Consider the following 121,896-nt stretch of genomic DNA (forward strand, 5'->3'; position numbering starts at 1 on the left):
TACAACGCTAGATTATAATTCTGATGATAAATTTGGTTAGAAATGGTTGGTTTTATTCATTGCAAAAATTTTCACTTATCAATGGCTGATTATCATTATTAAAAGAGTAAAATTGGAAACGTCACATAAATAATTGTGGTTCAGTTCAGGGAGTTACAAATCAATCAATATAAAAATCACTAATTAATTCAGCCATACTGTGGAAAATGCTGCAAAATCACTGATATTTACATGTAATTGAGAATGAAGATAAGGGATCAACTCAAACCAAAATTAATATTGAAATAACTCGTCACAACTTTCTCTACTTTCTAAACACTTCTATGGATATGAGATAACAATACGTAATGGTTATTATGTTGAAAATGACAAAAATATAACTAGAGCATAATTTTTTTAAATGAATCAACAAAACCACATAAGAATTATGCTGCAAGTAAATAGAAACAAAATCAAGTTAGTTTCGGAAATAATCGCTTTTCTAACATTTTTTGATAATTTCATTCAATTTTGCATTTTTACCAATTTCGACTTATGCATATTTATAAATATGAACATATAGTGGTTTTTCTTCTTCAATGATCAAAAAAATGTCGAAACAATTGAAATGTCAGTTAAATTTCAATTCAGCTGATGAAAATTGATCGTAAATAACTGAATAAGATAAAATACAATAAAAAGAAAACAATTGGAAATATATACAACACAATTTTCACAAAATAAAGTTCACTCCATTTTTTTCTCGATATTGATTCATATTCGTAAATAAACCTCGACCGCCACTCTCGGGTTAGTGACATTTACCACCATTCTGAGAGGTACAATGTGAAAATGCAAGATAATGTTGCTATATTTTCAACAGCCTATGACAAATTGCCCGTAAACAAGCATTGCCCATGCATAAAAAGCATTCTACAATCAGGCATCATGTATGGTAACATTGTCCAGTTCATGCTTGTTAAATACAAAACAGAAAAATTAAATCAGTTCACAAGTTAGTTATTCTGAGAAGTACATCGCTGCAATGCAAGACAATTTTACAATATTTTTGATAGTTTATGGAATGCTACACACATTTCCCATAGAAGCAATCCCGCATTATATATGGCCCACATTGCCACATTCAGTTGTTAAATGTAAAAGACAAAACAAAAGCAAATCACTCCAATTATGATATGTTAACAGCATGAGATACAATTTGATGGAAATGAAAAGAAAAACTCGGTTAGAAATTGTAGAAATGTGAACAGATAGTTATTTTAAGTCAAATTACAGAAACAAATCATGCTATGGTAGTTTTCCTGATCGTATCGACCAAGATGGTTCCTATTTTCGTATAATGCACCACAATAATTCTATCATATTCAGTGGCTCTTGGCGTTTGGAAGTGGCGTCTTTTCTAATATATGAGTTTCTTTTAGTTCTGTATGAGTGCGTGTAGTGCATCACCATAATTGTATATAGTTTCAGTAGCTTCTGGCACTTTAGTGGTTGCCTGTAACTTCGACCAGAATTGAGTGTTCGTAATATTGCAAAAAAGTGAGTTTTAAAAATATTGAGTGAATTAACCAAAATTTACAAGTAATTAAGTTGGTAAGTTAAGTAATACAGGTAAACAAGTAATCAACTGACGCCTGGTCATGTATGATCTATAAATGAAAACATTTTGAAATATTACTTTATCTATGAACCATGCTTGATCAGTTGTTCATAAAACATGCGACTGAAATAATAAAGTTAAAATTATAGAGAATGGATATGACCAGTCTTTGCAAGTAAAACTGCTGATTTTTTTAACAGGATTGAATAATACAGCATTGGTTGAATGTAAATGAAAAGTTAAAATATTTAAAAAATATTCATTTTCTAAGATAATTTTAGTAAATTGAGTTTGAATATAACTGGTCTACCCAAGTAAAACTGCTAAATCTTTTTACACTATCAAATTACAAAACAAATGTAATATAAGGATTCCAATATTTAATTCATTGTTTGAGATAATTTTAGTAAATTACGATTTGCCGCGAATATGCGATGCGGATATCAGGTTAATTGTGCGCGAGTGTTCTTCAGCCAAGTATTTGACAATTCAATCCATTCCTGTTTTTCAGTTTCATTCCCATAATCTGAAGCCTTTTCACCAGCATCAATGGCTTTACTATAATAAGATTCGGCTTCTGAATATTGATGAAGATTATAATACCCTATACCGATATTATGCAGCAATACACCGTAGATTTTATATTTTGAATCGATTGACACGAACTGTTTCTCCAAAACCTCCAGTCCATTCATATATATTTTTATACTTTTCTCCGCTTCATCTGCCAGTAAATAGTTATGTCCAATGTAAACCAAGCACCAAGCCTCTCGTATTGCTTTATTCACTGGATCAGCGTTTTCTATTGCGCGAATATCATCCAGCATTTCTGCCATGTATTCTATGCCGTAATCCACTCCTATAATTTTGGATCGACCACCGGCTTTTATCAATGGCTCAGTGGCATCATATGTCTTACGGGCACAAAGTTGAATCCCATTCATTACATCATCGGGGGATATTGTGCGAGCTCTGTAGATATCACTTGCTATTCGAAGCAATATTATAGCGCGAATGTAAGCGGAATTCGAAATCAAATCGATCGCGAAGGTTTTGACGTCATCGGCACTGGTCACTGATGACGTCATCAAGATATTTCGTAGGTTCCCGATAGATTTTTCTGCTCTCTTCTCTCTGCCAAGTTGTATAAAACAATCGACCATCATAAGTATTGTATAGAAATCCTGATGGTTTTGTATGGTTGCCAGTTCTTCTAAGATCGTGACTGCTTCTTTATATTTAGACTTGTCGAATAATTTGGAAGATTTGTCTGAAAAATGAAAGAGTATACCTCAGATATAATCATGTATAAACTATAAAGCACATTATACAAGATATTTCAATGCATTCGAACATAATGACCAAGTGGTCGTCCAAGGTTGTCGGCCTCGCGGGTCACACTATTATTTTTGTATTTATCGAGGGCCACAATAGTGCAATACAAAACAAACACTTTTACAGGAAACACCTGACAGGAATTCATGACGAAACAACTCCAAATGCAATTTTTTGTTTACCTTGTTGCAAATACGACGCGGACACAGATAATGAAGCAGAGGGACATATGTGGCCCGCGGGCCTGGGTTTGAACCACCCTGGCCTAGTGATTTCAGTCGTGGCCACCGGGAAAGACTCCGCAATATTGGCGTCACAGATTAAGCTCTCGAGTTCAAGCCCAATGTCCATTGAGTAACTGTGAACCAAACATAATCCGTACCATATACAATTACATCTCTTTGCGTATCAGTAGCGGATTCAGATTCAAAAGTGCCGATTCCAACTTTAACAGTGATGACAAAAGTTCAGATACCTCAACCTTAGCGCTGACAAAAATATTCTGCTGAGGAAAAAATTTGACTCCAACTAAAATATCATCGTAATATGTCCAAGGCACTAATTTCACTAAAAAACGACTCCAACATCCACTCATTCCAACTTCTACGGATTATAGTTTACTTACTTCGCAGCATCGAAATCTTCGGAGCATTAATTACACTCGGTGCAGTCGTATCACCTGGAACGGCTGCAGTTTGATTTGGTTGAGGGTTGATAATTTGAGTACGAGGTGGCGGATGGTTAGGCTGAGTTGGTTCTCTAACCGTCTTCGTTTGATCATTCCACACTTTGGGATCGCCTGTGGAAATAGTATACTTTGAATAAAATGAACATTAATGGATTGGCATTGGGCTATTCCAAATTTTGCTTTTTCAAAATATTTTGTGAGCCATTTTTCATGAATTCAGTTACATTGTTTGTATCAATTTTTATTTGTTAATGGCTAAAACACACTTGTTGAATTGATCTGCTTGAGATAGAGAAAAAGATAATTGATGAGTGGATCAGAAGGCCATACTATCAGTACTGAATTTAGCGTTTTGCTGCATATATCTATTATGCCTGCGTAAATAGCTAAAGATCTCAAACAATTGGTTAAACGACAGCAACAGTATAAAACACTAAATTTAAAATAAAAAACATCCAACATTTGAACATGGTTTTAACTAGGTCTATTTTGACACAAAATTAAATGCAGAAAGCATCCTGTTAATTTTTGTTACGATAGATAGTTGAGTATAAAAGAGCAGTTTCATACCACGCGTTAACATTCGAAAACATAGATATGAAATATCAACTGGAAGGTAAATCAAGCAATATTGTATTTTTGTCCAAGTTTGTTTTTGAAAAAAAGTGACAGAAACGCCATCATGCAACACACAACATAACTGACCTTTCTTTTCAATTGCTCCACTTTCAGAAGCCTTGGTATTTTTTGGTGACAAATTCAAAGCATCGACACCTTCAGCCATATTATCTGGTTGAACGTTGTAAGCTGCCTGTTGTTGTCCGACATTCTGTTGTTCAGCTGCATGTGGAATATTTATCTGTCCAATCTCCACTGCAGCAATCTCAGTTGTCCTTGTTCTGGATAAAATGCGAAGGCATATTTAAAGCATTTCACTTATCGTAACTGTCCAGTTCGACTTCAAGTATGAGACTCTGGCATTTCGAAATTTTGGCAAACTACCATGTTTCCCCGAAAATAACACCAAGCCTGAATTTTTAAAAGGTTTTAAAATAAGCCCTCCACTTAGAATAAGACCTAGTCAATAACGCGAATTTTTTTTTTACTTAGTCGATAGCAAAAAATTTCTCCTACACGTTTTAAATGATAAATCTAAAACGTATGAGAGAGGAAAACGTGGTATTTATAAGTAAATGGATATTGGTTTCTTGTTTGGTATATTTGAAAATTAAGCCCTAGTGGTATTTTTCAAATGAAAATTGAAAAAAGACCCGTCGTATTTTAGGCGAAACTAGATAAGATGCCATTTGTCCATCCTCAGTGTATCTACATTTATATATCTTACTCAATCAGATATCACCAATCCCCACATATACTATCCGAAGAAATATTCGTAAGAGTTTTTACAGTCATCAGGATTTGAATATTATATTTCGACAACGCATTGCTAGCTGAAATTCATTCAAACTGTGTATTCGAAATCTCAAATGCGTTTTAAATTTAAAGCTGAGGCGAGAGAGACATCAACCTACGTCACTATCTACTCCAAAAATACTCCTATTGCGACGTTGTCTGTACAGTATTCCACTAGGAATCCGTTAATCCGGATGCCTTGGTGATACATTTGAAAACTTAGGTTATAAATTAAGTTGTCAACGTACTGTACAAATTCTCTCTGAGATTGTGGATTGCTCAATGAAATATTAGTGACGTATTAATCGTTTTTCCATTTCCCAGGAATAAATATGTAAATCTTAGTCTACCATAAAGTTATTCGTAATTCTTGAATACATTTATCACTTCCCAAACTTAGCTAAGGATTCATATAGCCAACTTACTGTTCTATGTCCCTTTGATTCTGCAGAGCGTTCAGAGCAATATTAATATGATATACATTTTGCTGATGCTGTTGGTTTTGCTGGCCACCTTCAGCCATGTGTTCCGCTTATAAGGACTCCCTGGATGTTTCAGCTTTGTAAATCCGAATGTGAATAAAACTGCTCGTCTTCAGTAAAACTGGGCGAGGCCTTACCAACGAACGAGTCCCACTGCTTTTTAACGCTTTGCACACGTTGGTATATTTAAAAGTTATGTATTTTAAACGCCCGCTGTGTAAACTTGTTAATCGCTTTCGTGTTAGTTCTTTACAATGAGCAAACAATACGAGAAAACGGATATTGTGCAATCTTCGCTCAACCGAGACAAAATTAATTCTGTCGCCACACTGCAATATTTTTATACATTCCCGATTGTACACTTTATATTTTCCTCTGGACTGAAGGAGATAACGATTCTGGTAATATATAAAGAAATGAGAACCGTGGATATGATGTTCATGCGTTTGAAATAAATCCAGTATGACGTAATAAAGATGGGATAGCGTATATGACAAACCACGACTTTGGCTCAGTTACCATTTCATGTCGGGTATGGGATTAGTTAGTTATTGGACACGTTTAGTGGACATAACGATCGTTTTTGTTGTTTTTCACACTTTTCTCTTTGATCACTGGACCAATTGCTTTGAAATTTTTAGTGGTTAAAGATGACATTTTTCTCCAGGAGGCTATTACTTTTATTTATTTTAAATATTTCTGTTAGCTCTGTGAGATTTGTTTTTGTTTGCTATGACGTCACTGAACGTTCTGCGGACGCATATGCAGGCTTTTCTCTTTTTGATCACGTGCCATCGAACGTTGACGTGACGACGGATTAAGAAATGTCAAAAATCGCATGTTTTTCGAGGTTACGCTCGTGGGACAAAATTTAGGGTTGCTAGTCTTTTGCGGGTCGCATATATTTTTTGAAAGGTAAAAACGGAACAGCGCGCAAAAACTGCAACAATTCGTGAACTCAACTCAGTCGTCCTATTGTAAAATTATTACAGTGACATTTATTGTGACACTGTCTTGTTGCTGTATTACGCTTGATAGCTTTACGACGACAAGATTGGAACATTTTCTAAATGGGCATCACTAATCCTAGTTCTTTGTAATGTTCATTTTCGGAAATAATTGTTCGCACAAATATGTACTTTCAAACATCGAAGTGAATATTTTCGCATGGTTTGTGAAATTTTGATAAAGATTTCTTTTAAGAAGATACATTCTTACAATAATTAAGCAGTGAACGAATCTCTCGAATAGAATATGAATTTAATTTCCTCATTGCATTGCAATATATTCGAATATTTGGCTGTTTCCTCGGGCACAGACTTCCTTGTTTACTTCGTGACATTGGCTAATCAGCAAGATGCAAAAATAAACGTAACAATGACCCCTTTCGCATCCGCTCAGACAGATTTTCAGGCGCGGTCGTGAACATCACCTCATTTTTGAATTATATTTGTTAGTTTTAGTTGTTTTTTCGGGAATTTAAATATAAATCAAATAAATCAATCATCACTTTGTCTTCCTAGGATCTTCAGTTTATTTACAGTAATCAAAAATTAGGTACTTTTAAAAAACACATTGTTGAATGGTATGAATTGGAATGCTAGTTTGAAACAAATACCCCATTTTACAGGCAACAAGTCGCGAACCTTTGGGGGGGGGGGGGGGGGGGCGATATCGCCCACTTTAGGAATCACTGGTCTAGAGCATAGGTTCTCAAAGTGTTCCGTACAGAGCCCCAGGGCTCCGCGAAAGAAACCCAGGGGCTCCGCGAGCTATTGGATTACTTTTCAAAATACTGACTGATTTTGTAACTGTTCTAATAAGAAGCAATAACAGCTTTGATAAAATTTGACAACAATATAGCCTCGAAATATGGCAAAGAGGCGGAATTGAAAAATGACATTATTAATAAGCAGGAGCGCAGCCAGGATTCTTAAGAGGGAGGTGGTTCAAAATTGGAATCGGAAATTTCCACGCAACATTCTTCGCGATTAAAAAAACGGATAACGAGATTTCTGTTGCGTAAAATATTTAATCCATGACCGATGCGAGCATTTAACGTGTCTCGTCGTCATAATGTAATTGTGCTCATCGTTACTCACGTTTGATTCGAGATTACTATTAGGATTACTAAAATGGTAGAATAGTATTCTAAAATAGCATAGTATTTTTGCGATCTTGGGATTTGTCAAACTTGATTTCTTCTTTCGTACTTGAGATTATTTTTAAGCAAGATATCGTCGTTTTAAAAATCACAATGTCTGGGCAAAATACGAACAATTGAAATTTATTTTATTGCATTCGGCTCCGTCGGTAGTTTCAGAATAAAGAAAAAGGTACATCGCGGAGCGCGCACAATTGATTGCGTGCGGCTCCGTCGGTAGTTTCATAATGGGGAAAAAGGTACATCGCGCGCACAATTGACTGTGTTTCGATTTCGCAGTTACCACGATGAGAACCTAACATAACACCAAATTTTGTGTGTCACAATGTCCATAAAAACATTTTCAATCTGAGGTGAGTCTGATAAAACCAAACGTGTGATCTTACATTTTAAGTTTCAGTTTTAATATTTTAAAATGCCGCTTTTCAATCAAGAAATTTTAGTTGCGGATTTACCTCTTTATTGATTATTATTTTTAGCATTTCGTTACCGATGACTATAATATGGTAACATGTTTTTCACATTGAACTCATAATTCCCCACGAGAACAAAAAAGCAAATAACGTCGTCATTGTGTAACAATACATGTATATATATGCCGAGGGAAATTTTTAATTTAGGGAGAATAAACACCGGCGTGAAGATGTTAAAAGGTTCAAAAACACGCCATGCTGACGAAAAAAACGGCGATTGTAACAAAAATGAAATCGCGCACGTTATTAGCGGCCTTTTAAGTCTTCCAAAAATGTCAAAAGGGAAAAGATTCGACCCCTAATTTATTAATATGTTTGTCAAGTGTCAAATTTACAGCTTTAGTATATATAATTTATGTTTGAATTTTAGATTTATGTATGACTTGTATTGACCCTATTAAAAAAAAGGTTCAGCATTCAAATTAAGTAAAGTACTTTTAACTTGCTCAGGAATATTAATCTGAAAGCTACAATTTTAACATTTATTTTAGGGCTCTGTGAATAATAGTCAACCTTTTCAAGGGCTCCGCAACACCAAAAGTTTGAGAACCCCTGGTCTAGAGGTACGGTAAACCGTACCGGTACTGTACTGCTTCGCTTGGTGTGAATATATTTGTAGACTGATCTAAAGGTACGGTAAACCGTACCGGTACTGTACTGCTTCGCTTGGTGTGAATATATTTGTAGACTGGTCTAAAGGTACGGTAAACCGCACCGGTACTGTACTGCTTCGCTTGGTGTGAATATATTTGTAGACTGTGGTCGAAATGCTTTGCTTGGTGTGAATATATTTGTAGACTGGTCTAAAGGTACGGTAAACCGTACCGGTGCCGGTACTGTACTGCTTCGCTTGGTGTGAATATATTTGTAGACTGATCTAAAGGTACGGTAAACCGTACCGGTACTTCACTGCTTCGCTTGGTGTGAATATATTTGTAGACTGGTCTAAAGGTACGGTAAACCGTACCGGTGCCGGTACTGTACTGCTTCGCTTGGTGTGAATATATTTGTAGACTGTGGTCGAAATGCTTTGCTTGGTGTGAATATATTTGTAGGCTGTGGTATCTGCTGTTATAATACCGTGATAAATCGAATAAGTTGGTTTTGCAAAGAAGAAGCGTCTGGCATTACAGGTAGGAGGTGGAATAGGATGTGCGCATTTCTAATACGTCGATAATATCTTTGTCAACCAATTTGCGACCACCGTGTTTTTGTCTGTTTGATTGCTGTGATGTGGTGCTTTGTCTATAATTTGACGAGTTTTGTTCGAAATAACCGTGTTCTTAAAATATATGACGGTCAGAAATGCAATTAGAAGCCCAGATAGAGAAGTTCTGGTACCGTAACACAGCGCGGTGACACTGAACTAACTCGTAGCTGTCAAAAGCTTGAAAATCCATACAAATATAGGAGATGAAACTTGGCAGGTGGGTAGAGTTGTGTTTCTTTTAACCACCTTTGAAGGTTGAGCGTTTTTACATTTTAAGGAGGGGGAATAGGGGGGAGCGCATTTCCAATACGTCGTTAATATCTTTGTCAACCAATTTTCGGCCACCGTGTTTTTGTCTGTTTGATTGCTGTAATGTGGTGCTTTGTTCATACAGGTACTGGTAAGTCACCGCATATGATTTTTAGGAAATTGTTCTGCGTGTCCATATATTTGAGCATTGCTCTCTTGTTTGTTTTTCGGGAGCATGGACTTGATGGTGGAAGAAGCCGTAACCGATCAGAAATTAACTGAGCCACCCAGCTAGGAGTTCAGCAATCCTCTCGCACATAATTATTCCCTCGGATATTCGTTCAAATTTTATTTACGTTATTGGACACGTGTGTGGATATAACGATCGTTTCAATGTTATGTTGTGGCTCTTGTATTCTTCTCCTTCGTCATGATGAAATCGCTTTTCTCTTCGAATGCTAGACTAATTGCTTTGAAGTTTTCAGGGGTTAAAGATTGATTTTTTTGCCAGAAGGCTATTACTTTTATTTATTTCAAATATTTGTACGAATTTCTTAAAATCTGATATTTCATGCAAAATTTCGCTGTATAACCGTACCGTACTGCTTTGCTTACTTTCAATATAATTGTAGACTGTGATATCTGCTGTTATAATACCGTGATAAATCGACACTTTAGCACAGTATAGAGCAGTGATTCTCAAACTAGGGTTTGAGAGCCGCATGCGGCTCTCAACAACCTTTCCTGCGGCTCTTGTTAGTGTTTTAAAAATTAATTACTTTCAAAGAAAAGTTTTCATTGAAAACTAATCATTTCATTGAAAACTAACTTGAAATTAAATGCGGAAGTCTATTGGTTAGTCGAAGGGATTCCCCGTGTTTAATTCGCGTAGCGTTGACTAATCTACAAGATGAAATAGTGACGCAACAGTAAGCGTTTTCGCGGCCACTCGTACACTTTTCACTTGGAAAGATTTTAGACATGGCTGTAATCATTGGCTTGCTTCCGTGAATTTTCAGTTTCTGTCACATTTCCGAATATTATGTATAAATCAAATTACATAATGATTATTTTAATTTCTAGAGCATTTTAACTTTGTTCCAGTAATCGAAAATAGTGCCGAAATATCTGACGATCATCTCAAGCAGCTACTGCACCTTGAATCCTCCACGATTACGACCCGCTTTGTCAAACTTATTAGAAATCAAAGCCAAATTAAATGGCTGTTAGTCAAGGGTGGGCAAAATCGAATATTTTTCGAATTGAATAATTTGAATATTTTTAACGAATACCGAATGGTCGAATAATGAATATTTCTTCATACAAAAAAGCGATCATAACGTCGGGGGTCGATACTCCATTTGGGAATTATTAGAAACATTGAAAAGTCTGAAATAAAGCTTTTTTTAGTGGTTAATGGTTAATTCCATCATAATCGCTGATTGTCTTTGTCACCACGATCGTTTCGGCAGCGATACCCTAAAGTTGGTGTTCTATATTACCGCCTTTTCTCGTTTTTGCAAGAATAAGGGGTCGCCAGATATCGAAGTTTCATATTTCTAGTATACCCTTGCGTTCACATCAGCGACAGCTGTTGAATACATTTAGGGACTGATTTCAAAACCAAATTAATTTTATTCTGAGTTTCATCCTCTGCCTCGGATATGATCTTCCTTATCATCGCTTGTAAATTAACCGTGCATGTTTATTAAAGTGATCAGTAACCGAGATGCAGATATTAAAATGATAATTGAGTTTCTCATGCTTTTCTATGGTGTTCGTGTTACTTTAGTATTAGGTTTAGATAGATAAACGTAGCAAATTTACGATTGCGTGAATCCTGAATGCTGATTTAAAATAGCGATTAAATAAATTGGCAATAAAGGCATTTCTAGTCCTTTGTGCCTAATAAGGGGTCAGACGCTAATTCCTTCAAGTTTTAACTTTTTTTCAACAAAGCGACACCCCCCCTAAAAATACTTACTGAGTGATGCTCAATTTTCTTTACGGAATTTGCCAATTCAGCACTTCACCTAATGATTTTGATTATGTCATGCCTTAAGACTTAATTATTTATTACAGCTCAAACGCTTCAAAATTTAACAATTGTAATCATTTTCAATGATAATAACCGCAACAATGCGTGAGCAGTGTGCATTGTTACAACGAAATTCACGATTGATTTTACGTTCTACTCTTGGCTCAACGACCATGCATGGTCGAGTGAAATGTTTACATATTCGAAACATTACTTGGCCAAGGATGAAAGGGATCACCAAAGACCTAATACAAAGTGCTTTAAAGGGAGTAGGACATGGGATTTCTTATATGGTTACAACTTAATGAGTGTTTTTCATACAAGTAACTCATAACAGCGTTTGGAAGAACTTTTGGTCATTTTTAAATCCATGCTATTTACATAACTAGAGTTTTCTAACGACCTTAAATCGCCCTTTTCACAATGAAACGCCGAAAAGTCATTTTAACATTTAATTTTAATCAACTTTATTTTCGGTAATGCAAGAAATGGCTAATGACATGTCACCAAGCATGCGGAGTTTTAAATCTGGGAAATTTATTTCAAATACCCAATCTGGTTTGACGTTTCTAAATTTACGGAACGGTCGGTAGGTTTTTTTGCAAAATATGGAATTGGAACGATAAGTCAAGTGCAAATATAAGCATATAACACCATAACGCAAAGACAACGACTTTTCAAATTTGTCTTTTTTTTCTGATAGCGAGCGCCGTTGGGAAATCTCGCACAATTCACGATTGAGTTGGAGACCCGCGAGTTCGGCGTCCAAGCAGAGCGGCGCAGGTCACGTGGTAACGGATATTCGAATAGTAAAATGCCATTCGAATATTTTATTATTTGAATATTTTGCCCAGCCCTACTTGTTACGATGACTTGGTATTTAATTACGCGCTTAATAAGGTTTGTTGCTATTTTAGCTTGTGTTGTTTGTGTGCGGCTCTTCATAACTTTGAGGTTTGAAATGCGGCTTTGGGACTAAAAAAGTTTGAGAACCACTGGTATAGAGTCTATAGATTAAAAATCTTTGTGCGTAAGTCGCAAGTGAAATAGTTAAAGACTAAGCCACAACCCTGTGAGATTGACCACTTCCCAGGGAACTGAAGGGCCGATCCGGACGAAATTTGGTGTGAACCCTGGAAGCGATACCAAACTGACACAAAATTTTCATAACGATCGGCAAAGGTAAGTGGGCCAAAACAGGCTTTTAGTGGCCCGGAGCTACCTGTCATTCAAGCCATCGATCAAGTCACGCTAGAGTGATTTTGGCGTTCAGAGGCCGTTAAACTACGTTCTCGGGGCGGAAAAGCGTTTGCCAGAGTATTGGAAATTTTTTCAATCCATTGCGCCTGATGCAGTGGTTCTCAAATTTTTGATCGCGCTTTAAGCAAATGAAAAAATTTTCGGCACTTATAAATTTTAGTTACAAATACATTATAACATAACAATTATCACGTTACAACCACATTTACTACAACTCCAAGGCAAATGCAATAATATTATCAGTCTAATAATGGATAGTGCGCACTCAAGTTTCACAAGCTTGACCGTTGCATTTAGTCCATATGCAACTACGAATACTGCACAAAGGGTAGTTTAACGAGAATGTAGTTTCGAAAATTTCGTAATCTGTGTGAATGGGTCTTTGCCAGAACGCACTTGCAAACAAAAGTTTAACTTCTCAAGGCAAAGTGTATATACATACGGCCATTGTTGATAGCATGACCGAGATACGTCATTATCAAAAGCCGGCTTAGTTTCAGATTTGGTGGCCCACAACTATTTAACATTGTTGACGAAATAAAATACTACTACTACTACTAGTATCCGTCACGTAAATATTACGCAATAGCAGTTGTACAGTGATTTCACAATTGAAATAATACGGCTGATCTGCCACAAATCTGTGTTGCCAGCTTAGTAGATGATGACGGCATATTTCGCTTCAATCTAACTCACCAATAATTGTAAATTGTGTTATGTTCTGTATGCTGATTGTCTTATTTTTTGACTATCGTAATTTGAGAAGTGTACTGCCGGAAAATTTGTTTTTGAATAAAAAAAAAATAATCATGTTTTCGTGAAGTGGAATATTTTCGTCGGATGTGGCGGATGATAGTCGTAATTCTTGGAAACATTTATCACTTCCCAAACTCAGTTAAGCGTTCAAATAACCAACTTACTGTACTAGTTCCCTTTGATTCTGTTGAGCGTGCAGAGCAATAGTAATGTTATATACATTTTGTTGATGCTGTTGGTTTTGGTGGCCACCTTCAGCCATGTGTTCTGCTTATAACGACCGTGTATTCCTTGCGGTTTAAATTAATGTATGATAGTATCATAAACTAAAGGGCTGAATTAGGAATAAAATATCCAGTTTAGATCATTCACGATCGAGTTCATGGACATATACTATTAATATTCATTCTGTATTCTTCTGTTTGTAATGCAGAGGATTATTGCGGCTGAAGGTATTCTGTCCTTGAACCATTTGCCATAAAATTATTATGCCGTATAGTTGTTTTTACACACATCCGTTAATAATACGCGGTGCTATTCTACAGTTGTATCCGTAATTACAACTAAAAGCTCGGTTCCGATTCAACAAATATTAAACTGTGACTCTATATCATAGATTAAAACGATTTTTTATGATCTTTACTGCTTTGCTCTATGAAACCCTGAGCTGTTCTGATAAATTGCGTTGATCGGGCGCTGTCTGTAGTGTTCGGAGACAATACGACCGCAAACCGTCCTCTGGAGCATCGCCTATTTGCAGCTGTACATTTGCAAGAAGTGAAGAAATTTTAAGATAATTAAACTCTTAAATGCGCATTTGTAGAAGTATCCATGTCACATACAATGAAACATGTATTTACAAATGCATATAAATCCATCCAACTTTAACTCGCGTCACCACCGAATTCAGCTTCGTTCCAGTTCGCCTATTTTTTTTCGCATCGATTGCGAGCATAAATGCCGACTTGCCCGTTTATGACAAAACAATCGATGAGGCGTGAACGACCTAACTAAGGAATAAAATTGTTAAAAATAAACATATCGTGAATTAGAATTTTGTGACTTTCATAGTTGTTGCTGAACTTACCTTTCAGAGAAAAATGCAAAAAAACGCATAGAAATATATATCATCCATCTAGAACAGCGGTTCCCAAACAACTTAATATCGCCTAAATCAAATTACCCAAAGCCCTCTCCACAAAAATACAGTCGTACTATCGTTATCGCTTTTTTTTTTTTGAGAAATGGCAATAATACTGACACCCATTGCATCTTCCGATCGGACTTGATGCTAAAATCTGTAAGATCATAAAGTGAAGTATTGTTATATTATGGAGCCGTATGACTAGGCTCATTCACTAGATGCGAGCATTGCATGCCCAGCTTTTTCTTTCGCAGACTAGTCATAAGTAAGGAATTACAGGCGAAATTGCTAATACCGTGAACGTCTGAATTATCCTTCAAAACTGGCAAATATGGGGGAACACTGATCTGAGTGTATACATTTTCTCATACACTCGCCTTCTGCAGTTGTGAAACACTTAACGATGTCACGTAATCGACAAAACACGGGTTGCAATTGCAATCTTCATCCATATTTTCCAGTCTTCAGGGCGATATATTCGCCTCTGCTCCGCGAGAAACATATATAAGCAAAGTAATCTAAACCAGTGGTTCCCAAACTTTTTTGACCATCGCCCCCCTAAAGTAGTTTATACAACTTCATCGCCCCCCTGCACTACAAAAAAATATAAAGTCAGAAACGAATTTATTACAGACCAAATAAGAAGACAAATCATAGTTTATAGTGTTTTTTAATGAGATAGATGAGCTTGGTGTTCTTCAGCGAGGTTTTTATTATATCTAAAATTACCCCATTTACTGATGGAAAGGTGATTTTATTGTTCTAATAGCAATAGTAGCACGGCTGAAAACCTCTTTTTCACCATATAATAGGTCGGAAATGAAAGAATCCAGGGTCCTACCTCCTCAAAAACCGCCGTGTACTCTTGCCTTATAGCATTTCACTTCCTAAATTCACCCCATTTCACATTAAAATAATAAGAACAAAAATAATTTTCCCAAACTTATAATAATGATTTTCGTACATTTCATTCATTCGTACAGCCTGATGACCTGCACCAAAATACTTCGAAAAAGTCCATCCCCGATTCCTCATCCTATCGCGGCCTCCAGTCCATAATTACCCAGCCATTTGTTTTGGATTCATGGACTCGGATGTGGAAGAAGCCGTGACTGACTATCGGCTACGGCCCAGGGGTCGGTAAATTTTATGTCGCTCGCAGGACAAAATTCAGGATTGCTAGTCTTTTGCGGGTAGCATATATTTTTTGAGAGTTAAAAACGGAACACACGCGAAAACTGCGACAATCGTGAACTCAACTCAGTCGTCTTATTAAAAAAATATTACAATAACATTTAATGTGACACTGTCTTGTTGCTGCATCGCGCTGGATAGCTTTACGACGCCAAGATTGAAAAAATTTCTAAATGGGCATCACCAAACCCACTTCTTTGCTTGTTCTTTGTAATGTGCATTTTCGAAAATAATGGTTTGCACAAATATGTACTTCCAAACATCGAAGTGAATATTTTCGCACGATTTGTGAAATTTTGATAAATATATATTTTCTTTAAGAAGATACATTCTTACAAAAATCAAGCAGTGATGAATCTCCCGAATATGAATATGAATTTTATTTCCTTATTACTTTGCAATATATTCGAATATTTACTGCGCTATTGAACCCCTGCACTCAGCATCAACTTTTCTGCGTGTTTCCATTTGTCTAATTATAATTAAATTGTAGGCTCGTTAAACGAGTGGCTGTTCACTAAATTGTTAGGATATAGTATAATTTACTCTAAACGTGTCTCACGATAAATTCTGTTACGTAAAAAAATGTAATTTACTCCTCGAGCGTAGATTATAAATAAAAAATTTTCATCGTCAAACCCGCCGTTTGGATATTTCCCCGGGCATAGACTTCCCTGTTTACTTCGTGACATTGGCCAATCAGCAAGATGCAAAAAACGTAACAATGCCCCCTTTCGCAGGCGCTCAGACACTCTCACTCGGACAGATTTTCAGGGGTGGTCGTGAGCACTACCTCATTTTCGCGTTTTTGAATTATATTCGTTAGTATTTAGTTGTTTTTCGGGAATTTGAATATAAATCAAATAAGTCAATGATTACTTTGTCTTTCTATGAGTTTCAGTTTAAATACAGCAATCAAAAATTAGTGTAGAAATAGCTATGATAGACTAGGCTAAAATTCTTTATCGGTACTTTTAAAAAACAGATTGTTAAATGGTGTGTATTAGAATGATAGTTTGAATCAAATACCCCATTTTACAGGCCACAGCTCGCGAAACCACTCTTAAAATAAGCACCGAAAATTTTAAAATGGTAAAGTATGGAAAGAATTTTCCGCGGTCAAAGGTCGGGGAAAGGTCCATTCAGTGAATGGTCCCGGGCCAGATTATTTTACTTCGGCAGTATTTTGCCGACCACTGGGATACGCAAACTACCTTACCTTACTGCAAAGACGAGACCAGAAATTCTTTCGCGTGTGAATATCGCCCACATGTTTCAAGCCTGCGAATGCACACAGAGTACAGAATTAAGAGCGCCGAACATAAAACAGCTTTCGCGAAATCGCCCCCCTATCGCCCCCTTAGACTTTTTCGCCCCCCTCTGTATCGTTTTCGCCCACTGGGGGGCGATATCGCCCACTTTGGGAATCACTGATCTAAACTACTGTGTTTTTCCTCTCAACGATTTTGCTTAGCTTAATCCGCGTTGGATTCTAACAAATCGGCTCCATTACGATCGCTGTTATGAAAAACCCACAGGACTACCAATATATAACTTTGATATATTCTACGTTTTGGTGATGTCAAATCATTATGCAAACACGTTACATTATATGAGCTTAGCACGCCATACCTGACGAACATCTCAAAACCACAGGTAATTACACACGGTGATACCCAGACGGTTGTTGTTGAAGAGTTACAGTGGTAAACACCGGGAGTATCCTGTTATTGCCCCACCACATATTATGTGTTTACTTTGTTTCGTTCAGCTCATGTTGGGTTAGGATCAGCGGAAACCGACGAGGCAATAAGCAACCTAGCATGAATCACCTTGACCTAAAGGTATCAGAAAGTTGGTGGTGGAAAATAAAGCATGACGATTTGTAATTCCAACAAGTTGGTAATTATTTGGTGCTCCCGCAGTATGTGAACCGAGATGGCGGACACCGAAACGTAGTATGTGTACCAGGTTCGGCCATCATTTTATTCTAATTTTCCTTATTGTAGTTATTTTAGGAGTTCGGGGAATAGCCAAGTGACTCCCGTAGTATTTGTATCTGAACTTATGGCCTAACCCGGTACACATGCTACGTTCCAGTGTCCATCTTCCAGTGTCCACCACCTTGGTTCTCATACTTCGGGAGTACCAATTATTTTTGTACTGGTCAACATTAAGCTTGTTTAAATATAGGAAGACGAGAAAATGATTAATTTTAATCTGACATATGATTAGTACGATATTTCACTTTATATTGTGTTCTTTTCGACATGTTTATTGGAAAAACAAATTGTTAATAGCGAACTATTTTAAAAACTTAGCAAATAGCATGGATTCCATGTTTTTAGTTTTAAAATATAGTATGAATCGTATAATTATGCCGATGACTAACTGAAAGCTTTCGACATCACGGTAAATAACTGACAACCTAAACTACTTCATGTTCCCAGTCCGATGAAAATTGTATGAGCTGACAGGTCGTCGTTTCCTTGTACTGTATTATCGAAATCCGCTTGTGGTAGTGAAGCTTTATGGATAATTAATGATTCTTTCGACTGCCTTAGAAGGATTGTAAACGTTCATTGCCATCACGAAGAATGTCAGGTGAGACGTTTTCTTATTAATGAGATGTGTCATATCCTACCGGTACCTTTCCTAGTAGTCTACTAAATATTGTAACTTCGGGCCGTCATGAAATGTGTATTAACTCACGCTTCTCACTTTTTTATTGCAACAAATCTGTATTGGAAGCAAATAAAAATGTCATTAGCAATATATACCAAATGATATAAATACCTGAATATAAATATTACCACTCATTTTATTGTAACATTAGTTTCACACCGCTAACTCCTAAGAAGGAGAAAGCCGCCGTCACACCCGAACACACACAAACATAGGGGACGAACGAAATGCCACTGAGAACAAACAGCAATGCACTAAATGAATTTGGATTATCGTAGCATTACAAATGGAGTAGACCTATATAAATTATGAATATACCGTGGACCTGCTAACATATTGAAAGTAAGACCGAACACGTGAGTCCAAATTAAGTTACTAAAATGAGCGAAATGAAAATTGCAGTGGCGGCGCGTCAATAGGGCCAACCGGAGCAATGCCCCGGTTGTTTTTTCGGTATAATAAAAAATATTCGAAAAATACCTCAATATCGGTTGCACAGATTGTCTACACTAGCCATATTCTCCTGACATGGTTCATTTTTCGCTCGCAAAGCCTTCGCCGAACGTCGACGGGGCGACGCCGATTTGGCCCCGGTTGCTCATTGTATATCGTATTCTCTCTTATATCTTCCACTCGCCGCGATTGTCTCGTTTGTTTTCTGTTTCTTTTACTAAATCATCGGGGCTAGCCACGAAATTATGACGACACAATGCCGACGTTTCTTACAACAACGTGTTGACATATTCACGCATTCCTTCTCGTTCGTTGGTTGCTTGAAGAGTTGATAGTTTCCTCGCCTTCGTTTTTGTCGCTTGTTTCGCTATTTGAATCAGAGACCTTTAGTCCATTTGCTTTCGATTTTCCACATTCCTTTTGAGCTCCTCACTTCTTTCCGGCTTCGCATTTCTTAGCCTTAGACCTCATAATGAATAAGGTTGATGCACTACTTCGCACTCCGTTTTCGCAGCTGCCGCTGGAACTAAAATTAGAGGTACAACGTCTTGGGCCTCATCAACCAAAAAATTGTTCACTGGAACAATCCCATGACGGAGGAAAGCGTCGGCGTACATTCTGCGCAGAAACTTGGTATAAAAAACACGAATGGTTGTTTTACAGCCAGGACAAAAATGCATTTTTTTGTTTTTATTGCCTACTTTTTGCTACCGCCCGTGACTCACGTTGGTGTAAATTTGGTTTTAGAGATCTTAAACATCTTTCCGAGCGTGCCAGGGATCATCAATCTTCTATGGAGCATCTGGACAATGCAGTAAAATACCGAACATTCGGAAATGTTAATATTGCAGCACAGTTGGATGAAGGACGCGCGGTTTCTATTCGTCGGCACAACCAAAACGTCGAGAAAAACCGCCATGTTCTCGGTCGATTGATAGATGTTTTGAAGTTCATTGGTTGTCACGAGCTGTCCCTCCGTGGGCACGATGAACGGGCTGGCTCTTCTAATAGAGGGGTATTTTTGAATATGGTGGAATACACCGCATCCCTAGATACAGTATTGAGAGATCATCTGGATGCCGCAACTGTTTCGAAAGGGACATCTAAGGATATCCAAAATGATTTTCTCGACTCAATGTATAAAATTTATTTACAACATTTGGCTCTGGAAATTGAGAATTGCCAGTTCCTTTCGATTCAGTCTGACGAGACAACTGACATCACGTGCGTTTCCCAACTGGCTGTAATTTTTCGGTTTGTGAAAGATGGTAAACCTACCGAGAGATTTCACAGCTTTGTACCAATCGTTGATCGCACGGCTTGCGGGATATCGGCTGTACTGAAAGAAGTGTTACAGCCTTACAACGCGAAGTCAAAATTGATAGCTCAAACTTATGACGGCGCGGCAGTCATGAGTGGGTCGAACACATGGTGTTCAAGTTTATATAAAAGAAGATTTTCCTCATGCGCATTTTTTACATTGTTATGCACACCAATTTAACCTCGTTATTAAAAATATGTGTCTTGATACCCCTCTCGTCCGTATATTTTTTGCAAATGTTTCGGGGTTTTCTTCATTTTTTTCCGTTTCGCCGAAGCGCTCTGACCTCCTTCGCCAGATATGTAGCCGCCGTCTCCCAGCTTGTGCACCAACACGTTGGAACTTCCAATCACGCGTGGTGCAGGGCGTGTCCGAAATTAGGTCTGAGCTCATCGATTGTTTCAATGGCATTCAGAGCTCTCCGGTTTGGGACGAACGCTCTGTGAGGGAAGCGGCAGGTCTGAAGCGTCTGCTAGAAGATGGTGAGTTTTCATTTTTTCTCGCTTTTTTCTCCACAATATTCTATCACGTGGATGTATTATACGGCGCATTGCAGTTAAGGCTAATGGATGGAGCGTCTGTGCAGTCGTGTATTTCAGACTTCTGCGATGCTGTATCTCGTATCCGGGAAACAATAAAATACGACGACACATGGAGTGCTTCTTTACGCCGCGGGCAAACAACGCAGCGTTTGATTTTGTCTGCAAAGGAATACTGTGACATTCTGGTGAATCAAATAGGCGATCGTGTGCGCACTGAACACCTTGCCGCGTTCTCTTTGATTGATTTGAAAATTTTTCAAAATTTGCACGTCAATTTCCCATCCATTTGTTGGCTACTGTCTCCAAATTTTACCCCATGATAAACGTGGGTAAATTGGAAAATGAATTGCGATGTATATACACCAATCAAACGTTTTTGAACATCACATCAACTTGCGCGCTCCATGGGTTCCTCATAGATAACACTCTAGTAACTACATTTGCGGCGTCTGCAAAATTTCTTGACATCATTTTGACGACGCCTATTCCTTCCGCCGACGCAGAGCGAACATTCAGCACGCTGAAGCGTATTAAAACGTATCTCAGAAACACAATGAAGCAAGATAGATTAAATTCCTTAGCTGTTTTATCCATTCACAGAGACCTTATTTTTGGGATGCATGACTTTAATCAGCGCGTTATTGAGCAGTTTGCTTCCAAGAAACCGCGGCGTGTTGCATATATGTTCAAGCAGTAGAAGTCTAGCAGCATATATATCTATGAGTGAGCGACGCATGTCCTTATCTTTGCATTATCTTTCCTTTCTTCATAGTAACGTTTTAAACCATATTTTAGGTTTTGTCTGCTTTCCCGAAGTTTCTGTTAATATGTCATTGTATTTATCTGGGTAAATATTGCCTTTCCTTTTGAAAGAGGTTTCAAAATAAACTATGTCTATATTTATTAATCCCTCGACTTGGACCGGTTTTAAAGACACTTTCTTATCGGTAAAAATTGTCGCTTTTGCCGATTGGTTGTTACCGATGGAATGGTTTTTATACTCATAAAATGATGGGAGAACTTACAGCTCTCATCCTGTCGCCGTAGATGGGGGTGACTTGGTCCCGCAGTAGCTTGCCCCGGTTGTCAAAATGACCACGCGCCGCCACTGGAAAATTGTATCTATCAATGGAAACGATAAAACTCAACTGGGCTAATTTATTATGTACAAAAAACTTGGCATACTCTGATTCCATAAGTTAACAAAATTAGAAACATGACAGTCGAGGAACATGGGCGATTCGACGTGAAGACCAGCCTGTTATTGCCTCACCACAAATTTTCATATTTCTTTTTTTTAACATTATTTTATCCATCGTAGACTAGGTCAGGATGAATGCGCATCAGGGGATAAGTAACCTCAAATGAGTTAGTTATGTCAAAACAGAATCAGCGCAAAAGATCAGATAGTTAGTGGTGGGACAATAATTGATTCTCGTTATCAAAATTTTTATATTCTTAATCAGGCATGGAAGTGAACTATATTGTTTTGTGGAAATTTAACATTAAATGATCAAAATACGAAAGTTCTTCAGACCACATACTTTTATTTATGTAATATTTGAATTGAGATGCTGAAGAACTCAGCCGACGCCATTTTGTTTCAGGTGTTCATCGGTCTCGAATGTGAGAGGAGGTTGAAATATCGGGTGACCGTACATTTGCACCCACGGACATTTGCCCCGGTATATCCGCGGGTTCAATCTATATGCGGGTGCTAAAATCCATGGGTTAGTGTTCAAATATTCGTGAAAAAAAAAATTTAAATAGGTGCAAATGTAATGGAACCGAAATATCGTTTCGCGAAGATGGAATGTATCCATTTAGGCGAGTGAATACATACCACGTCTTTTGGCGTAAACTTCTCTTTTAAATTCTGTACGCTTTAAACCATGGGTGTACAACATTTCTTGTTGGCGGGCCATATAACCAATTTCAGACATCAAGATAGGCCAGGTAAAAATTTAGTTTTTCCATGTACCCAACAAATTGAAAAATTCTTAATGTAAGGGCTATCGTTTATTAGCCTTACAGTAATAATCGCGCAGAGCGAAACGCCAAAAGAGTGAAAAAAATATGGATTTCTACCGATGTGTGCGCCTATCTGAACATAAACAGACTCATTATTATTTAATTCCCGATGTGGAAAAATCTGAGTATTGACGAGGGCCACACTGAATGGCAGGGCGGGCCGGGATGTGTTTCCTGTTGCACACCCATGCTTTAGGGCCTACGATTTTGTTTGCTCCCCGGATTTTATAATCAGTTTTTATTTATTTATTAACTGTTTTATCGTATGTCATGTTGTCACGAGTATGGAGTCGAACTTATACTGGCTAGTGAAATGACAATAGTACGATTAATAATTACTCATATCGTATTACAATAAATAGCGCCGCCAGTTCCCTGGGTCGGCTTTTCTTTTCTAATGTTTAGTGACATTTTGAAATAACGTTTCTAAATACGGATCATATGAATATATTGCGTTAGACCAAGTTTTTTTGGCGTCATATATGGTAGCGAAATAACAAATTGTGGGAATAATTTTCTGCGGAAATACAATATTTGGCCAAAAATTTAATTTTTCAAGAATATATCTTGCGGGACTGACTCTTATTTTTTCGCATAAATTCAGTTTTCGCAATAATATTTTGCAGTACATGTGCGATAAACTAGTTTTTTTTAAATATATGATAACAATTGAATGGTTTATTGTTCGCAGTCAGGATTATCATAGAACGGCATTCTAAAACTTTTTTAAAAATAATACTTTCTGCCGAAGGCCCTATTCTCGAGTTTTCGTGAAACTAACCTCTGACAAAATTATGTTTTTTGCAAACCACAATTTACTTAAGAATCCATTTCTACAAGAGGCTCCGTGACGTATCTATCTATAAGAAATTTAATACATACAACCGGTGTTGCAAGCATTCTCCGAGGATGGGTCGTGTTTCCCTGGCACACGACTTCACATAGGATCTATAGACCTGGGTATTTATTTTCGAATAGCAAGCATACAGTGATTCCAGAATTCATTCTAGTCCGCTAAAAAATTGTGAACAGGTCAGCGATCAGTGTACTGAATTGAGTGTTGGTAATGCGCTTGTTGAGATTTTATGGATAAGGATGAATTTTTTAACGTTGGATATCTGGCAACCTAAAAATTCCTTGTTCCTTGTCGGCTAAAAAATTGTTAACAGGTCAGCGATCACTGTACTGAATTGAGTGTTGGTAATGCGCTTGTTGCAGTGAGATTTTATAGATAAGGATGAATTTTCTGATTGTCTCGGAAAGATTATAAACGTTCATTGCCAGCACGAACAATGTCAGGTAAGATGTTTTCCTATTACTGAAATATGTCGTATCCTACCGGTACCTTTCCTAGTAATATACAAACTATTGTGACTTCGGGCCGCTTTGAAATGTATATTGACGTAGGAAAACTTTTAGAATTTACCTTTAATCTGCGCCACTTTTCAAACACGACAAATCATGCTATCGATGAGTTATACTATTATCCCATACTTTTTAATTTACATGGTTGGTTTTAATGGCCTTATCAAGTTGGGATTTAAAAACATGCTCTGCTGAAAACAGCCAACGAATACAATATTCCAGCAGGCTGTTGTGCTATTGCTTCACACGTAAAACGTTCTTCGTTGCCCGCAATGTGATTTCTCAATGCCATGAGTAATAATTATTGGACATGAAGTTGATGGATTGTTTTGTTATTATGTCGGGCTCACAGATAGATTAGTTCAGTCTTTGCAACAAGGTACCCCATACTCAAAATCGGCCTAGTACAAACCATATATATATATCCATATAACGCTTGCATCTAATTTTCATTCAACTTATAAATCACGGTGCTGAGATATTAAAGTGTATAACGACCACGTCTATTACTATATTCTATTTTTTATGCCCATATTTATTCTCACCCTTTGAGTCGCTAGTGAGCAGCTGAGCAACTTTCCCTTTTAGCTGGTTTGTCAAACTGCCGGCAGTGTGGAATTTCCTCTCTGTATTAGGTTACTATTATAGTGTTTTGATGCCGTAAATGTATGTAATTCTTGTTGTAAACTGATAATACTATTACATGTTACCTGTTTCCCCACTTTGGCATAGCGCTGTTCACCAGTTATCTTGTATTTATCGTTTCCGTAAGTAGTCTAATTTCGTAGCTAATTTCCCGTGTGATATCCGTAATTCTATGTGTACCGGTATTGCCATGTATATTAGGTGTTTGTCGATAAGATCAGATTTTTGTTGTATCTTTAGTGTCATACTAGTTATTCACACGGTTTTTATCGCCCAGCATAAGTCAATAATTCATGATTGTGACGTCATAGGCCAATTCCGTATCTTGTGTTCCGTATGTATCTCTATGGTATTTAGTACTGTATTTTTATTGTATATTTGGTTGGAGTATTTGGTTGTATCAAGTTCTTACTGGTGTATAATTAATCTAGCTTTAATTAAGTCAGTCACTCTGCTGCATTCGAAAACGCAAGAAGGTCATTCGTGATCTACCTCCATTACAACTTCAGTGTCCGAGAAGCTGGCAGAAAGAACCTGAGTGATGATATCAATTCCGGTAAGCCACAATAAGCAACACGCTATACCGTTATCTACCTGAGTAGCCTACTAATGCTAATTTGGATTCATATGTGGTCAATTGTTAAATAAGGAAATGAGGTTCGAAATATCTCAGATATCTGGTCAGTATGCCGGAAGGTGGCGATATAGAGCCTAAAATAATTGCCTCCGCAATTACAACCCATGGATGGATCTCAGATGCGCGATACAGATCTTTTGGACTCTATAGCAGTGGTTCTCAACCTTTTTCAGTTCGCGGACCGGTAAAATTTTAAAAAAAAATTTGCGGACCGGTGGACCTTCAAAAATGTCATGAACACAAAATGTAATCTAAGGAATGCAATTAGGTGGTGCAAAAGAAGACATTCTAATTTAATGAGAAATTTGCTGCTCTTGTTTTGATATTATACGTGTTAAACGCGGTCCTAATGAAGTTTCTGCAAGATGAAAACTCCTCCGTTGTGACGTAGTCGTCGTTATGAGGTCATAAAGACGAACTTCCAATTGTTCAGGGTTTAAATGGGCATAGGACCTTTCACTAAGTTTGGTTGTTAGACCAATACCGGTGCTACGAATCAATAGGATATAAAAATACCAAAAGTAAAGGACATGTCGTCAATACTTTGTATTTTACAATTTGCTTATAATACAATAATATTGGAATATATTTGGCAGACCGGCAGCAAGGTTGCCGCGGACCGGCACCAAGGTTGCCGCGGACCGGCACCGGTCCGCGGACCGTCGGTTGAGAACCACTGCTCTATAGCATATAGTTAAATATAGAAACCATATAATTTTTTGACAATGCGAAAGTATGTGTACCAATATGGTGGTAACTAATTTGTTCGCCTATTTTACATCAAGTTGTGTGAAGGGACTGAAATCTACGGACAGGGGGTATATTCATTTGACTAACACAGGCAGTGCCCGAACTCGTAATATATATAACCAAAATAAGAAAATCGGAATAAAATTATGGCCTAACCCTAACCTGGTACACATACCAGGGGCGTACTCATTTTTTTTAATGAATTAACAACAACTGGTTTTCTATTTTCACCGACGTTTGTAAATTTAATATCCAGTATGTAGGATAACACCATTGCGACACAGCGTTATTTGACAAGGCTCCTTCAGTCGAGGTTCGTCTACTTCCATTACAGCGGCAAGTCGGTCCGCGTCGAAGCAATTATTTTCCCGACCACAAGATATATGTATTAAGCAATATATTGATTCACTTATATAACTACAATTCATATTGTTCCACCATGCTTCCCTGCGCGAGAAATCGAAAGACAACTTAACGCCATTTTGTATCCGGGAACTCACACTAAACAGGCTTATCCATATGCGATAGGTGTCAATGATAGTCACTGTTTACTTAGTATAGCTAAGCTATGGTTATTATATAATGCCATACTTGATTATAATTCTGATTTATTTCAGATAATTGTAAAAGAAAGTTGTGAATCGATAAATATAAAGATCACATTTTAGTTGAATCACACTGTTAAAAATACAATCAAATCACTGGCATTTACAAGTAAAAGTGACTAAGAATGAGAAATCAATTTACTTCAATATATAAATTATTTTGATTCAAACTAATCGGGAATAATTTTACAGCTTTCACGGAAAATTTATTTCAAAAATCAAAACTGAAATACTGGAGCTACACATAAACGGCAACTCTAATATAAAGTGGTTTATGCTCTCATCTCTAACAAACACTTGTAATATTGCCTGGGATTAGCTATAGTTATTTATTATAGTGACAAATGTTTGAAATATCAATCAACAATCTTTTATATAAGCTATGCAAATGCTACAAAAAGCTTATTATTTGTATACGGACAAAAACAACATTAGTAAGGTAGCGAGCCTGGATAATATAGGATTCTATATTTGATTATAATTCTTATACTAGAATGTGGGTAGGACGAGAAATACATAAAAACATAAGGACATTAGTTATGTGACGAAAAATCGTATAAGTTTTGTTAAATAATGTTCATGTATATTATACATAATACAGAGTTGATATTTGGCAATCAAATAACCAGCAAACATCACCTGATTTGCAGAATCACACAAGAACATTGAACCCTGATGAGTGAAATCGGCGTTCATTGAGTTACGAAGTCAGCGTTGACTGAGTTTAATAATAAATAGGATAGGAAATGTTAATGAATTTTTCCAAAAAGTTCATTTTCCCACATATCAGTGTCAGCTTGTTAGGAGTAAAGGTATTAGAACGCCACTTAAAAAATTCTGGTTAATTTCAAATATTTTTGAAGAAAATTTACGAACCGTTAGACATACAGTTAAATTTATAATGTGAAAGCTACAATAAAAATAACTGGTATTTAAATGTAGTTGTGAATAAAGATAAGGAATCATTCAAAATAAAATTCAAAAATAATACATTCAGTGAAATTGAAATAACTCTTTACAACTTTTCCTGCATTCTATATTCTACACACTTCTAAAGATATAAAATAACAATATGTAATGGTTAATATGTTGAAAATGACAAAAATATTGTTGAGCAAAATAATTTTAAAAATAAATCAACAAAACAACATGATAATTAGGCTTCAAGTAAATAGAAACAAATTCAAGTTCGTTTTGGAAATAATTGCTTTTGTCAAATGTCAAAACAATTGAAATGTCAGTTAAACTCTAATTCAGCGGATGAAAATTTATCGAAAATAACGGAATAAGATAAAATACAATAAAATGAAAATAATTGGAAATATATAATGTACAATTTTCACAAAATAAAGTTAACTTCATTGAGTAATTTTTCGATATTGATTCATATTCGTAAATAAACCTTGGCCATGACTCGCCCGGGTTAGTGGCATTCACCAGTTAGTTATTCTGAGAGGTACAATGTGAAAATGCAAGATAATGTTACTATATTTTTAACAGCTTTTGACAAATTGCCCGTAAACAAGCATTGCCCATATATAAATAGCATTCTACAATCAGGCATCATGTATGGTAACTTTGCCCAGTTAATGCTTGTCAAATTAAAAACAGAAAAATTAAATCAGTTCACAAGTTAGTTATTCTGAGAAGTACAACGCTGCAATGCGTGACAATTTTACAGTATTTTTGATAATTCACATTTCCCATAAAAGCATACTACAATCCCGCAACATATATGGCCCACATTGTCAAGTTCAGTTGTTAAATGTAAAAGACAAAACAAAAGCAAATCACTCCAATTATGATATGTTAACCGCATGAGATACAATTTGATGGAAATGAAATGAAAAACTCGGTTAGAAATTATAAAAATGTGAACAGATAGTTATTTTAAGTAAAATTACAAACAAAATCATGCTATGGTAGTTTTCCTGAACCAAGATGGTTCCTATTTTCATAATTGGCACCACCATAATTCTATCATATTTAGTGGCTCTTGGCTTAGTTCTGTATGAGTGCGCGTAGTGCATCACCATAATTGCATATAGTTTCAGTAGCTTCTGGCACTTTAGTGATGGCCTGTAACTTTGACCAGAAATAAGTGTTCGTAATATTGCAAAAAGTGAGTTTTAAAAATATTAGGTGAATTAACCAAAATTTACAAGTAATTAAGTTGTTAAGTTAGAAATACAAGTAATTAACTCATGCCTGGTCATGTATGATCTATAAATGATAATATTTTGAAATAATACTTTATCTATAAACCATGCTTGATCAGTTGTTCATAAAAGATGCGACTGAAATAATAAAGTTAAAATTATCGAGAATGGATATGACCAGGTTGTGCAAGTAAAACTGCTGATTTTTTTAACAATTTTGAATAACACAGAATTGATTGAATGTAAATAAAAAGTTTAAATATTTGAAAAATATTCGTTTTCTAAGATAATTTTAGTAACTTGAGCGTGATATAACTGGTCTACTCAAATAAAACTGCTAAATCTTTTTACACTATCAAATTACAAAAAATGTAATTTAAGGATTCCAATATTTTATTCATTGTTTGAGATAATTTCAGTAAATTACGATTTGCCGTGAATATGCGTGCAGATAATCAGGTTAATTGTGCCCGAGTCCTCTTGAGCTGAGTTTTTGACGATTCAATGCGTTTCTGTTTCTCAGTTTCCCATACGCATCAATGGCTTTAATATAATAGGATTCTGCTTTTTTATATTTCTGCAGATTATAATACCCTACACCGATATTATGCAGCAATATACCGTAGATTCGATATTTTGAAGCGTTTGTCCCGAACTATTTCTCCAAAACCTCCAGTCCATTCTTTCTGATTTTTATACTTTTCTCATATTCACCTGCCAGTGAATAGTTATATCCAATGTAATCCAAGCACGAAGCTTCTTGTATTGCTTTATTCACTGGATCAGCGTTTTCTATTGCGCGAATATCATACAGCATTTCTGTCATGTATTCTATGCCGTAATCCACTCCTATAATTTTAGATCGACCACCGGCTTCTATCAATGGCCTTGTAGCATCATCTATCTTACTGCTACAAAATCCAATCCCATTTATTACATCATCGGGTGTTCTTGTGCGAGCCTTGTAGATATCACTTGCTATTCGAAGCAATATTATAGCGCGAATGTAAGCGGAATTCGAAATTAAGTCAATCGCAAGGTCTTTGACGTCATCGGCACTGGTCACTGATGACGCCATCAAAATATTTCGTAAGTTGGCGATAGATTTTTCCGCTTTCTTCTCTCTGCCAAGATGTATAAAACACTCGACCATCATAAGTATGGTATCCAAATCCTGATGGTTTTGCAGGGTTGCCAGTTCTTCGAAGATCGGGACTGCTTCTTCATATTTGGACTCGTCGAATAACTTGGAATATTTTTCTGGAAATAAAATATATCATGAATAAAACCTACAAAAAATAGTCAGTGCGTTTAAAGTCTCAACCAGGGATCTCACAATGTATAGCAGAGCGGAATAACTTCTGAAAATAGTGACTGTAGAAGGTGGGGGACGGAGGAAATGAGAGGAGCCGGCAAAAGTTGACGGCTGAGAGCGACCGTATTGTACGAGGATCAGCACACACACATTAAATTCAAATTCAGAATTTACTCTCTTTTATTTTGCGTTTCCTTTTTTTTATTTTATTGTTTTGCATTTTTAGTTCATTTTCTTTTATTTTGTTTTAACTGTTACGCGGTATCGTCTTCTCACCCAATTTCGCTAACAACTGAAACTGAGTGAGACTCATTGAACGTAATCGCCGGAAATAAACAGACCAATAGAAGGACAGGTAGTTTGCTGGGCGTCTGGCAGGGCAGCTACCACGACCTTTAGTTTCAATTTTGCCCGCGAAAACATTTGATTCAGAAAAACGCAAATGTTATTTCGAAGAAAAAAATCGTTATAGAGAATTGTGTAATATATGTACAGCCTGGTTGTCGAATTCAAAGAATGTGAAGTTGGAAGTAAAGATATTCAACGCAGAGGGTTCGAGAGATCCGGTTTCTCCAAAAACCTTGTTGCAGAAAAAAACTTTTACTTACTTCGAAGCATGGAAATCTTTGGAGCATTAATTCCACTCTGTGCGGTCGTATATCTTGGACCGGCTGCTGTTTGTTTTGGTTGTTGATTGAGCTCCTGAGTTCGAGGTGGCGTTTTGTTAAGTTGATTTGGTTTTCTATCTGTCTTAGTTTGAAGATCCTGCACTCTGAGATCGTCTGTGGAAATATTCACATACTCAGTGAAATGAACATTGATGGTCTATAACAGACAGTCCAATATTACAAGTGGGAATTCTCGTATGCTTGCCAACTTTTTTAATTTGTTTGTGAAGATTTTGGTTTTTCCGTCGAACAAACAGATGTAAATTGTAGCTTTTCATCGAGATAAAACCATATACTAACTATCGAATATCATTTTCAAGAGTTACCACACCACTACGAACAATGCCATGTACAAGCAGCCACTAATACATGAGACTGTTGAGAGGCAATAATTTTTCTTCGCATATTGCAATGATGTCGTAGCAAGAGTGAAGATAACTGACACAAATATATTTCTGTATCGTTTGGAATACTCTTGAATTACTTGTAGACGTTTTCGAATTGCAATTAAAACAAACCTGTTTGCATTGGGGTTGCGAATGAATCAGTCTGAATATTCATGGATTCGACGCCTTTTGATATTCTTGCGGGTTGAGCAGGGCTGTATGATGTTGCATCTGTGAAGAAATGAAAATTTGATGATAAATTTACCAGGCATAACAACCTTTTATATTAGATTTTGTGACTGGCAGTGGATTTTTATTGAAAATACCCCAAAGTTAGCATGTCTGTATTGTCTAAACTCGATGTGCCGGATACCATCCAGGTCATTTTGATCTAGCAGATGTCGCATTTCCTAATATTTACAATATCGTAACGGTCGGATTTTAAAGTTTTCATGTGGTGACAGAAATTTAATTCATTTCAATTTGCAAAATGGTGGACTTAAGATTACAGAAAACCCCAGTTGCACGTTGGCTCAGCGTTAAAGCGTCAGCCTCGACTAGGTTGGTATTGCACGATCTCATATCGGGTTAAAACCAGATGCTCCCAAAGTATTCGTACCAAGATGACGCACAACCTGAACATAGTATGTGTACCGGGTAAGGGTTGTTCAGGTTGTGTGTCATCTTGGAACGAATACTTCCGGAGCACCTAAAATCATATGCTCGAACCTCAACCAGGTGAAATGATATATATGGTATATTTAACTTGGGATAAAACTTCATTTGACTCCTCTCTTAATCATCGATGCATAATAAATCCTAAATATTTACCTGGTTGCTGAACCATAATTCGACCAATTTTCCCGGCACCAACTTCAGTCTTTGATCTATAAAGTGGAAATATGACAAATTTTGAAATCGAGTAAACGGGCTAAGTGACAGCCTATAAAACAAAAGAACAAAGTAAAACAAGAGAGCTATGCTCAAATATATGGACACGTAGCGACACCCAATCGCAATAATTTTGATGACGTCATAGCGGGGAAAAAAGCCTTCTGGAGAAAAATTTTATCTTTAACCACTGAAAATTTCAAAGCAATTGGTCCAGTATTTGAAGAGAAAGGCGATTTTTTGAAAATGATGGAGAGACAAATAATAACAATAACAACATAATATTGAAACGATCGTTATGTCCACTAAACGTGTCCAATAAAACTTACCCGACATTATCCCCTTGCACGTTGATAGGCGCCCCTGCAAAGTAGAGATTAATAACTGGTTGTTGTGGTTTACCGCCTTCCGCCATTATGTTTTCCTTTCTCTGATCAATCGTCAAACGTTTTATTATTTATCATCAAATTGAAAGAGAAAACAGCACTTTTTTGTTACATTTAGGATATTTTTTAGAAATTATTTCTGTAGTGCAAAAACTGATTTTCTGAAAAAACATAAAAAGTAAAAATTTACTTAACTAAAGTAAAATTCAAAATGTTGCCTAGAGCGGCTACCCCAAGTCACGACCCTACTTGAACTACTTAGGATACATGTCTCATCTGAAATCCTGCCAGCTTTTGTTCTGATATTTTTATTATTCTATTGAATAAACTGATATTATAAATCAAAAAAATTATCGAACATTTTAACTGAGGCATTCCTTTACGTTAGATTCGCGAACATTCACCAAGTCTCATTGTATATATATCCCAGAATATATTCATACATTTTTCAAATCTGCCCTGTAATTGCGACGGCAAATAATTTGCTCGAAAAAATTGCTTCCTATTCCAATAAATTACTATGCTCCATCTCCTATCGCATACTTAGTGTTCGGTTGATAATGGATATAAAATTTCTATAAATTTCTATAAATAAAAAAATACCTATATCTCAACAAAAACACTTGAAAAATAATCTCCCGATGCGCGAACAGCGGCTGATGTCAACGATGGTATCTCGTACTAAATGCCTTTCTGCTGTTTTGAAATCGGCAACTTAGTTTACTTATTAACTCTATATTCCGATCTGACGATTTTGAATGCCCAACTTCGCCACGACTATCCTTGAGTGGCCGCAACAGGTTAACATACCAACCGTCTGTGGGGTCGAACGGGACGAATCCCGTAAAATTTGGAACAATAAGATCAAATTTCACTTTTATTCAGAGCAGACTTTTGTTAAATCACAATACCCGATACCCGACAATACCTTCCTAAACTATAATGTAACAAAGGTTCGTTATTCCCCAGAAACTCGTTTTCTCTCTTAGTCTACAGAAGGACAATGCGCGACTAAGCTATTTACGGTGTGTTGAGTTGAATTATAAACGAAACATGTTTACCCCAAAGTAGGCGATCCTGGTCCCATATTAAATACGAGGTAAACATACTTTACCAACCTAGATCAGTCTCAGAATGTTCTTCAATAGCTATTGTCTGTTTTATCTTAAGATGTTAATATATCTCTAACAAGTCAGGCGACTTGGGTTGGGAATACTGATGGGCATATTCCAGGGGTGGGCAAATTACGGTCCGCGGGCCGGATCCGGCCTACTTTAGTGTTTTATCCGGCCCACTTGAATTAGGCTATAGTTTTTATGCATAAAAATTATCGTTGAAGAGATCGGAAAAACAACAAATCGTCCGCAATTGTAAATATTGTAATTCCACACGTACTATCAGCCCTGAATATAAACATAAAACCATCTGAATAATTTATGTACAATAATTCAAAACGCCAGCTCCTGACATATCAGCATTTTGGTCTGCATTTTGCTACGCGCGTGTTCGTGGATATCTCAGTACATTTTGTTTACTTTTGTCTGGTACAGGGGAGGAGGGGGATTGAGTTGAAATCGCTGATAGTTACTTCAGCATGTCATGGGTATTTAAGACGTGAACATCAGTAATATATCGGTAAACTATATTACAGGGAATTATCCCTGTATTATGAGGACGTCGAAAAAAGTATTTCCTTGGAACTGTGCGTGAAGTGTGCAAAACTCCTTATTGTGTGGTCATCTGAAACGAGAGACTAAATACAAACTAAAAATTTAATCCGTAAATCCAATTAGCGACTCAAAATGAGGAAGTGATTATTGTAAGAAAGGAACGGAGTCATAAGATATAAATATATATCACAAAACATAATGCAGAACTTCATAAATTTTGTTTTCAAAACTCTATTTTTGACCTGGTAAATCCCAAAAATTTCGGTATTTTTCATCAAATCGGATACTATAGCAAATCCCAGCGGTTCCCAAATATGTGTTTGTGCTGCGCCATATCGCCGCATTATTTCAAAGTTGCAATGCTTTTACTTTATCGTAATGAATTGTACTCGTGGGATTTTATGACCGACCTTGGAATTTTGCAAATGGTGATTTCTTAAAAAAAATAATCTCAAGTGGCTCAAATTAATCAAATGACCAAGATCGCACCTTTTCTTAATATATAATTAAATTAATTATATTATATCTTAAATTGATATGGCAAGACATTTTTAATTCTCGTAATAGTCTTGAACTGAATATTTTGCGCAACAGAAAAACCATCAACGGTGAAAAAGTCGGCAATTTCAACAAATGGGTAATCACGACGACAAAATAAAATCAATCAAATAATACTTACCTTCTAAATCCCAAGTTACAGTAATTTTGTTCGTAAACGATAGGAATGCGCATCATTTATTCTCTTTGATTTGAATAATCTATTTATCAAATACGGTCATCATGACCGCAATTGTTACATTGTACTATCTTTATTTTTAACGTTATCCTAGCCCATTAGCCCAGCTGTTAAGCTTTTTTTTCTATCAACTTTCTTTGCGCTGCTGCCATAATTTGCCAGCCCCTGTAATAACGGCCCATTGATCATTGTGTCTAGGACTCTAGGTATTTGCAAATAACCGTTTCTGATCATACTGAATTTTGATCATCCGGCCCAGTAACCAAGTCTGTTATCCGCATCCGGCCCACTCAGGAAAGTAATTGCCCACCCCTGGCATATCCGTATGGCAAATAAGGTCACTGGAAAACACGCCGGACGAAGATCATGTCATAGGCCAGGGGCGGGAAACCTTTTTCGGCTCGCGTGCCAAAATCGGCTAAATTTGACGAAAAAAAATTTCCGCGTGCCGACCAAAATTAAAAACAATTCGTTGCTACTTTTAAACAAAAATACACAATAATAAACCTTTCAAACATGTACAGACTTCACTATTCAGGAAAATATCCGACAAATAGACTCGATATATAAGCTTTTCTTGTTTTATATCAGTGAGACTTCTGCTGTTGAATTACCGCTGATAGCGATTTTATATTGGGTTTATATTTTGTAACTTTCAAAGAAATGCATGAACTGCTGGTTTCATCTTTCAGGCTACTCATGTTACGAGACTTCAAAGTTCATAACTGAAGTCAGAGATATACAAGCATATGTAAATGAAAACATGGAGAGTAATGCAATTGCAAAGTTTTTAGGGCACGATGAATTTTCCGGAATGACATCCCAATCACGCAATACTTCGTTTTCTGCACTCTGCACTCTCTTGTATTCATTTTCCTAATCGCTTATATTACTTTCGAAATCAATTTATAACAGTGAGTTAGCAAGTAACTCGAACATACATGAGCTGTTGAACTTCATAAATGAGGCAGAAATGAAGAAAAATGGTGACGCAGACGAACTATATTATGTAAGAATGTAGTCAAATGAATGCTGCGCTCTTCTAGACAAAATTTCTCGAGAGCTCACTCATTTGTTGCGTCATAATATATTTGTTTGTAGCTATATGTCATGAAGGACAAAAAGGGTTAAAAAAACGGATTGTTAACAAACGATAATGAATAAACGAACACCGAGTTTCATCAGATAATTGTTGAAACTTTTTATCTGAAGGAGAATGATCTCGTTTTTGATGATCTCGTGCAGAATAAATGAGCTCGTGTGCCAAGTTTGGCACGCGTGCCAGGGGTTGCCCACCCCTGCCCTAGGCCATTCCATTCGTGAGCCCGAAGAAGAACGAAAATTAGCCGTGTCAAAAATCCGAGTTAATGTTTAATTTTACTGTATAATTTGAAACATTTCTCTGGGCGCCTAGTTGTTCTTTTTTCTGTGCTTGTTAAGATACACCACAATTCATAACTACTGTAATGTTTATTTAAGTCCATTTCCCTAGAGCAAAAAATAACTAATTCCACTCAATGATAATATCATGAAAGCCCATTTCCTATGTTCCTGGAATTTAGAATGTATTCGAAATTCAGATTATAAAATATTTTTTACAGTGTACCGGATCACAAGGATCTGTGGCGTCGAATAAAGTAGAAAACGAGAATATCGGTCGGAGAACGAAGACTTATCGATCGGAGGTTAGGGGATCCCCCAAAACGACGCTCTTACTCCATAGTGACACCGTGTGTCCCATCACTAATTAATTATTAACTCGCTAATTATACGACATAATTCATCGAAAATCAATAGACCTCTGATCCGAGCTATGATGAATGCACATGCAAAATTTGGAGCAGATTCGACCTCGCTTACGTGAGATATCACGTGCATCTAACAGACAAATAGACAAATACCTATCAACATACTTACCGATCTTAAGATCGATAAGTAATGAGCAGTGATACGTTGAGAGGCCCCATATGCTATGCTGCTTGTGAGCCGCATCTATAACAATGACGTAATTCGTATTATTCTGGTGCCATTGTCATTAGGCAGAAACCTTCGTGGAATTATCATTATCGGTTCATGCTATCAAATTAGCCACCAGTGCTTCCATTTTGAGTTTTAATTCTGAAAAATATGTGCCATTGTCCATTTCATATACATTAAATGCGATGGGTAATATTGGTGACATGTTTTACTGTTTGTGACAAACGTGTGTTTCGTTTCGTTTCGATTTTTTTTTTTTCAAAATATTACGGGGATTTATCCATATCTTATCCTTATTTAGGCGGTTCCGCCCTCACGTTAGCGATCTTGTGGTCCAGCGAAGTATTGAACGCTGCGGTACCGGTACGCTGCTGTAAGAGATTGCGTAACTATGTTACGCCTTGTCGATATATTTAAGCATCGCTCTCTTGTTTTGTTTGGTAAGATGCTGACCACAAACGACGCCATTTTGTTTCAGATGCGCATCAGGGTCTTACGCGGAAAGAAAGACTTGCATAAAATATAATTTCGCGCGAATAGACGTGGAGGATTTTACCCTGTATGCAACAGTGTAGCATCCCTTATACATAGAATACCGGTACAATATCGGGCATTACAAATACAATATACCCCATATACAAAACCAAACTAGTATTTTAAAATGAGGTTTGAAATATCTCATGCCAGTGTTCCGGGAGGTGGCGATATAGAGCAAAAAATGGATGGATCTCAGATGTGTGATACAGATATTTCTTGGATGATCCCAAGTCGTTGTCGTTCTTGGATGATCCCAAACTCAGTGCTCATCACGACTACATAGCATGAGTAAAGTATGAAAACGGTAACATATATCGATGAACAAACTACAATTGTTTTCTTGTTCACCGACGTTTGTCAATTTTAATATATATTTGGTGCGTTAAAATCCATAGCAACATAGCGTTGTTTGACACGTTTTGTTCAGTCTAGGTGCGTTTTTTATTCTTTTTACCTACAGCCTTTATTACCAGCGGTAAGTCAATCCACGCCATTTTGTTTTAACCCCAACCAGTCTCAAAGTTATTTGTCCCCTGCTGACCGAGCGTTGTAAATATTAAGCATTATATTATCGATATCGATACGCGATATTGTCAACTTCAACATTTCTTCCTTGCGCGATGATTCAAAAGACAATCAACGCCATTTTGTATTTAGGAACTTATACTCTCCTACTAAACGGGCTTGTGCTATAGAATCTACAGATAATACGTATCTGATACGTAAGCGATATGTATCAATGAGACTCACTGTTCACTTAGTACAGCTAATCCCTGGATATTATATAATGCCATACTTGATTATAATTTATTCGTTCCAGATAATTGCAAAAGAAAGTTCTAAATCGATATATATATATAAAACATCACGCTTCAGTTCAGGGGTGTGCAACGTTTTTTGTTGGTGGGTCATATAGCAACCTTCAGACATAGCTGAGACACAAAAATTAGTTTGACCATATACACAACGAATTGAAATTTCGTAACGAATTAAACGATAAAACGGATGAAGAAATTAAAATGACAGTAATAAATGCACCGGGCGAAACGGCGATAGATTTAACGCAGCGACATGAACAATAAAACAATATGTATTTTTACTAATGTGAACTCTCTCTTCAACATGAATTGTTTGGGTATCATTTAATATTTGATGGGGGAATCTGAGTGCTTACAAGGGCCACACTAAATGGCTTGACGGGCCGGCTTTTGACCCACGAGCCGCCTGTTGCACACCCCTGCTTTAGTTGGATCACACTGTTAAAATACAATAAAATTACTGACATTTACATGTAATAGTGACTAAAATGATCAATCAATTTCAATATATAAAATATTGAGATTCAAACTAGTCGGGAGTAATTTACATTTTTTACGGAAAATTTAATCAAAACTGAAATATTTTAAACTCAATAAAAAACTAGCAATCAATCAATCCAAAAATCAATACTAAAATATTGGAAACTAGATAGAAAACTAGCAATCCAAAAAAGAGAAAACTACTAACCAAACGGCTTATATAAACTCTTATATAAACCAAACTCTTATATAAAGAGGTTTGTGCTGGGGTGAAAGTATAAACGCTGACAAACTTGGGCTGGGTGACATAAACACGAATCATACAATAACCATCTCTAACAAACACTTCCAATTTTGCTTGGATTAATTATAGTTTGCTAAATAGTGGATCTCTTCTTAGTCATAAATATTTTGCCGAAATTCGATGTTTGAGAATATCCTGTTGAAAATTTACTGAGTTTGAAATTTCAACAGTAAGCACGTAAGGCCGGCGGGCCGCCTGTTGCACACTCCTGCTTTAGTTGAATCTGACTGATAAAAAAATCAGTAAAATCACTAGATTTACATGTAATGGTGAATAAGAAACAATATATAAATTATTGGAATTCAAAGTAATGAGGAATAATTTACAGTTTTTAAAAAAATTTCGCTTCAAAAATCAAAACTGAAATATTGGAAGCTAAATGCTCAAGCCAGGGGTCGGCAACCTACGGCCCACGGAGTAATATAATCCGGCCCGCGACGCTTCGCTGAATTATAGCAAACCCGCTGTTTTGACGATTATTAGATTTTCCATGCATATTATACATAGTACAGCGTTGATATTTGACAATAAAACATCCTGCAAACATCACCTGATTCGCAGCATCAAATAAGAACAATGAGCCCCGATGAGTGAAATCAGCGTTCACTGATTGTAAATGTTAAATTGGGAAAATTCCCCTTTTTAAAAAAAATTCAGCTCATCCACTTATCACTGGCATTTTGTTAGAAGTAAAGGTATAAGAACGCCACAAAAAAATTCTGGTTGAATTCAAGCATTTTAAATAAAATTTGCGAACCGTTAGATATACAGATCACTCAATAGTTTAAATCATACTGTGGAAAAAACAACAAAATAATTGAGAAAAAGATAAGAGATCATCTAAACCCAAATTAATACATTCGGTGGAATTGAAATAAGTCTTCTCTACATTCTACACACTTCTATGGATTTTATGTAATGGGTATTATGTTGAAAATGACAAAAATATGAGTTGAGCAAAATTTTCAAAATGAATCAACAAAACAACATAATAATTGAGCTTCAAGAAATAGAATGAAATTCTATTTGAGTTATATAAATATGAACATATAATGATATTTCTCCTTCATTCGATAAAAAAATGTCAAAACAATTGAAATTTGAGTTAAACTCCAATTCAGCGAATGAAAATTGATCATGAAAAAATAAAACAACATAATAATATATACAACACAATTTTCACAAAATAAAGTTCGTTTCACTGAGTACACGAGAAATATACTGATTCATAAACGTAAATAAACCGTATCTGGCCACTCTCGAGTTAGTGGCAATCCACAAGTTATTTCAAGACATAACTCGTGCCAATGCAAGATAATTTTACTATATTTTCAACAGCCTCTGACAAATTATCCATAAAAGAGCATTACAATAAATTGGAAAGTAACCATACGAAAGCATTTCCTACTTATTAATAGTATTCTACAATAACTCAGCATGTATGGTAACTTTGCTCAGTTAATGCTTGTCAAATGCACAGCAGAAAAGTAAATCAGTCCATCTGTTAATTATTGTGAGAAGTATAACGCTGCAATGCAAGACAATTTTACAATATTTTTGATAGTTTATGACATTCTACACAGACTGCCCAAATAAAAGTTTCTGCGCGACTTCGTAAAAAAAGTGAAACTTAAATTTTGAAAAGATCCAACAAATCAACCAAAATCTACAAGTAATTGCGACAACTTGTTATATAAGCTGAATGCAAAGCTTGGCCAAGTATGATTCATAGATAATTATACTTATCGATTGGAATATCGATTTCCCTATGAACCATGCTTGATCAGTTGTTCATAAAACATGCGACTGAAATAATAAAGTTAAAATTATAGAGAATGGATATGACCAGTCTATGCAAGTAAAACTGCTGATTTTTTTAACAGTATTGAATAACACAGCATTGGTTGAATGTGAATGAAAAGTTTAAATATTTAAAAAATATTCATTTTTTAAGATAATTTTAGTGAATTGAGTGTAATATAACTGGTATACTGGACCCAGGGGCGTAGGCAGAAATTTTCAAAGGGGGGGGGGAGGGGTTCTGGAAATTTTATTTGTCAGGTTAGATCGAAACAGCTAGCGGGTCTAAAAAGCATTTTGAGCTACGGAAAATGGATATTTATGATACAAAAAAAGATTTTATTTTTTTACATTTAAAGGGGGGGGGGGGGTCGACCCACAAAACAACCCCCTGGTTACGCCACTGCTACTGACCATTTTTTACAGTATTAAATTACATAACAAATGTAAATTAAAAGTTTAAATATTTTATTATAGTTTGAGATAATTTCAGTAAATTACGATTTGCCGTGAATACGCGATGCGGATATCAGGTCAATTTTGCTCGAGTGTCTTTTAGATCAGTTTTTGACGATTCAATCCATTTCTTTCTCTCAGCTTCATTCTCATAATCTGAAGCCTTTTCACGAGCATCAATGGCTTTAATATAATAGGGTTCTGCTTCTGCATATTTCTTCAGATTATAATACCCTGCACCAATATTATGCAGCAATACACCGTAGATTTGATATTTTGAAGCGTTTGACCCGAACTGTTTCTCCAAAACCTCCAGTCCATTCTTGAATATTTTTATACTTTTCTCATATTCACCTGCCAGGTTATAGTTATATCCAATGTATTCACAGCACCAAGCCTCTTGTTGTGCTTTATTCACTAGATCAGCGTTTTCTATTGCACGAATATCATCCAGCATTTCTGTCATGTATTCTATGCCGTAATCCACTCCTATAATTTTAGATCGATCATCGGCTTCTATCAATGGCCTTGTAGCATCATCTATCTTATCGACACAAAGTTTAATCCAATTCATTACATCATCGGGTGATCTTGTGCGAGCCTTGTAGATATCACTTGCTATTCGAAGCAATATTATAGCGCGAATGTAAGCGGAATTCGAAATCAAATCGATCGCAAGGTCTTTGACGTCACCGGCACTGGTCACTGATGACGTCATCAAGATATTTTGTAGGTTCCCGATACATTTTTCCGCTTTCTTCTCTCTGCCAAGTTGTATAAAACACTCGACCATCATAAGTATTGTATAGAAATCCTGATGGTTTTGTAGGGTTGCCAGTTCTTCGAAGATCGAGACTGCTTCTTTATATTTAGACTTGTCGAATAATTCGGAAGATTTTTCTGAAAAATAAAAAGTATACTTCGAATATAATCACGTATCGCATAAACTATAAAGCACATTATACGAGATATTTCAATGCATTCGAACATAATGACCAAGTGCAGGATGGTCCAGGGTTGTCGGCCTCGCGGGTCACACTATTATTTTTGTATTTATCGCGGGCCACAATAGTGCAATATAAAACAAACACTTTTATAATCCAAACACATTGACCACTATATGTAATTTATCGAGGTAAAACTCACTAAAACGTGCGAAAATCTTACTATATCTACATTCGATGTAAGATTTCAAACTCATAACGGATATAGTTCCATAAGGAGTAAAGGCCTTGTTAGATTGTCTGTTTAAATCAGTCAGCTCAAACTCATGTATACAAAATAACTTACAAATAACTGCAGATTGATTGATTACCGAATTTTGTAATACTGTTTAGGCTGGTTGCAAATAACACCCGACAGGAATTATATTGTTTAGCCATTACAATAATATTAGTTAACAGGCATAACCAACCTATAGGGTAATGGATTCCTTATCCGTTGTTTAGTTTTCTATGAAGCCTATTTTGTGAGCATATATTCCCCACAAAAACTAGAGAGCCAGTTAACAATTTAGACTGCCAAGCACATTATTCAACTTCGCTAGTTGCCTCAGCTAGCCATGACACTAGTCAATCCAGTGACATTAGTGATGTAACAATATGTGAAAAGATTTTTCTTGGTATTTTTATGACGAAACAACTCCAAATGCAATTTTTTGTTTACCTTGTTGCAAATACGACGCGGACACAGATAATGAAGCGGAGGAACATATGTGGCCCGCGGGCCTGGGTTTGGACTACCCTGGCCTAGTGATTTATGCCGTGGCCACCGGGCAAGACTCAGCAATATTGGCGTCACAGATTAAGCTCTCGAGTTCAAGCCCAATGTCCATCGAGTAACTGTGAACCAAACATAATCCGTACCATATACAATAACATCTCTTTGCGTATCAGTAGCGGATTCGGATTCAAAATTGTCGACTCTAACTTTAACAGTGATGACAAAACTTCAGATACCTCAACCTTAGGGCTGACAAAAATATTATGCTGAGGAAAATATTTGACTCCAACTTCCATTCATTCCAACTTCTAAGGAAAAATAGTTTACTTACTTTGTAGCATCAAAATCTTCGGAGAATTAATTACACTCTGTGCAGTCGTATAACCTGGAACGGCTGCAGTTTGTTTTGGTTGAGGGTTGAGATTTTGAGTACGAGGTGGCGGATGGTTAGATTGAGTTGGTTCTCTATCTGTCTTCGTTTGAAGATTCCGCACTTTGAGATCGCCTGTGAAATTAGTATATTTCGAATAAAATGAACATTGCTGGACGATAACAGAGAACTTAAAATAAATAAATAAAATCAATAAATACAGAAAGCATACTGTTAATACTTGTAAGGATAGATAGCGAGTATAAAAGAGCAGTTTTGAAACACAAGTTAAAATTTGAGAACATTTATTTAAATATCAACTGAAAGGTAAATCAAGCAATATTGTATTTTTGTCCAAGTTTGTTTTTTAAAAAAAGTTACAGAATCGCCATCATGCAACACACAACATAACTGACCTTTCTTTTTAATTGCTCCAGTCTTAGAAGCCTCGATATTTTTTGGTGACAAATTTAAGGCTTCGACATCTTCAGCGATATTATCTGGTTGAACGTTGTCAGCTGCCTGTTGTTGTCCGACATTCTGTTGTTCAGCTGTCTGTGGGATAATTATCTGTCCAATCTCCCCTGCAGCAATCTCAGTTGTCCTTGTTCTGAATAAAATACGGAGACATAGATAAGATATTTCAAACTGGCTACCGTACATTTGATATATTTTAACCGTCAAGTTCGGCTTCAAGTATCGGTCTCTGACATTTAGTCTTTTTGATAAACTAAGATACTATTTATAAATCCTCATTGTATCTACATTTATAGATATATCTTTCTCAATCAGATGTCGCCAATCACCACCTAAAATATGCGAAAAAAATTCGTAACATTTTTTACATGTATCAGGATTTGAATATTATGTTTCGACAATGAATTGTTAGCTAAAATACATTCAAATCATGTATTCGAAATCTCAAATGCGTTTTTATTGGTAAATTCTAAGCTGACACAAGAGAGACATCAACCTACTTCACCCCCTACTCCAAAAATACTCCAATCGCGACCGGACGTCCATATACATTATTTCACTTGAATCCTTTAAGCAGTCTAGATTGTAGGTCAGTCTTAGGTTCTACTAAATAAAGTAACCAACTTACTGTACAATTTCCCTCTGGTTCTGCGCGTTATAAATATTAATATGATATACAGTTTGCTGTTGGTTTTGCTGTCCACCTTCTGCCATGTCGTCTGCTCACAGGAACTCCCTGGATGTTTCAGCTTTGTAAATCCAAAGTGTACTAAAACTGTTCGACTTCTATAATACAGGACGAGGCTGTAACTAACGTACGAGTCCCTGCTACGTCTTGACGCTTTGCACACGTTGGTATAATTAAAAGTAATGTATGTTAGAACGCCCGGTGTGTAAACTTGTTAATCGCTTTTGTGTTAGGACTTTAAGTGAGCAAACAATACACAAAAACAAATATTGTGCAATCTTCGCTCAACCGAGACCAAATTAATTATGTCGGCACTCTGCAATATTTTGCATATTCCTGATAGTATACTTCATATTTTCTTCTGGACTGAAGGATTTAACGATTCTGGTAATTTATAAAGAAATGAGAACTCTATATAAGATTTCTATGCGACTGGAATAAATCGAGTATTACGTAATAAAAATAGGATAGCATGTGGCAAGCCATGGCCTGTCGTCCGGTTACCAGTCCATGTCGGCCGAATTAGTTAGTTAGCACTTGTTTGTTTTAGATGCACGGACTTGATGGTGGAGAAGGCCGTAACCACCTTGCTGGGAGTTCAGCAACCTCCAAACCACTCATGGTGCGATGGGGAGCGCATTCCAAGAGTTCGAGACGATGCGACACAACGCCGTGCCTTATTAGGTCGTTTGTCGGCTATCATGTTTCAATTTGAACATTGTAATGTAAGAACTCAAATTATCTCTCTTGTCATTTCTCAATTTTTACGTTCACATGCATTCAGCGCGCGCGAGAGAGAGAGATTTTGGTGCTCCAGAAGTATGTGCAGCAAGATGGCGCACAACCTGAACGTAGTCTGTGAAACAGGTTAGGGTTATAATGTTGTGCGACACCTTGGTGCACATAATTCGTGAGCGCTGAGATTTTACTATCACAAACGAAGTCAACATTTAATGATACTTTTAAATCAACCAGAAAAATAATTCAATAGTAATTGGTTGATTATTATGTCTGAGGGTCGGTCAGTATGCAAGACCGGTTAACGATATTCTCACGCTACCTATTCTTACGTTAGGAATGGATTGGAAATTTTGGTACTCCCGTAGTATGTGAACCAAGATGGCGGGCACCGGAACGTAGTATATGTGTACCAGGTTAGGGTTAGGCCATAATTTCAGGTACAAATACCATATACGTGAGCCACTCGGCTAGTTCCCGAACTCGAAATAGAACTAAAATGAGTAAAATTGGAATAAAATTATGGCCTAACCCTAACCTGGTACGCATACTATGCTCAGTTCAGGTGTCCACCATCTTGGTTCACATACTACGGGAGCGACGCAATTTTATCTATGTTGTGAGATAAATAAGAACAACCAATTTGAACACTTTAGGTCAGGGTGGTCCAAACACAGGCTCACGGGCCACATATGGCCCGCCGCTTCATTGTGTGTGGCCCGCGTCGCATTCGGAGAGGAATCAAAAAGTTCCATTTCGTGTTGTTTCGTCAAAAAATTAACCAAGAAATCTTTTGACATCTTATTGCATCACTAATGTCACTGAATTGACTAGTGTTATGGCTTGCTGAGGCAACCAGCGAAGTTAAACGAGCGAAGTTCTTGGCACTATTGTGGCCCGCGAACAATGCAAAAGTAATTTTGTGGCCCGCGGAGCTGCCAATCTTGGACCACCCTGCTTTAGGTCTTATAAAAGATCGAAAAAATTGAAAATAGGGACAATTACCCAATCAGACTTTGCCAACGTGACCGACAAAACCCAAACTAGCCAAAACCAAAGAAAATGCACCAGTGGATCTGTTATTTCTAATCACCATTCTGTTTGTTTGTTTACCCGTATTTAACGGACCATAGGGTACTTTAATTAAATTTTTTCTTAAAAATCGATCATGCTACTTATAAGCCGATACCTTTAGTGTAGTGGTTCTCGATTATTTTTTTTTGCTCGCGGTGTACTACGCAAGTAAAAAAAAAATCCAGCGCACTTGTAAAAAAAGGATAAAGTTAGCTTTGAACAAATTTATTTTGCAAATGTTAATGCGATGTATGTGTCTGTTTGGAAAAACAATTGAAACGAGGCTAGATAATTTTGATGGCTTTTGCACTTATGATTGAATAGAAATTGTGAGCAGATAGCCAAAACCCGTCTTAAGTTGCTTTCCTGTTAGCCTAAGTCAAGTCAACATGGTGGACTTCTTGTTTATAAATACTTTGTATTATAACAATGCATATTATTCTGTCACAATGGGCGAAATATGAAAAAAAGTAAACGATCATTTTTTTCTGAAAAAAAAAAAATACAACTCAAAAAGTACTGTATGTTACTTTACGATCTATGAGGCGCACTGCCCCCGCGCAACCAATTAATCTAGGCGCAACCTGTCAAAGAAATCATAGTTCATGCGGTTAATCCCCAACTTTCCTCTCCTATGGGGACAAATATGGAAATTTCATGTAGAATGTAGAGTATTCAAGCGCTTCCAACCAATAAAAAGCAGGCGTATACAATCAGTAGCGCAACCAAGAGGGAATTTGGGGAAGACTGAAAAAGTCTCTGATAATGCGTGTGATTGTATTTTGCTAAATTCGCTAATTGTTTCGTGAGGCGTTATTTGGAGGTCGGGAACCTATTTGGTCAAGAGAGCCATAATAGGTACATATTTTCAGTTGCATTCCCGTGCGAGCCATACAGCGTTTTCCTTTGATCGTGTCTTAAAGGTATACTCAAAGGTCAACACATATAATGTCTCAATATACATTTAATGTGACTTCTGATGCTGGGCCTTGAACGACTGCTCACATGCAACACATGTTGAAATTCATAATATTTATCGCCTTTCTTAGGCATCTCCGCGGTGCTTCAAATTACGGTATATTACAAATACAAAGTACAAACGGACACGGAAGGCTTTTCCTCATTGCTCCGTAACATTATCGCTTCATGATGTCACAAAATGTGTTCCAGAATCCCCTAGTTTTGTCACAATGTTCGTCTCGCAAACGTGGCAAATGTCCTGCCAAATTTCGCTATACCTATTTAGCTTGAAATCTGGTAACAATAGGATAGGATTTACATATTTATCCCGGGGGAGAGGAAAGCCGATAAGACGGCTTAAACATATGGCGAACCACGGCCTCTCGTCCGGTTACCAGTCCATGTCGGGTATGGAATTAGTTTTAGTTATTTGTTTTTCGGAAGCATGGACTTGATGGTAGAGGAAGCCGTAACCGACCAGCGGTTACGTGAACCACCCTACGACGGCGAGGAGGCCAGCAATCCTCTCGCACATAACTACCCCGCATGGGATTCGAACCTGCGAACCCACGCAGGGTAATCAGAGATGCGGTGGCGAGCGTATTCCTAACGCTTAGCACGATTTTTCCTATTTTTAAAAAGGTGCTGTAGACTAGATGACGGAACAATCCGTCCCTCACATCACCTGTCATTTTGATACTGTATTTATTACATACACTTTATTGTTGAATGTTTTCTTTATTCGAAGTGACAAATAAAATAACTCTGACACCGAAACGGAACAAGTAACTAGACTTGAGACTGCAATATGGCATACGATCAGGCCATTGTGAGGCTTTCCTCTCACCAGGGATAAATGTGATAACCCTATCAACATAAGGGCCGTGCCTCCACATATAAATAAGCTATTTTTTACTCTTCTATTTCATCGGCCTTTCTCTACACCAGGGTGGGTACTCCCATATAGGCCGCGAGCCGAGGCCCTGAAAAACGCCTAGAAAGTGAGTTTCGTAGCGCACATCAGGTAACTACCTGAAAATGATTTTAAAATGTTCCTTAAAAATTTAGTAACAAATATTGCCTTGTTCCCACTTCCAAAAGTTGCACGTTTTACGGAAAAGACGCTTTTACTACAAGAAATATGTGCTACGATCTGTCCTATATTCTCTACATTTTCGGCAAGGAACAATGACTTCTGCATGACGTAACAATTGAATTAAACCAGCTGTTAGCGAGCGGATGAATATTAGTTCATTACTGCTCGACCTTGCGCTGAGTTGGGCAGGCTTTCCATAGCCCTGTTTAGTTATTATTAGTTAAGTCATGCTAAGACGTTGTTGAAAAATGTATAAGTAAGTTATTAAACACTAGTAGATCTTTACCACGGATATGGGCCGTGAGACGAAGCCATGAAAACGCCCAGAAAATGAGTTTCGTAGCGCACATCTGGTAACTAAATAAATTCTTCAGTTTTGTGTGAAAACGAACATAATGAACGCATTACAGCTTGTTCCACAATCTTGGTGCGAAATTGAATATAAGAGGTTCCCGGAAATTCAATAACCATAAGTTTACAACACATACATAAGAATTATGCAATTCGAGAGCCCTACAGCACACTAACACAAATGTATTCCTGTAATGTTTTGCCTGACCAAAATCGGACTTCCTCAGTCAATCATAATTTATTAGGTAGGTTACGAAAAATATGGCATACATGTAACCAACAACAAAAAATACTTTAATTGTGTGACAGGAGTTGGGCGTGACCTCGAAAGCAGCGACACCAACAACGCTGATTCACATTTGCGAATAAATTTTATGTAATAACCACAAGCAGTTTACAACGAGAACAGCATAAAAATCTACATCCATTTTATAGAAGCTATCAAACGTATTTATTTTTAAGCAATGAAGTTGCAAATTAACATCGTGAGCACGAAAACACAAATAAATCAGTTATTTCTCACTTAGAAATTTACAGCAAAAGTCAAGAAAATTGAATGAATGTACAATATGTACATAACATAGTGAACAGAAATATTACAATTAATCTTTTTTAGTTTATGTGGTTATGTATTTGAACAAAGGCAATAATATTTCTAAAAACAGGACTACGACACTAACAAATGTCCGAAAAAACAACAAATAAATGATACTTATTAAATCAACTGTAATATATAATTCACTTTCTTCTGAATTGTTTTCGAAATCCACTATCTCAAAAATCGACTTTTCCTCTATAAGTGTACTGTGATTTTTGCAGTCAATACAAAAACAAAAATCTGTGCAATTTAAGTTGATTTTGGCACACTTTCATAAATTATTTTGACTATTTTTCTTACAATTGCAGTTTGCCAACTCAAGAACTGATTTGAGGGCCACATGCTTCTTCAGTGAATCATTGTTGGGTGGAGAGTATAATCCTTATGTTTGACAGTGTTAAATAGACGTGCCCTGGTATCATTTACATTCTTCATATCCTCTTCAAATTCCTCAGCTTTATTTATTAATGCCTCGTTAACCTCAAAAGATCTTCATAGTCGAGGGAAAAAAATGAATTGAAAATCTCAATGAAGTCTCCAACATGAATTTGATGGGCAGTTCCAATTGCAGAAAAGTGCTAAAGTATTTTAATATGACTAGCCCATCTAAGCTGTTTGCAACTATTATGATTCTCATATACCTTTAAGCTTCAAGACTTCTTGTTTAATCCATTTTATAGCACTGATAGCAGCAGGGATCAGAGCCTGCGTTAGGTCGGATTGGTGGAACATTGCCGTTTTCTTTTGTAGTACAGTATCTAAAATGAGGAAGAAAATAATATTTGGAGCAGCATGAGTTTAAAAATACCCCTAAATACTAACTAATACCTTGAATACATACCGGTAATGCATTTTATCTGATGTACTAAATGAGCGTATATAGGTATGCTTATTGCATGCACTACAGTCCAGCAGTGTTTGCATACCATTACTAGACTATATCTACACTAAATTTTGATATATCACAGTCTGAAATGTCCTATGACAGTATAATTATGGACTATAGCAGTACCGGTATAGACTATATTTTAAAACATCAACTGTTTGTCTACAACTTGATTTCTCACCTCTCAATCGTTTCCAATGTTACCTTTCTTTCCACTCCGGCATAACTTATCATTGCTTCCCAGGTTCTTGTCGACTCTATGAATTTAGATTTAGACCAACCGACAGTAGTAAAATTGAATAATTTCTTCTCTTTCACACAATCGTGCATTACAGAAACAGCCATTCATTTCTATTTCCAAATATGCTGTGGCCTATATAGTAGTATAAGTCTGCTGAATAGTCAAGAAGAGTCATTAAATTAATCATAAACATTTCATGCAAGCCAGAAAATATTGTTGTTTGTGACATATCACAGTATTATTCTAGGTCTAGCCTTCCTTGGAGTTACCGCTCCGTACCTATTTAACAACGTCTTATGAGCTAGTGCTCAACTAATATTTCTATTTATGGTAAGGATATACAAGTGTCTCTTTCAGACCGACGGGATTCATAAGAATATATTTTAAGTCTGTCGCGTCGGCCGGGAATGTATTCATATGAATACCAAGATTGTATTATTCCTATTTCATTCGCGGAATGTGTGATTTATCTACGAGTTGTAGATCTACGGAATGTGTGATTTATCTACGGGGTGATATATGAATAAATGTGGTATGCTTAGTTGACCGACACGAAATTGCCGACAATTCCTCCAGTTACACTTGGCCCAGGCATGGGTGAACATGCGATGTCGGCATGATTTTTGTGTTCCCCTCGACCTATGACTATCAGATTAAAGGCAAATGTGATTATAATTTAGATGTGAATGACTGATACTATTACATTTTAGTTATGGTGGCATATTGTAGAAAATACCATATTTAATTTTGAGAGTATGACGTAATGATTACGTCAAAATTATACCATTGGGGAACACTTTGTGATTATCTTGAAAAACGCACAGCTGAGTGTAGTTTACTTGGTGTTGTGCAATGTTGAAGAAATATGTTTACGACGTGTTGTGCAATGCGGTAGATAAACGCTGCTCTCTCTGTGATAATAAAGAAATAGAACACTTTTTGATTATCTTGAAAAACGCACAGCTGGGTGTAGTTTACTTCGTGTTGTGCAATGTTGAAGAAATACGCTTACGACGTGTTGTGCAATGCGGTAGATAAACGCTGCTCTCTTTGTGATAATAAAGAAATAGAAAAAAATCAGGAAAGAAAGAAGAACGTAGAATCGGCTTATAAAAACTAGTGTTCCCATTGTTATCACAAAAATTGAAATAACGCATATCTCGAGGACAAAATAATTTTATAATCTTCAATTTTGGTCAATATAATATAGTTAACGATTGGTGTATCTGATTCACGCAAGTTCGATTCATTTATTTTGCGAATTCTTTAGACAGGGTTTTATTGGGAACACTGCGGGCATCAAGCGCTTTACGACCTGCTGATGAGGGCATTTTCTCTAATCAATACTTTTTACTTCTTTCTGCTTTGAGCAAGGTTAGTCGCATAAAAATATATCTGTTGTACCAAATCTGTTGTATTAAAATGGAGGAAGAGTTTCAGAAATATGAAGCAGAAATTAACATTGGGAGTGAGAGCGTGGAAGATACTTCAAGTGAAGACGAGGAATCTCATTATATTTATGATGACCTTCTGGGTGAGTGAAAACATAATACTTCTTTTATCAATCAATTCCAACCTAAAAGCCGGATGGCATATATATAGTAATTTTATCTATTTTTCAAAATTGAGACTATAATAAGAGTTAGAACTTGATGTTTAAACCAGACACGGGCAAAGTACGGCCCGCGGGCCAAATTCGGCCCGTTGGGTAATTCAATCTTGCCGCCTAATGCTGCTGCCTCAACCAATCTGAAATCAAATTTTGATGTTTTAGCTAATATAACTCAAGGAATTTGCTGACGATTGCCACTAATTCGAGTTTGGCCAGAACTTATTGCTTTCCACCTTTGCTTTGTAATACTATAAATATCGTTCATAAAATGTAACTTTTTACGTCACATTTTTATGGCCCTAAGTCAGGGGTTCTCAACCCATTTTTCTGTTAAGTACCCCCTGAGTCACAAAACATTCAATGCGAACCCCCAAAATCACAAAACAATCAAAGCGAACCCCTTATCCTCCACCCAACTAATCAATTCTAATAAAGCCGCGCATTTCACATTGTGGCGTCACAATCACAACAACGCTACATCAAGGAAAAAATACGCTGAGTTTCAATTGGCATGCATTTTCATCTTGTGGTTACCTAGTTTTCCTTTGTTAGTTAAAAGAAAAAAAACACGCAAAAACTCGACTGCCATCCAAGTACCCCTGGAAATCGTCTCATGAACCCCTGGGGGTTCGCGAACCCCAGGTTGAGAACCCCTGCCCTAAGTAGACGAAATTTTTGGCTCTTTGTTTAAAAACTGTGCCCACCTCTGCTTTAAAACTTACTTGAGGTTTTGCTCGCTCCCTCAATTCTATAATAAGTTTTATTTATTTTCTTTTTATCAATCATTTCATCATCTATTGCTGATTACGTAGTTGAAATAAACTTATACTTATATTCTAGGGCCAAGAGGTTCACCTTCAGTTCAGCCGTCTTTTTCATCTGTATACACCACCCCAATCTCGATGGGACCAGCAATAAATTTGGGATTGGATTTATTTGCTCAGCCATTTTCATCGGACTCAGATGAAGAGTTGAGTCAGTTTACAACACTCCAACCCATTCGGCCTGCATCCTATGCATATGTGGAACAGCAACAGAGCCCACAGCTGCAATTCAATTATCCCACAATCCAGACTTCTTCAGACATTCCTTCAACATCCACGACTACACCACGTGTAGGAAGGCCCCCTTCGAGAAGATGGCGCCGTGGTCGTCCTAGGATGTCTAGAAGTCCTCAATATCAACAAACCTCACTGATCCAAATACGCCGTGGTCGTCCTAGGATGTCTAGAAGTCCTCAATATCAACAAACCTCACCGATCCAAATATCACCAGCCACAACGCCAACCCATCCAGTTTCAAGTCCATTGCCATCTACCCCAAGATCTTCAGTTTGGGATGAAAATGAATCCGAACATCCTCCACAACCTATTCCATTCACAGGTCAGTCTCGGCATCACCTGAAAGGTGACCAATCTCTCCATTATCGGTTCTATTTCAATTTTTGGATAATGATTTTTGGGATAACATCACATCCCAAACCAACTTGTATGCGGAACAAGAGAAGCAAAGAATTGGAGATAGTGCGACCCCACGAAGTTATGTCAGTGAATGGAAACCAGTAACAGTGGCTGAAATAAAAGTCTTCCTTGGCATCATATCAAGATCGCAACAGGAAAAGTTAGTGATGAGTCCAACACCACATATGCGGTTGTGATGCATCTCATGAGGAATTATCTAGGTGTCGGACATGAAGTGTATACTGATAGATACTATACATCACCCCAACTGTTGCTGAGTTGTACAGACAAAAAACTGTCGCGGTCGGTACATGCCGAATTGATAGGCGTGGCCTACCAAGAAGTACGATTCAAAAAAAACTCGAAAAAGGGGGGATAGTTTCTTCCAGAAAAGGCTCACTGCTTGTTTTGAAGTGGAAAGACAAGCGTGATGTACTTATGCTTTCCACAAAACATATAAGCGACACTAAAACAGTTCAAGTTCGTGGGCCTGGGGGATACAAAGATAAAGTGAAGCCTGTCGTTGTTCAGGATTATAATGACAACATGGCTGGTGTTGATAAGTCTGACCAGATGTTGTCTTACTACAGTTTTGAGAGAAAAACCAAAAAATGGTGGAAGAAACTTTTTTTCCATCTTTTTAATCTCACTGTTGTGAACTCTCACAAACTTTATACTATGGCGGCTCAAACAAACGACGATTTGAAGAGACTGAATCTTCTAGAATATGTTGAGGAAATAGTCAATAAGCTCACTTGTGAAGCTCATTCTGTAACAACAAGCCAAAGCCATCAAGTTGCGTCACACATCAGGCTATCCGGGCGCCACTTTCCAAAATTGAATGCTGCTAGTGCTGGAAGACATCATGTTCAAAGAAGTTGCCATGTTTGTAGTAAGAAAGATAGATCGAAGAGAAAAGAAGAGGGAGCTGGTCCCAGCACTAAAAACAGGAATTGGACTCACTATCATCGCCCCATCTGCATCGTGTTCTTACATGTCGATCCGTGCTTCGAATTGTACCACACAATGGTGGAATACGACAAATAGGAAAGCGTTTGCATATAGATTTCTTCATTTTACGTTTTTTCATATATTATCTGTTTGTATATATTGGATTTCTCATATTTTAGCAGTGTTGTTTTTTGTATGCCCCCTTTTTTTAATTCCTCTTATTCAAAACACTGTTCAATACATCATTACACTGCTCATATTTGAAAGCTGTTAGTTTATTTCCGGTGTACGTTTTCTGCATTATGTTTTTGTTTCATACAAGTTTATATAATTTTTCATTCTATGTTTTTCATATTCAAAAAATTTTTCATTCCATATTTCTTCATATTCAAAACATCCACTACACTGTTAGTATTCCAAAGCTGTGTCACTTTATATGTTCATATTAAAAAATTTGCTTGAAACACAATTGTCTTTGATAATTCAGAAGGGGGGAGGGGATAATTCTGAGCTGGGTTCGTCGAAGAAATCTTGAATTTTTTTTCAAACCTGGAGTAGGCAGCACAACACGATTGGTTCTTAGGCTCTACATCTGGGTAGACTAAATTATCTTATAATCTAACAAGCATAAAATTAATGGGCCTATAATTTAATTATAATTAGAAAAATGGCAACAAAACGCAGAAAAGTTGATGATAAGGGTTCAATGGCACCGAAAATACTCTAATGGAACTTTTTGAGATGCAATGTAATGAGGAAATAAATCTATATTTATTTGAGAGCTGTATCACTGCTTGGTTTTTATTATAAAAAGTAACATCCATCCGTTCAGTTTTCAACTTTGTACTAAAAATATATGCGGCCCGCCAATGACTTGCAACCCTTAATTTTGGCCCGCGACCGACAAAAGTTTGCTGACCCCTACTCTACATCTTCAGGGGTCAACATTGTTGTTTATTACATCTTCAGGGGTCAACATTGTTGTTTATCGGCCGCAACAGTATCATAAATACTGAAATAACATAGCCTCTCACTGGCGGCAAAAAGCATCGACACCCCCATGTTGAACAATCAATATCTCATGAATGGTCGAAACTAGAATTTTTATGAAACTTTCTATGAAAAGTATTAGTTTATATCTTCAATTGGACGGATTTTCACAGCTGTAAGTTGAATATTGGCGTCTTGAGAATTTCAGATAAATACTGCGGTTTTTGCTTCTCAAAGCCAAAAAATCGTTTTCTGCCCCTGTTCAAGCAGTAATTTCTCCAATACGGTTCAAAATAATTTGTTTCTGCGAGTTTGCCTCTGCAGAATCAATCATGAACTACAAACTAACCAAATATTAACCGTATGCGCCCATCCAATATTGCACAAGTAATTTTGTAAGAGCGACACTTTTTGAAGCCGCGAAAACGTAACTTTTTATTTTACAAAATCACGTTGAGTTTGAGCTCTACCCAAAGACGTCTCACGCGCTCGGTCGCCATCTCGAGGGTGGATTATTGTAGATAATGATTTTCTGCGCTCAGGGATAATTTCACTAAGTTTATGGGGTAGATGTTACGGATTTTGTGGGTGTTTAAATATTTTGAAATTTTGGAATTTATCCGGCAGCTTGCAGCTATTTAGGCTCATTATCTCCGGTCTGAAAGAGTTAATATCTTACCTATACTTTTCAACACCTCCTTAGAATAACTGAACTAATATTACCGGTAACTGAAAAAAACTATGGAAAGGCTACTCAACGCAAAAGCGAGCAGTTGTAGTACATCTGATATTCATCCGACCACTGGGGATCCACCTACAGCTGACTAACTTGACTGTTACGTCGTGCAGAAGTCTGCGTTCATTGGCCCATGATACCGGAAAAGCAGAGAAAATAGGACAGATGGTAACACATATTTATTGTAGTAAAAGCGTCTTTTCTGTAAAACGTGCAACTTTTAGAGGTGGGAACAAGGCAATATTTGTTACTAAATTTCTAAGGAACATTTTAAAATCATTTTCAGGTAGTTACCTGATGTGCGCTACGAAACTGAAAGATAAATGGCCTCGGCTCGCGGCCTAATAGTATGTGAACCAAGATGGTGGACACTGGAACATAGCATGTGTACCAGGTTAGGGTTACGCCATAATTTCCCGCCCCCTTATATTCTGTCACGCTGCTCCCACCCCTTGAGATAAATATGTGAATTCCACTGTGAGAAAATATATGTGGACACTTTGTACTTTTTTATAAGTCTTTTATTATCACAATCACACATAAAATCAAATCTTGACGAGTTTCTTTATAATCACAGTGCATTTCAATACCACCATGCAAAGTTCACACTGACTAATCAACATAGTCTATAAATAAAATAAGAATAAAATTGAAAGAAAAAGGACGAATTACAGGTGGCTTCTTCTACTCTAGTGTTTGCCAACCTATGAGTCGCGACTCAAAACTGGGTCGCCTGAAAATTTTCTTGGGTCGCTTTTTTCAACAAAAATTTAGAGTTATTAATTTAATTTTATTGTTTCTTTGGTATTGAAGTGTTGCTCAATATTATGTAAAGATCATTGTTTTTTTATTAGTCGGCAATAAATGATAAACGGTATATTGAATTGAGTATTTGAGCACATCTTTGAGTCGCAAGATTTTACAAAATTTATTTTTTAGAAAATTTGGGTCGCTTGGAAAAAAAGGGTCGAGACCACTGTTCTACTCAATGCAAGTTTTCTCAACATAGAGTCACACAACCCCCGATTTATGAGTGCTTTTCCATTTTTTTATCTTCGTGGAACCCATGATAGGTTATTGGGCTCATCACGAAAGCCCTATTAACAATTATTTCGAAAAACATCTTATATTTCTGTGTTGGACACTCCAACAATAAAAATAAAAAGTTATTACTGAAGATAAAAAAAACAAGAAATTAAAGGACCCTTCTGGTTGCATTTCACTCACAAATTTTCAGATCATGGCTCCATGATGCTCTATCATTTTAAATAGTTGTCAGAGCAGATAACACTGTTCCATTAAATTAGGTACTGGGCAGTTGGCCAACTATTGACACATTCCACTCCAAGAGGTTTGGCGCTAGGGATGGTTCCGAAAACGACGGTTGAAAAGAACTGCAATAAATAGATTTTGCTGAGGAAAAAAATCACAAAAAAATGTTTTCCATAAGGTTTGGTTATAGAAATGGCACTGGTAGGCCGTCACATGGGGAAAAGTGACATACTGAGATCGACATATAGTTTTACAAGTTTGCTAAACTGACACTGACTTTAGGTAACGGACACGATCAACCAATCACATACTGACAGCTAATATATTCCATTATCATGGAATATCCATTAACAAGAAAATTGAAGCACCCTTGCAAAACTATAGAGCAGCAAGATGACAGCTTGAAGGACTTGTTGGATGCGCAGTTTAGAAACCTCCAGTTGTACTAATCATATGCGAACTACTTCATACAGGGTGTTATAATGTGGCCAGGCAAAAGACCCTCCCCTGGGTAGGAAGGGGGGGGGGGGGGGGGAATAAGGTTTGGTTATAGAAATGGCACTAGCCGGCCGTCACATGATGAAAAGTGACATACTGAAAACGACATATAGTTTTACAAGTTTGCTCAAATCAAGGTCATTAAGTAAAGGAAACAAACAGCCAATAACATACTGAAAGATACCGTAATGTGTTCTATTGACATGAGGAAAAATTAACCACCCATGCGAAACTGAAACTTATGAGCCTATGTAATGACCTAGTGATGAAAGCAGCACTTGTTGGCCCCGCAGTTCAGAAACCTCCAGTTGTTCTAATCATATGCGAACTACTTCATACAGGGTGTAATAATGTGTGGCCAGGCAAAAGACCCTCCCCTGAGTAGGAAGGGGGGGGGGGGGGGGGGGGGTCTCCATATAATCTCATATTTCTATGTAATATTTTTGAATGAGCTCTTTGACCCCCATTATTTTTGAATAACTGATAAGTTGCAATGGTAACATATGTATGAAGCATTGTTCTAGATTCTACAGTATAAAATAGTTTGTTTAAACATTGAAATGGAAATTACAGAGCCTTAGTAGAGGTCTGCTAATATAAATTTCAGGATGCTCTATAGTCAAAGGATCAATCAAAAAATACAAGATTCTCGAACGCCTCAATCAAATATAGGGTGTCTACCACTTGGCAGGCTGAAAACTAATTCAAAAAAAGGGGAGAGAAACTCTCGGATGCCCAAATGAATTTGTTTACTACTCAGTGGCCTAATAATCAAAGAATTCGAGACTAAAATTGGGTGGAACGGTCTCAAAAATAAAATACAATTCTCTACGATTTTCCATAAAATGTTTTCATAAGCATTTCAAACGAGGCGTTAATAATTCCCCATGAAATAAATGAACGTGCAATATTGATATGACAACCCCTGAAAAATTTACTCCAGTCTTTGTTTCGTTCGTTATAAATAATTACAAATGTTTTTGATAACGATTCAAACTTCCCTCCGACATTAGATTGCATTCTTGTTTTAACAACATTAATTGGATAAAACATTGTGCTGCATAAAGCACCAATCACAGCACCGCTTATAAAATCATTAAGAGAATTTTGTATAGTTTTTTCTTCAGCGTGAGGTAACATGGTTTTAATCGGTTTTCGAAGCCCAAAAAATATCGCATTTGAGAACCCGTTTCTTATGAAAATAGCACTTAGGCCTCTATAATACTCTTTCAATCCGCTGTAATTATGCAATGTTGCCATTGTGTGGAACGTACTTTTAAACGTATCATGGTGTTTTGGAGTTAAAAGCAGCACCTGTGCTCTTTCAAACGGTGTTAACGTTGATTCACACGCTCCTGCAAAAAAGGAGGCATATAACATCGCCAAATGTTCATTTATATTCCATTTGGTCGTCATTTTCTGATAGGATTGATGATATAATCCGAACATAAGTGCCGTTGAAATTGATTTTTGTAATAATGGGGCAGGTAATCCCCGATATAAATTGATAAATCCTTCATGTGTAATCTGCTTAACAGCTTTGTTCATTCTAAATCCAAAAAGTTGTTGACGAAACATAATTTTATTGATCGGAAATGTAACGATGATATTGATTGCAGAAGCACCGGCACCGCAAAAGAAATGAGCATCATTTCGTGTTAACGGCTCATTGTCTGTCAACTTTTGTGAGCCAGGAGCAAGGCCCGTAGAAACGGATGACTTCGATGCAACATTCTCAGTTGTCATTTTGTCTACATAATTTAAACAAACAAGTATATACACTGCAATTAAAAATATAAAAGATATAAATTCAGTGGGGAATATGGTTGTACATAAGTATAATATGACATCTGTTGAAGCTTGATAACTTCCAAGTAGGTGTGACTATTGTAATGAATTCGAAACTAAGTACCTTCGGGCCTTGATATAAGATTTTATTCAACTCAACTGATATATAAAATAAGTAAAATACAGCACAAATAAATGTTAATAATACAAATAAATGTTAATAATAATAAACAAAAATACAGTGGATTGCTGACGTTAGCAGTGGTCAATAGTTGCCATCTGATTTTAAGCATGCTACAAAAATCATTTTTGGAAGATATTGTGCAAAGATTCTGCATTGAGTCATTACTACCGGTACCGGTAATGTACGGTACGACAGTACTTACACTTACACTACCTGACTACTGGACTATCAGAAAAACTTCTCTACCTTGTGTGGCTCATTGTGCTAAGCGTTATGAATACGATCGCCACCGCACCTCTGATTACCCTGCGTGGGTTCGCAGGTTCGAATCCCAGGTGAGGATAGTTATGTGCGAGAGGATTGCTGGACTCCTCGCCGTAGGGTGGTTCACGTAACCGCTGGTCGGTTACGGCTTCCTCCACCATCAAGTCCATGCTTCCGAAAACAAATAACTAACCAATCCCATACGGTACCCGACATGGAATGGTGCGGTAACCGAACGAGAGGCCGTTGTTCGCCATATGGTTAAGCCGTATTATCGGCTTTCCTCTCCCTGGGATAAATATGGATAGGATAGGATTTACATGTAAATTAGGATTTATATGTAAATTCTATCCTATCCTTGTGACAATGAAGTCCAGGCATATTGCTGTATTGAACAAATAACATGTCAAATATTTCCATACCGGTAGAGTACGGTACTCCTTACGAACCGGTACCGGTAACTGCTACCCGGGCGAGAAGCTGTGACTAACTACGGTACCGTACGTCAGTATGTGAATAAGCCATAAACTGATTATATCGGGTGGAGGCTAACTCGCCATGGACCACTCGCCATGCGACGGCTGTTAACGGGTTAGCCTGCAACTGTGTGGAGGCTCTTCTTGTAATGGGAGATGGAAAGGTGGCTGTTTATACTAACAACTTCAATAGTAAGGATAAATATATTAAATTAAATGTGTTTGGTTACAATACCTACTGTGCAAATGGTACCGGTAACAAAGTGACAAGAAAACGTGCTTATATGTCGGAAGGCATACCGGTACGGTACCGTATACTGGTACCGTACCGGTACACTATATTACTCGGTATCAGTATACAGTACCGTACTGTACGGTACCGGTAGTTTAGTAGAGTACGGTACGGTGCCTTCCACAACATTGCCACTCGCCCACTTCGAAAGTAATTTGGAGAATAAAAACTCGTCCAAATACGTTCGTAAAGCAATATACGGTACCGGTACCGGTAAAGCAACAGATGCCTTACCATACGCTTCGCATGCGCTGGTACCGTGCTCTCGACAACGGATAGCGAGAGACTCCGGACAGCAACTCCGAAACTCAGGGCTCGTTGAGTGATTATCAATAAACGCTGTTACAAATTTGCCGAAAGATAGAGAGAGTTTATCTTGTTTTGTCCACCAGAAAACAAAAACACAACAAAATATAATTAATTGAAAGCAAAGAGTTCTCGGTACAGACTGGGTGACAACGACACGACCACCGTAGTCACGGTACGACCACCGGCCACCAACGATACGACTACCGGCCGTCGTAGTCAGTTACCACCCATTAATAATAAACTTCAATAAAAAACGCTTACGATGTGGTTCAAGTATTCAGGTATTTCCGAAAACAATTAAATCGAAACTTATGTATCAGAAATAAATTTATACATCCTAACTCCTTGCAATACCCATTTGACGGCGCGGCGATGTAGCTCTGGATTAGGCATATGCGCGCCACCGCACCTCTGATTATTCTGCGTGGGCTCGCAGGTTCGAATTCAATGGGATGGTTATGTGCGAGAGGATGGACTCCTCGCTGGTCGGTTACGGCTTCCTCCGCCATCAAGTCCATGCTTCCGAAAACAAATAACTAACTAATCCCGTCTTATCGGCTCTCTTCTTCCCCGGGATAAATATGTAAATCCTTAATGAGTGATATGTGGGATGGCTGCATGGTGTGAGAGAATACGGATTTTACAATTTATTGCACCGGGAATAAACTACTGTCTATAATCTATATATTCCCAAACTCGATCTTGAATTATACCGTGACCCGCCCTAGTATTACTTGGCGAGAGTTGGGCAATTCTTTCGTTCGTTTCTTTGACACGTGAATTCGAATCTGCACTCGATGGGATGTTAAGCCAATTATATCGAGATGTGCTGTACAGAACGTATCACAGCGAGTGATATCAATCGACAGTGGAACGAACGGCATGTCAATTACGTGTCTTGTGGGGACCTTGTACAGCAGTTAGTAACCCAAGATTGTTGTTTGGATACAATTTATAAGGCTCAATCATACGTCAAACCACGGCAATGTATGATATGGAAATAGTTGCGAATGCTCCAGATGTATGGATCTGTCGACGGGGAAACCTTACGACGGTAGGAGTAATTATCTCCAATGAAATTTGAACCTGTGAACCCGTGTTGGCTAATCCAAAGTTTGCGTATACCTAACTCTTACCACTATGCGCCACCGTCGCTGATATACGAGAATTACAAATTTTGATTAAACATACCGGTACGCTTGTAGCATCTATACATTCTATAGTATTTAGATGACTGTTGAAAACTTATATACAATGGATAGTTTCTCTTGTACATTTTTCCTGACTCAAACTTAAAGTATTAGCATAAACTGTTATAGCAGCTATTTATTAGAGTCCGCGAAAAGCTGATAAGCAAAAATATATCAATTAAAATGGCGCGGCGGTGTGGCTCATCGTGCTAAGCGTTAGGTATACGCTCGCCACCGCATCTCTGATTGCCCTGCGTGGTTCGCATGTTCGATCCCATGCGGGGTATTTATGTGCGAGAGGATTGCTGGACTCTTCGCTGTCGTAGGGTGGTTCACGTAACCGCTGGTCGGTTACGGTTTCCTCCACCATCAAGTCCATGCTTCCGAAAAACAAATATATAACTAAAACTAATCTCATACCCGACATGGACTGGTAACCGGACGAGAGGCCGTGGTTCGCCATGTGGTTAAGCCGTCTTATCGGCTTTCATCTCCCCCGGGATATATATGTAAAATCCTAAAACAGGACAGTACTTTATTGCGTGGCGTGCGATGCTTCCCGTCTGCAAATGACAGTATCATTTTGTTGCTTGATTTCAAATGAATATGTTACAGGCATATGGTTCCTGAGTTCCCTCTGTCTTCCGCTATATTAGTCTATATCCCCGTGATAACCATAATTGCGGCTACGCCATTTCAAATGATTACAGGAAGCGCACAGGACGTGCGAAGCAAACAAACATACGGGCGATAGTCGTCGATCACATTAATCATCTCTCCAGTCTACCGTGTTTCCCCGAAAATAAGACTGGGTCTTTTATCAATCAATTTTCTTTCAAAAAACAAACACTGAGGCTTATTTTCGGGAGATGTCTTTTATTTTCATTTATCAAGAACAAAATTGTAAAGTAGAGAATTACAGAGCAATGATCATATAGTCAGTCACACGCAATATCAACAAGGTTTTCAACCAATTTTTGAAAAATTAACCGAATGTCATATCATGTGAGGTTGAGCATGTGAATCCTGAAAATCAGCAAAAACTGGAGGCGAAATAGCGGGCTTCCAAGAACTTGTAAGATTTCCCTTTACCTGAAAGAACCAATAAAAGCATTTTAAGTATTGGAAATGTAGCATTGTTCGATCCAATAGTTGGAAAAAGGTGCCATTTTTCAAAAAACTTTGGAACAACAACTGTGAGAATTCAGGCACTTTCTACCAAATAAGCGACATATGATTATACCAGTCTAATCGAAGAAAGAACAAATATTCGGCCCGCTTTGTTTATATTCGATCACCTGACAAAAAGGCAAAACAGCCTACAACTACCTGCGGTTACTTCGCCCTTGTGTTACTCTTTTTTTGGTTGACGAAATAAATCTCTCTCTCTTCCGTTGTACTTTATTTTTTCTATACGAAGGCTCATACAACTTGTACAAAAAGAAAAATAAAACTACCAGGTTTTTAATGACTATTTGATTTTAAGATGTGGGTATATAAAATCGATAAATCCAATATTTGAAAGAAAAAAAAAACGCTTTTTTTACAACAAGAGAGCTATGCTAAAATATATGGATACGTAATTTTGAAGACGTCATAGCAAAAAATAATTCCATATTTAACCACCGAAAATTTCAAAGCAATTGGTCCAGTAATCAAAGAGAAAAGCGATTACTTCAAAACGTGTCGAAGAACAACATAACAACAAAACGATCGTTATGTCCACTACGTGTCCAAAAACTCTTAAACAACACAGCAAGAAATTAGCATTTCGCATGATTTCGTGCCGAACAAATGTGAGATAATAAAAAACTGATTAGACAGATTCATGGTGAAAGCTTAATCGCCCGGTCCGCTTTTTTCCAATTGATCACATGACAAAAACAAAACAATCTACGATTACCAACGATCGGTCACTCTGCTCTTGCGTTGCTCACTGCCGGTGTCCTTTGTTTTCTGTTTTATTTATCGGCCATCGTAATGTTTCGCCGGAGGAACCCCAGTTCTGAGGATAATTTGTTCAGTATTGACCAGAAAAATGTAAAGACCAAAATAAATCAGGTGAGTGCATTCATTCTTCCGTTTGAAGGTAACAGTCCGTGGCGGTTCTCTGTCTTTCTGCAGATTCAAGTTCTGAAGTTACGGTACCGATATTCAAAACAAAGCTTTCATTTTATTTTCAACGATGTTAAGATTTCTTTATTTTGCAGGTTTGCACGAGTCTATCCGAATGCTTGACCCTTCTGTGATTCTGTCTACTGAATAATTGATTTGATCAAATTACAGAATTAATTGACATTGTTTCAAGTTAATAATAACTGAATATTATCTCTATGGGTCTAACATGCCGCAAGTGCTTAAGTCTAAATACTGGCAAAAACGGATGTGATGTGAAAATAAATGCCCAACTGCTTGTTTAAATAATGCCAAATGAATATGCGATATAAAAATACAGCCGACATTTTAGTTTTTTTTTAAATAAAGTATATCTCACACCGAGCCCCATACACCATTTAGCGTGGGACATAACTGCTTATATAAAAATTAGGTTTTGAGTTTAACATGTCTGTCAAAGATTTCATTACGTGCCAGGCACATTTTTTTAAATGTATGAATTTTAAATGGTATTTCCGTTTCGGTGATAATTTACATCACATTTTTGTTTGGCGTTATTTGAGAAGTAACGGTGTTTACTTCGCTGGACTGATTTTTAAAAACTATATATATTGTGGTAGAGAAAAGTTGATGTATCATAGAGAGTTCACCATTTATATCATTCTGGTCTAGTCTAAGTTTGCATTTATATAATTGATATTTTTGAATAAGGGTGGTTATTCTTGTTGGATTTGTCACCTCCTTAGTGTGGTTCACGTAGCCACTGGTCGGTTACGACTTCCTCCACCGATCGAGACGATAGAGGCCGTGGTTCGCCATATGGTTAGGCGTTGAATCTGTTTATCTTTCCCTCAGGATAAATATGTGAATTCCATCCTAATCCTATCTTATCCTCTTCTAGTCTTACCTTGGCCTCCAACAACCTAATTTATACCTATTAAATTACATAATTTTTTTGTAGAATCTTGCCCATATTGTCAAAGAACTACAAAAGGAATATCCTTTATCTGGATCTCCTGTGTTGTCTGAGTCTGCCCTTGCTCAACATCTATGCAGTGTGGTGGAGTCTGCATTTATTCATGGATTAAAGGTAGAAATTATGAACATTATTGCATTTTATTTGGTACTCCTGTAGTATGCAAACTAAGATAGTGGAATGGAATGTAGTATGTGTACCAGGTTAGTTTCAGGCCATAACTTTATTCCAATTTTCATTATATTAGTTCTATTACGAGTTTGGGGACTAGACAAGTGACTCTCATAGTATTTGTACCTTGAATTATGGCCTAACCTAACCTGGTACACACACTACGTACCGGTGTCCGTCATCTTTGTTCACATACTTCGGGAGTACCTTTTATTTTGTACACAGGATTTTGCACTGAGTCTCTGATTCCTTTTAAGTGCCATGGACAGACTTTCGACCTTTTGTTGATCTCAGTTAATTCTTTAATGTGCAGATTGAGTGATTAAAGCTCTGCTCTAGTGCTCTGTTTGAACTTCTCTTTGCGGAAGGATAAATCAGTGGTTTCCACTGTTTAGGAACTCTTTATTCCTTCATAATCATGTTAAAAAATTATTTAATTCATTCAATCTTGAAGGAATCCTTGAGCTAGTCGCATTCCCACTGTTTGCAGTGATATAATTTTCACATGAATTGCATAAATATGTCTTATAAGAATAACCAAGAACTGAGGAACACTACAGAAAATGCAAAGCCCAATTCCTTGCCAGAAACAACTTTCTGCCTAGGTGTATTTCTTTCCCGATGAGAAACATGGCGATAAGCTATCCATGAAAAAATAGTTTTGAAAGACTAATTTAATTAATAAAAAGTATTTCTTTCTACAGGTTTCTTATTATGAAAAAGATAACTCACGTTCAACATCGAAGAATAGTTTTCCTCGACCACAATTTTGGAATTTAATATTGAAAATAAGCCATGCAGAAACGATCAAAAGGGTAAGCCATGTTTTTATAATATTTTCAATAAGTTATATCATGGGTACTCCAGGAGTATGTGTACCAATATGGAGGTGACTAATTTTGTTCGCCTACTTAACATCGAGTTGTGTAAAGAGACTGAAACCTATGGGCAGGTGGTATATTCACCTTGCTAGTCCCCGAACTAGAAATGTACTAAAATAAGGAAAATCTGAATCAAAAAACACACTATGTGAGTACAGTATCATGTATTTATTAGTTGGAGCTATGGACTAAAAGTGAGATCAACAAAACCTTATTAAGTAATGTTTAAGACATATAGATTTTAAATTGAAAGATGTCGCTAAAAAAAGTGATATGTGTTCGCTCACTTAATAAAAGTATTGAGTTATTAAAACATGCACACACACACACACTAATTAACTATTAGTGGCCGTGTTTTTTTTTACACGTGTTGGTATATAATTGCAAGTTCAAACCTCAGTCAAAGTTAGTTCAGTCCAATGCTTTTACAATATTGGTCAACCCAAGTTTTTCTCCCAAGAACTTCAATTGTGGGGATGCGCCACCGGCCATCGCATAGCTTTTTTTGATCGGATAGATGTTTCCCTGAGCGTCGACTTTCTTGTTTATTTTCCCAACAATTACAAAACAGCAAAGTTAACAATGACATTGACATAACAATGGGAATTTATGCCACCCAGACATTTATTTCGCTCAGACAAATGTTCAAGCGCGGTTGTACACATTACCTGTTTTTGGTAGTTTTATGTGTTATATGTCTGGTTTTAGTTGTGTTTATGAAAAATAGTTGCAAATCATATAACTTAAGTGTCATTGTGTCTTACCTTTAGTTCAGTTACAATAATCAAAAACTGAAACCGCAAATGCTGCGATAGACTAACCCAGAGGTTTCCAAATCAGGGGTTGCGGCCCCAAATTGGGTCGGAGTGATAAGTAGGAGGATGGATGTACAACACATCTAAGATTTGACAAACCATGTTAAATTTAGCAGTTTGGCATACTGTAAAACAGGCCCATAGGCATTGCTTTATGCTTATGTTATGGAAAATGTAGGTGATTATTGTGACATCACTGTTTGATTTCAGCGTATTTTACTTAATACCACCACAAGACCAAACTCAAAAGTCCGGTGAAAGAAGCTCTAAAGCTCCATGAAAAATATATATATTGACCCGGGGTTGCACTGGGGGTCGTCCTGAAAAAAGCTTGCAAACCCCTGGACTAACCTAAAATTAGCTACCAATACCTATAGGCATTTGGTTTATTGTTTTGAATTTTGAATAAAAATATTATTGAAAATGTGAGCCAGTTTGTTAGCGCTAACTCTTTAAAAATCAGAGTTGAAAATTTTGCTTTAATAAAGTATAGGGAGAATCTTTCAGGGTCAAGAGTAGGGGAGACTGCCATTGACATAAAATGCTTCAATTCTTGTGTCATTCGGTATTTATTATCATGCAATTCTACAATATAATTTTTTATAGTATGATGTTTTTCTGCACTTCTGTGGTCTCTGTAAATTTGCTCAGAGATCTTTCTCATATATTTATTAGTGCATGTCGTTAGTATTAGTAGTGCATGTGACCTTATTTCTTATTATTTTCTTATAGAAACATAGTGGGTGGTAGCGTCGAATATTTGGTCATTGCTAAGGTGTGCGTCAGTGTAGGTATAATTTGGCAATACAGGAAGTATATGTGTCAGTGTGTATTGATTTAGTTAATTTGGTCGAAAATCTATTATTACACTCGTAAATTTGAATGTTCTGTGTTTCGTCTGACCAAAGTCTGATTTCTTCAGACAAATATAATTTATTCAAGTATGGCTATAATGACTATAGTGATTCAGTGATTTTATGCGCAGTTTAAATTCCTTTTTTAATGATTTTTATTTTTGTTTTAAGGTTCAAGATCTGACATATATTACCTCACGAATTGGGAAATGTCGTGCGTGGCTACGTCTGACGTTAAATGACAGTGCAGTGACATCATACCTCACTTCCATTCTATCTAAAGACCAGAGGTCGATGCTCTCTCATTATTACGACTCTCATGCTTTATTTTTGGACCAAGAACATGTAGGTTGAAATTTGTTTTTATGCATAAATTATGCTTCAAACTAGGGGGTTCCAAACCGCGGCCCCTCGGCCAATTATGGCCAGCGTAACGATTTAATATGGCCCGTCAAACTATATGTTTTTACGTTTTTGTGTTCTCTAATTTCTAATTGTTACATCATTATTACTGTTTAAGCATGTGTATATTCGTCACAATTCGATCAAACCAGTATCCCAATTTATACTGATATCGGCATTTTGTCCTCTTATCAGGCCTGCGAATATCTTTCCGCTTCTATTTTTCAATCAACTTTGGGAACAAAGTTTTAGACATGTAGCCACTAGGGCTGGGTAAATATCTGATCATTTTAGAATCAAATATTTTTTCGAATCTAACGAATCTCGAATACGTTAAAGATGCGTAGTTGTGATGACTGTTTTATTGTAATGAGTCTTCCAGCGACGTAAATTGGTAGAAACGCATTTTATCTATCACTCAGACAGTTTGCTGAGCGTTAATACACAGTAAGAAATATGTTTGATTTTGTGATGAGCTATTAACACAATCATTGATTCAGCAAATTGAATTATTTCAGGAACTGACTTAGAGCAAACTTGTAGAATGTTCATTTTGGCTTACTAGAAAAGCCTCTTTCTAAGCATAAGTAACAAACAACCTTCTAGTCTGTATCTACAGACCTTATATCTCTATTTAATAAATTTTTCCCTGACTTGTGACCCCTGGTAAATTTTTGTTGATTAGCCTATGTTATGGAAGTAAATGAGGAAGTAGATGCTCGGGGAACAGCCATTGTGTCTTGTTTGTTCAGGGTTATATTGCTTTGGTATTCCAATGGAACCGAATCAATAGTTGTATTGTTTACATTTGTTTGTATTGAGAATATGGTTGAATGGGGATAAAATAGTCTTTGTTCAATTGCTTGTTATTTTGCATGGTGTTCTTTGTTATCTGTGTTTTGTCGAGTATAGAATTTTGGCTTGTAGGTTTTTGTATTGGGAAGTTAACAGTCGAGTTAGCACAGTGGTTTTTAACTGTTATGGTGAGATAGTTCTCAAACGGTGATGCGCACCCCTCATAGGGGGGCGTAGGCAAATTTTTGAGGGGGCGTGAAGCTACTTAAAAATAAAAATATTTATTAGATTTGATCTTGCTCGCCTTATTTTGGATATTTACATTTCAAAGCTTTCCATTTATTTCATTATTTACGTTCCATTCACATATTTTCAACCTGTTTTTTCCATAAAACATACTTCCATCTGACTATCTGTTATCTGTAGCTTATTGTTAGCTAGTTATTTTTGGAGTGGGGCGCGAGAATTCTAAAAAGTTTTAGAACCACTGGTGGCGTGGAACCGCAATGCAACAGTCCAGAGGATTGATATATCCAAGTGGATTAGTTACTAGTCTTTCGTTGTCTCAATTGTGTACAGTAAAAATAGAAATAAAAGCCAGCCTAATACTGGCAAAGAAAAGGATCAACGATTTGTTAAGTGTAGCAAGTTTAGTAATAGCGAGCATATACCATAATTATATATAATTTTGTGATCTTGTAACAAATTACTGTTTGTCTGTAATTTTACTTAGTTTTTCGTAACTTTGCTCAGGGATGAGTCATTCTTACTTTTGAGTGAGTGCCAGCAACTTTGCTCAGAGATGAGTCTCCTTTACTTCTGAACAGGTGCCCGTAACTTTGCTCAGAGTTGACAGTTGAGTCTTTTTTTTGCCACAGTGAAATGAATAAAAACTTGTGTTGCAAAAATTTGCTACATACAAAGTATTATGCCGACACTCCTCTTTGTTTGTACCAATGCTTATTGGATTTGAATAATAACATTTTCACACCTATGTGTCATCATAATCACTTCTGTATCTAGCAGCCAATCACTTGGAATTGTTTTGTTTATCTTTCCAAATTGACCTTTGACCCCTAGATATTGTTTTTATTTTGATCATCTGACAAATTTTATAGGTATCATAAAAATAGTACACTTTATTTACTGGTGTTTTGCTAGAAGTGTTAGACTTTACTATGAGGGATATAGTTGGTTAAAATCCCAGGGTCACATCGCATGCCCACCACCCACCTGGTATAGGGCAGTGGTTCCTGGTCCGCGGGCCGGTTCGCGTAGTTTTTTTGCCGTTCTATGAAAAATTTCGTTGTGTTTCATTGGTTAGCATAGGAATTGGTTTTGTTATGCAATTTATCTTCCGACGTCATAATTACACTTATTGCTTTTCCCGTACCGATACATCGCGAAAGATCTCGCAAGATTCAGAAACCTAAAATTTGGCACCAATGCTGTTCCTGTTTACTTATCAGGGTTATGAATACTCATTTGATTCATTTCAATTTTATTTAATTTTACCAGTTTGCCAGGGTAAAAACTTGTGAAACTATTGGTGTAGGGTCGGCAATGCCAAACTATAGTGGCTACTTACCTAGCTAGCAGTGGCTAATTGAGCAAAGCCTCGTTAAAGTCTTTGGAATCCCTAAAATTTCACTTGACGCAGAAAATGAGCCACAAGAAAATCCAGGTTGAGATCCACTGGGAGTTGAGGCATAATGATGACGTCTAGCCAAATCTGACTTTGTTGATTGATCTACAAATATTGATTGCCAATCTGATTGGGAAATGGCGATCAATACCTTGATCTTTCAACTTAGAAATGATTCTTAGGAGAGCGAGTCTGAATGCTGGATAACGTTTTATTTGCGAAATTGAAAGCTAAACCCGGCAAGTAAAGTCCACAGGCATACTTTCCTGGCAGTCGAAAATTAAATATGGTAATAATACTGAGAACACCAAAATTAAATAGTTCTATCAAGACAGTAATTGATATCTTATAAACACTTGCTTCGGGATCCATACGACTTTGAGTACAAAAATTAGGGTCCACATCGAATAAAGGTTGGAAAGCCCTGCACTATAGTTCGGACAAACTGAAATATTTAATCATTTCCCCCTGATTTGTTACATCCTGAGTAAAGTGGGGAAATGGGATTTGAGCCAAGATAATCAGGTCCAACTCTCTATATTTATATGATATTTTTTATAATTTTATGTCCTTTCTTGTGCAAATTTTATTTTAAAATATTAAAAAAGATAATCAGGTCCAACTCTCTATATTTCTATGATATTTTTTATAATTTTATGTCCTTTCTTGTGCAAATTTTATTTTAAAATATTAAAAATAATTGATTTTTGTGATGAAATACCTAGAAGTTATACTAAGTGGGCAATTTGTCAGTTCTTACATAATTTCCAGATATTTCCCCTCAGGCAATATATGACAAATTTACTTTGTTTTGTACATTTCTGGTGTTTTCCCGGGCTAGTAACGTCACAAAATCTGGGGTGTCAAGAACCACGATATCATTTTCAGTGTTTTTAAGAATAACGAATATTGTGCACACATAGTTTATAGCTGCCGTACTGGACATTTTAATTGAAAATATTTTACAATTATCATCTTATGAAACAGGAATGCGCGAGTGATATTAAATTTTTCAATATTCGATATTGGTTAAATTCATTATTTTAAGTTCTTAATTTCAGGAATAAATTTTTATGAAAGTATATTTTTTTCAAAATCTGACAATAAGATAAAAATTCAGCGGACCTATAATGGAAAGCTGCATAGTCATAGAATACAATGCAAGCGCTTATTTTTTTTCTGTTGGCCGACTTTTCCAAGAGCTTTATTAACCTACGGTAGTTAAGTGCAACTTGAAAAATCTGTTTTGAGAAAAAGAAGACTTTGTATAATTTTTATTTTAAACTCTTCTTACTCTCATCGATATAATTTGGTAAATATTTGCTTAAAATTATGTACAGATACCGGCTTGATTAGTTATTTCTTTGCAATATTTTTAAATAAATTTTTTATTAAAATTTCCACATTCACCCTTTATCTTGAATTTTGATTTCGATTGTCACCATTAAAAGTCTGAAAAAGCTCTGATTCATTCTGGACAATCTTTAAGTTCAATTTATAATGTTATTTTGGTAATTATTTCCTCATACACAGTGATACCAAGCAAACAACAAATTTAATCTACAATGTCTAAATTACAGTATGACGCATCATACCGATATCATTCCACGATATCATTCCACGTTTACATATTGCATCATTATTACTATCTGCTTAGGAATGTAAAGTATTCGAGCCACATGGCCGACGTGGGCGAGTGGTCTGAACTGGAATTTTTGAAATTCAATATTCATTACAAAAAAATCTGGAAGAAATGCCAAACATGACAATTTTTTGTGTTTTCACACTATTTGCCCTTAACAAGGCCCAATGCAATCAACCTCCACTGATATATAGTGATATGTATCACCTCACGTTAGATATTGTGTCATTATTATTATTATTTGCTCAGGAATGTCACATGGGTGAACGGTCTGAAGGGGAATTTTTTAAAATTCAATATTCAACATGGAAAATGTGGAAGAAATTCCAAACATGACAATTTTTTGCGTTTTCACACTTTTGCTCTTAACAAGGTCCTGTACAAGCAGGCACCACTGATATCTAATGATATGTGAAGCTTTTTTAGAGGAGAGTGTTTATGCAAATTACTTAGTTTCATCTATCCATGTTTGTGTGTTATATTTTCTATCTTCTTCTCAGAAAAAGAACTTTGATCTTTCTCAGGAATAACCCTTTTACATTAGGTTTATTTAATTAACAGTGCCCATCTGTTCTATAAATATTTCTTCATACAGCTATGTATGTTGGCAATGCGGATTGAACATCTGTTTCAAATCTTATGCCTACCATCTCGTAAAAATTTGAGCAGGAAATTTCGAACTGGAAATAATTTGAGTTTGAAGCTGCTTATCACCACAGGCACACAGCATAACCAAAGCAGCCTAGGACAATATTTGGTCTAAATTTCACCTGTTTTAGTTTTGATTTAGTGCCTTATATCCATTTTTAGGTTTGACCGTACAGATTTGAAAATACAAAAATGATCTTAAAGCCTTATGAAGCCGTAATAAAATGTTACTTCAGCTAATTTGGTTTTACTTTCGGCAATATAATGCCATTTCTGACATAAAATGATGGAATACTTTATTTTGGCGATTTTGTTAGATAGACATCTGTTCAATATCTTGGAATTGTTTGTTTCTACCAACGTCACATGAACTCATGAGTTGTTAACATTTTCACAAATAAACACTTCCAGTTTTGTCTTATGACATGAATGACAAATTACCCAACTTTTGTGTTATGGTTTAGCATGGACATGGTTTAAATTTAATAAATAAGGAAATAATATTAACATTGTTTTGAGTTATTTACAGTCATCAAAAGTTGACTATCAATTTTGACTAGGCCACAGATCATTTGTCTCACACAATGGGTTCAAAGTTTATACTGCATAATGACTAAGCACAATGACTAATACTGATGTGTATTGATTTGTCTAAATTTGCCAAATTTCAATATTTCAAGATACTCTGATTATATGTGGCCAATGGTATAATACATTTGTGCAGTACTTCTAAGATTCTATAAAATTCGATAGATGATGTATTATATGAGGCCAAGGTTGTTGTAAAACTAATTTGTGCATTTGACGTTATCAGGTACTATTTGTATTTAGTATGGCCAAATATCTTCCAGAGATGTACGGTAATACCATTATGCAGCAGCAGCACTGCTAGGATTTAAATCAGAAGTTACCAGAAGTTCTTCGGCATATATTCCCCTTTATAAAATAGTTAATTCGTAGTAGTTAATTTGTGCATTTGAGATGCTATTTATTTATCTTGGGCCAAATGTGGCAATGACCAAATTACGATTATTTACTATGCTGTATTTAATGCCAGGAAAAATTGAATATTTGAAAACATTTGAAATTATCTAGCTATATTTAATTATTGTAAAATTTTGATAATGCCTAATGGGTAACTTGTGAGTCTTTTATTGTTGGTAGCTGTCATAGTATGTCATATTAGGAGCAACACCTACAAATACAATGACATATTGACACCGACTGAAATGTTACGAGTTGCCCAAACAAACACAGGAGTATGTCTTAACAACAATTCAAAAAAGTGATTGAAACCCGAAAATCAAACCAGCACAACTTATCTGGCATTACAATAGTCCTTCACACAAAGGATGACATTCAAATGGCAGTCAGGACCATCCTTATCCATCCTTATTTTCAGTCAGCCCTTTTATGCTGATTGGGACCCTATATCCAAAAACAAAACATTTTAAATAGTGAGTCGATATGTCATATATCCATCTCTATTTCTAACCTGCTATTCAAATGGTGATTGAAACCATATACTCATCCATTTTCCTAACACGCTGTCCATATGGCCGACCTCTACACAGAAGGCCATTTAAATAGCGATTGGGGTCATATATTTATTCCTATCTGTCTATATGACAACCCATAGCCCCATTCAGCCCCCTATAGAGAAGGTCATACAACTATTGAATAGAAGCATATACCCTATTCCCAACTGTTCATATTTGTCCCACTTATACTCCAACAAAAATTATAAAAAAATGCTTTTCTCTTTACAGGCAGAAATATTCCTTCGATATCTGCAAGGAGTGGAAAGCGTAGTTTTTGAACTAAGTTACAACTCTTCAGTATTGAACCAGTGGACTAAAACACCTCTGGAACTTGCTGGTCTTGTGCCACCTTCTACCTCAGCACCTCTGTATCAGGGATTGCATGCAAGGTACCCATTTTGTATGTTTAAATATAATTATTTATAGTCCATAAGGGGTACTCCTGAAGTATGTGTACCAGGTTAGGGTTAGGCCATAATTTTATTCCCATTTTCCTTATTTTAGTTCTATTACGAGTTCGGAGATTGCCCGTGTTAGCCAAGTGAATATCCTCCTGCCTATAAGTTTCAGTCCTTATACACAACTTGATGTGAAGTAGGTGAACAAAATTAGTTACCTCCATATTGGTACACATATTTCTGGAACGTCCCATAAGCTGCACTCTAAATTTGTTTCCTCAAAAATCATTTGCGCCTCTAATCAACTGCATCAGGTAGTTGAAATGTTGAAAAATTTGTTTGACTTTGACTGCCAATAGACTGTTAAAAATGCTTAGTAAACTTACTGTATATCTTGCACATAATTCACTCCTAAAAAAGGCGCTAAAACGGTGAATTTATGAAAATTCACATATAAGCTGACCCTACAAATCAGAAAACGCAGTACGCATCCATCACAGAAAATGGTTGCAAAATGGAATTGATGAAAATAATAACCCTTATTGTTATATTTGCTTATAATAATAACGGTAAAAATTGTCTCAAAATCCATTGATTAAGGGTTATTGGCATACGAGGTGCGGCTAAAATGAAACGGGACTGACGTCACAGACGTCACCTCGCTGTTTTGACACAATATTGCAATTATTTTTGCTTTTCAGGATCCATAAGTGAATGTGATAAATTTCTTGTTGAAAAAAAATGCTGTGCGAGGTCTGATTGAGTTTTTTGGCGATAGGGGGTTCAATTGCAGAATGACGATTGAGCAAAGAATTAACATTAAATTTTGTGTCAAACTTGGAAAAATGCATGTCAACTCGGCATGCATTCAATCGTTGAGCTTTCTGCTCCTCAGTCAACTCAAGAGCCTTTGGCATCATTTTGGCACACACCTTTCGCATTCCCAAAGTGTCAACCAAAATGGTGCGGACCGTTTCTTTGTCCATCCCAATTTCGTTGGCAATGACGCGAATTTTTAAGCGACGGTCACTGCAAACCAACTGCCAAACCTTTTCGATGTTGGTATCAGTAGTGGAAGTGCAAGGCCTCCCTGACCTCAGATCATCCTCCACATCCTCCCTGCCTTCTACAAATCGCTTGTGCCATTCGAAAACTCTTGTTCTGGACATGGAAGAATCTCTATAAACATCACGCAACTTCTGCAAAGTCTCAGTCGCCGTTTTTCCAAGTTTGACACAAAATTTAATGTTAATTCTTTGCTCAGTCGTCATTCTTTAATTGAACCCCCTATCGCCAAAAAACTCAATCAGACCTCGCACAGCATTTTTTTTTCAACAAGAAATTTATCACATTCACTTATGGATCCTGAAAAGCAAAAATAATTGCGATATTGTGTCAAAACAGCTGTTGAACAAAGAACATCTATTACGCCACACTGCAAAAGTGTTGATTACCGATGGTTAATCGTGTTGCGCAATCTGTGACGTCAGTCCTGTTTCTTTTTAGCCGCACCTCGTATAGCAGGACCCCTTGACCCGGCGACTTTTTTTGAGTTATAAACTCTGCTTATATGTGAAGATATGGTGAATTTTTTATTGAGTTTCGACCATAGAGTCAGGAGAGAAAATTTACAATCGACTCCTGAGTTTGCGTTGACCTTAACCATCCATTCTCTTGCAGATCTGAAAACAACAACCTCTCAAAGCCTTACAATCATAATAGAAGATTGGCGTACCACCGTGCTTCAACTCCTGCGGACTTCTTGAAGCATGACATCATCAGCGCCTCTCTACCGACCACTAGTGGTGACGAGTGGATTAAAAAGAATCGAGTAGCTGAAGAAGAAGTTGATGGGAAGTGAGTGCGAATTGCAGATGCAATATTCTTTCAAAATTGTTGTATCATTTCAAGCAGTTCTTGAAAGCCGGTTTGAAATCAAAATAGAAATGGCTCCAGCCTTGAAGTCACAGCATATTTACTTGTGGCAGGGGCTCTGGAAACTGGATATTTTTTTTTCTTCTGAAAGCATGGCAACAGACTCCATTGCCATAGATTTCAGAAGGTATTCAATATATTATATTCGAATTTATTTTTTTCTTAGATATATTCCAAATGATAAAATACTCAGTTTCGGCCACCCCTGGTACCTGGCATAGTTGAGTGCAACGCCTTACCACAAGACTTAGTTTTTTTGACTGGGCAGGAATTCTGGTGTACATGGATAGGAAATAATACTTTATTGAGTATTGTTAAGTTATTGTGATACCTATTCATGCACATATTATAGACTATAAAAGCCAGAAAGCGAGTTCTGCGTAGCTTTAGATAAGGTCCATAAAAGATTGGACAAATAACGGAAATAGCTTTTCCACATAACGAGGGAAGAATAACAAGATCCGAAATTAGCAATAGGATTAATTTATTTGATTAATAAGATATTCATTTTAGTCATGCATCAAAACTTGTGAACAAAGGTAATAATAAATCATGACACACAATGTTTCGACCACATTTGAAATGGAGTCACAAAACACGATCAGGTCATCGTGTCTACAACACCATAATTGTAGAGTTCAGCAGCTGTGTCAGATTGAAAATTTGTTTTTTTCAATCCTACCGGCTTCCTTAGCAAATCGTAGCCTCGTGCATTGGAAAATCACTTGTTAAAAGTATATTCAATTTTCTTCACAGAGAAAACGCATCTCAAGTGACCAAGCAGGAACCAATTAAGGAAGAGAAAGAAGAAGAGGTCAAAGGTGAAGCTGAAGAGCCCGAATCAGGTACAATTCCTGCTGTGATATAATGCTGTCCTAACTCTAGTCCTTTTACTGTTACTTTAAAGACTGAAATTTTTATGCCAAATTTTTTTCAAGAAATTCGTTTAACTTATTTGTCTGTCTGTTTGTCTTTTACATACACGTGATATCTCACGAAAAGGAGGTTGATTCTGCTCCAAATTTTGCATGTGCATTCATCTTATCTCGGACCAGAAGCCTATTGATTTTGGATGAATTATGTCGTATAATTAGCGAGTTAATAATTAATTAGTGATGGGACACGTGGTGTCGCTATTGAGTTGAAGCGAAGGTTACACGCCGCTAGATCGATAAGTTGGCGGCCTCCGATCGCCATCTCATTAGAGTATCACGTCATTCTGTGTCTGTATTCTATATACTTCCAGTAACTCTTGGCAAATGGTTGCTTGTAACTTTGCTCAAAGAGGAATCTCTTTTAATATGAGTGAGTGTGATGTTTCGAGTTAATTAATCTCCTTTACTTCTGTGTGTGTATATGTTCTTACTTTTAGCAAAAATTTTTTTATAATATCTTGAAATGCATATAATTTCTGTCTTTATTTAGAAACTTCAACTCCTCTTGTGACACCGACTGAAGACGGAATTTTGCACAAACGACAATTGATAAAGAAAAAAAAGAGAAGAAGGCATTCTATTGTAAGTTGGGGGGAGGGGAAGGGAAGTTGATAAGATGGCTTACAAACTTTGGTCTCTTGTCCAGTTATTAGTCTAAGCTGGGAGTAGTTCAATTACTTCCTTCAGGTGTAAGATCTGCTTTACTCTGAACAAGGCTCTAGACCAGGGGTTCCCAAACCAGGGGTCACGACCCCAAATTGGGTCGGAGTGATAAGTAGGTAGGGTTGCAAACAGATCATGGGGTCGCTGAGGTATGGTAGAGGATGGATGTACAACACATCTAAGATTTGACAAACCATGTTAAATTTAGCCGTTTGTACCATGGCTTACTGTGAAACAGGCCCATATGCATCGCTCTATGCTTATGCCATAGAAAATGTAGGTGGTTATTGTGAGCTCCACAAAGTTTCATGAAAAATATATATATTGACCTGGGGTCGCACTGGACACTTGAAAGTCTTTGGGGTCGTCCTGGAAAAAGCTTGGGAACCCCTGTATTAGACCTTACATGGGAAAACTACGACCCGCGGGCCAAAGCCGGGTAATTCAGTTTGGCCTGCCTGATGCTGCCACAACCAAACTAAAATCAAATTTTGATGTTTTGGCTGAAAAATAGTTTAAAGGAATCTGTTAAGATTGCGTTTAAATATAGTTTTGGCATGCGGCCTGTTTTTCACTTTTGCTTTTCTAACACTGTAAATATTGTTCATAAAATGGTAACTACAATGTCCGCCAGTCTGGGTGGGTGACATTTTTGGCCCTGGGTCTGGAAACCTTGCTCACCCTGCTCTCGACAATGACCACTATTTTTGAAAAGTATTACATCTCGGTATTGCTTGCCCTATGTGTTGAATTCTAGGTGAATCGGATTAAAGAGGGGGAGGGAAAATTGATGGGATGGCTCAATCATAAGAACCATAATGCAATTACGATACTTGACACATCGATGTATGGTTAATTGTCTTATTGGGGTTGGGAATACTCATTTACTCCGGGGGAGAAAAGTTGGGGCTCCTGAAGTATGCGAACCAAGATGGCGGACATCGAAATGTAATATGTGTACTAGGTTAGGGTTAGGTCATAATTTTAGGTATAAATACTGCGGGAGGCTCTTGGCTAGTCTTCGAACTGATAATAGGACTAAAATAAGGAAAATTGGAATAAAATTATGGCCTAACCCTAACTTGTTACCCATGCTACGTTTCGATGTCCGCCATCTTGGTTCGCATACTTCAGGAGCACAGAAAAGTTGATAAGACAGCCCAATCATAAATAGCAAACTTTAGCCTCTTATCCTGGAATCAGACTCTTAAGACATTTAAATAGTGTAATTGAATCATGTTAGCAGAAATTCTGGTGCTTCAGAAGTGTGTGTACCAATATGGAGGTAACTTATTTTGTTCGCATACTGCTTCACTTCTAGTACTACTTGTGCAAAGCCTTGTCTTGAGTTTAACTTATTTCATACAAAATCTTTTGCAGAACAAAGGTCTGGACGGGAGTTGGAGTAGTCTATCGGGCGGTGAACTCGGATCCTCTGGATCAAACCCAAGTTCGAGACGAGGCACACCAAGAAATAACAGTTTCTGTGACACTCCGCCAACAATTGAGTTGCAGGTAGGTCTCTGTGTGGGTTCTAGGAAAAATCGTCGTAGGAAATCTCTCCACAGGAAAAATCGCTGCAAGAGCATTTTGCTGTAAAACAAGTATTTGTGATGAAAACAATTAGGTTTTTGAAGTACCTTTTCTTTTAAATAAGATTCGTTATTTAAGAGGATAAACCTAATGCGGCGAAATTTCCTCTGTCAAATTTTGACGTTCTAACCGGCTAATAAGTGGGCCAACAACAAACTTTCTCAACCTGCCAACCGAGAACATTGTTACATTACATCGAAATACGTCTGTGCGCAAAAAGACTATGCATGTGCGCAGCCTCTGAAAGCTGTGTGCGTGCGCACACGCGCACACTTTAGAGGGAAAACTGGATGCAACTATTCTATTTTTTTCATTTCTTGGCTTATATCAGCCTTTCCCAAACTATTTTTCGTGCAGCACCAAATTATCAGGGAAGAAAATCGCTAATCTGTACTTCATGCATAGGGAAATGAAGGCCAAGGCACATCTTATCATTAGCATCCTTTATTTATAATTGTCTGTTATTTTTAATCTCTAATCAAACAGAAGTATAATCTTACCGGGTCAATCTATTATTTATCTTATTATTTCCTTCACATGTATTGTCTCATCAGTACTCTGTATTTACATAACTGATAATTTATTGTTATCTTTAATCTCTAATCAAACAAAAGTCAGATCTTATTAGACTAATCACTTAATTATTTTGTATTTGTTTTAGAAAAAAAGAAACGATATGACAGAGAAAAAATTGGCCTCACTTATAAAAGAAAAATCAGCGAGCCCACTACATCAAAGGCTTCTCAGAAGTGAATCACCGGACAATTTTTTTAGTAACAATTTGTCAGATAAGAAGCCTACGACGTCTACAAAAGATAAAAAGAACAAAAATTTAGTTCTTTCACCAAAACGCGAAAAGAAAATATCAAGTTCCAGTGATAAAACAGATAATATTGAACCTTTTAAGTCTTTCCCACCAGAGGGCAGTGTTGGAAAAAGTCAGAGCTCTTCAAACTCCTCCTCGGGGCTGGAAGACTCGACAGGATCGAGTAGCAGCGGAAACGTGGGTAACAAACTTGAATCCCAAATGCCGTTATCAGACGCTTATAAAACGTCCTTTGTGACATCATCAAGCAGTCTTAGTGGAGCTGAAGGTCAAACCAAAGAGGTCGAAGGTCAAAATCCAGAACAGGAAGTGAATGATGTCATGACCAGAAGTACAGATGCTATTGATATCTACTCTAGCTCAGTTCTGGAAGATACGTTCCCCCCCAGTAGCGTTGATTTGAGCCTTGAACTGAGTACCCCTAATAGGGTGGGTAATAGCTTATCCAGGAGTGGGGGTTGGTCGGCCCCAAATACCCCCGATTATCAGCAATCTACCCCCAAAAGCATAAAAAATGGAATTTTTGGTTCATTGTTGAATCAGGATCATGTCTCATCTTATGAAGAATCTCACGAGCCTATCAAGTGGGCGCCATCGCAGAAATTGCCGAAACAGACAAAGAAAAGCGAACAAAACGGACAGGAAAATGAAAAATTGGAAATATTTATAAGAAGAGAGGGATATTTAAAGAAAATGGGTGAAAAATTGAAACTATGGAAACAGCGGTGGTTCGTACTTCGAGGAACGATGCTTAATTATTATAAAGATAAAAACTCGAACGTTCTTTTGGGGTCGATTGATCTAACTGACGTGCTTGTGATTTCGGAAGAAGTGGATCACCATGACGCTGATATCGTAATTGTGATGAACAATGGCACCAAACACCACCTAGCAGCAGAAAGCAGGCAGATTACGCTCGATTGGGCGTCTGATTTCAATCAAGTAGTAATCGAGCCAGAATCTCCACAAAAAGGTGGCAGTAAAGAGCAAAATGGGGAGGACATTTATTCGAAAAATTATTTAGAAGAATATGAAATTATCTCAGTCCGAAATAACCTACTAAATGGCACAAATACGAGCTGGTATGCTTCAATGATCGCACACATGGGTAAAATCGCAAACGAGAAAGGCCTCGACTCGCAAAATTATCAGTGTGCCGATTGTGCCTCTCCTATCGGAATTATATACGGCGCACCAAGGGTCTGCACATTCACAGGGCAGTACTATTGCTCACAATGTCATTCTAACGACGAGATACAGATACCGGCAAGGATTGTACATAATTGGGACTTTAGGAAACACAAGGTACTTTTAGGTTTTTAATTTAGCTAAATTCGGCGTTTTTAATGAGCACGATGGTGTAGTCTGGTGCAGGGTATCGTCTAGGTATAAACTGGGGTTCACAACTATATGAAAAGAGTTTGTTCGATCTCTAATGATGATTCCAATGAAAAAGCCATTGCATCTTTTTGGTTTAGCAAATATCCATTGTTGTCAGAAAATGGTTATTGAAAATCCATTGATTCACCCAATGGGCCGAATTTGGCCTTCGGGTCATAGTTTACACATGGTAGTGCCAGTGCTACCTCGACATTTCTTGCTGGGATGCAGATTCCATATTATTCATTAGGGAATTCGCTCCAAACACCAACAAAATATTTTAATTCCCCCCTAAATTTCATTTTTCTGTTTCAAGGTTGCCAAAAGGTCAAAATCATTCATTGAACAAGTATTCAACGACCCGCTACTCAACCTGAGTGAATGCAACCCCGGTATTTACAAATATATCGACGAAATGGGCAAAGTATTTCATTTAAGGCAACGTCTTGTGCATTTGAAACCTTATCTGCAAACTTGCAGAAGTTTTGATATGGAGGAAATTAATAACAGGTGGGCTTGATTGTTTTTGAATGTTTTGTCGAGTTTGTTTGAGTGGAAAGTGTGCTGATAGATGATTTACTTATAGGCAAACACTGAGTGCTATGAATTGTATACACAAGTTTGTGCTCAAAGTAAGAAGTCACAGTATATAGGATAGGATTTACATATTTATCCTGGGAAGAGGAAAGCTCATAAGCCGTCCTAATCATATGACGAACCACGGCCTCTCGTCTGGTTACCAGTCTATGTTGGGTATAGGATTACTTAGCCAGGTATTTGTTTCCGGAAGCATGGACTTGATGGTGGAGGAAGCCGTAACCGACCAGCGGTTATGTGAACCACCTTACAGCGGCGAGGAGTCCATCGGTAACCGGACGAAAGGCTGTGGTTCGCCATATGATTAAGTCGTCTTAGCCGCTCCCCTCGCCCGGGATAAATAGGTAATCTTACGGGACATTACTCTCTTCTTCACTTATGAAAGTATATAAATCATTCCTATTTCACAGGTTAGGATCTCGTCTCTACTTTCTCGATGACAGCCATCTTTATTCTATCCAAGATTTATGCAACGTTCACGACAGATCGCTCGGTAATATGCTCAACAAATTGGTCACATCCGGTACGAAGCACGTCTACGGATGTACGCTGTGTTCTGCTAAAGGATTCGTCTGCGAGATCTGCCAGAGTAACTCGATTATTTTTCCGTTCGAAACAGACTCGACAGTCCAGTGTTTTGAATGCAAAAGTGTTTTTCATCGCGAATGTAAAAACGATTCTTGCCCGAAGTGCGAACGTCGACAAAAATATTTCATGGCGAAAGCAAATGAATATGTTCATGACTCATCAGATTCTGATGAGATTTAATGACTTAGCACTTTTCATAACATCAAATAAAATATGGGTATGAAGCATCAAAATTTGCTCAACAAAATCATGACTAAGCATTTTTGTATGATTGAAAAGATAAAACGAATGAACATTACTCATCAGATTCTGATGAGATTTGATGACTCAACACTTTTCATAAGTTCAAATTAAATAATGGCATGGATTAACAAAGTTTGAGAAAAAATAATGACTGTGTATTTTTACTTATCGATCTAGATCGGTAAGTATGTTGATAGGTATTTGTCTGTCTGTCTGTTAGATGCACGCCATATCTCACAATAGCGAGGTTGAATCTGCATCAAATTTTGCATGTGCATTCATCATATCTCGGACCAGAAGCCTATTGATTTTGGATGAATTACGTCGCATAATTAGCTAGTCGTTAATTAATTAGTGATGGGATACGCGGTGTCGCTATTGAGTCAGAGCGAAGGAATCAAAACCCCAGTTTCTGTTTTGGGGGATCCCCTAACTTTCGTCGCTGTGAACGATAGATCTGTGATCGCCATTTAGTGTGTAATATTGAAGAAATAAAAACGAACGAACATGACTAATCAAAATTTGAGTACCAAAAGCATTTTTCACAAATCAGGAATATTATTTTTATTGAACTTGAAAAGTAAACATGGCGTGACTATGACAATATTAGATCCTATATCGAGGGCTTCAACCTAAAAGCGCAAAACCTCGAAAACAAATCTGTCTTGGAAAAGAAGAAAAACGTATATTTTGGACTCATTTTTGTAACATCTTTAACTTTTTAATTAATTGAATAGTTTGTTGAATATGGCTTCAATTTTCGATTAGAATGGCAGTTTTTTTTCTTCGTAATTATTTTGAAATTCCAATTTCGCCCCTCACCTTGGAAACCTTGATTTAATAATTAAGCACTTTTTCAAAAATTCTTTTCTCGAGATCTTTTTCTAAATATATATATGTGTGTGTTCAATATATATTTTCATGCTGCAATCAGCTGTGTAGTCGGTGAAAATCTACACTCGACTTCAAACTCAGACCCAATCAGGAATAAGTTCTGAGCCATTTAAGCGCTACCAATAACAAGTTGGCAAAAATTTTTGTCTCAGTCTCTCGACTCTGAATTCAAGGGCAACTTTGACACTTTTTGAATCACCATGATAAATATTTCGGTATTCGATTCTCCAAGTATGCGTACTAAGATGGCGGACACCGCAACATAGTATGTGCAACAGGTTAGCCATAATTTTAGGTACAAATACTACGGAGTCACTTGGCTAGTCCCCGAACTTATAATAGAACTGAAATAAGAAAAATTGGAATAAAATTATGGCCTGACCTTGTACTCGTGCTATGTTCAGGTGTCCACCATCTTGGTACGTATACTTCAGGAGCACCCAATTTTGATAGATGTTGTCTTCAAAATGATATGTATTTGGTTAGAATACTTACTGTTCATTAAATCCTCCATTCTCTCTTATTTTGTAAAATATAAATGACAGGTTCGTACTTTAATGTTTCCATTGTTTGTTCGTTGTTTGGTTTATGATGCAATAATCGATCATGATATTTTTGTGCCTTAAAAGTATTTTTGTGATTGTAGAAAATAACATCTTTTTTTAATTCTAAATTGTCATGTTCGATGTGTTGTGTGTGTTACTATGGGTATCTCTAGATCGGGAGAAAAGCGACTGGTGCCTACTCGGAAGTAAAGGAAGATCAGCCTCATCTCTGATCATAGTTGGGCGCTCACTCATTAGTAAATGAGGCTCGTCTTAAAGAAATGTTCAGGGCACTCACTCAGAAGTAAATGATACTCATCTCTGAGCAAGTTACGGGCGCTCACTCATTAGTAAATGAGGCTCGTCTTTAAGAAATGTTCAGGGCACTCATTCAGAAGTAAATGATACTCATCTCTGAGCAAAGTTACGGACACTCCCTCAGAAGTAAAGGAGACTCATCTCTGAGCAAAGTTACGGGCACTCACTCAGAAGTAAAGGAGACTTATCTCTGAGCAAAGTTACGGGCACTCAGAAGTTAAGGAGACTCATCTCTGAGCATAGTTACGGGCAATCACTCGGAAGTAAAGGAGACTCATCTCTGAGCAAAATTACGGGCACTCACTCGGAAGTAAAGGAGACTCATCTCTGAGCAAAATTACGGGCACTCACTTGGAAGTAAAGGAGACTCATCTCTGAGCAAAGGTACGGGCATTCACTCAGAAGTAAAGGAGACTCATCTCTGAGCAAAATTACGGGCACTCACTCAGAAGTAAAGGAGACTCATCTCTGAGCAAAGGTACGGGCATTCACTCAGAAGTAAAGGAGACTCATCTCTGAGCAAAATTACGGGCACTCACTCAGAAGTGAAGGAGACTCATCTCTGAGCAAAGTTACGGGCACTCACTCAGAAGTAGAGGAGACTCATCTCTGAGCAAAGGTACGGGCATTCACTCAGAAGTAAAGGAGACACATCTCAGAGTGAAGTTTCGGGTACTCACTCAGAAGTAAAGAAGACTTATCTTTGAGCAAAGTCACGGTCATTCACTCATTATTGAAAAAGACCAATCTCTGAGCAAAGGCATTCGTATCCCACGAAAGCGAAGTTAAATCTGCTCCAAATTTTGCATGTGCATTCACCATATCTCGGGCCAGAAGCCTGTTGATTTTGGATGGATTATGTCGAGTTATTGTTCAAGAATATAACTAGCAAGTAATTAATTATTTGGTGATGGGACATGAGGTGTCGCTATTGAGTCAGAGCGAAGGATACACGCCGCTAGATCGATAAGTCGGCGGTCTCCAATCGCTATCTCGTTATTTTTAATGGTGCTTATATTATAACTGGCGTGGTTTTGTGCACCAGGACTATGATATTATGCGTTGGTTTACGCTTTCAAATGCTTCGACCTTTTATAAGGACGTATTCTATAACAAAAGATATACTTCTGTGATTTGTTAGCGGGAGATATATTCAGTAAGTTCTTTGCATTGATTAATTAAAAACAATCCTGGGACGTCATGGCGGGGACAGGGCAGTATAAAATGTTCGACGGTTCCTTTGTCGACAGAAACACCACAATGGCTGTTCTACAGTGCCATGTCATACGTCCTGAACAGCGCAGGGATTATGTAAAATAGAATAAGCAGGAAGGGAGATGTAGAGTAATTAACATGTAGTCACAAAACGTTCGCGGCATACCTTGTCCTCATTAATGGCACACAGTTTGGGAACGTCTGGTTTAGTTAGACTCAAATATATATATTTGATAAATGTAGACTTTAGTACAGGTCCTCCAAACACTGGCACCATGCGACTCTTTTATCACCAAAATCTTCGCTTTTCTGTAATCTACGCTCTCGCTCACCCAGATCAAAGTCGTACAAAGCATTCAGGTTTATTCAATTAAAAGTTAAAACTTTATTTTCAGAAGCGAAAGAAGGTTCACACGGTATATAGCGTGTGCAGTATTTTGATTCCCAATTGAGTTCTATCGAGCACAGGGTTTCCAATGAGGTCCCGAGAGTTTTATTGGGAGAAATTTGCTTGTGATTTACAAACTACAGAAAAATGAATTAAGTAGTTGTTATCAGGCTTACAATTAGTATGGCGTCATATATTGTGACGTCACTTTTCTTTTTAGTAGTGGTCAACCCTATTGAGACCTGCAATGCATCTCGAATTCCACATACTAAGGCATATTATGACGTCATGTTTTGTGATGTAACTCTTTCTTTATTTACTGATGAAACCAGACTGGAAGTTAGGTAATTTTTTTTTTATTGGGTGTAACGTTATTATTTACGTTATTATTACTGCGAGCGAACTCGCTGGGAATCATGGCAAAGTTTGACGAGATATAAACAGTTCGGTAATTGAACATAATTCAAACGGTATTGTTTAATAATAATAGTGCATTGAAACGTAACAATTGTTAAAAAAAAAGGCGGGAACATTATTGGAGAAAGATTCAATAAAATATATTTAACAAGGAAATAATCAAAAATGGGCAGAAAAACGAATAATGAAACTTGAGGCACTTTTAAAATAATTGTAATTTTGATATGCCGTGTGCTTGGACCATATCAATAACAATGCCCATCGCGTCAGATAATTGATAAATTCGAAGCAAAAATCCTAAAGATTAAAATATTAGCAAAAAATTGTTTATAAATCGGGCTATAATAAAGGCGCTCCATAATTGTGTGTACCGATATGGAGGTAACTAATTTTGTTCGCCTACTTCACATCAAGTTGGAAAAAATGAACTTGACTAAGCTGCGCTAAGGGACTGAAATCTATGGGTAGGGGGTATATTCACTTGGATAACACAGTCAGTCCCCGAACTCGTAACAGAGCTAAAATAAGGGAAATCGGAATAAAAATATGCCCTAACCCTAACCTGGTACACATACCACGGGAGAACCCAAATAAATGAAAACAAATAACAGATATAATTAAACGGATATATTAGTTAAACTAGGCGGCTCGGCGGTTGGCTTATTGTGATTGAATCTGAACTCAAAGACTAAATTTTTAATCAACCAAGAGACGAGAGTAAGCTGGCGTGGTGTGATATATGTAAGAAACACGACTGATATCGAACAGCTCAGAGGTTCTCAAACTTTCAAAGCCGCGCCCCCCTTTACAGAATATGTCAGGACATGCGCCCCCCTTTACAGAATATGTCAGGACATGCGCCCCACCTCAAAAAAAAAAAAAAAAACTAGCTAACAAAAAGCTACAAATGAGAGATGGTAAGGCGAAAGTAATATAACAGATAATGAAAATAACAATAACCACAACAGCTCTTTGCAATCTCTAAACAATAAAGAAATGTAAATATCCAAAATAAAGCGGACAAGATCAAATCTAACTTATATTTTTATTTTTGAGTAGCTTCACGTCTCTCAAAAAATGGTCTACGCCCCCCTTGTTTGGCGCCTCCCATCGTTTGAGAACAACTGCTTTGCACTATACGAGAGAAGCTGGCTTGAATTCAGTGTGGGCTATTCTGCGTTTTAGTATTGCTGGACTCGGGTCTCTTATAGCAACGATTGAAGTCAACATTTCTGACGGAATCTCAAGATGTATTTTATACGTATATGCTTTTAAGTTTTTTTTTATATCTAAATTTGGTATTTTCGCTATTCGAATTTGGAATAGGAGTCGAGAAATTTTTTACTAAATAGTAGCCGGGTTAGTTCCTCGATCCATCATTTTTTACTTACATACCTATTTTTCAGTCGACGGTCAGCACATTTATATCAGGGAAACGACTGCTATCATATATATATATAACAATGCGCACAACAATGCGGGTTTCCACTGCCAGAGTTCATGCGAATTGGTCCTGGTTAACTCATACTGTTGACACGGGATTTTGGAGCAATCTTTAAAAAAGATATAAGCGGATTCCATATCACTCTGATAAGAAACCTTGTCATAAAAATCTCTTTGCCTGGTTTAGAATGTGTGAAATAAACGGATAGTAATCAGAAGTCATAATCTTAACGCGAGATATAAAGTCAAACTGTCCAGAAAAAAAAAAAGCTGAAAATTGTTGAATTTAACATAACTGAATAATAATATTGTCATATTATATAAAACGTACACCGACAATAAACGGATGGTAACTCACAGCCAATCGAGAAAGACGACCAAGAATTTCTCTTGGAGGAAAATTTTTTAAAAAGTTCAAAAGAAGGCCGATATAATAACTGTGAAATAAAATAGCCTGTCGTTAAAGTCAATGTGGGCAAATAAAAAACAGTCACAAAAAGTCCACATAACTGAAATTGTCGAAAAAAAAACATCTGTCCTTACGTTTAAGAGTTCCCAGCCAGTCAAGGGGTTTAGAAATTTTTTTGAAGGGACGTCCTCGGCGGTGCTAAGCATCAGGAATACGCTCGCAACCGCACCTCTACGTTGGTTCATGGGTTAAAATCCTATGCGGAAATAGTTATGTGTGAGAGGATTGCTGGACTCCTCGTTGCTGTAGGTTAGTTAACGTAACAACTCATCAGTTACGGCTTCCTCACCATCAAGTCCATGGTTCCGAAAACAAATAACTGGCTATCGTTAACTAATTCCATACCCGACAATGACTGATAACCGGTCATGAAAATGATTAAGCCGTCTTATCATATGTAAATCACATCCTATCGGCTTTCCTCTCCCGTGGGATAAATATGTAAATCTTATCCTATCCTAGTATTTACCGACGCACAATTATACACGTTATACCTATACAGACTTAGCAGTACTTGCCTTCTGTAACTGTACTCAGAGATCAATCTCGTATATTTCTGAGTGGGTGCACATGTCCTGGCTTTGAGCAAATGCAAATTTTCTTGCGAAAAAAAGAATTTCAAAAGTACAGAAGAAGCCTTTTATAATATCTGTGAAGTAAAACAGCTAGGCAATGTTGCGCCGAAATCTGTTGAAATATACAATGAGGTAGCAATAACCAGATAATAGGCATCTATCTGCACCAGTGGGATTCGAACTCCTGATATCTTGTTCAGTGGTTTTCTCATAGCTCGTACGTAAATTCAACATCAGTGCCAGATAGTTTTTCTTTTATTATTCGGTCGACTTTTTCGGACTGCTCGGACGTAAAATAGTCTTTCCAGTTCCCGACTTTACCTGAGAGGAAATTAAAAGTTACCGTTAACAGACGATACAAGACGCTATCAATTTTAAAATCAGCTAAGTTTCACACCCCGCACACACACAAACATAAGAACACACATACACGCACATAGAGTGTTTCTTATTCACCATATGGGGTTTTCAGTGTTATACTGATATGAGAATTATCTGACGCACAACACAGAATCAGAAAAGTAAAATCAGTTTGTGCTGGTATTGTGGTCCCACCCCGTTGCCCCCCCCCCCCCCCAAGATTTGAATGAAAAAAAAAACAGAAACTGCAACTCCAAAAAGAGTCTGTCATGTGGTCATTATATCTAGTTTTCATTACTATGGAATATTTAATAAAATCCACTTCAAATACCTTTTCTAAACAGCTCATAAATATCTTGCAGTGGAGTTCCCGTGGATGACTTCTTCATATATTCGAACGAAGATTTCTCACAGATTGAAAGAATCTCTTCGTCTGTCAGTTCCTCTCCGAGATATCGCGCAACTCTGCGAACTTCGGATAAAATATTCTAAAAAGGAAATTGAAAAATAAATATGCGAATTATAGTCGTACCGTAATAGCTGTGTCATAGTTGTTAGCTGGGGATTTCAGAATCGCATCGAATCTCGAATATTTGGGACTTTGGGAAATATGTAATCGTATGTGATTTTTTATTGTGTGAGGTCCTCCAGACACATAAATTACTGAAAACATAGATTTCATCACTCAGACAGTTCGCTGAGGAAGAAAAACAACAAATGTCGGAATTGCATTGTAAGTAAATGAAGAAATTCACCTCGACTTTCGGCTGACAGAAAAATAAAAAGGCGGATATTCGAAATTTTTGTTCGGTCTGCTATTCGAATGAAATTCCCAGCCTTACTTGGCAGAGTTAAGCGTTCGGCATACGCTTACCATCACGCGCTGGTCAGTCCTGCGTTACATAATAGAGCCCCATGGGAGATGAATAAATGAGATATTTTTTCAACCTGTACTGAGGTATTTCCCGGACAAATATTCATATATAAGTATTTATGGACAGGGAAGAAGGGAATTACACAAACATCTAGTAATTACTTTAATTAACGAATTGATTGCAAATGGTGAGGGTCCGTTGCCCTCTAAAGATCTACCTTTGGTAGGTTGATAAATTTTGCCTTGGGCCATCGCGCCTGCAAAGTGAAACCATCTCTGGATGCCTAGAAAATCACAGTCGATTTACTTTGAATTATTGCAGTAATCGCAAATGTTACCCGGTGAAAGGTTTTGCTCCCGTCTCCTAGAGAACTGCCTCGTGTCCTCCTGAAGGGACTTAAGAACCCTTTTTGAGAAAGTTTGCCTTGAGCTATCTATCACGCTTACAAATTTTGTTACCTCTGCAGTATGCGAACCAAGATGGCGGACACGGGAACGTAGTATGTGTACCAGGTTAGGGTCCGGCCATAATTTCAAATAACAAATACTACGGGAGTCACTTGGATAGTCCCCGAACTTGTAAAAGAACTAAAAAAAGGAAAATCTGAAAAAAAAATAGCTTAACCTTAACTTGGTACACGTACTACGTTCCGGTGTCCGCCATCTTGGTTCGCATAATACAGGGGTAAAAAAATTTCAACATTCCTTGGTTTACCTTAGACAACAAATCTTACCTAGTGCAAATATTACCTAGTGAAGATCTTTGCTCATGTCTCTAATGAACCCCTCCGTGGCCCTCTGAAAAGCCCAAGGGCCCATTTTTGGAAATCATACTTTGGGCTATCGAGTCTATGAATTGAAACCTTCTCTTGCTTACCTTAGACAAATCTTCATATGAGACAAACATTACATTTTCATCGTCTTTGTGTTTACACCAGCTCTTTATATGATCAGGATACCATTCACCTTGCCGGAGCTCTGTCGGCATTTTACCTGAAGAAAATCAGAAATAAATAAATGTGATACTTATATACCTGTGATTGGGGGCGAAGTCAGAAATTTTCAAAGAGTTGGAAACGTGTGTTTTCATTAGGGCTGGGCATTTTCGAATAACTTGTGATTTCAGAATCGAATCGAATAATTTTTTCGAATCGAATCGAATCTCGAATACTTGAAAATATAAAATTGTAAGCCACTTTATCATAGTAATTGGTCCTCTCAACAAATGAATAACCGAAGACATAGAATAAATCACCCAGATAGATTACTGAGCGTTCACACAAAATAACAAACACGTTTTATCAATAACTCACTAAAGAAAATAGTCATATGTTAGAATTCCGTTGAAAAAATATGACTCCAATGAAAACAAATTGGGGAATTCACCTCGACCATTAGCGGAAAGATAAAAACAAGATGACGGCGATTCGAAATTCCAGTCTGAACCGATTCGAATAATTTACTATTCGATTCGAAATGCCCAGCCCTAGTTTTCATGAGTCTTGAGGGTCTAAAAAGCGTTTCAAACTTTTGAAAAATTGCTATGTGTGATACAGAAGGATGTACGGGTAGGGGTTCCGACACTTAAAAACACCTCAGCAGTAATTTAATTGTTTCTAAATGGTACTCCCGTAGTATGTGTACCAGGTTAGGGTTAGACCACAAATTTTATTCCGATTTCCTTATTTTAGTTCTATTACGAATTCGAGGACTAACCAAGTGAATATTCCCCCTGCCCATAGACTTCCGTTCCTTTACACAACTTGATGGGAGGTAGGCGAACAAAATTAGTTATCTCCATATTGGTACATATACTTCTAGAGCGGGTAAACTTTGAATATATACAAAAGCAAACCCTGGCAAAACATAATGATCTTCAAAGTGTAGTAGATTTACCAAAAATGGTTAACCTATTAGATATACGTGCACAAGACACAAGGCAGATAGCCACTAACACGCAGTATAATAAAGAATTCGAGCGGACATTCTTGGTCAGTTTACTCTTACCATCTGGTAGAGATATTACACCTCCGTAAGATAGCGCACCTGAGCTAAATCGTAGCTAATACCACTGTTTGGCAATCAGATTCGGGCATCGCTGTATCACTTAATTAATTAAACGATTATGGTTCATTATCTCAATTTATTTGAAAACAAAATTTAGAAATTTGGTCGCTTTTTTTGGAGAAAGTGGAGGGATCGAATTTAATATATGTAATTTTTATATTTAATAAGAAACACTAATATATTATTACTTTAATCTCTTATCCCATCCTATCCTATCTAATCTTACCGCTGAAATAGTTATCGATGAATTGCTCCCAGTTATCAGGATACAAATCTTTGAACTGCTGAGATTTCGCGTGCGGAACTTTTCTTGAGAAATGATACCAGGATACTGTTTGATCTTTAGGGTTTCGGTAGATATAAATAATCTAGACATAATAGAATAAAAGGTTTAGTGAATATAAACTAATGGTTCCTAAAGTTGATTGACCGGGGGACAAACTTAGAAACGGAAGGTTATCCGCGGACCGGGAAAATGCAGAAAGTGGCCGATACCGGTATCGGCTGTTTTAGGAGATCGACTTATATGCGAGGATAATATGTTTCCTTGAAGCAAAGTCCCGAGCTCCAAACAAAAACATTAAATAAAACAAGTATTTGTGATAGCACGGAAAATCGCCACAAGAGCATTTTGCTGTAAAAAAGTATTTGTGGTAAAAACAGTTGGATTTATAGGGTTAGGGTATGCTCTTAAATACCGAATCATTTTTAAATAAAAAGGTACATCATTAACCTAACTGTTTTCATCACAAATACTAGTTTTACAGAAAAATGCTCTTGCGGCGATTTTTCCTATGCGGCCTAATTTCCTGCGGCGAGATTTCCCATCGCGAAATTTCCTGCGGCGAATTTTCCTAGAACCTGTATTTATACTCCAAATAGAGATGTCTATGAAAAAAGACAAGAAAAGTATCGGGTATGAGGCGCGAACCCGAATTTTCAACCAGCAACTCAACATAGTAAAGCCTAACACAATAATCAACTGCTACCACTAAAACCATTTAATAGAGAACTCCTATATATCTCGACTTTACGTCTAAGAGCAAAGCCGTAAGCGAACTATTGGATCTATTTCTCAGAGGAATCAAGCAGAATTAGTTAATGGCTTGTGTATGGAAGCATTTGCTAATCATGAGTCATTCTTTGTTATAAAATAAGTCCCGTGCAACGTGGGAGCGGTAATATTAAAAATCGGTCTAAGGTTTTCAACCGATTCGTAGTCGAACGTGTTTCTATATTTTTCATTTTTAAATTCATTTCATATAGTTTCCAACTGTGATAAACGTTTTCACACTTTAACTGCGAGCAAGTCTCTTTAGAAGCAGACAACAAATACGCGAGACTTGACGAACAGCTAGTTGCCGACAAATAAAGGCATCGGCATTAAATGAACATAATGAGGTAATCTGCTATTTTTTTTTTTCAATAAATGAGCACCATCAAGTACACTGAAGGGAAATCGAATGACAAGCTTAGCTAACAGGGTAAAAAGTGCAAAAAGGCGAAGTTACTACTACTTGAGGCTTGAGAAGATTAGATTCTTTCGAGTTTGGCACTGCCAACCCAATTTATTACAGCCTGGTTTAATTCTAAAAAAAATGTTGTATTTCTAAATAAAATCAAAATCGCGTACACAGGTTTTCGATGAAATTGAACGCAGATGAACTCGGTCAGCGTCGAGTGAAAAATCGATTATTTCGTCATAACAAAGTTAGAGTACAATGGGAAAGCATTCGTCAGATTTTGCCAAGCAAGACGTCGACTCCAATAGTGACGAAAAAACGCTATACTTGGCGTTCAAGTTCATCTCCAATTCTTGTATATTTAGAGATTCATAATATAACTTCAGAACTACGAATTTAGGATGGGCTAAGTCTGCAAACGAGCCCATTTGAAACTCTTACTTGGCAAGATATATTTTAACACAAATGCGGACCGACCCTTGACTCATACTTCTGGAATTGCGCGCAAGGCTTTCGCCAAGTCTGGCAATACTCGAATGATTACTCATTAGTGAGTCACATTTCTTCCCCGACATTGCGCAAGGTTGATTAAAATCGAATGGAATTGAACCTATTTGAACTCGGTCGTCTGCCCACAAAAATCAATTATGCTGTAACAGAAAACAGTCATTTTAGCAGACGACGTAACATCGCGGAATCACTTTGTATCATTCCAGAAAGGGGATATTCTGATAAAAATAAATAAGTCGATACAATTTACCACAAGGCATAACTGAAAAGGGATGAATGAAAACTTCCATCGTTTTTAAAATGGTCCGAGATTTTGATCCTGCGATTCCAACATGGTTAAGGTTAATAATACTTGAACCACTATGTCCACACGACTAAAAATATCTAAACGATGTCTAAAGCAATATTTTGTGAAACGGATTTTGAGTTAGGAGACCCCTGCAGACGTTGGTTAATGAACAAATTATAAAGTAAAATTAATCAGAATTGTCACGGCAAAAGACACCAACGTCGTCATCTTTACCTCCATTTATAAAACACAACGTGAGCCTCAGTATGGACCTTACAAAGGCCGTTGTCCCCCCGATGCGTTACGTGATGGAGTAAAATTAATGTCATATATTTTCCCCTATTTAGTAAAGCAAAGAAAGTAAGTTATCTTACTAACCCTATCATGATTACATTTTACCAGTACGTAATCTGTATCTAGTGTACATTCAACACATAATACAAAGGTTTTTGAGTAAACCAAATTGCACAGTAGTACCCCAATAAGAAAATAAATTTCATATTAATGTAGTAAATTTCATTTCATCTAAAATAACCCTATTTTTTAAAAGCACAAACTGTTCTCTTCGAAGGGGTTTCAAAAGTCATGCTGAGCACGAACAACCCTAACAAAAATACATTTTTGTAAAGTTTCGTTCGACCACGGTCTAGACATACAGTAATGTTCAAGCACGTCAATTATCTAGAGATTAGAATTAAGAAACATAATTACCTTTGCTTTACATTTTCTTATTTTCTCGAGATTTATAAGATGGGCCGGTAGATGGCAGGAGAAGATTCGACGAGGGACGGGGAGGTGATCGATGATTTGAAACTTTGATGCTGAAAAACAATGAATAAAACGATGAACGTCGTACATTTGAGGATGACAGGGCACAAATCAATGTGTGGACAACGTGAATTTTGAATTAATTTTCGAAACCCCGGCCGGGAAACGTTGCTCCACATCAGGGTTCGCAACCAGATACAAACGAGAATATCGGTCAGAGACCGAAGACTTATCGATCGAAAGTTAGGGGATCCCCAAAACAGCGCTCTTACTCCATAGTGACACATTGTGTCCCATCACTAATTAATTAATAACTCGCTAATTATAGGACATATTTCATCCAAAATCAATAGGCTTTTGACCCGACATATGATGAATGCACATGCAAAATCTGGAGAAGATTCAATCTCGCTTTCGTGAGATATCGCGTGCATCTAACACACAGACATACGGACAAATACCTATCAACTTACCGATTAAAATCGATGAGTAATAACTGGGCAAAACCGGGGGCTGCACCTATATTCAACATAGGTTTTCTAGTAATGGCAGGCACAACAGTTTTTGGAAATGTTCGGGCATTGTAACGTCATTGCCATAGATAAGGAATTGGACACCGGATAGGCTTTGCAACCCAAGGGAATTGGAATAACGCGCATGTACCAGATTAATCTAAATTAAAAACTCGTTCCGCGGGCCGAACAACATTCAATATTGGCCCGCGGGCCGCAGGTTGCACAACCCTGCATAATAAATATGTCCCTTGCCTAACCCCTGGTTCAGAGTGTAAGATTTAAAGTATAGAAAGTCTTTGCCGAAAACTTTTGCGGCGAATTCCTTCACCAAATCTTGACCTCGTCTGAACTTTCTCTCGTTTAAAACGAGAGAATAATTGAGAAGTTCGAGCGGGTTCAATCACTGTTGCGTCACAATATTAAACGTGAATAATCATAATAGGAAGCCCGCTCATATCCGAGAGTTTGAATAATGTATTTTCGAAGAAGCGCGAGTCCGCAACCTTTGGCATTGAAAGAGCCATTTGTTATCTTTTTCGTCGAACTCAACCCGACTCAGAGCAGCAATATCCATTCTAATGTCAGTGGCTATTAAACTTCCAAGAAAACCACTTATGATGCAATATTATAGTTATTACTAAAAAGAAGTCAAATAAATTACGAGAAAAAAAAAGGAAAAATTTGTCTTGATATATTTGAATCACCCTAATGGAACCTATATTTACCGCTCTCGACTTACACAAGCCGTGATGTGTGATTAGTGAGTAGTAACCGACTTTATGCCCCCCCCCCCCCCCCCACACACACATCCATTTTCATTTAATCCAACAACGAAACTGTTGTAGCCACTTTGATTCAAGGGAGCCAGAGATCCGAGAACAACGAGCCGCAGATTGCCGATCACTGGTAAATGACATCAATTTTTCGTGATTCGCGGCCTTCTTCCGTAGATTCTCAACACTTCGTGTTCCCCAGCTTTTTACTGAAAAACCTACTTTTGTCCTTAACGAAGTTAGTAAAGGCTTTTTCGCGTTTGAGCGTGTTTGTGTGTATGAAAACGAAACAGTACAGAAATTTATTAGTGTCGGTGTGAAGCCAGACTCCCGAATCTACACAAAATGATATGGAGTTATATTTGTTCAAGACTCAAGTCGATCTGATTCAAGTCAGGTGGGAGTCACATGAATACATTCAAGTGCAACAAGTCACTAGAGTTATTCAGACATGAGATATATAAATACATTTGTTTTAGAGTGCAGCAAGGCACCGGAGTTTAAGCAAAACTATAGAAGCAATTAACATAGTAAATTTCTTGTTAAATCAGTGAGTATGTTTAATCCTTACCCTATATCAGAGACTTTTAGCACTCATTCAAAAATTTTCATGCTCAACTAAGTTTAAACCTCCTGTGCATTGTGAATCCTTTTTAACAAATGAAACTAGTTAGAACGGGGTCTTCCTTGTACAGGGAAATGCAAAATCAGTTTCGCGTCTAGCATTGTCCCCCCCTTTAAGTGCTCTGTGGCGTTCTAATGGGGCACACAACCCCTGGTTAGGAACCACCGCATTACATTGTGCTATGTGCTAGTAAAAGATACGCTCTCGAATCGATAAAAATTTATTCATATTAAAAATTATTCAAATGGCAACATTTTTGACATAATGAATACAAACTTTAAAAAATAAATAAACATAAATAATAGCCTTCAAGTGACGTTTCCCACCTTTAAGTTTCAAACTTTTTTGGTCTATCTAGGGCTGTAATAAAGCGTTTTACCAACAACAGCAACGATATAGCAAAAAAATTCATATATACAATAAATCTGACCTTAGCCAGGCGAATTATTACTAACACACATCAGTGAAAGTATATGAAAACGGTATGAGTCACACGAATTATTCATAATTTAATTGTTTTATCCGACATAATGATGGATGATTTTCGCTTTTTTGCAAATGATTTTAAATTTTGTCTGAAGGGCGATAAGTCAGTAAAATGCTACGTGATATCGTTGCAGAGTTTCGCTGAAATTTTCAAAGCAGACAGACGAACTCATTTGACACCTCTCGTGGGTCGGAAAGTATACAAGAAACATTCTCTTTGTATAGAAGCATAGAAGCCAAAATATAATGTTATCAAGTTACTCTACGTAACGGCCTCATTAAAATCAAGCCCAGAAGTAGTGTAACTTTGCGATGCACTGTAAGTAACGGCCAATCTAAAACTATTCTCAAACGTGGTGTTATTACCGATGCGCTTTTATTTGAGTACCGGTCATTCTGAAATCATGCCCGAACGTTGTTTTGCGATGCACTTTAGATATTTTAAAATCCTTCTTAAAAGTAGTTCCACTTTGCAATGTATTTTGTGATGGCCATTCTAAAACCATGCTCAAACGTTATTTTGCGATGTATTTTATTTAAGTAATGGTCATCCTAAAATCATGCCTAGAGTTGTGCCACTTGCGATGTACTTTAGGTAACGGCCATCAATCACTTCCCAAAGTAGAGTCTTTTTGCGATGTGCTATCTTTGGCGGATCCATTTCAAAACTACGATGGATATAGCTCAGACATACACAGTTGAAACGAGTTCAGTCTGTTTAAAAAAAACGAAACTTACGCACCGTATTGAACCGGGCTACGTTATCTTAGGTGACATGACTTATCATACTCCAGTGTTTTATTACACGTATTCATGTTATTCGTTTTGCGTTAAGTTACATCGAATCAATTAGGCTTGAAACATTCAATATAGCGAAATTCCTTATATAAAATGTCCCATATTTCAAACTAAAATTATTAAATTAATTGTTTTAAAATATAGTCTTTTCCTTCGGCTAGGACAAAAAATAATGTCTTATCTTTTGCGATGTGGTATTTTGTATAAAACTGATGTGATAAAATTTCGACAAAGTTACGTTTTCTTATCTAACCTTCAAAGTAAAAATCTGTCCTGATCAGGTAAATTGGAATAACATGCTGAAATTCCAACGAACTTGAATGAACCGTACGTATTGTTACATCATAACAGGTAATTACAGAATCTCTTAAGTGTCATTGTGCCATCATACGACCCGAGGTTCAAAGAATTAGTCAAAACAATGATATTAGCTAGCATTAACGTTATTATAGACACACAATAATTTTTTTAGGAAAAAATTGTTTAAAACAAGGTCAAGCACACTCATTCAGGAGCAAAGGAGAACCATCTTTAACGAAGTCAAGAAAGTCACTGAAACTGTATAGAATTTTATCGGCCATTATAGATTGCTTATTGTAAAGGTTACTGTTATTTTTGCAACTAGAATTATTTTATTTTCGTTCGAAATATTATACCAACTCTAATTCTGAAATATTCAACTGAAATTGTCTATCAATTTGCAAATTTATGATAGTCAAATGCCAATATGTAAGCTGAAAGTCTATTATTTTCGTTTTTTATGTCTAGACCTGCGATTAGAGATCCATTAATGTAAAGTTGAATGTTATTTTGCAACTAGAAATATTTTATTTTCGTTCGAAATATCATACCAACTGCAATTCTGAAATATTTTACCAATTTATAATAGTAGAATGTTAATATGTGGCATAAAAGTCTATTAGATTAATTTTTATATCTATACCCGCTGTAGTTTTATTTCAAATTTTTCTAATTTCGAATAAAATGCGGTGCTAGCCTTTCATCGATTCCAATCAGTCAACATAGAATAAGAAGTGTTAGAAATTATGATGTCCCAATATTACGTCATTGAGTTAAATGGTCGAATAAAATGTGGTGTCATGTCTTGATTAAGTCCCAGAGTTTTTTCTCTAATCGCATTCCGATAACAGATACTTCGTGTCCCTATGGATATGCGGGTCTCTTTCTATTCAAGTGGGTGTTTTCTTAACTTTGCTATTTGAACTTAACACCTGCACCAGTGAGTTTAAAATTTAATCACTACATGATCTGGTGTAATTATGCGTAATTTCAGCAAACTGACGCACAAAGGATATCCGCGCCAATCGGAAGAATTTCTTAAATAGGAAGTTCTACGCATTTTCACTTCAAACTTCACTTCAAAGACGGCTTCATACAAGAGGTCAAAGTCGTTTTTTTAGTACTTGTAGTGGTTTTACGGCGCTCCAGAAGTATGTGTACCAATATGGAGGTAACTAATTTTGTTCGCCTACTTTACATCAAATTGTGTAATGGGACTGAAACCTATGGACATTGGGTATATTCACTTGGCTAACACGGACAGTCCCCGAACTCGTAATAGGACTAAAATAAGGAAAGTCGGAATAAAGTTATTGCCTAACCCTAACCTGGTACACATACTACGGGAGTGCCAGTTTTCCTTTAGCGACATGGCGATGCCTATAAAGTTATGAAGAAAACTCCAAACAAGCAGTACATACACGAAAATGACATTATGTTTTACCGTACTTTTCGTTTTATGATATAGCGATAAATTCGACACAATCAGTGGCATAACTTTTTTCGGTGCAGCAAAAAAGAATAGGATGTCATAATATATGATATCATTGAGTTAATTGCTTCTGAATTGTTTAATTGCGTAATTAAAATGACTAACTAAAGTTCACACCGTGTTTTTTGTTGACCTGACATGAAATGGCTTAGCCATTCATAAAAATGAACTCAGATATCTGGCATCAGACTTTGACGACCTTCGACCCAAGCAACGAATATCTCCAATACATAATTTAAAATTCTACAAATAGTAGAAAATTTGGCACTCCCGTAGTATGTGAACCAAGATGGCGGACACCGGAACGTAGTATATGTACCAGGTTAGGGCTAGGCCATATTTTCAGGTATAAATACTACGGGAGTCACTCGGCAAGTCCCCGAACTCGTAAAAGAACTAAAATGAGGAAAATTGGAATGACATTATGGCCTAACCCTAACCTGGTATACATACTACGTTCCGCTGTCCGCCATCTTGGTTTACATACTACGGGAGCGCCGAAAACTTTCCGTTAATCCTGACTATATGAAGCCCTTTGCACGGCCCGACCACAAACACCCATGTTTTTCGCAAAATGCACCCATATGTCTGATCATACTGTTTCAAACTTTAACCCGAGCAAAAAGTCATTGGAGTACGCTAACCTTGTAAGGATGAGTTTAATATTTCAAATACTGCTCACTTCATGAAGAAGTATTCGACAGGTGTTAGCAACGGTTATAGGCTGTTTGCCAGGAGGAAAGTTCGATACAGTACGAGAGGGCGAAAAGGTTATTCTGGGTGGAATGAAAATAAAATTGTTGTGACGTGGCCTATTATACCTTCATTTTGTAACTTAATTGACTTAAACTAGGTTATATTAGCGTTTTAGAATTTATGCCCAGAGAAAAGAAAAACGGTAGGCTGGCTTAATCAGCTATCGGGGGACTCGGGCATGTGAAGAAATGTCACTTTATTTCTGTGAAACCGGTCATTCTTCCAGTGAAACAACGATAGTGAATTTGACATATATGGCACGATTTTATTGCAAAACAAATTGATATTTAATATCCATAATAGAAATTGATTGCAAACGTGATTTTTAACTATTCAAATACGAACTACACCTACTCATAACAAGAGTTGGTGCTTCCTATTCGGCTAAGCTAATACAACTTTGGTACCTATGAAGACTTAAAACAACATTTGCGTTACTTGTTCGGGATCGACCTGGTATTGTTTAGTTTAGGTCGGGTCCAGAGTGACCAAGTTATACACTGATAAAAGGTGGTTAGATAAGTTGGTATGGACCAGAATGGCATGTCGATTGTATGGAACGAAAAACGAGTCGGTATGTTTGGTTTAAGTCGGGCTCAAACTGACTCGATTACACCGATATATGCGGACCAGAATGACATGTCGGATGCGGCGGGTTATCAACATCCATAGGTTAATACAAAGCTGAGATTATTAAATCAGCTCCTATTATGTGCAAATTTTGGCGCTCCAGAAGTGTGTGTACCAATACGAGGTAACTTATTTTGTCTGTCTACTTTACATCAACTCGTAATAGAACTAAAATAAGAAATAGGAATAGAATTATGCCCTAACCCTAACCTGATACACACACTACGGGAGAACTCAAATTTTACCAATCTTTTCTTCAAACTAGGCGCTAGCCTCAGTAGAGGGAACGCGGCGAAGCACACACACTTGAAGCACACATCTTAAATTAATCATAGTAAATCGCGCCTTGTATGCCCCATGCAAAGCACACGCACACATGCCTACCTTGTCCAAACTCTATGATTGCCAATTCCGCGTGTCATATTAAATCAATCTATAGGAGGAAATTGTGCCTTATGTGCCTTTTGCATAGCAGATAGCACACAAATACACATACAAACACACATGCCTACCTGGACCGAACTCAATGATTGCCAATTCTGCATGCCATCTTCTACCAATCTTTAGCCTGTGTGGATCACGTCTGTATATGATTTGCTTAACGATCTCTGTAATCCAATGCGTACCTGTAAACATAATGAAGACCTTGTTATATCTAAAATCGATTGGTTTGCTTTTAACAAAACACCCAACAAGACAATAGTATAAATAGAATAACTACTGAAACCGTATAGAATTGCGGCGGTGCATTACGCATACTCACTCAGAATTATGAATCATTTATTAGCTAAGGGGCACTAGCTCAGAAGTAAAAATGACTTATCTCTGAGCAAAGTTACGCACACTCACTCAGAAGTAAAAGAGACTCATCTCTGAGCAAAGTTACGCACACTCACTCAGAAGTAAAAGAACTCATCTCTGAGCAAAGTTACGCACACTCACTCAGAAGTAAAAGAACTCATCTCTGAGCAAAGTTACGCACACTCACTCAGAAGTAAAAAGAACTCATCTCTGAGCAAAGTTACGGGCACTCACTCAGAAGTAAAGGAGACTCATCTCTGAGCATAGTTACGCACACTCACTCAGAAGTAAAGGTGACTCATCTCTGAGCATAGTTACGCACACTCACTCAGAAGTAAAGGAGACTCATCTCCGAGCAAAGTTGCGCACACTCACTCAGAAGTAAAGGAGACTCGTCTCTGAGCAAAGGTACGCACACACACTAAGGGGTAAAGGAGACTCATATCTAAGCAAGGTTACGATGGACAAATGTAATGCCGAGTGCTACCGAAATATGAAATGATGGCAATGCATTACGCGCACTCCCTTAGAAGTGAACAAGACCTATCTCTGAAGTTATGGTCGGTTACTAAATATGCAAAGAACTGCTTAAACCATTGCATGCCTGATGACGCAAAACAATTGGACGGCAGTTAATTCTATATAAATGAAGTTATAGTAAAAAAGTTTTGGCATGGCAGTAAACGGATGCTGGCTCCCACCCAACAGGCAGGACGGCTGAAAATCTTTCTTGGGCGAATATTTATGCGTTTCCAAAATGGTGGACATGTTGTTGGACTCAAAATGGCGTAAGTAAGGTTCAATAATTGATGAAATTGACTCGACCTCGACATGATGATATAAGAAACCGCTATGTAAGTTTTATCAATGAATACCTCCCTTAAGACTTGGGGCAATTAAAAACAAGCAAATTCTTTATGCAACTTCCTGCAAACCGTCTTATACAAACACGTTACTGTAGACTTGTGGAGTGTAGAATTACGTGAAAATTGTGTTGCTTGCTTCTTACAAGTTGTATTGCAATCGGCAACGATCACTAACACACTAACTAGATAGACAAGAATCAAATTGAAATGTACAGTAGTGCATTGTGCACAGTTATATTGGCGTCATATTGACAATTAAAGATAACCGGTTCAATTTGAATGCACACAACTCCAACAGAGTGTAATGATCAGGGTGGGTCAGTGGTTCCCAACCGGGGCCCGTGGCCAGCCAAGAGGGCCACAGAGAAGTTGAAGGAGGCCACCATTCCAGATGCAAAATTGTTTTTTTCTAATTTTTACTAGAAAACTCCCCGATCTTCCTTTTTTTTTAATTTATTGTTTTTAAGATTCCAAGCCCAATTTTTTTTGTCCAATTTCAATTGTCACATATTTGCCAAATTATTATTTTATCTTTGTTGAGCATGAATTGTTTGGACATAATGGGATTTGGAATCTACCAATCAAAATAATACTATAAATATCAATGGAATAATAAACGGGGGCTATGAGTGCTAAAAATCTCGGGAAGGTGGCCACAGGATATAAAGGTTGGGAACCACTGGGTGTAGATAATGCCGTATGTACATATCCTTGTTCAAAGTACAAGCGTAAAAAAAACCGTAATAAACATTTCCGTGGAACAATTTTTTTAACAGTAATTGTAAAATTGAATTATGTTGCCTCTTCCTAAAGCTATCAATAATGAGGTTCTTCCCAAATCAAGAGAAAATTAATCATGGATAATTTTGAGAACGATCTGAATTTCCAATACGTGATTTTAATGGATTGCTTTTAATGATTCGTTTTATGTATTTTAGCACGCATCTGCCTTTTGTCTCAGAAATTAACATTTTGCATAATAAATGAACATCATAACATAGACAGTCACATGTACAACACCTTGATGGCCTTAGACGTTGTTGTGCGACACCCTTCACAACTACTGCATATCACTGTACTGTATATCAATTTAATAACTCTAGCAATTTTTAATATGTTCGTGGGCTCGTGGCCCATTTGAAAATGTTTATGTGGCCCATGGCCTACTGATTGAGAACCGGCGGCCTAGACTAAACCATTGCTCATTTTGCTTTTTTGTTAGTTGATCCGCAAATATACCGAAGCAAGACTTTTGAGGGGTTCAAAAGTCTTGGATTACACTTTCACAATTATTATAGAATAACGCGTATACGTATAACTACTTCTCTCTGCCTTTGTATAAGTGGATTTATATGTGCTGGCGGCAATAGTACTGCAGCATGGACCAAAATTAAATGATTCAAAAATAAACGTTTTGTTAAACTAAAGTCATTTAAAACGGCTTGAATTTTCGTGATGTCCAGTTACGTATCCTGTTTAATTGTGACAGCGTAAAGGAGTGTTTTACGTAACCTAAATTTTGAGTCAGTTATTTTTTTGCTGAAAAGAAAATTGTTCACCTGTTTTCGGAAAAGACATAATAAATACATCCCCTTCACGAGGCGACCATTTCTCATAAGCATATTTTGCTGTATCAGCAAAAAAGTTTGGGGTGAAAGTATGTCCGTCCCACTCAGTGATTTGACGATTGTCTGCCCAGTTACGCTCAAACTCTTCGACTTCGTCCAACGCTGGCTTCAGCTTTGACGGCAATGAAGCCTCAAAATCGTCCATTTTGTAAGACTTTTATTTCCAAGGAAGTATTCCGTTTTGTTTTAGGGCTTTGAAGTAGTTGTTTTCAGCTTGTTACTCTTTTTAAAAAAAGGTTTCACTTTTTTTCTCCTGAAGGACCAAATAGAATAAACATAACTATTAAACTGCATTAAATCTGTAAATAAAATGATATAAAGTGTTTTCTAATTCAGGTGACAATTGAAGCTTACTGGCTAAGGTCAATAGTTAACAATACCACTATTGCTAGTGCCAAATATTGTACAGTTATATTGTACATAAAGTTAAAATAAATTAACAGAAAATTTTTCCAAAATCAGGTAATTCAACTTTCACTGCATGAGGTCAATAGCTAGCTAGCTAAAATAAATTATAAAACTGCAATCAAAATTTGAACATACAAAAAATATTCAATGCTGTACCATACTTATCAAGCAACATATTAAATTCATGTTAGGAAATATTAAATAAATCTCTCTCACTTTCAGGTCCAACTGAACTCGTACCAGCGCACGCCAAAGCGACTGCACGAACACTTCACATGCCATTGGTTTATATAGACACGCCTTTTTCTTTTCAAACTAAATGTTCCATATAACATATTATGCGAATATAAACGCCGATTCAACCCAAACAAACCGAAATGCACGCAACATATGTACGAATGCTCAAATAAGAGAGAACACATTGCTCTGAAAGTTTCGTCGATGCACATGGTGTCCTGCCCATAAAATCACTCAGAAATTGTGCGTGCAACCTATTCCACTCATTTATGTTATATAAAATCGGAAAACAAAATTATAAAATAAAATTAATGAGCCACGGCATTTTTGTGCAATAAAAATGGGCTACCATAAGAAAAAGGTTATCACCATGTCACTGTGTTCGTGACTTATTATGTTTATGCCGAGGCGAATAGATGAACTCACAGTGGTTCGCGGTTCATAACATTTATCTATAGGCGTCAATCGGTTCATTTCGCAAAATTCGTCTGCTGCATCGTCGAATCATTATTATGAAACAATGTGGGAAAATGACTAATCCTTTCCTCTTTAGAGTTGAATGTGACTTCACAATGGGAGGAATATGGGAATCAAATAACACCCAGGATGGACCTTTATTGCGAGCACAGGATTGAAAAACATTTCTGGGAAATCGCTGATGGCGTATGGCGTAAACAGCACGGCACTAATCAGCCGGGCTACATACTACTGAGGATGTTTTGTTGCATTATAGTTTACCGACTCTAGATTAGACTGAAACCGTTTTATTTTCATACTAACAAAAAGATATTGCTATTTTTGTACGACATTCTGTATCCTGTGGCCCTATTTGCCAGTATAATTTATATCGAAATTGAATATATATACTAGAACAGGGGTTGCCATCACGTCGATCGCCACGTTCCTAATAGTCGATCGCGTTTGATGCAGAGTGATTTCAAAAATATACCCCAAAAAATTGCCCTAAATCAACTTCACGCAGCGTCTGTTGTATGCTTTAAAACGAGAAAAATACTGGACTGTACATAGGCAATCTTGGGACCTTCTCCAATACTTGGTACCGATCAGTCGATTGCGAGCTATTTTGAAGATTTTAGTCGATTGCGATCGAAAGCAGGTTGGTCCCCCCAGTACTAGAACAAAGAAGCGGCGTTACTTACAAACGCACACCTTTCACTTCAAAAAAGACGAACCATTTGTATCTGTAACATGCGATGCTAATATGTTTCATAGCAAACTTGAATTGAACACAGGTCAAGTAAGAATCGTATTTTCGAATTATCCGGAAACCAAATTTATAGGAAATTGGAATGTTAGACTTCTATTCGTCCGAATTCCAATGTTATGACGAATTTTTGAACAGCGCGTTATATGAAAGTTTTTTTTCTGGCTTCACAGCTCGATACACAGCACAATAAATTATCGTTGAAACAGATTTGTTAACTACAAACTATTAGTCCGGGTTAAGCGAGACTAAGCATATTCCATGGTATTAAAGAGCCTTGCTGCGCCCGGGGCACATGGCCCCCCGGGGTAGGCACAGAGCACTTGAAGGGGGCCACAATGCTAAACGAAACACTGATTTAACTTTTTACTTTACAAGAAAACTCCCCGTTTATCCTAGTTTCATTGCTTGGCGAGATTATTTTACAAGGTGTTTTCACTTTGTTGGGCCTGAATTGTTTGAACATAATGAGATTTGCAATCTACCAATCGAAATAACACTATAAATACCACTGGAATGATAAACTTTGCACGAGTGCTAAAAGCCTCCGGAAGGGGCCACAAGCCATGAAAGGTTGGGAACCACTGCTTTACAAAAATACGTTTATGTCAGTATGCAGCAAGACTCTTGGAATACATGGATACTGTAATTAGTTAAGATAGTTACTATACAAGCTTGGGATCATAAGAGTTCGCTTTACAGCAGGAAACATACTGCTACTAATTGCATTAGTCAGATCACGGTAACGTTATATTAGGAAACTATAAAACTATGTAACAGTCTATAGGCATCAAATCACGAAAATTGACCAGATACAAACATACAGCGTTAACTGCACAAAATATTCGGTAGTCCTGAGGTATATGAACCAAGATGGCGGACACCGGAACGTAGTATGTGTACCAGGATAGGGTTAGATCATAATTTGATTCCAGTTTATCCTTATTTTATTTCTATTACGAGTTCGGGGACTAGCCAAGTGACTCCCTGAACCGACTGAAATTATGGCCTATCCCTAACCTGGTACACTTACTACGTTCCGGTGTCCGCCATCTTGGTTCACATACTTCGGGAGTACCAAATATTCTAGTTCTAAATGGCAAGCATTTTGATCCTAATTGTGTCACCCGGAGCGATTGAAGATCTTTCCATCAAACCCCACCACTTCACCCACTCGTAAAAAAACTATGCAAAAAACTTAGGTGTATGCATACCCGAGCCAGGTCTGACTTCCCACTTACCGGTACTACATGTGTGATAAGTCCCATCCTTCTTATCCAACGCTTATATCTATAGCAGGTTCGTTGCAAACATCCTTCTTAATGACTAGAAACAGTAATTTTTCATCTAATTTAGCGTCTTGACCTTACATGGGCATACTACGGCCAGCGGGCCGAATCCGGCCTATTGAGTAATTCAATCTGACCCGTCTGATGCTGCCACATCCAAACTAAAACCAAAGTTTGATGTTTTAACTAAAAAATAGCTCGAGGAATTTGTTAAATCTAGTTTCAGGCACGAGGCTCATTGTTTTCCACTTTTGCAACAATGTAAATATTGTTCATAAAATGTAACTTTCACGTCACACTTACATGGCCCGTCCGACTGGTTGGGCAAAAATTTTGGCCCTGGTCTAAAATCCTTGCCCACCCCTGGTCTTGACTATTTTCAATCTCCAAATGAAAATGAAATATCTTATCCTAAAGCTAGGTAACAACATCTCGAGCTGGAAGCCCTACAAACACAGAATACCGTTACAATGACGCCGACGAATAATTATAAATTAGCGCCTAAGTAATCCTGATATTGTTTTTGTTTAAATGTCGTGACCCGACGGGCATCATGTATGCAAATTTACAGATAATCTTGTTGTTTTACGTAAGCAACTATGCTTTTAACAATCACGGTACAAATACATAGCATTTTGAAGTAATTAAACAACTAATACAGACCACAGCACAAAAGTTTTAAAGGCCTATTTGAATACAGTTGCGATCTGGTAGAGTGTTATCCGTGATTCTTAGTTATCACCCTTCAAAAGCGCAATGCTATGCGCAAAACTGATTTCACATCTCCATTCACAAAAAAACTCCCCGTTCGTCTTTCATTGCTTGATACGGTTATTTCACAGGGTGTTTTCACTTTGTTTAGCATGAATTGTTTGAACAAAATGGGATTTGGAATCTACCAATCATAATAAATATCACTGGAATAATAAACAAGGGGACCATGAGTGCTAAAAACCTCCGAAAGAACACACGAACCTAAAAAGTTTGGGAACCACTGGCCTTGAGCCTTGTCTGGAGTGAATGTGTGAAACGTCTATTCAAAATAACGAATAAGAGGATTTACAAAGCGAATTGATGTTCAGCACCCGTTCAAGGTGTAATAAATTGAACTCTGTGTCGAATAGATAAGATTCCGTTAATTTTGTTTTCTTAAAAATGTACGAATGTGATTCTCTACGCAATGTAACAAAAAGGTACTTTTACTTTGTGAATTGGTAAAGTTGCGAACTATTTTTAACAGTGTTTGTGGCTTAGCTCGATCGGAAATATAAACAGTCTTGATATTTTGAATATAAATAAACGAAGCGTTATACCTCTCGTCTAAAGGAGATAATGAGCGCGTGTTGATTTGGGGTCTAACTTAGTTTTTAAGAGGCATTAAACTGAATTCATACAGAATTATGTCGGTGCTTGGGAACTTTTCGAGGTCCCGAGACGCTGTCACATAGCCATAGATCACATCTTAGTCTGTGTCAGTGGTTCTCAACCACGATTACGCGGAGGTCAGAGGTTACACCAGTTCAGTTCAGGGATTCTACAAGCTTTCGTTTAAATCCGGGAGTTTTTATTTATACATATTGTTTAAATATAATCAAATACCCTTGATTAACAATTATTGAACTTGTTATACCTTGAAGCCGTCGAAGATCATTTTGTTTTGCCAGTATTGGATTTGCTTTTATATTTATTTATAGTTTATACCAGCGGCGTGCAAGCTGCGGCCTATGGGTCAAATGCGGCCCACAGGGAAAATTGTACGACTCGGAGAGAAGTGCCAATTTCGAATGGTATACCTAGGTCAAATTTATTATCTATGACTATGACGTTACAGTGCCCTAACAACTAGCTTGTGCGGCGCGAACAACGCATGTCATAAGATCAATAACAAAAACATTCTGCCTGCAACTACGAGAAAGCCCATTTTTGATGAGGTTGCACTCCGCGGTTTCAACCAGTTATTTGTATTCCTCCTGTATTAAAGGTTGCAAACTCCAGGTTTATACAATTTAGACATTTTTCTGTTGAACAGGGGTTCTTTAAGCCTCGGACCGCAGTCTATGTATTCCAGAGGCTCGCTAGTTGCTATACACTAACACAAATTTTTCTGTAACGTTATCTATCTTGTTTTATCCGTATTTCTGTATCTGGTCAGAGCGTGAACTTCTTCAGACAAGCTTTTACCAATTTCATCAATGGAAGATGATCATTATTCAGGCTTTGCTTGTGATAGCTGGAATATGATTTTCTAAGCAGGTCTGATTTTTCGACCAATTGAAATGTTTCAAAAATGCATTTGTGTTAGTGCGCGGCCTTATAGGTAGGTAGGAGTTTTATAATATTTGATTAACTAATGTAATAACTGCTTAAAGATGACTTAGTTTTTAGTTTCATTTTTTTTTTACTATTGGAGGTTTCAGAAAAAGCTACACCTCGGCTCTGTCGTAAGGTGGAAACGTCAACGTCAATTATAGGATAAAATAACGTAGTATTACACACAAGACTCACGCAATTCAAGATTTGCGGTTACGATAATATCACGAATAATAATTCCCGCTGTTCACCCAATTTGAGCGACGCCCTGATAATATCAACAAATCGATCGTTTCTGAAGGCAAAGAAACAACGTGAACTCTCACTGACCCGCGAAAATTAGGGTTTGTGCCAATCTAAAAAAAATTATCTTTATGCGAAAAAGAACAAAATAAAACATGGCCATGTATCTAACGACTTACTTTATGAGCAAAATTAATCTATACAATGTCCAGAAGATCTTGAAACTTTTTTAAATTTAAAGAGGAATTCATCGATACCATATATTGTTCTGGCTCCCACAGGTGTATTGAATGAAGTGAAAATACTTGAACAATTACTGATTAAAAACAGCAAACCTTGTTAAGATATATGGAGAACTGACTTCATAACAAAATTGAAATTGTTAAGTGACTTACAGACACCATGTATATCACAGAAAAACACAAACATGCCGGTACATTTTACAAAATATATCACAGTAAATGAGAGGTCACGTCGACTGGAAACTGAAAGCCCAAGTCATACCAATACGAAGAACTCGCGATTCCGACACGATATATCTATGTAATTACACACGTACATGAGATGGAATAGAGATATATTTCACCACAAAAACCATAAATGACTTTTCATTAAACGAGCGTGCAAATAACGATACAATCAACTGTGTTCCATGAAAAGTAAACAAAGAAAAATAAATAAACTTAACAAAACTATGTCACGACATGGTCATGATATTGCAATCCACCTCACACATGCCGTAATATATCGGGTATGCAGTGCGGAACCTGAAAGATCCTAATCTGGCGCTCCAGAAGTGTGTGTAACCATTCACTTGGTTAACACAGCGGAGAGTCCCCAAATTGGAATAGAACTAAAATAAGGGGAAATCGAAATAAAATTATGTCCTAACCTTAACCTGGTACACACACTACGGGAGTACTTCGAATATTTTTTTAAATAGTATAAGTCTTTGCCTATATTTGGCCTTCTATGGGCAAAATGCGTAAAAAGCGTCGAAGAAAAAAAGTCGTTAATTTTTATGTAATGCAACCGTAACTTCTGCGCTGGCTTGTATATGGCACTGTTCGGGGCGAAACGATTGGTATAAAAATGTGAATGCCTTCTTATTTGAAACCTTATTACTACAAACGTTGTATTTGCTATGCCTATGGCATTACGTAAACAGAGCAGATAAGATAGAAAAGCAAATATTGTGTGGAAAGATTTGCGGTACCAAAAGTAGAGGAAGACAACGCGCAAAACACAGTCTGAATGATTACACAACAAAGAAAGAATTCTCCAACAATGAACTCATCAGGACAACTAACATAAAATTGGAATAGAAGGCCTTGATCGCCGATGTCTGTAACAGACCTGGTACATGAAGAAGAGAAGAATACGATAGTATATTGTCTCAAGTCTGCAGTAAGAGGAATGGTGAAAATTGCATTTCCTATATCTTCGTGTACTTTTTATAAACAATTTTATTTGTTTTTGACCATTTTTTCCCAAAAATTAAATACATCTTTCGAATCGAAAATGTAATTAATATAAATTTGTTTTTAATGCTCTTAGCTAGACCACAGGCAGAATAAATCTAATTTTACACAAGTATGCGTTTTGCTGATAAAGATGACAATAAACATGACCTATCGTCTACGTGATTTCTAACTCGTAGACAATATGAGAAAAACCCTTCTCCAGGATCTCGGTGTCGATGATCAACAGCAAACAAGTAGATCATTTACAAAATCAATTATTAGACACTGTGTAGTATACATATGCAATGTTTTTCTAAATTAATAGTTTTCATTTACAACTAATGAACCAATGTTTACAAATTTTCAAAATAAGGTGAAGCCGCTAGCAGGCTATATTATTGGACACAAAATTCGTCTATGGATCGTTTTGTAATTATTTTGTTGTTCTTGTTGGTATTTTTCTTCTTGTAACCTAATTTACGGAAGACCAAGTATATTATTCCCAAAAGAAAACATAAAAGATAGGTTAGCAGAATCCATATCTACAAAATTCTCTCCCAATCATTATTGCTCAATTACAAATTTGTAAAATATAGCGCATGATTATATAGCGCTGCTAGGTATATTGATGCTCGAGACATATGGAGCGCAACCGCTATTAGAAAAGCGATGTAATTTGTCCACGTTTCGAATTTCTATTCCGAAAAGCTTAATCAGGACGTGATATGGTAAAGACGTTAAGCATAGGCAATATAAATATATGTGTGAAGGGTAGTTTTTTGAATAGATATCACGTCTTTATCTTTCTCCTAAGAACACAGAATCGACCTAGCTATTGCAGTGCCCGTATGCCGCATGGTAGAAATAAATATAGTAACTGAAAATTGAATCTTTAGTCGAGCAGGAAACCACGATTTCAGTAACTTTTGAGTCTACGGAATTATGACATATACTTGATAATAACTTAAAATGGATAAATCCATATCTAGAATTAGCTAGGGGGTACATATATATATGCTATCCTTCCCTATGAGGCCTTTATGAATGGAAATTTAAAATATAGTCAAATTATCCAAATGTGCTTTGTATCGTAAATATTGTAGAATATAAATTGCCAGAATCTTTACCTATACTTACCAATAAAAAATATTCTGCCTTGTCACGCTTCACTAGCTAACTAATTAATAACATACCGTATCATACATGTAATCAGTACTCTTCGACGAATAATTAAACTTCGTTTAGTTCACCTGTTAAATAACAAGGCGGAGGAAAATTGCCCAAGGATATCAGATAACGATGCGTTAATCGTATCCTAACACGTATGCTCTTCCGGTGAACTTTGGTCGTTTGAAAATTTTCATAAGAGTAACTTGAATTTTAAGGTTTATACGTGGTCGATCGGGATTGGGTGTAATATATACCTATATCTCACGCCTCCGTGTCGGTTCATATACACTTTCATATACATTTCTTTATTTGCCTACTTTAAACTCTTAGTCATCTTCCTTATACACAACAACTGCACAAATATCTAACGCTGCTCTATACTTTGCGCATATGGAAACTAAATTTCTTTTGACACGCCAGTATAAAGACAAAACAAAAATGCTAAGAGCGTGAGTAGATACGCCAGGTAAATCTACCACCTCTTTTAGTATCTAAGTGTTACGTTACAAGTTGACTCAAATCTACGGCTGGGCATATTCTAATACCTGATGATTTCAGAATCGAATACTTGTAATTAATAGTGACTTTTATATTGTAATGGGTCCTCCAGACACATAAAATACTAAAAACAAATAAAGTACAAATAAATTATAGAAAATCAGCCCGACTTTTGGCAGACAGAAAAAATAGGATGGCGGCGATTCGAAATTCAGTCTGAACCGATTCGAATAAATTACTGTTTGATTCGAAATGCCCAGCCCTACTCAAAGCAACGTCATGAGCACTCAATTTATTTCGATGCCGAGAAAAAGTATGAAGTAATTTTATGCCAAAAATATTTTCCCGAAACTTCAGCTACGAGGAAGTCACATAGCTCATAGCTGTTTATGTGGTCGTATTGGCCTGAATTACCTCAAGTTTCGAGCTAAAAAGTATTTATCAACGTGTAATACGTCGTTTCAATGCTGTTTAGTGTCAGTAACTTTGTTCAAAGATCACCTCTTTTACTTCTGAGTAAGTGCTGATGTCCTCGCTTTGAAGCAAATTTCCTTTAAAAAGGATTCCCATCCATTATGCTACATAAGGTGTTGGTATATCTTACAAAAAACGTTACGTGAACATTAATTTGTTAACGACTTCCATATTCCATGTTTATTCTACTTGAACGTTATATCCACTTTACCGAAAACATACTACATAGGCCTTTCATAACAGTCTACCTATGTATTCACACTGAGGTCCATTACACTTGGACGCTGGAGCGTTTATTGCACATAGGTCCTACTGACGTACACAAGACTCCGCCCAGCCTACTTAGGAAACTTGACTTTATATTTAAAATCGATAAATATAGTCTGTGACGTGAACGCTCGACCTCTAGCTAGCCTAAGCAGGCTACGCTAGGACTGAATATATAACTAAGCCGACCTATCAGCTGGTATATATGACGTAACAAAACGATCAGTCGTGCGCTTCCTGTTCTATTCTGAACTGCGTTGAACTCATTCGCCTGCAGAAACAGTCACGTCACTTGAAGGGAGGCAGTAATGGAAATATTTAATACATGAATCTGGTTGTAATAGATAGATAGGGCATGCTAAACCGAGACAGGTACAGTCATCTCAACATCCGGCCGCTAGTCGACAGAAGTTGAGGATCCGTGGTCGAATTTTGTCAATTTCTTCGCTGTTTCAATTTTTTGTCTAAGCTTTTTTCCTTATTTCTTTCTAACTTTCATTTACTATCTGTTCAGTTGGGTTAACAGAGATAGTAGGTCAATGACATAACTTATCCAAACTTGAATTAAAGCAGCAGAAAATATGGTGGGCAATATCAGAATATTACTTAACACAGCGGTTCCAAAACTTTTTGAACGACTGGCGCCATTTTAGCAGGGAAAAAACTCACGGCGCACTTACACAAAAACACAAAATGCTGCTTTTGAATGAAACTCAATTTTGTGATCGTTATGAGTACTTGCCTTTTAGAAGTTTGTAAACATGTAGGCCTATAGAATAAAGGCAAAATGTCAACTCTTCTTGTTCATATACACAGCATTTAAAATAAGAAACGATAATACATTTATAATAAATACAACATGTAAAATATTCAATAATTATTTACTTATGTTCAACACAATTCCGTTAATTTTCGAGGTGCACCTTTTTGGAACCGCTGACCTAACCCATAAATATGCTCACTTTTTGAAATACCGACAGAACATACATTTGTACGGAACTCTCACAGAGTATGACAATATATTTTATACAACGTTTTCCCCGCAGGTTTCAGTTTGTTAGGGCCCTACATGACATAGAAAAGGTCATTTTATTTCTAAAGGACCGAAATCTTTCCATTTCCAAATTATAAGTCCTAAATTGATAGGACTACGCCAGTGGTGTGCAACCTGCGCCCACAAGGAAAAAATGTGCGTTCCGCGGAAAAAGTGCCAATTTTGAATAGTGTGCGGCCCGCAAAATGAATTTTTAGTTTATTCTGATACGTACGAGTAATTCCGATCCCTTTGCGTTGCAAAGCCTATACCTATGACGTTACATAGCCCCAACAGCTAACTTGTGCGAAGCGAACAACGCACGACATTAAAAACTGAAAGTTTTGGGCTTGCAACTACTAGAAAGCCTATGTTAAATGAAGGTGCGACCCGCGGTTTCATTCAGTTTTTTGTATCTGGTCTTTCTGTATTAAAGGTTGAACAACCCTGTACTACGCGATCAATGATATAATATACAGAACTACGCAACGCTAAATCTCATTGACTGAGCAAAAATGTGCGAAAACGACTAATTTGAAGCATTTCACCCTTTTTCATTGAAAAATGTCTGATGCAATCTTGTACAAGTCTTTATCATCTTTCTCGACTTCAAGTGAATTCGTTCAGACAAATTGGAAAATATCTTTTCGTAAATTACGGTATATTCTCTCACAAGCATGTCGCAATAGCGAAACATTTGAAAGAAAAAAAACTGTTCTTAATGATCCATGATTCCTGCTGCACGCTGACACGAAGATTTTCTGCAACGTTTCGTCTGTCAGATAACGAGTTTGTATACTGGAAACATTGTGGAATTTATCAAGTCGATTCTCATTAATTCTATAGGTTATGGTCTCATGTAGCTAGATATTCGAATGGCCTCCTCCATACAGAGATATTGGGCTTCTATATAGTCAGCAAGTTAGGTATAGGCATGGATAAGTGGTCCAATCGCCGGTTTAATGAACTCTTCCGTAGAGGGCAATTGGGCCGCCATATAGACATGAGGTTAGAAATAGAAGAGTAGAGAGAACGTCATATACAAAATCTACAGACAACCGGCTAAATATTATAAATTATATTATACAGGGTGTCGAAAATAACTTCCCCCGATTTTATAGAAAAAAAATTAAATTATACTTTGTCTTTGTTAATTATTAGTTTTCATTGTGCTTGTGGTTCTAATTCATCATACAATTTTTTTTATTTAAACACACAATTGTTACTACTATGAAATCGGACAAAATTTTTGATTGTTATTGTTGTGGGGTCGGGCGAAATTGGATACCTTGCATATATAACATATGTTACAAAAATGTGTACGCAAAATTTGGTACAGGTAATGCACAAAGTTTTCCTTTACATATTTAGAATAAGCATAAACGGAACATTTGATACTCCACGAGTTCACGATCCTTCGCATTCCCTATTCGTTCGCATCGACCGAGGCACGTTCCTTCAAGACCGCATGTATTGACTTAACGCAATGTCGCGACAACCACAACCCGCAAATGAAAAAATTGTTGAAATTATCTGTTTTTTAAGGCATTTTCATGTTTATCTCGAGAGAGAGGGACAGACACAATACTACTTAAGAATATGACAAACCAGGGATTTTCGTCCGGTTACCACTTCATGATGGGAATAGATGAACATTCATTTGTTCCGGAGGTACTCCCGTAGTGTGTGTACCAGGTTAGAGTTAGGCCATAATTTTATTCCGATTATTCTTGTTTCAGTTCTATTACGAGTTCGAGCACTGTCTGTGTTAGCCTAGTGAATATACCTCCTGCCCATAGGTTTCAGCCCCTTTTACACAGCTTGATGTAAGATATGCAAACAGAATTAGTTACCTTCATATTGGTACACACACTTCTGGAGCGCCGTTCCGAATACATGTACTTTTAATGAAAAGTCTTTATCAGTAATAAATTGAGTTGTCAATAGGGATGGGCCGGGATTCGGATCCGGACTCGGATTCGAGTCGAATCCAGGCATTTTTTGGACTCGGATTCGATTTCGAGTCCGCGTCGTTTTTACCGAGTCTATAATCAATTCTGTTTTTACTAATTTACGCCTATTTTTGTACTTTACCCCTATAAATCTTACTATCTACCTTAACTAGTTGAAATTCAAGGTTAGATATTTAACAATATCACTCGTGTGTATTATAAACACTCCTAATAAAAACGACGACAGATATCCAGATAATATAACGCAAGGTAAAAACAATTGATAGCTTATAACAATGATACGCCAGTCGCTTTCAAAATATCTATCCTTTGGAGCAATGGAAAGCATGGAGCGTTTCAGAACGTTTACATGAACTACTAAATTGCAAGCATTGTATTAACGACAAGTGGCATCTCTCTACCATTTGCACACGCGGCATAGTAAATTTAAGGTTAGAAATATCTGGAATTATGGGAAAGCATTGTAGTCAAAAGCTTTTTATTTTTTTATTTGACCTGTAAGAATTTCTAAATAGCCGCCCAGAATTGACGCAAAGTGGTTGGCTGAAAATCCAGTTCACAGCCAAGGGGCACATTGACCCACGTTTACGTTTGTATTATGGCAGCCAAAAAAAAAGAAAAATATATTTTTAAATTGATTCAACAGCTATCTGCAGAACCATTAGGCAAAAAATATGAGCTACGTCGTATGTTTGTTAGCGCGCGATGCTGTAGTATGGTCAAAAACGTGTTTTTCCACTCTTACATTGTGACGTCACGGACTCGGAGGATTCGATTCGAGTCCTTGACCTATTACTCGGATTCGTCGAATCTCTGTAATGCCGGACTCGTCCCATCCCTAGTTGTCAATGTCACCGAAAAGAACTTTATAATTCCAAAAATAATAGCTCTTCATATGTTGTATCGAGCAGAAAGAAAATTCACAAAAACAAATATAATATTCACAACTGTGGAACAAAGTCCAAAACGGCTGTTTTCCTGGTAATTTCTCAGCAAACATAAACTCTACGACTCGCGGTCACATAAGGAAATAACAACGCAAACCAAAATATCAGCTGGGTAACATGTGATACATACGTGCAATACTGTGCTAAAAATAAACCGAAATGGGCGGTATTTTGTCTGAGTAGAAGAAGGAACTTGAAAATGAAACACCGTGCAATTTGCAGCTGTATCGAGCAAAATGCACTATTTTTATTATTTATGGTCCAGGTCGGCGTTTCAGGAAACTTCCCAACAATACTCTCTCACGTATTTTATTACAAAGTTTATTTGAGATTTGAGTAAAACACTCCCGCCACGATTTTAGATAACAAATTAGTAAATTATCTAGTTGGGGTTAGGGTTAAAATAATTTGAAAATTGGAATTCCCAGCGCAATTTGCATTTCTAATCCAACTCCTAACTGGATAATAAAAAAAGTTTCTCATTTTAAACGTTGGCGGGGGATATGTATAAAAGATCGCGAAAGTTTATACTCGTTGAACTCTGAACAAGGCTCTCCACGGGCAGTTACTTACAGGTCTGGCCTCAGACCGCTGCAACCTGAGCGGCCACAAATGGCGTCGAACTTTTCCACAGGTGTAATTAAATTTAACCATACTCGTGCGACTCTTAAAGTAAAGTACTCTAAACGTTATTTAGTTAAAAAGGTCGGTAGCATTTTTTTTACACATGACGAACGTACACATTGTAGATACAGAATGAGGAACAATAAAAAAAAGTGCATTTTAGTGTAAAGGAAGACGCGATAAACCAGTAATGGGTCATGGAAAGTAAAGGTTTCATTTTCGTCATAATCTTTACCTAGACAGGCTCCGTGCAATCTTACACATATGCAATATAGCTAAGGCCTGCCATGGTTTTGGTTATGAGAGAAGCTACAGCATTGTCGCAAGTTCAAGTCCAGGTGATAGATTTTTCCCACAAACTCGACGACCCGACTGAACTCGCTCGAGTTGTATCAAAATTATATTCCCACGGGATATAACACACACCGTGCACTAATTGACATTACGTAAACTATTATGAAAGATTCATAATCTGATAAGCTTATTTCTTCATAAGCAAAATATTGGGGGATGAGCGTGGGCGGGGCCCTCAATAGTTACGAAGATACCTCTACGCAGTAACTTATTCAAATGGAGATTTCAATCCTGTATAAGGTCTGTCGTAGGACATACTTTACGCAGCAGGACTGAAATTCGAATTTAAAACATCAAGTGCAGTAGAAAAATCAGAGAGGCTATTCCAAGAGTCTGTTGAAACATAGATGCCCGAGTTGTTAAATTACTGCGACCGGATCAAACCTCTTCAAAATCGGTCGAAAATGCAGACACCACCAAGGACGGGCGTACGCATAATCTATGAGCATTCAGTCTCAAGTATCTTTAAAGTTAATAGCTTATATAATTTCACCCATCACTGATTATGGACCATCTTTACGTTTCTTTGTATAAATCTGATTTATCGAGTCTCCATACTTGGTGAATTGTGCCAATAAAAAGGGTCAAATTACCGTATTCAAGATGATTAATTAGCAAGCAGACAGG

The 121,896-nt window shown here is 37.1% G+C and overlaps 8 protein-coding genes and 1 long non-coding RNA gene across 9 annotated transcripts; 2 read left to right on the plus strand and 7 right to left on the minus strand.

The window, feature by feature from the left end:
• Positions 1-2,043: 2,043 nt before the first annotated feature.
• Positions 2,044-3,981, minus strand: LOC144430414 (uncharacterized). Its single transcript, XM_078118347.1, has 2 exons — positions 3,561-3,981; positions 2,044-2,870 (listed from the first exon to the last, which is right to left on the minus strand). The coding sequence occupies exons 1-2, from the start codon at positions 3,568-3,570 to the stop codon at positions 2,044-2,046; spliced, it is 837 nt and encodes a 278-aa protein (XP_077974473.1). The 5' UTR covers positions 3,571-3,981.
• LOC144430416 (uncharacterized) lies at positions 3,713-5,633 on the minus strand. The gene is made up of 4 exons (XM_078118348.1): positions 5,462-5,633; positions 4,329-4,522; positions 3,890-3,902; positions 3,713-3,734 (listed from the first exon to the last, which is right to left on the minus strand). The coding sequence occupies exons 1-4, from the start codon at positions 5,557-5,559 to the stop codon at positions 3,713-3,715; spliced, it is 327 nt and encodes a 108-aa protein (XP_077974474.1). The 5' UTR covers positions 5,560-5,633.
• Positions 5,634-27,026: 21,393 nt separating this feature from the next.
• Positions 27,027-32,973, minus strand: LOC120332456 (uncharacterized). The gene is made up of 5 exons (XM_078118965.1): positions 32,789-32,973; positions 32,400-32,455; positions 31,701-31,799; positions 31,123-31,296; positions 27,027-30,459 (listed from the first exon to the last, which is right to left on the minus strand). Exons 1-5 carry the CDS (start codon positions 32,872-32,874, stop codon positions 29,855-29,857), a joined length of 1,020 nt encoding a protein of 339 aa, XP_077975091.1. The 5' UTR covers positions 32,875-32,973; the 3' UTR covers positions 27,027-29,854.
• An 8,166-nt stretch (positions 32,974-41,139) lies between these two features.
• Positions 41,140-44,954, minus strand: LOC120332475 (uncharacterized). The gene is made up of 4 exons (XM_078118845.1): positions 44,821-44,954; positions 44,132-44,325; positions 43,677-43,850; positions 41,140-42,523 (listed from the first exon to the last, which is right to left on the minus strand). The coding sequence occupies exons 1-4, from the start codon at positions 44,904-44,906 to the stop codon at positions 41,697-41,699; spliced, it is 1,281 nt and encodes a 426-aa protein (XP_077974971.1). The 5' UTR covers positions 44,907-44,954; the 3' UTR covers positions 41,140-41,696.
• A 4,792-nt stretch (positions 44,955-49,746) lies between these two features.
• Positions 49,747-51,014, minus strand: LOC144430774 (uncharacterized). The gene is made up of 2 exons (XR_013479713.1): positions 50,765-51,014; positions 49,747-50,455 (listed from the first exon to the last, which is right to left on the minus strand). It is a non-coding gene; the product is annotated as an uncharacterized LOC144430774 (long non-coding RNA).
• A 1,232-nt stretch (positions 51,015-52,246) lies between these two features.
• On the plus strand, positions 52,247-54,159 carry LOC144430417 (uncharacterized). The gene is made up of 2 exons (XM_078118349.1): positions 52,247-52,358; positions 53,277-54,159. Exons 1-2 carry the CDS (start codon positions 52,247-52,249, stop codon positions 53,999-54,001), a joined length of 837 nt encoding a protein of 278 aa, XP_077974475.1. The 3' UTR covers positions 54,002-54,159.
• A 2,913-nt stretch (positions 54,160-57,072) lies between these two features.
• Positions 57,073-60,117, minus strand: LOC120330122 (mitochondrial nicotinamide adenine dinucleotide transporter SLC25A51-like). The gene is made up of 2 exons (XM_078118757.1): positions 58,646-60,117; positions 57,073-58,279 (listed from the first exon to the last, which is right to left on the minus strand). The coding sequence occupies exon 1, from the start codon at positions 60,087-60,089 to the stop codon at positions 59,172-59,174; it is 918 nt and encodes a 305-aa protein (XP_077974883.1). The 5' UTR covers positions 60,090-60,117; the 3' UTR covers positions 57,073-58,279; positions 58,646-59,171.
• Positions 60,118-64,704: 4,587 nt separating this feature from the next.
• Positions 64,705-86,056, plus strand: LOC120329334 (pleckstrin homology domain-containing family M member 1-like). The gene is made up of 12 exons (XM_078118317.1): positions 64,705-64,907; positions 65,923-66,051; positions 66,813-66,923; positions 68,830-69,003; positions 75,560-75,720; positions 77,410-77,586; positions 78,421-78,509; positions 79,090-79,181; positions 80,643-80,777; positions 81,517-82,986; positions 83,378-83,571; positions 84,069-86,056. The coding sequence occupies exons 1-12, from the start codon at positions 64,827-64,829 to the stop codon at positions 84,424-84,426; spliced, it is 3,171 nt and encodes a 1,056-aa protein (XP_077974443.1). The 5' UTR covers positions 64,705-64,826; the 3' UTR covers positions 84,427-86,056.
• A 1,753-nt stretch (positions 86,057-87,809) lies between these two features.
• LOC120330048 (sulfotransferase 6B1-like) lies at positions 87,810-107,049 on the minus strand. The gene is made up of 7 exons (XM_039396865.2): positions 106,686-107,049; positions 103,972-104,085; positions 97,028-97,137; positions 94,281-94,422; positions 92,865-92,980; positions 91,445-91,601; positions 87,810-91,074 (listed from the first exon to the last, which is right to left on the minus strand). Exons 1-7 carry the CDS (start codon positions 106,897-106,899, stop codon positions 90,962-90,964), a joined length of 966 nt encoding a protein of 321 aa, XP_039252799.2. The 5' UTR covers positions 106,900-107,049; the 3' UTR covers positions 87,810-90,961.
• Between the last annotated feature and the right edge of the window lie 14,847 nt (positions 107,050-121,896).

This window comes from Styela clava, chromosome 12 (genome assembly GCF_964204865.1).
Source record: "Styela clava chromosome 12, kaStyClav1.hap1.2, whole genome shotgun sequence".
Classification (NCBI taxonomy): Eukaryota; Metazoa; Chordata; class Ascidiacea; order Stolidobranchia; family Styelidae; genus Styela; species Styela clava.

Bases quoted from the DNA above. Each gene is read 5' to 3' on its own strand.
- LOC144430416 (XM_078118348.1), bottom strand. From the start codon at position 5,559: ATGGCTGAAGGTGGCCAGCAAAACCAACAGCATCAGCAAAATGTATAT. The intron at 4,523-5,461 runs GTAAGTTGGCTA...CATTTTATCCAG, and splicing joins AATCAAAGGGACATAGAACA to AACAAGGACAACTGAGATTG.
- LOC120332456 (XM_078118965.1), bottom strand. From the start codon at position 32,874: ATGGCGGAAGGCGGTAAACCACAACAACCAGTTATTAATCTCTACTTT. The intron at 32,456-32,788 runs GTAAGTTTTATT...TCCACTTTATAG, and splicing joins GTGCAAGGGGATAATGTCGG to ATCAAAGACTGAAGTTGGTG. The intron at 30,460-31,122 runs GTAAGTAAAAGT...TTTTATTTCCAG, and splicing joins AAAGATTTCCATGCTTCGAA to AAAAATATTCCAAGTTATTC.
- LOC120332475 (XM_078118845.1), bottom strand. From the start codon at position 44,906: ATGGCAGAAGGTGGACAGCAAAACCAACAGCAAACTGTATATCATATT. The intron at 44,326-44,820 runs GTAAGTTGGTTA...TATTTTATTCAG, and splicing joins AACCAGAGGGAAATTGTACA to AACAAGGACAACTGAGATTG. The intron at 43,851-44,131 runs GTCAGTTATGTT...CTAATTTCACAG, and splicing joins TGGAGCAATTAAAAAGAAAG to GCGATCTCAAAGTGCGGAAT.
- LOC144430417 (XM_078118349.1), top strand. From the start codon at position 52,247: ATGGAGGAAGAGTTTCAGAAATATGAAGCAGAAATTAACATTGGGAGT. The intron at 52,359-53,276 runs GTGAGTGAAAAC...CTTATATTCTAG, and splicing joins TATTTATGATGACCTTCTGG to GGCCAAGAGGTTCACCTTCA.
- LOC120330122 (XM_078118757.1), bottom strand. From the start codon at position 60,089: ATGACAACTGAGAATGTTGCATCGAAGTCATCCGTTTCTACGGGCCTT.
- LOC120329334 (XM_078118317.1), top strand. From the start codon at position 64,827: ATGTTTCGCCGGAGGAACCCCAGTTCTGAGGATAATTTGTTCAGTATT. The intron at 69,004-75,559 runs GTAGGTTGAAAT...TTCTCTTTACAG, and splicing joins TATTTTTGGACCAAGAACAT to GCAGAAATATTCCTTCGATA. The intron at 83,572-84,068 runs GTGGGCTTGATT...CCTATTTCACAG, and splicing joins ATGGAGGAAATTAATAACAG to GTTAGGATCTCGTCTCTACT.
- LOC120330048 (XM_039396865.2), bottom strand. From the start codon at position 106,899: ATGGACGATTTTGAGGCTTCATTGCCGTCAAAGCTGAAGCCAGCGTTG. The intron at 104,086-106,685 runs GTGAACAATTTT...TTATGTTTACAG, and splicing joins TATGTCTTTTCCGAAAACAG to GTACGCATTGGATTACAGAG. The intron at 97,138-103,971 runs GTAGGCATGTGT...ATTGTTTTTCAG, and splicing joins AATCATTGAGTTCGGTCCAG to CATCAAAGTTTCAAATCATC.